The sequence below is a fragment of the Syzygium oleosum genome, unplaced genomic scaffold (genome assembly GCF_021117445.2).
Source record: "Syzygium oleosum isolate NSW1041296 unplaced genomic scaffold, Sole_v2.1 Sole_v2.15, whole genome shotgun sequence".
NCBI classification, from domain to species: domain Eukaryota; kingdom Viridiplantae; phylum Streptophyta; class Magnoliopsida; order Myrtales; family Myrtaceae; genus Syzygium; species Syzygium oleosum.
This window is the reverse complement of record NW_026607499.1, coordinates 5,871,078-6,013,346: the sequence shown is the minus strand read 5'-3', so window position 1 is coordinate 6,013,346 and position 142,269 is coordinate 5,871,078. Positions and strand designations below refer to the sequence as shown.

At 40.4% G+C, this 142,269-nt stretch overlaps 11 protein-coding genes and 2 pseudogenes across 16 annotated transcripts; 1 reads left to right on the top strand and 12 right to left on the bottom strand.

Annotated features, from left to right (window-relative positions):
- Positions 1–7,550: 7,550 nt before the first annotated feature.
- On the bottom strand, positions 7,551–9,741 carry LOC130140037 (salutaridine reductase-like). Its single transcript, XM_056318317.1, has 5 exons — positions 9,615–9,741; positions 9,256–9,499; positions 9,114–9,176; positions 8,564–8,746; positions 7,551–8,180 (listed from the first exon to the last, which is right to left on the bottom strand). Exons 1-5 carry the CDS (start codon positions 9,620–9,622, stop codon positions 7,803–7,805), a joined length of 876 nt encoding a protein of 291 aa, XP_056174292.1. The 5' UTR covers positions 9,623–9,741; the 3' UTR covers positions 7,551–7,802.
- Positions 9,742–14,182: 4,441 nt separating this feature from the next.
- LOC115669434 (salutaridine reductase-like) lies at positions 14,183–15,979 on the bottom strand (annotated as a pseudogene).
- Positions 15,980–19,837: 3,858 nt separating this feature from the next.
- LOC115669524 (salutaridine reductase-like) lies at positions 19,838–22,002 on the bottom strand. The gene is made up of 5 exons (XM_056318314.1): positions 21,874–22,002; positions 21,515–21,758; positions 21,370–21,435; positions 20,815–20,997; positions 19,838–20,473 (listed from the first exon to the last, which is right to left on the bottom strand). The coding sequence occupies exons 1-5, from the start codon at positions 21,879–21,881 to the stop codon at positions 20,096–20,098; spliced, it is 879 nt and encodes a 292-aa protein (XP_056174289.1). The 5' UTR covers positions 21,882–22,002; the 3' UTR covers positions 19,838–20,095.
- A 20,772-nt stretch (positions 22,003–42,774) lies between these two features.
- On the bottom strand, positions 42,775–97,266 carry LOC115669378 (salutaridine reductase-like). The gene is made up of 9 exons (XM_056318450.1): positions 97,145–97,266; positions 96,786–97,029; positions 79,723–79,788; positions 50,017–50,199; positions 49,298–49,665; positions 44,480–44,723; positions 44,338–44,400; positions 43,788–43,970; positions 42,775–43,404 (listed from the first exon to the last, which is right to left on the bottom strand). Exons 1-9 carry the CDS (start codon positions 97,150–97,152, stop codon positions 43,027–43,029), a joined length of 1,737 nt encoding a protein of 578 aa, XP_056174425.1. The 5' UTR covers positions 97,153–97,266; the 3' UTR covers positions 42,775–43,026.
- Positions 54,938–61,702, bottom strand: LOC115692523 (salutaridine reductase-like). Its single transcript, XM_056318316.1, has 5 exons — positions 61,623–61,702; positions 61,278–61,521; positions 61,129–61,194; positions 60,579–60,761; positions 54,938–55,590 (listed from the first exon to the last, which is right to left on the bottom strand). The coding sequence occupies exons 1-5, from the start codon at positions 61,628–61,630 to the stop codon at positions 55,213–55,215; spliced, it is 879 nt and encodes a 292-aa protein (XP_056174291.1). The 5' UTR covers positions 61,631–61,702; the 3' UTR covers positions 54,938–55,212.
- On the bottom strand, positions 69,125–70,967 carry LOC130140036 (salutaridine reductase-like). The gene is made up of 5 exons (XM_056318315.1): positions 70,871–70,967; positions 70,512–70,755; positions 70,363–70,428; positions 69,982–70,164; positions 69,125–69,651 (listed from the first exon to the last, which is right to left on the bottom strand). The coding sequence occupies exons 1-5, from the start codon at positions 70,876–70,878 to the stop codon at positions 69,274–69,276; spliced, it is 879 nt and encodes a 292-aa protein (XP_056174290.1). The 5' UTR covers positions 70,879–70,967; the 3' UTR covers positions 69,125–69,273.
- A 1,734-nt stretch (positions 97,267–99,000) lies between the features above and the next one.
- LOC115692525 (uncharacterized) lies at positions 99,001–109,102 on the bottom strand. Of its 6 annotated transcripts, none has more exons than XR_008818104.1 (10): positions 108,761–109,102; positions 108,485–108,596; positions 107,168–107,295; positions 106,796–106,935; positions 106,607–106,675; positions 106,326–106,464; positions 106,063–106,128; positions 105,927–105,970; positions 105,390–105,615; positions 99,001–99,890 (listed from the first exon to the last, which is right to left on the bottom strand). XR_008818104.1 is itself a non-coding variant. In XM_030619402.2 (9 exons), the coding sequence occupies exons 1-9, from the start codon at positions 108,861–108,863 to the stop codon at positions 105,529–105,531; spliced, it is 888 nt and encodes a 295-aa protein (XP_030475262.1). In that variant the 5' UTR covers positions 108,864–109,102; the 3' UTR covers positions 103,816–105,528. The 6 variants fall into 6 exon arrangements, 1 of the variants encoding a protein (XP_030475262.1); XR_008818103.1 differs by lacking the exon at positions 99,001–99,890 and adding an exon at positions 103,765–103,841; XR_004007119.2 differs by lacking the exon at positions 99,001–99,890 and adding an exon at positions 103,816–104,242.
- Positions 109,103–112,674: 3,572 nt separating this feature from the next.
- Positions 112,675–114,264, top strand: LOC130140091 (uncharacterized). Its single transcript, XM_056318529.1, has 3 exons — positions 112,675–113,530; positions 113,625–113,766; positions 113,852–114,264. The coding sequence occupies exons 1-3, from the start codon at positions 113,348–113,350 to the stop codon at positions 114,097–114,099; spliced, it is 573 nt and encodes a 190-aa protein (XP_056174504.1). The 5' UTR covers positions 112,675–113,347; the 3' UTR covers positions 114,100–114,264.
- A 2,018-nt stretch (positions 114,265–116,282) lies between these two features.
- LOC115692516 (uncharacterized) lies at positions 116,283–119,529 on the bottom strand. The gene is made up of 5 exons (XM_030619393.2): positions 119,282–119,529; positions 118,540–118,870; positions 117,736–117,867; positions 117,528–117,644; positions 116,283–116,818 (listed from the first exon to the last, which is right to left on the bottom strand). The coding sequence occupies exons 2-5, from the start codon at positions 118,792–118,794 to the stop codon at positions 116,477–116,479; spliced, it is 846 nt and encodes a 281-aa protein (XP_030475253.1). The 5' UTR covers positions 118,795–118,870; positions 119,282–119,529; the 3' UTR covers positions 116,283–116,476.
- A 1,428-nt stretch (positions 119,530–120,957) lies between these two features.
- LOC115692519 (thaumatin-like protein 1) lies at positions 120,958–121,842 on the bottom strand. The gene has a single exon (XM_030619396.2). The coding sequence runs from the start codon at positions 121,772–121,774 to the stop codon at positions 121,091–121,093; it is 684 nt and encodes a 227-aa protein (XP_030475256.1). The 5' UTR covers positions 121,775–121,842; the 3' UTR covers positions 120,958–121,090.
- Positions 121,843–129,535: 7,693 nt separating this feature from the next.
- On the bottom strand, positions 129,536–130,567 carry LOC115692518 (protein P21-like). Its single transcript, XM_030619395.2, has one exon. The coding sequence runs from the start codon at positions 130,486–130,488 to the stop codon at positions 129,760–129,762; it is 729 nt and encodes a 242-aa protein (XP_030475255.1). The 5' UTR covers positions 130,489–130,567; the 3' UTR covers positions 129,536–129,759.
- A 2,000-nt stretch (positions 130,568–132,567) lies between these two features.
- Positions 132,568–133,327, bottom strand: LOC115692505 (thaumatin-like protein 1; annotated as a pseudogene).
- A 6,776-nt stretch (positions 133,328–140,103) lies between these two features.
- LOC115692506 (thaumatin-like protein) lies at positions 140,104–141,048 on the bottom strand. The gene has a single exon (XM_030619375.2). The coding sequence runs from the start codon at positions 140,966–140,968 to the stop codon at positions 140,291–140,293; it is 678 nt and encodes a 225-aa protein (XP_030475235.1). The 5' UTR covers positions 140,969–141,048; the 3' UTR covers positions 140,104–140,290.
- Between the last annotated feature and the right edge of the window lie 1,221 nt (positions 141,049–142,269).

Genomic DNA, 142,269 nt, shown 5'->3' with positions numbered 1-142,269 from the left:
CCTCAGCTGTCCAACTGCCTGGCTCATCCTCTGTCCATCCTGCGGTTTCTATCCACCACAGTGAGAAACCTGAAAAGTTCGACGGATCGAACTTTAAAAGGTGGCAACAGAAGATGTTGTTTTATTTAACAACTTTGAATCTTGCGAGATTCTTGACTGAGGAAGCTCCTAAGATATCCGATGGAGAAACGGATAAGCAAGCCTTCAACGCTGTTGAAGCCTGGAAGCACTCTGACTTCCTGTGCAGAAACTATGTCATGAATGATTTACATGACTCATTGTACAATGTCTATTGTGCAAAAAAGACGGCAAAGGAGTTATGGGAAGCTTTGGACCGGAAATATAAAACAGAGGATGCCGGAGCAAAGAAATTTGTTGTCGGTCGATTCCTTGATTATAAGATGGTGGACTTTAAGACTGTGATCAGTCAAGTGCAAGAAATTCAAGTGATCTTGCATGAAATTCAGGCTGAAGGAATGATCTTGAGTGAAACCTTCCAAGTGGCCGCTATTATTGAAAAGCTACCTCCTGGGTGGAAGGATTTCAAAAACTATCTCAAGCACAAGCGAAAGGAAATGAACCTGGAAGAGCTGATTGTTAGACTTCGAATCGAAGAAGACAATAGAGGATCTGAACGCAAAGGGTTCAATCCTAATACAGCTAAGGCAAATGTTGTGGAGCTTAGACAAGGCCACAAGAACAAGAAGATTGCCAAGCCAAAGCTGGGGCCAAAAGGAGGAGTTTCCAATAACAAGTTCCAAGGAAAATGCTTCAATTGTGGTAAAATGGGGCATAGATCTATGGAATACAGACTTCCGAAGAAGAAGAATTATGAGACAAATATGGTGAATGGCATCGCTCAAGACGTGTCAAACATAAACCTTTCTGCAATGGTTTCTGAAGTAAACTTAGTTGGGTCCAATCCGAAAGAATGGTGGATTGACACTGGTGCCACTAGGCACATATGCTCTAACAAGGACCTATTCACAAATCTTGAACCAATTAATGGGGAAAAGGTTTTTATGGGAAACTCTGCCTCTTCTGCTGTCGAAGGCCAAGGGAAAGTGTTGCTGAAGATGACCTCTGGAAAAGAGCTGACTCTAAACAATGTCCTGTATGTGCCAGAAATTCGAAAGAACCTGGTTTCTGGGTCTCTGTTGAACAAGCATGGATTTCGTATGGTGTTTGAGTCAGATAAAGTTATTTTGTCTAAATCCGGAATGTATGTGGGGAAGGGATATGTAACTGATGGGCTTTTTAAGCTCAATGTAATGACAATTATCAATAAAGATAATAAGTCTTCCGTTTATTTGCTTGAGTCTTCCAATTTATGGCATGGTAGACTAGGACACGTTAATTATGATACATTGCGTAGATTAATTAACTTGGAACATATACCTTCATTTCAAATTGATTCAAAACATAAATGTGAAATTTGTGTTGAGGCAAAATTAACGAGATCATCATTTCAAACAATTGAAAGAAACACTGAACCCCTTGAATTAATTCATAGTGATGTTTGCGATTTGAAATTCATTCAAACGAGAGGTGGTAATAAATATTTTATTACTTTTATTGATGATAACACCAAATATTGCTATGTGTATTTGCTTAAAAGCAAAGACGAAGCCTTAGAGAAATTTGTTCTCTATAAGAATGAAGTTGAAAATCAACTCAATAAGAAAATTAGAAGATTGAGAAGTGATAGAGGTGGCGAGTATGAACTACCAATTGGTGAATTTTGTGCACAACACGGAATTATACATGAAATAATTGCGCCTTACTCTCCTCAATCAAATGGTGTTGCTGAACGTAAAAATCGCACATTGAAAGAAATGATGAACGCGATATTACTAAATTCAGGCTTGCCTCAAAATATGTGGGGAGAAGCTATATTGTCAAGCAATTACCTTTTAAATAAGGTACCTCGAAAGAAAGAGGATAAAACCCCTTATGAGTTATGGAAAGGTAGGAGACCATCCTACAAACACTTGCGAGTGTGGGGGTGTCTTGCAAAAGTGGCGGTTCCAACACCAAAGAAGACAAAGATAGGTCCTAAAACAGTGGACTGTGTCTTTATAGGCTATGCACATAACAGTAATGCATATCGATTTCTTGTGCATGAATCTAAAATTCCAGATATACACAAGAATACGATCATGGAATCTAGGAATGCATCATTCTTTGAAAATATATTTCCTTGTAAATCCAATGATGGATCAAGTTCATTTAAACGAAAGAATGAAACTATGAATGAAGAAAGTCACGATTCGGCTCATGAAATTCATGACTCAGATCATGAACTAAAACCGAGACGTAGCAAAAGAGCAAGAGTGGAAAAATCTTTTGGAAATGATTTTCTAACTTATTTGTTAGAAAACGAACCATTAAATTATGCAGAAGCTGTAAATTCTTCTGAGGGACCTCTTTGGAAAGAAGCAATAAAAAGTGAAGTTGATTCTATTTTGCAGAATCATACTTGGGAGCTAGTGAATCTTCCTCATGGTTGTAAGCCTTTAAAGTCCAAATGGATTTTTAAAAGGAAAATGAAAGCAGATGGCTCCATTGATAAGTATAAAGCCAGACTTGTGATCAAAGGATACAAACAACGAGAAGGCTTAGATTACTTTGATACTTATTCTCCTGTGACGAGAATAACCTCCATTAGGATGATAATTGCAATTGCAGCATTGCGAAATCTGAAAGTACATCAAATGGATGTAAAAATAGCTTTCCTAAATGGTGATTTGGATGAAGAAATCTACATGGAACAACCTAAGGGTTTTATAGTTCCAGGACAAGAAAGAAAAGTCTGTAAATTAGTGAAATCATTGTATGGCCTAAAACAAGCACCAAAACAGTGGCATGAAAAGTTTGATAATGCAATGATTACCAATGGTTTTAAGATCAATGAATGTGATAAATGTGTCTACATTAAAGAGACAACAAATGGCTATGTCATTTTATGTCTTTACGTAGATGACATATTAATTGTTGGTAGTGATGATAAAATGATCAAATCTACCAAGTATATGTTGAATTCAAGATTTGACATGAAAGATATGGGACCTACTGATATGATTTGAGGAATTAAAATCACAAGAACATCAAAAGGTCTTATTTTAAACCAGTCACACTATGTGGACAAGATTCTTGAAAAATTCAACATGAATGATTCTGGTATTGCTAGAACACCATTAGACAATAGTCTTCAACTTTCCAAGAATAGAGGAGAGGGTATTTCTCAAGTAGAGTACTCTAGAGTTGTTGGAAGTCTAATGTACTTAATGAGTTGTACTAGACTAGACATTGCCTATACGGTTGGTAAATTAAGTAGATACACAAGCAATCCGAGTGCTGACCATTGGAAAGCAATAGTGAGAGTATTCAGGTACTTATGATATATTCGAATTATGGCTCGCATTATACCGATACCCAAATGCTTCGGAAGGATATAGTGATGCGAACGGATATCGATATAAAAGACTCAAAATCTACTAGTGGATATGTATTCACACTAGCAGGAGCAGCCGTATCTTGGAAATCCTGTAAACAAACTATTATAGCCAGATCCACAATGGAATCTGAATTTATAGCATTAGATAAAAGTGGTGAAGAGGCTGAATGGCTACGCCATTTCTTAGAGGATATTCCAAAATGGCAGAAACCTGTGCCACCAATAAGTATACATTGTGATAGTCAATCTGCGATTGGAAGAGCACAGAGTAATATGTATAATGGAAAGTCTAGACACATACGTCGTAGACATAATACCATTAGACAACTACTCTCAACAGGAATTATCTCAATTGACTACGTAAAGTCAAGGGATAATATTGCGGATCCACTAACCAAAGGGTTAAACAGAGAGTTAGTTGAGAAATCGACAAGAGGAATGGGACTGAAGCCCATGAAAGAATAAGTTGATATAAAGGAAACCCAACCTAGTTGACTGGAGATCCCAAGATCTAGGTTCAAAGGGACAACCTAATTATATAAACTTAGTGATGTCACTGTGGGGGTTATCCCTAAAACCATTCTTATATAAAATAACAGTGATATTGTAAAGGAAAGGATAGCATTTTTGCTTTAATGATTCTTAAGTGGAGTAAACAAATTACTCAAAATTAAGTAATCACCTATGTAAGAGAGAAGTGGGGCCGCTTCAAAGGAGAATTATTAGGGCTAAATTCTTTAGAAACTCTTGCAGAACCAGGTTGATGTTCATGGCCAAAACGAACATAACTATGAGAACTGAACAAACGTTTAGATGATTCCTATGTGAAGTGTATGGTTCATTTACATAAGAAAGCTGGACAGTTCAAGGACATCATGTCTACTGGACAACTAGTAAAGTAACTATACTTTCACAAGGGAAGGTTCAAAGGGTAATACCTACCTATCCTATGCAGGTTTCAATTGTTGAACACTATCACAGAGTCAAAACTAAAACAATTTTCATTCATGTGGGGGATTGTTGGAAATATGGGATAAATTGATGGGTGAATGAATGAGAAATTGATGCTCAAAGAACACCCTTAAGTTGGAAGTGGGATGTGGAAAAACACTAGTCCCACATCGGAAAAGAAAGAAGGCTATGGAGTGCTTTATATACGGTTACACTTATTTGAAGTGGTAACTATCGTAGCACAAACTCTCTGCCTCGCGCGCAGGCGCAGGGGGGGTGCAAATCCGACGCCCGACAAGCTGAAACTTGGGCACGAGTGCACATCCCGCGTACACGATTGCATGACCGAAAAGTGGGCCTCGCGACGAGCCCAATTTTGCCTTCTGATTTATTTTTCCTTTCAACTCAAACAGTTACGAATTTCATAACGTGCGACAGATTTAATCAGCCGTTATTCCCATACGTATTGATCTTATAACGGCAGAATTAATCGTTCGTTATTCGTATTGATCTTATAACGGCAGAATTAATCGGCCGTTATTCGTATTGATCTTATAACGGCAGATTTAATCGTCCGTTATTCGTATTGATTTTATAACGACAGATTTAATCGGCCGTTATTATTCCCGAATTGCTCTCCCCTCTGTTCCTTTTTATCGAAATCATTCTTCCTTTGGTTTTACACTCTCTCTGCATTTGCACTGTTTTTCGGTAGTGTTCAGTTCCGCAATTTGTTTAAGTTCGCCGGAAGCTTTGAAGTCCTGATTACTTCTTAGCAGTCAACCGTTGTATCCTGGGAGACAGACGTTCATGAAACCTCGGATGCGTCCTGAAGGGAACAAATCTGTTTTAAAGAAACTGTGTCAAACACAGGCCTCGGTATTCATTTGTATCGATTCCAACTTTGTTATTGCAATTTCGTTTATTTGCGATTCTGTATTGTTTGTGATTTTTATACTAATGTCAATTTGAATTTTCGCAACAGTTTTTTCTCTCCCTCTGTATTGCGTATGTGATCAGACCAAAAGAAAAGCCCTCCTTCTTCTGTGTAAAATACCTCCATTTATAATATCTGTGCACCTACTCCTTGCTGGATATTTTCCTTCAATCAAATATTCTCATCGATATTAACCGATTCTTCCTTAGTCCACTTTCCTCAAGATCCACCGCTTCTTTATTCTTTTCCTTTTGTTTCTTTCGATATTTCCTCTTTGTTGGCCGAAGTGTATACACCAATATATGCTCATGATCAAAATAATATTCCCATCTCTCGCACACGAGCTTGGTGATTGCTTAAGCTTCCAAAGTTGTGGTAACTTAGGGCGCGTTTGGTAACGCTTCTGTTTCTCTATTTTTCTGTTCTTCTATTCCCTGGAACAAAAAAAGAACAGAAATCCGTTTGGTAACGCATTTTATTTTTCTATTTCCTGGAATAGAAAAGTGGCCAAGAAATAGATTTGGAGCAGAAATAAGAAGTAGAAAAAATCTACTTCTTTGTTCCCAGAAATAGAAATAGAAATAGAAAGGTCCGGTCCTCAAGCTGTGACCTCAGCTCCTCCTCCATCCTCCGTCGTCTGCAAATTGTCTCAAAGCACCGGTCCGGTCCATTCTCGGCGGAAATAATAAAAAAATTAAAAAAATTAAAAAAATTCCAAAAATTCATAAAAATCAGATAAATTCTCAGAAAATCCATAAAAATCAGAAAAACTCAGAAAACCCATAAAAATTTGCAAAATTCCGAAATTGAAAAAATTTAAAAAAATTCATAAAAAGCTTTCTGGAAAATAAAAAGAGACAGATTTCGATAAAGTAAAAAGTTTTAATTAACTTTTGCCCAAACAAAATCAAAAATAAAAAATTCACATAATGGCTTAGAATAAATTAAAAAATTCCCAAAATTTATATTAATCCGAAAAATTCTCAGAAAATCCATAAAAATCAGAAAAACTCAGAAAACCCTTAAATATTTGCAAAATTCAGAAATTGAAAAAATCAAAAAAATTTCATAAAAAATTTTCGGAAAAATAAAAAGAAACAGATTTAGGGAAAGTAAAAAATTTTAATAAATTTTACCCCAAAAAAATATAAAAAAATTCACATAATGGCTTAGAATACCTGTGGCCACCCACTTTGAGTGAAATTTAAATTTTTGAGATGCCCAAGTGGTATTTTTGAATATTCCTTAGTTTAGGGATTAAAAGGGGTTTTAAACCCCTAAAAAGGATTAGACAAACCAATAAACCATGCTTATTGGTTTTTTTTTTCACTTATAACTTGTACTTATAGTTAAATAAAAGATATAGATTTGAATGCAAAAAATTGGGAATAGAAATTTTGTGCAGTTACCAAACGCATTATTTTGCTCAGAAACTCTTCTAGAAAATAAAAATAGAAAAAATTATTTTGGAAAAGAAATTGTTCTTAGAAATAGAAACGTTACCAAACGCCCCCTTAGTAGCTTAGTTGATTTTTCTAAATTGAGCACTCCACGTGTATTTTATACGTGTAATTTGGCCAACATGTGCGAAGCGCGAGGCAATTTTCAGCCATGGGCTTGGTTCAATCAATTCAATTAAGCTCAGAATCATTCGTTCGAGTCCATCTACCGTCGGTCCGATAGATATGCGAACTATATGGGCCTAAACTATATGCTATGCGATTTTGATATTTTTGTTTAGGGGTTAAAATTTAATCCCTAATTTTCTATGCAATTAATCACTAAATGATGTGCCAAAATTTATGTGTCAACATCCCCAAGCTGGAGTTGCCCCCGGAGACTGTAAGGACAATAGTCTGCCACCTCGTCGCGAGCCATTCCAGATGCACATGGGGCAGTCCTATTCCTTGAGAAACACGTCACACATGCCGTGGCTGTTGCAGTCGGCGTCGGCGAGTTTGAGAATGCCATAGCTATGTTGATTCTCAGTCGCAGCTGATGGCATGACCTAGGAAATGGTACTTACATGGAAAGCTCGGGTTGTTGTGAATCATCGTATTCGGACGGCTAGCTTCTATCTTTTTCTGTTTTCATCCTGATTCCGGATTAAGACCCCAGATCAGGAATTAAATTGGTTTGCAGACGTACAATTCCATTTCTAAACCAAATTGTCATTCCATACGTAGTCAAAATGACTCTAAATGATTAGACCCAAATTGAATCATTTCATCTTGTATAGTGCTAAATCATTCCAAAACTCGTACCAGCATAGCTCACATTTGCTCTCCTTCTCGTTCTCCCCCACTCTTTGACATCTTCACTCTCTCCAATCTCAGTGCAATAACTATAATGCGGTTTTAGAAGCTCCTACCAATAAACAGAACGAAAAATACAATAGAACATAGCTTTTGGGTTTAAACGGACATAGCCTCTCTGCACTACTCATCCAAATCTTGATCAAAAGGTCGACACTACCGTCCGATCAAAGAACAAGCCGGAAGGTCCTTCTTTTGGCATTAAAGCCAACATAACGGGGCCTCTCGCTCCTTCCTCAACAGGCAAAAACCCCGTGTTATGGTTTAGGTCAGTCTTGACGAAACCGGGGTTCACAGCATTGATGGCAATGCTGGGATATTTCTTCGCCAAAACTCTTGTGTAGGCATTGAGAGTTGCCTTGGAGACCATGTAAGCAGAGAAAATGATCGGCCAGCCTTCAGTTTCCAACCTATCCTCCTTCATATCCTTCAGAAATCTCACCACCAAACCATCCACTTTCTCTTCCGTGAGGCTATCGATGTCATTGAACTGCTCTTTGATATTCTCTCCAGGGATGTACTAATTCAAGAAGGATAAGATGAACAAATCTTTAATGAGAGAATGTGCAAAGTTACTAATACTTTTAGAGGAATTAATGAGCATGCATGGATTATTCAATTTGATAGGGAAATAATTGGAAAGTTGTTAAATATTATCGCACTTTATAAACTGTTGGTTATTTTACATTCCTCGTGTTCGATACTTCATATCTGCCTCACTTAATTTTTTTCTTTCATGTCATGAGTTTCCATCGATCTCCTTTGTCATCGCTTTAAACAACCAGATGATACAATAAGTTGATTATGTGTGGTTTTTCTCGATCGACAACAAGAAAAAATTCGTTTGTGTATTACACTAATTAAGTACATACCTAAATTCGACCAAAAGGAAAAAGTACATACCTGAAGCTGGCCAAGGCCAGAGGAGACATTGACTACTTTTGCCGAATTTGACTGTTGAAGAAGAGGCAGAAGAGCAGCAGTTACTTGTTTGATTCCATAGTAGTTAGTCCTCAGACAATTTTCTGCTAATTCATAGGTCTCCTCAATGAACTCTTTCGTTGATTTGGCCTGCGGACCTGTAATCTGCAATAAGGTTACATGACAAAGACAATAGTGTTAGCCAGTTTAAGCCTCTTACTTTCCATGAATAAAAGGAAAAAGGGCAAAATACTGGATGCCCCAAACATCATGCTAGAAGAAATATTTTCATGTCAAGAAACGAATTGATTAACGTTCAAACTAACGTTTTGGAGTTTGTACGTTAATGATTTCCGATCAAAAGCTAAGCTATTATCTAATGGTGGGCAAATGTGTATTAAGGCTAGTATCTAGGAAAGTAAAAAGGTGGCGTGAGATACGCATGAACTTTGTACATGTTCTATAAATCACCTCACAAGAATAACATGAAAAATGTATTTCATAGTAGTATTGCCGACCTGAGAAAACTCACTTTATCTATTGTCAAAACCAAGCCTTTATTCATGACTGCTCCGGTTACGCCTGCATTATTCACCTGCAAGGCCACTTTGTGACTCTTTTATCAATCTATTTGCAACATAATACATAACAAGTGACAAATGAATAGATCATACCAAAATATCGAGTTTTCCGAACCGAGCCTTGACGAAATCCGCCAGAGAATGGATGCTGGTCCCGTCTACCACGTCAAGCGGATGAAAGACCACGTTGGAGATCCCACTACTCGCGAGCTTCTCGATAGCCTCATTCCCTCTATTCACATCTCTTGCGGTCAATACAACAAAGACTCCATTCGAAGCTAGTTGCTTGCATATCTCGAATCCGATCCCTTTATTCGCACCCGTAACGACCGCAACCCTACGGAAATGAACATAAAGATGAGAACAAGACACAAGGGTTAGCATTTTCCCTGAAATAGATTGTATCGAACTGGTTTCGATAATTTTTCAGGGGTAGTGGAAGCGAGTGGTACCTGTCCATCTGATGAAGAGATTGAAATGTTAAAATCCGCCCTTTTTTTTCCTTCTACAAAGATTTTGCAAGGTGGTGGCTCTTCTGCTGTGGCTTGTTGAGTGCATATTTATAGGCGAAAACATCATTTTTCTCTATCCAGAAGAACAAAAGGAAAGAGAGAACGTCAGCCAGTGCGTCGTTGGTTTATATTTGGTCGTTGGTCGTGCAAGAACGTATGCAGTGACGTATCCTCGCCTTTCTTATCTAAGCGTTGATGACTTTCTTTCAAGGAGCAAATGGCAAAATCGGCCTTTGAAGTGTAATAGTATTATAGGACAAGGTAATGCTCTCTCATTAGTGCTCTTGAATATCATGAGTTATCCCTCATACATAGCTTTCCATGTCAAGTAGTTGACTAGTGGCTATTTATTCGGGAAAAGTGCCAAAAAAGTCCTAAAGCTTTTGCATTAGTGCCAATTTAGTCCTAAACCTTTTTTTGGTGCCAATTCAGTCCTAAACCTTTTGCATTGATGCCAATTTAGTCCTAAACCTTTTTTTGGTGCCAATTAAGTCCTAAACCTTTTAAATTGGTGCAAATTAAGTCCTAAACCTTTTAAATTTGTGCCAATTCAGTCCTAAACCTTTTGTTTTTGTGCCAATTTAGTCCTTCCGGCCAATTTTGATCAGAATTTGCCGACATGGATGCCGGCCGGCCAGTGGCGCCGACGTGGACAACTTTAATAATATTTTAATATTTTTTGAAATTTTTTTTTCCTTTTTTTTTCTTTTTTTTCCACTTTTTTTTTTGGTCTCTCCCCCTTCCTCTGGCCGGTCACCGGTCCGGCGATCGGCCAGAGGCCAGAGGCCGGCGAGCTCGACCTCGCCGCGGCCTCCGGCGAGGGCTCGAGCCTCGCCATGGTTGGGCGAGGCCAGACCTCGCCGGATCTGGCGAGGTCGAGCCTCGCCCGACCAAGGCGAGGCCGCCCTCGCCAGTGGCCGGCGAGGTCGAGCTCGTCGACCTCTGGCCAGTTGCCGTGGCCGGCGAGGTCGAGCTCGCCGGTCTCTGGCCTCTGTCCGGTCGCCGGACCAGCGACCGGCCAGAGGAAGGAGGGAAAGAAAAAAAAAATATTCAAAAAAATATTAAAATATTATTAATGTTGTCCACGTCGACGCCATGTCGGTGCCAGTGACCAGCCGCCGGCCGGCCGGCGTCCATGTCGGCAAATTCCGGTCAACATTGGCCGGAAGGACCAAATTGGCACAAAAACAAAAGGTTTAGGACTAAATTGGCACCAATGCAAAAGGTTTAGGACTGAATTAGCACCAAAAAAAGGTTTAGGACTTAATTGGCACCTATTTATTTCCTCTCGCCTCAAGGTGAATCACTAAGGGAAAGTTAATGGATTACTAAGCAGGCACAACTGGTTACTCATCAAAGAGATGGTGCCATCGCCTAATGTGCACTCTCCCAAGTCCATTCCAATCGCAACTTGAGGTTTAAATTGAATTGTTTTAAACATTCAATTTTATTTATTTAGAGTTGCCACTAATCTGTTATGGGTCGAGTCAACACCCAAGTTGTTGAGAAAAATCCTGAGGATTTTAATAATAACAAAACTATCTCTTGCGATTTGAGGTTTGATAGACGCGAGTGTTGTTTCTGTCTAGGTGATTATTGATGACTCAACACCATTAAAATGGCAAAAGGATACCAGAAGTGCCATAAGTTGTGTACGGAGGACACTTTGGTGCCATAACTTTTTTTTTGGATAACTTTGGTGCCAAATCGGAGGAAAATAAATCACTTTAGTGACTCCAGCCAAAAAGCTGATGTGGCATTTATCTTTAAAAAAAATGGTCTGACTTGTACACGTGGAAATTATGTGGCTTTTTTTTTAATTTTTTAATCTTTTTAATCTTTTTTTTTCCTAACTTTTTCCTGGTCGCCGTTCCGGCGACAAGCCAAATGGGAGAGATGGCGAGGCCGACCTCGCGGGCCTCTAGCGAAGCTCGCCCCGCCGGCCACCAGCGAGGGCAAGCCTCGCCCAGCAAAGGCGAGGCCGACCTCGCCGTCGCCTGGGTCGAGGCGACGGCGAGGTCGGCCTCGCCAGATCTGGAGAAGCTCGCCAGATCTGGCGAGGCCGACCTCTCCTGCGTCGGGCGAGGGCTACCCTCGCCGGCATCGGGCGAGGGTCGCCTTTGCCTGGGCGGGCGAGGACAGCCCTCGTCCGACGCCGGCGAGGGCCGCCCTCACCGGATCTGGCGAGGCCAGCCCTCGCCGACGTCGGGCGAGTGCTGTCCTCGCTCGCCCAAGCGAGGGCGACCCTCGCCTGAGTCGAGCGAGTGCTGTCCTCGCTCGCCCAGGCGAGGGCGACCCTCGCCTGAGTCGGGCGAGGGCTGTCCTTGCTCGACTCAAGCGAGGGCAGCCCTCGCTCGACGTCGGCGAGGGCAGCCCTCGCCTGAGTCGGGGGAGGGCTGTCCTCGCTTGTGTCGGGCGAGGGTGGCCCTCGCTGGCTTCCGCCTTTGGCCGGTCGCCGGTCCGGCGACCGACCAAAGGTTGAAGATGAAGAAAAAAAAAGAAAAGAAAAAATTAAAAAAATTTATTTTTCTAAAAAAGTACACGTCAGCGGACTAAACGGCATCGTTTTTTTGTTTTTAATGCTGACTGGACCTCTCCGGCGAGCCATTGACCTCTCCGGCGAGCCATGTCAGCGCCACGTAGGATTTCCGGCAAGCCATGTCAGCATTGGCACTAAAGTGATCGTTTTTCAAAAAAGTTTGCACCAAAGTGATCCGAAAAAAAGTTATGGCATCAAAGTGATCTCCGTACACAAGTTATGGCACTAATAGTGTCCTTTTACCCCATTAAAACTATCCTTGACGCCAAGTGAAAGAACTTGAAAGACCTGGAAGGACCTCAAGGGTGAACAAGTCAAAGAGAACAAGTAGTTCGTGAGGACTTGGAGAAACCAATAGGTGAACAGTTCAAATGAAGTTTAATTCACACGCATGCCCGGGAAAACTCGATGGAATTTGATAAACACAACTGTCAACTGGACCACTAGGCCAAAAACTAAGAAAAGTTGATAGAAGCTACGGCTTATATCAAACTGAGATGAGCACTTCTGGACTAGTGACATTATTAAGACCCAGACTTTCTTTAATCATTATGATGCATTCAAAGAAATCTGATAGCCAATCACAAGTCTAGAATTATGGATTTATTTACTTAAAAGAGAATCCAATCATTCCATGTCAGTCACAGAGAGATGAGTAAAGATACGATGTGACGCAACTACAAACACGCGCGCAACCATATGAATGAATTGGCCACGCAACAAATCACGCATCGCATCGCGTGACCCGGCAGGCGCGAGAATGTGAAGGGCCCCTACTCTCGGCTGTACCACTCCCCCACCACCTCCTCCTTCCTTCGTCTCTCTGTCTCTGTCTCTCTCTCTGGGGCTCCACCTCGCAACGGTAACTGCTTTCTGTTGATTGCCTCATACTGTTTTCTGTCGCAGGCCAAACTTCGCATTGGGGATGTTGTCAAATGTTGTATTAAGAAGATCACATAGTTTGGTATTTTCGTTGAGGTAGGTTAATATGATTATTCTAGCTCGATAGTGATCTCACTCAACATTCTATGTCGGTGATATCTGTACTTAAACCAAGCGACTTTATGGAACAAAATCAGATCTCTCTGCCATTGGGATTATTGGGTGCTCTTATCATATTATATGAGGCTCCTCTAGCAAATTGAGAGTTGTAACAAAGAGGTGGATGTGCTAATTATAGTGAAATCTTCTGCTTGATGTAGCCCTAATTTAAGGGTGAATTAGAATAAACCTTATGCCTCGATTTCTCTTTCTCATTTTTACACTCTATTTCGTTGTGTTTATCCGCCTAATACTAGCACTTTTGGCTTTCTGACTTCTTAAGAAGATCAATTTGAAATCAGGTTGTGGAGGCCAAAGTTCATCAACTGGATTTCGCACTTGAACGCTTTTTCTTGTCACTGAAGGAAATCGTGGTACTTTAGTTCAAGATTTAGGTGTAAAATGCGAAAACTCTTGTATTGGTTCATCATGACAATCTTTGCTTTCTATGGCAGCCCGATCCGCTGATTGAGGCCTTGGAGTCAGTTGGTGATGGCAATTCCTTCACCTGGAAGCTACGCAAGCAGAATCCGAGGTTCCTGCAATCATCCTACAATTGGAACCTATTATCGCTCATTGAACGAAGTGGCTCATGAGCAATGGTTGGTGCGGCTTATAGATGTTTATAGAGTAGCGATTCTAAACAACTCAGAAACAGGATAATGACAGCAAGTAGTTTTTCTGTCTGTGAAGTTAATTGCATAAAAATTACGTGGTTTACTTGATTCCATCTTTAAAATGTTGAAAAAAGCATAGACTCACATGATGCTTAGCATAGTTGATTGCCTTTCCCATTTTTCATTCCTCAGCATAGATGGTGTTTGTTTTATTCTTGCGAACATGCAATTAGACAAATTGAAAATTGTGTCTACATAGCTTGAGGGCTTGAATGGACATAGCCTCTCTGCACTACTCATCCAAATCTTGATCAAAAGGTAGACACTACCGTCCGATCAAAGAACAAGCCGGAAGGTCCTTCTTTCGGCATTAAAGCCACCATAACGGGGCCTCTCGCACCTTCCTCAACTGGCAAAATCCCCGAGTTGTGGTTTAGGTTGGTCTTGACAAAACCGGGGGTCACGGCATTGATGGTGATATCGGGGTATTTCTTTGCCAAAACTCTAGTGTAAGCATTGAGAGTTGCCTTGGAGACGATGTAAGCGGAATAAATGATCGGTCAGCCTCCAGTTTCCAACCTATCCTCCTTCATATCCTCCAGAAATCTCACTACCAAACCGTCCACTTTCTCTTCCGTGAGGCTATCGACGTCATTGAGCTCCTCTTTGATATTCTCGCCAGGGATGAACTAATATAAGAAGGAGAAGATGAACAAATCTTTCATGAGATACTATGCAAGTAACTAATAATTTTAGAGGAATTAAAGAGCATGCGTGGATTATTCAATTTGTTAGGCATATAATTGGAAAGTTGTTAAATATTAGCGCACTTTATAAATTGTTGGTTATTTTACATTCTTCGTGTTCGATACTTTGAATCTGTCTCACTTAATTTCTGTCATTCACATCATAAGTTTCAATCGATCTCCTTTTTCATTGCCTTAAACAACCAGATGATATAATAAGTAAATTATGTGTGGTTTTTCTCGATCGACAACATGAAAAAATTCGTTTGCGTATTACACTAATTAAGTACGTACCTGAAGCTGGCCAAGGGAAGAGGAGACATTGACTACTTTTGCCGAATTTGATTGTTGAAGAAGAGGTAGAAGAGCAGAAGTTACTTGTTTGACTCCATAGTAGTTAGTCCTCAGACATTTTTCTGCTAATTCATAAGTCTCCTCAATGAACTCTTTTGTCGATTTGGCCTCAGGACCGTAATCTGCAATAAGGTTACATGACAAAAACGACGTTGTTAACCAGTTTAAACCTCTTACTTTCCATGAATAAAAGAAATAAAAGGAAAAATAATGGATGCCCAAAACATCATGCAAGGAGCATTTTCATGTCAAGAAACAAATTGGTTAACGTTCAAACTAACATTTTCGAGTTTGCACGTTAATAATTCCGATCAAAAGCTAAGCTATTATCTAATGGTGGGCGAATGTGTATTTAGGCAAGTATCTAGGAAAGTAAAAAGTGGCGTGAGATACGCATGAACGTTGCATATGTTCTATAAATCACCTCACAAAAATAACATGAAAATTGTATTTCAAGTAGTGTTGCCAACTTGAGAAAACTCACTTTATCTCTTGTCAAAACCAAGTCTTTTTTCACGATTGTAGCTCCGGTTATGCCTGCATTATTCACCTGCAAGGCCATTGTTCTTTTATGGCTCTATTCTCAATCTAGTTGAAGCATAATATAACAAGCGACCTATGCATAGATTTACCAAAATATCGAGTTTTCCGAACTAAGCCTTGACGAAATCCGCTAGCAAATTGACACTTGTCCCGTCAACCATGTCGAGCGGATTAAAGACCACGTTGGAGATCCCAATGCTTGTGAGCTTCTCGATAGCCTCATTCCCTCTATTCACATCTCTTGCAGTCAATACAACAAAGACTCCATTTGAAGCTAGTTGCTTGCATATCTAGAATCCGATCCCTTTATTCGCACCCGTAACGACTGCAACTGATGCACCTAGGGGACCGGCGGACCCGTTATGCGACTGGATGAATCGGAGGGCTTGAAATCAAAGATGTTGGATTGAGCTCAAATTTGGTCGGTTGAAGCGAAACGGCGTGCTGATCAATACTCACTGCCATTGGCTATGACTAACGATGGATTTTCGCGATTCGAGGTCGTTGAGATGGGTTTTTCTTTTTTTTAGTATTTTTTATGGGTTAATTTAGTAAAGGGTAGCTTCGTAATTTTACGTTTTGATGTTTACTAATCCTAGTAGGGTTAGGCTTGGGGATATATAAGCTTGTTTTAGGGTTTCCTTTAAGCAGACTTTGGATATTTTGATTTGATAATCATACTTGGAGGACGAATTGTTCTTCTGTCGAATTTTCTTGTTCAGTCAATTTTTCTATCGCGTTTTCGGCATCAATTGGTATCAGAGCACAGGTTGCTTGAATCAATGGCTGAACAGAATCGGGGTCGTGGACGGCGGGCTCGTGGTGGCCAGGGGCATGGAGGCGTTCCTGAAGCAGTCGACCAACCGCGTCTAAGAGATCTGCGAGACGTAGAAATTGAAGAACAGAGAAAACGAATCCAAGATTTGGAGCGACAACTTGCGGAGGTGAGATTGGGCGTTCAATCCGAAGAAGAAGCAGAATATGAGGATTCATCCGATGATGAAGAGGAGGACGTAAACCCTTTCGGGGTTCTGAACCAGGGGCGGAATCGAGGAGTATGACCTAGAAATCAGCGCTCTTCGCAAATTTTCGGGATGAAGATCGAGATTCCCAAGTTTAATGGTAAGGCTCATCCTGATGAGTTTATTGATTGGTTGCATACGGTAGAATAGATTTTTTATCTTAAAGACCTAACTGAGGGGCAAAAAGTGAAGTTAGTGGCTATTAGGCTACGAAAACATGCTTCGATTTGGTGGGAACACGTGAAAAAGCAACGCGCTAGAGAGGGGAAGCCGAAGGTGGATCGCTGGGAGAAGATGAAAAAGTTATTGCAGAAATTTTTTTTGCCTACCCATTATAGGCAAGAGGCGTTTATCGAGTATCATAACGTCAAGCAAGATGATAAAACAATTGAGGAATTTACAGAAGAATTTGATCGCTTGCGGATGCGTTGTGATGTGGCGGAGGAAGACGAGCAGACGATTGCACGATATCTGGCAGGGCTGCGATATGAGATCTCTGATGTTGTCCAATTACAGCAGTATTGGACATATGAGGATGTGTGCAGACTAGCCCTAAAGGTGGAGGGGCAGTTTAAAAGAAAGAGCAGTAATTCTAATTGGTCAGGCAGCAGTTCCAAGTGGTCAGATAAAGAATCCCAAGGAAAAGCGGGAACATCTGCAGTAAATTCGATACCGGTCACAGTTAAGGATGTGAGTTCTAAACCTGCATCCAACGAGGGGCAGAGTAGTGTTGGAACTAGCAGAGGAGGAGCTGCAGGCAAGCGATGTTTTAAGTGTCAAGGACTCGGGCATTTTGCTGTTGATTGTCCGAACCGACAGTTTGTGACACTTGTAGATAATCCAACTTTTGATGAAGACCCAACTTATGATGAATCTGATGGAGAGCAAGCAGATGCGGATCCAGATTCGGAGGACATTGTCTATGCCGATTCTGGTGAGTCTTTAGTTGTGCGTTGGGTTTTAAATATTGCTGAGGTAAATGATGAATCGTGGCTCAGGCATAATATCTTTCATACTAAGTGCACTAGTGGGGGAAAGGTGTGTAGTATGATAATTGACGGGGGAAGTTGCGAGAATGTAATATCTACCACTATGGTAGAAAAGTTGGGGTTGAAAACTGTCGAACATCCTCAACCATATAAGCTGTCATGGCTTAGGAAGGGGAATGAGGTAAAAGTGAGTAGGAGGTGTTTAGTGCAGTTCTCGATTGGGAAGAAATATACTGATGAAGTGTGGGGTGACGTAGTTCCAATGGATGCTTGTCATATTTTATTGGAGAGGCCATGGCAGCTTGACAGAAAGACACAGCATGATGATTTCAGAAATACTTATACCTTCAAGAAGGATGGCCGAACCATTACCTTAGGTCCTTCAGATTTGAGAAAGGAAGTGAAGAATAATCTGCTGTTCAGGTCAGAATTTCTAGAAGAGGCAGTGAACGCGCCTGAGCTTTTTGCCATTGTGGTAATGGAGCAGAATTCTGACAGTCCCGAAATTCCTACCCAAGTTCTGCCCTTGCTTGAGGAGTCTGCTGATATCGTACCGGAAGAGTTACCACCTGGGTTGCCGGGTGAGCACAATGTTTCTGGAACTTTTAATGTAGCAGATTTGTCAACTTACTACACTGAAGAGGAAGAAGACCCTAAGGAGATTGATGACAACAATGAAGACGAAGCAGATTCGAGGACGAATCTTTCTCTAGCAGGGGAGGATGATGCACCTAGGGGACCGGCGGACCCGTTATGCGACTGGATGAACCGGCGGGCTTGAAGTCAAAGATGTTGGATTGAGCTCAAATTTGGTCAGTTGAAGCGAAACGGTGTGCTGATCAATACTCACTGCCGTTGGCTGTGACTAACGATGGATTTTCGCGATTCGAGGTCGTTTAGATGGGTTTTTCTTTTTTTTAGTATTTTTTATGGGTTAATTTAGTAAAGGGTAGTTTCGTAATTTTACGTTTTGATGTTTACTAATCCTAGTAAGGTTAGGCTTGGGGATATATAAGCTTGTTTTAGGGTTTCCTTTAAGCAGACTTTGGATATTTTGATTTGATTATCATACTTGGAGGACAAATTGTTCTTCTGTCGAATTTTCTTGTTCAGTCAATTTTTCTATCGCGTTTTCGGCATCAGCAACCCTACGGAAATGAACACAAAGATGAGAACAAGACACAAGGGTTAGCATTTTCCCTGAAATAGATCGTATCGAACAGGTTTCGATAATTTTTCAGGGGTAGTGGAAGGGAGTAGTACCTGTCCATTTGACGAAGAACTTGAAATGTTAAAATCCGCCCTTTTTTTTCCTTCTACAAGATTTTGCAAGGTGGTGGCTCTTCTGCTGTGGCTTGTTGAGTGCATATTTATAGGCGGATTACATCATTTTTCTCTATCTGGAAGAACAAAAGGACAGAGAGAAAACATCAGCCAGTGCGTCGTAGGTTTATATTTGGTCGTTGGTCGTGCAAGAACGTATGCAGTGACATATCCTCCTCGCCTTTCTTATCTAAACGTTGATGACTTTCTTTCAAGGAGCAAATTAATGGCAAAATCAGCCTTTGAAGTGTATTAGTATTATAGAACAAGGTAATCTTCTCTCATTAGTGCTCTTGAATATCATAAGTTATCCCTCATACATAGCTTCCATGTCTAGTAGTTGACTAGTGGCTATTTATTTCCTGTCGTTCTTAAGCCAGTGCCTACTTTGTCTCTTCAACAATATCACGACCTTCCTCGAGGTGAATCACTAAGGGAAAGTTAATGGATTACTAAATGCGCACAAATGATTATTCATTAAAGAGATGGTGCCATCACATAAGGTGGATTTTCCCAAATCCATACCAATCGCAACTTAATGTTTCAATTGAATTTTGTTTCAAACATTAAATTTTATTTATTTAGAGCTGTCACTAATCGATTGTGGGTCGAGTAAACAACCAAGTTGTTGAGAAAAACCCTGAGGATTTTAATAATGACGAAACTATCTCTTGCGATCTGTGGTTTGATAGATGTGAGTGTTGTTTCTGTCTTAGTGACTATTGATGACTCAACACCATTGAAACTATCATTGACGCTAAGTGAAAGAACTTGAAAGACTAGAAGAACCTTAAGGCTGCATTTGGTAATCTGGATAGGATAATTTATTATCCTATTATCCTATCTGGTGTTTGGGGAAATCCTTTGGATTAGACAAACCCGGATACTTCTGGATAAAACGCCGGATAAAAGATATGGGGGAGGATGTACAATTCCATTCCGAGAACAAATCGTCATTCCATACGTAGTCAAAATGACTGTGTTAAACATTTTACCCAAATTGAATCATTTCATCTTGTACAGTGCTAAATCATTCCAAAACTCGTACCAGCATAACTTACATTTATTCTCCTTCTCGATCTCCCCAACTCTTTGACATTATCACTCTATCCAATCTCAATCTCAGTGAAACAACTATAATGCAGTTTAGAAGCTTCTACCAATAAACAGAACGAAAAATACAATAGAACATAGCTTTTATGGTTTAAACGGACATAGCCTCTCTGCACTACTCATCCAAATTTTGATCAAAAGGTCGATACTACCGTCTGATCAAAGAACAAGCCAGAAGGTCCTTCTTTCGGCATTAAAGCCACCATAACGGGACCTCTCGCTCCTTCCTCAACAGGCAAAAACCCCGTGCTGTGGTTTAGGTCAGTCTTGACGAAGCCGGGGTTCACAGCATTGATGGCAATGCTGGGATATTTCTTCGCCAAAACTCTTGTGTAGGCATTGAGAGTTGCCTTGGAGACGATGTAAGCAGAGAAAATGATCGGCCAGCCTCCAGTTTCCGACCTATCCTCCTTCATATCCTTCAGAAATCTCACTACCAAACCGTCCACTTTCTCTTCCGTGAGGCTATCGATGTCAGTGAGCTCCTCTTTGATATTCTCGCCGGGGATGTTCTAATTTCAAGAAGAATCAGATGAACAAATCTTTCATGAGAGAATACGAAAAGTTACTGAATTAATGAGCATGCAGGGATAATTCAATTTGAGGGGCAAATAATTGGAAAGTGGTTAAATATTAGCGCACTTTATAAACTGTTGGTTATTTTACATTCCTCATGTTCGATACTTCAAAGCTGCCTCACTTAATTTTTTTTCTTTCACGTCATGAGTTTCAATCGATCTCCTTCGTCATTGCATTAACCAACCAGATGATATAATGAGTTGATTATGTGTGGTTTTACTCGATCGACAACGCGAAAAAATTCATTTGCGTATTACACTAATTAAGTACATACCTGAAGCTGGCCAAGGGAAGAGGAGACATTGACTACTTTTGCCGAATTTGATCGTTGAAGAAGAGGTAGAAGAGCAGCAGTCACTTGTTTGACTCCATAGTAGTTAGTCCTCAGACATTTTTCTGCTAATTCATAGGTCTGCTCCATGAATTCTTTCATCGATTTGGCCTGCGGACCTGTAATCTGCAATAAGTTTAGATGACAAAGACGACAACAACGTTAATTAGTTTAAGCCTCTTACTTTTCATGAATAAAAGGAAAAAAAAAGGAAATATAATGGATGCCCCAAACATCATGCTAGAAGGAATATTTTCATGTTAAGAAACGAATTAATTAATGTTTAAACTAACATTTTCGAGTTTGCTCGTTAATGATTTCCGATCAAAAGCTAAGCTATTATCTAATGGTGGGCAAATGGGTATTAAGGCTAGTATCTAGGAAAGTAAAAAGTGGCGTCAGATACGCATGAACGTTGTATATGTTCTATAAATCACCTCACAAAAATAACATGAAAAATGTATTTCATAGTAGCCTTGCCGACTTGAGAAAACTCACTTTATCTCTTGTGAAAACCAAGTCTTTATTCATGACTGTAGCTCCGGTTACGCCTGCATTATTCACCTGCAAGGCCACTTTGTGGCTCTTTTATCAATCTATTTGCAACATAATATATAATAAGTGACATATGAATAGATCATACCAAAATATCGAGTTTTCCAAACCGAGCCTTGACGAAATCCGCAAGCAAATTGACACTAGTCCCGTCGGCCACGTCGAGCGGATGAAAGACCACGTTGGAGATCCCACTACTCGCGAGCTTCTCAATAGTCTCATTCCCTCTATTCACATCTCTTGCAGTCAACACAACAAAGACTCCATTCGAAGCTAGTTGCTTGCATATCTCGAATCCGATCCCTTTATTCGCACCGGTAACGACCGCAACCCTATGGAAATGAACACAAAGATGAGAACAAGACACAAGGGTTAGCATTTTAACTGAAATAGATTGTATCGAACCGGTCTCGATAATTTTTTAGGGGTAGTGGAAGCGAGTAGTACCTGTCCATTTGATGAAGAGCTTGAAATGTTAAAATTCGCCCTTTTTTTTCCTTCTGCAAAGATTTTGCAAGGTGGTGGCTCTTCTGCTGTGGCTTGTTGAGTGCATATGTATAGGCGAAAACATCATTTTTCTCTATCCAGAAGAACAGAAGGAAAGAGAGAAAACGTCAGCCAGTGCGTCGTAGGTTTATATTTGGTCGTTGGTCGTGCAAGAACGTATGCAGTGACTTATCCTCGCCGTTTTTTATCTAAGCGTTGACGACTTTCTTTTAAGGAGCAAATGGCAAAGAAATATCACCCTTTGAAGTGTAATAGAATTCTAGAACACGTCAATCTTCTCTCATTAGTGCTCTTGAATATCATAAGTTATCTAGTAATAAGATGTGTGGACGAGGTACTATTTATCCGTCATACATAGCTTTCCATGTCAAGTAGTTGACTAGTGGCTTGTCGTTCTTAAGCCAGTGCCCTACTTTGTCTCTTTAACAATATGGTGACCTTCCTCGAGGTGAATCACTAAGGAAAAGTTAATAAATTACTAAGCGGGCACAAATGGTCATTTATTAAAGAGATGGTGCCATCACCTAACGCAGACTCTCCTAAGTCCATTCCAATCACAACTTGAGATTTCAATTGAATTGTATTAAACATTCAATTTTATTTATTTAGAGCTATCACTAATCGATTATGAGTTGAATAGACACTCAAGTTGTTGAGAAAAACCTTGAGGATTTTAATAATGACGAAACTATCTCTTGCGATTTGTAGTTTGAAAGATGCGAGTGTTGTTTTTGTCCAGGTGACTATTGATGACACAACACTATTGAAACTATTCTTGGCGTTAAGTGAAAGAACTTGAAACACTGGAAGAACCTTAAGGGTGAACAAGTCAAAGAGAAATAGTAGTTTGTGAGGACTTGGAGAATTCAATAGGTGAACAGATAAGAGGAAGTTGAATTCACATGCGTGCTTAGGAAAACTCGATGGAGTTTGATAAACACAACAACTGTTAACTGGACCATTGGGCCAAACTAAAAAAGTTGATAGTGTTGGAAATTAAACCAAATTTGTTAGTACTTGTTTCCTTTTTGAGTCTGTTCGTATTTCCATATTTTGATAGATATTGTGAGATATTGTTTCTAGTTATATTTTAGGAAAGTTTCCTAAGTCAATTAGATTTCCTAATTAGAATAGGTTTCCTATTTCGAATCAAACTATGGTCTATATATAGTCTATTTCTCTTGTAATTGAGACATGCAATAGAAAGACGCGAATTGCGATTGTTTCACCTTCAAAAATTCCTTTCATCAAATCAATATTGTTGCCGCGCCTCTGACGCTCAACAAATTGGTATCAGAGCTTACGGTTCGTGATCATGGCCTCAACGAACAATCAGCTTCCTCTTCAATACCCTCGTCTTACCAAAGAAAATTATGGTAACTGGGCTGTTAGAATGAAAGCTCTACTCGGCGCCTACGGTGTGTGGGAATTTGTTAACACTAGCTATGATGAGCCAGAGGATGAAGCCACGTTGAACCAGAATCAGAGGAATGCCTTGGAGAAAGCTCGAACGAAAGATCAATATGCCCTGTCGATCATCTATCAAGTGTTAGATGATTCCATGTTCGAAAAAGTTTCGAACACCACTACCGCTAAAGAGGCATGGGAGATTCTTCAAAACACACATCAAGGAGTTCAGAAAGTTCAGAAGATTCGCCTTCAAACCTTGAGAGGCGAATTCGAGGTAATTCATATGAAAGAATCTGAATCGATTGCTGATTATTTCACGAGAATTTTGGCAATTGTTAATCAGATGAAAAGAAACGGAGAAGACGTTTCCGATGTTCGTGTTGTTGAGAAAATACTTCGGTCCTTAGACAAGAAGTATGATCATATTGCGGTTGCAATCGAAGAATCCAAAGACTTGGATGCCATGACGGTCGATGAACTTATGGGTTTATTACAAGCCCATGAAGAAAGGTTTAGAAAGAAAAAGATTGAACCGGTGGAGGAAGTTCTCCAAACGCAATTGACCATTCGAGATGAGAAGGAGCAAAGAAGAGATCCCGTACAAAATCGCGGGACAAATCAAGATCGTGATCGAGGTCGTGGCCGAGGTCACTTTCGAGGAAGAGGTCGTGGACGAAGCAGAGGAGATCCTGCTCGAAGTGATGGAGGATACCAGTACCAAAGAGGTGTTCGTGGAAGAGGAAAGAACTCGACAAGCCAATGGTATGATAAATCTAAAATCCGATGTTATCATTGCAATAAACTTGGCCATTATGCTTCTAACTGCTGGAACAAAGAAAGTAGCAGAGCAGACGAAAAGGCGAACTTGGTGAATTTAAAAGATTGGCTACATGGTCTCATTTGGATGCATAAGTCATTTATTTTACCAGTGGCAAGATGTTTATGCATTACGCCGGTATTCAAAAGTACTGGGGTTCATTTGTCACTCCCGTACATCTACACAGAATTAGGGGCTTACTGCTTCACATTCAAGTTTCAGCCTCCTCATCCTCCTACATAATCAGCAATCCCCTGTCGCGACCTAAATTTCTTAGGCTAATGGATTATTAAGTCTAAGCTTAATTCGGGCCCTCCAAGCCCTACCAATTCGCAACTTAGGGTTTAAGTTTTTAACATGCAAAAGTTTTCATGCTTGGAGTCGCCACTAATCTATTTGTGGTAGGTCGATTAGAAGCCTAAATAAAACATAGGGCGATATGTTTTATTCCTACGAACCAGAGATTCTAAGCTCGGGGACTTGGTTACGCTAGATCTAGTATAACGCCCTTTCGGTACCTTTTCTTTTTAAAAAATGTTTATGCAGGCAGTCTGGATCCATTTTATTACCTAATTATTAACATATGAGGTGTTCATGCGGGTATGCAAACCACCAATTTAACACCCAAGAAAGCAATAAATAGATTGCAAGATTAGGAAAATGACGTACCTTAATGCAACGCAAGCATCTGCATTGTTAGTAGAAAATCACACAGATAATCGTAATATGATTTCTAATTAACAAAACAAGGCACTCGAGGTGTTCTTTAGGGTTTGCGCTTTATTAAAATGTAAACTAACCTATATGCAATGACGTGCAAAAAATGACATGCGATTAATGCAACCTAGCATGCGAACTATATGTCACGACGTGACCTAATTCTAATGATGGACAAATGATTTATTTTTGGTATTTTTCCAATGAAATTCGGAATAAAAAAATGACCTAAATAATCTATTAGGATTAGAATAACACCTAATTTAAACTAGGAAATAAATTATCTCAAGTCCTAATTTAAATTAAATAATTATCCTATCTTCTAGATACATTTAGGGTTCCCTAAATATGCAAAACTTCTAATTTAAATCCTATCTAACATATTTTTGGATTTTCTTTATTTAAAAAAAAAACAATCAAACAAAGATAACAACCGCATTCAAACAATCCACGCAATCCGCAAGATTCTTCTTATTAAATTTGAATTAGGAAAAGAAATCAAATTAACAGTCATATCTATAGGGTTATATATATCGACGGAATACTGATTATTCGAATTTGGAAAGCGAATAAAATCTATTATCGTATCCAAGTGATTATGGATAAGATAACGATTTTCCGTATCGCCGCGTATCGTACCTTATGGATAAGGTCGGATAGTCGTCCAAATACGTTGCCAAATTAGGAATAATTCCTAATTCGAAGTATCTTAGGATAGTGCGAATATTACAAACATTATCCTAAGATGTCTAGCAAACCACCAAAGAATATCCACGAAATATCTAAATTATTCGAAAACTAAGAAATTAAATATTTAGAAAAAATATTCGGATAATAATCTTACCTAATTCGCGGATAACTTCCAAATTTGAATCACCGGCAGATCGGAATCACGAAATGGCCAATGGCGGGTGACCGACGGCGGCTCAGGGGCAGCTCGGATTGCGGTGGCTGATGGTGGTGGTGCCGCCAGTGCTGGATGGCTTGGAAAGAAACTGATTTGGTTCAGCGAGCACAACAAGAAAGTCCAGAGCTCGCTGGATCGCTACTGGAAATTCGCTGCTGTGTGGACGTTGCTGTGGTTCTTTCGGTGGTTTCACTGGGCACCTTCATTGATTAGTTCCACAAATTGGCTGGGTCTTCATGGATGGTGGGGCGCAAGATACTCCGGGGCAACCTACAAAAGAGAGCAGCTTCGTTCGACCGGATGAAAGGTAGCAGATCGTCGTCGTCTTCTGGGGTGATCTCAAGCCCGGGAACAGCGATGAAGTCGGAACACGAGCAGTCGTCGAAGTGGGGGCAAACAGCAAAGGTGCTGCGTTGGTCGCAGGTGGCACAAGGGACTAAGGCTCGTCGGGGCAAAGACCTCCACGGGATCTGCAGCGAATAGGGCAGCGAACTCAATATTGGAGTAGATCATCACAGGGGCTTTTGGCTCGCGGTGAAAATAGCAGGTGTCGCCGAAGAAAATCACTAGCGTCAGTGGGATCGGCTCGTCTCGATGAACAGAATGCTTCGTCGTTGAGGCTCAGACCAGATTGGATTTCGTCGAAGGGGCTCCAAGAGGAGTGTGCCGCTTGTCACCACGTGGGAAGCGGTAGCAGCAACCCAGGTACATTGGCAATCGTGGAACTTGGTGACCACATGCAGTGAACTACAAAAGGAGAGCAAAATCTCTCTGTTGTTTTTTCTCTCCCTCTGTATTGCGTATGTGATCAGACCAAAAGAAAAGCCCTCCTTCTTCTGTGTAAAATTGTTGGAGATGCGATTTGATACTATTGAAGATTTGGATGATCCTAATTGAGGACTCGATTGATTTAGTCAATCCGTGATTAGTTTAGTAAAATGGGAAATTGTAATCTTGTATATTATTTCCTGTTTTTTTCTTCTTTCTAGCATTATAAATAGACCAATGTACATGTATTCTTTTCAGATCAATACAATACAAAATTTCCTCCATTTTCTTTGTTTTCTGTCATGGTATCAAAGTGGTCTTTCTTGACCTAGCTTCCGCAGAAAAGTCCTTCAAATTGCCTCCGTTTTTTTTTTCTGATTTGCTTTTGCAAGTTTAGTCCTGCAAAACAGATCAGCAACCGGAAAGGAATTCATCAACAATACCATGCCCAAGAACCCTTCGATGGAAGACAGTTCAAAATCACCTCAAAATCAAGCCTCAGATCAAATTGATTTAACTGAAGAGGAATGATCTTCTGCCGTTCCTACTTCTGCTACAGCTGCTGACTCGGATCCTACTATCACTTCTACTGCTCAGATTCCCGGCCCCGTCCAATGGCCACCAGTCCAATGGTTTCTGGTACAAGGCCCATGGGCCATCGGGTCAAATCAATCATGGGCCAGATACACGTCACCCGGAGCTCCAAATCCCGAAGTTCAGCCCAATGAAAGTGGGCCGACGCCGGGTTCGGGTCCAGGTCCAGGGGGAAATCCCTACCCGGTATTGGGACCCGGTTTCATGCCCTATGTTGTTCCGACTAGCGGCGGCCGCCCGGAGCCCGGCGACCCGCTCTATACATTGCCGGTTGATGGACCCGAATTGCGACTCATCAATATGCAACTCACCGGACCAGAAAATTATAGCTCCTGGGCTCGAGATTTCCGGCGAGCCTTGGTCACGAAGGATAAAGATGGGTTCCTTGACGGAACCGTACCCTTCCCATCCGACGATCGATTACAACGTCACTGGCGCAAATGCAACCAGCTCGTCCGCACATGGATCGGAAATTGTTTGACCCCCGACGTTGCAGCCGGACTACCACCGACTGAAGACTCGAAGACGATTTGGGATAATATCCGAGAAATGTATGGAAAACTTGACAGAGCCAAGATTTTCTCACTCACACAGGCTCTGTCGGAATTGAAACAAGGGAACTCGTCGGTTACCGCTTGCTTCAATCGACTCTCGGCTCTGTGGAATGAGCTCGAGGCGGCCGAAGAGCAACTTGAAGGACCAGAAGAAACGCTCCGACAGTACCGGGCCATAAAGGACAGAGAGAAGTCGACTCGATTTTTGCTGATACTCAACGAAAGTTACTCACCTTTCCGCTTGCAAATCCTCGCCATGGACCCTGTACCGTCGCTTGGCCGGATCTTCCAATTGGTTGTCCAAGAGGAAAGCCAATGGTTGGCCGCGGCTGAACATGCACGGGTAGGTGAAGGCGTAGCCCTTGCTGCTTTCCCATCCGGCGCTGCTCCGACGGAACCAACGAATAGAAGCCGTAGAGGTCTCGGTTTTTCTGGGTCTCAACGAGCAGATGAAAGCCGTGGAAGTCTCTGGTCTTATGGACTTCAACGAAAGTCCTCTGCAGCTACGGAAAATGATGGAAACCCTAAAAACATTGGGATGGACGGCTGGGATCAGCGGATGAAATCAGACGGCTGGGATTCGCGGACAAGATCAGACGGCCATTTTTTTCCCATCAGCTCAATCGAATCCAACGGTTCTCATCAGGCCACGCTGATGCCTGCTTATAAGACAACCAGCGGTCCACGAATTCGGCAAAATTCCAAATCAAAAGGTAAATATTGTGAATATTGTAAACGCCCACATCATACTATTGATACATGCTGGAAACTACATGGAAAATCAAATGATAGAGACAAAAAGGAAAAAGAATTTTCCGCTTACCAGGTTTCAGCACAAAAAATCGATGGGGCGCATCAGACAATTAATCAAGACCAGTACCAAAATATTATGAGAGCTCTCAGTCAGTTGAAGGCCAACGACAAGGATGCAAATTTCTCAGGTACTCTTATTTGCGAGACGAATTCTATTTCAATTGATGCGTGGATAATTGATTCGGGTGCTAGTGACCACATAATTTGCAATGAGCAATTATTTTCCCATGTTCACAAAGGACCAGAATCTTCCGTATCAGTACGTCTTCCAAATGGGAACATCACCTATGTTACCAAAATTGGCGCGGTTCTTATCAGTCCAAATTTTGTCCTTAAAAATGTCCTATATATTCCTGATTTTGAATTCAACCTCCTATCTGTTTCAAAGGCCTGCGAATATAATTCTTGTTGTGCCATATTCAGTTCCGAAAATTGCTTCTTTCAGGACCATTCAACTGGCAAACTGATGGGCTTGGGTAATGTTGCACAAGGACTATATTTCTGGATTGATAGCTCAAGAGGTTTAGATTTATTGAACAAAAGCATTTCTTGTAATGCAGCCACTGGTAATAAAAATCTCCTTCTTCATAAACGTTTGGGCCATAGTGCACGTTTTCCCCATCCAAAGTGTCCAATATGTCCTTTGGTCAAACAATCTCGAGCATCTTTCCCAATCAGTACGTCACGAGCTAAAAGTGCATTTTCTTTACTCCATATGGATATCTGAGGTCCTTATCATACCCCACATCGTGATGGATCTCGTTTTTTTTCTCACAATCGTTGATGATTATACTCGTGCCACTTGGGTTTTCCTTATGCAATCCAAGAATCAAACCTTTTTCCAATTTGTCGAAATTCATTTCTCTAGTTAAAAATCAATTCGACAAATCTGTATAGCGAATTCGTATAGATAATGAGCAGGAATTCTTTACTACTGATTGCATATCTTTTCTATCCTCTCATGGGATACTGCATGAAAGTTCTTGCACTTACACTCCCCAACAAAATGGAATTGTTGAACGCAAACATAGACATCTTTTGGAGGTAGCTCGAGCACTCAAATACCAAGCTTCAATTCCCGAAAATTATTGGGGAGATTGTGTGGTCACTGCAGCCTATTTAATTAACCGCATGCCTACTTGAATTCTTGATGGACGGACTCCTTTTGAAATGCTTTATGGAAAACAGCCAGGAATTGATCACCTTAGAATATTTGGCTGTTTATGTTATGCAACAATTGTGGGCCCTCGGGATAAAATGGATCCCCGTGCCACACAATGTATTTTCATGGGATATCCCCCTCTTCAAAAAGGGTACCGAGTTATGGAGATTTCTACAGGGAAGTTCTTTATAAGCAGAGATGTTATATTCCATGAGGATAGTTTCCCTTTTCAAGAGATGACGTCTTCATCATCTCTCTCATCCTCGGACAACCGTCGTTTCTTATCTGATGAAGATTTATCTATGGCTTCCCAACATATTCTCATAGCACCGAACCCTTCTGTACCAGTTATAAGGGATAACTTGAATCAAGTGGCTGATTCACCCGTGTTATCATCTGAAGACGATCATTTGGCCGATTCATCAGTGGAATCTCCATCAAAATTTACTCAAGTGCAGTCTTCACCAGGTTCTTGAACAAAAATTAACTGAGCAACCTCGACGTTCTCAACGGCATGTTCGTCCTCCGACTTGGACAAAGGACTACATATGTTCTACCTTGAGTTCCCCAGGTACACAATATCCTGTTTCCTCATATGTCTCATTTAGTCGACTATCAACAGAACATATGTGTTGTATTAGTCGTATTTCAGAGGAACAAGAACCATCTTCATACAATGAAGCAGCAAGTGATCCTCGATGGCAAAAAGCGATGGAGGCAGAACTTACTGCCCTCACAGAGAATCACACTTGGGATATTGTCTCATTACCACCTAATCGGAAACCCATTGGGTGTAAATGGGTATACAAGATTAAATTCAAGGCAGATGGCTCCGTCGAACGATACAAAGCTCGTTTAGTTGCTAAAGGATTCACGCAACGAGAAGGTTTTGATTATCATGAAACCTTCTCTCCAGTCGCCAAAGAGGTAACTATCCGTACCTTTCTATCAATTGCTGCTATTCGTAATTGGCAACTGCATCAGATGGATGTCCACAACGCTTTTCTTCATGGCGATCTGGAAGAAGAAATTTATATGGAACTTCCACAGGGTTTACGGAGCCAGGGGGAGTCTCGTGTATGTCGCCTCCGTAAATACCTATATGGGCTTAAACAAGCCTCCAGGCAATGGTATGCCAAATTCACTGCTGCACTAACAAATGCAGGTTTTCAGCATTCCAAACATGATTACGCCCTATTCACATGGACTGCAAGCACTTCATCAATTTATTTGTTGATATATATTGACGACATACTTATTATGGGTAATAATGGCTCCCATATTAAGAAGTTCAAAGAATATCTGCACTCCACTTTCCACATTAAAGATTTGGGACCTCCCAAATATTTTCTTGGCATTGAAATCGCTCAATCGGACAAAGGAATCAGCCTTAGTCAGCGGAAAATCATCTTGGAAATTATTTCAGAAGCAGGAATGTCAGGGTGTAAACCAGCTGTTATACCAATTGAGCAGAATACAAAATTGACGACACATGACTATGATGTGGGATCATCTTCATCCATCGAAGATCCACTGCTTAAGGATCCATCGGCATATCAGCGGCTCGTTGGGAAATTAATATATCTCACCATGACAAGACCTGATATATGCTATTCAGTGCAGATACTCAGCCAATTCATGCACAGTCCAAAGCAGTCTCATATGAATGCAGCACTGAAGGTTGTGAAGTATTTAAAAGGATGCCCAGGACTTGGTATATTCTTGTCTCGTGATTGCAACATGAAGATGACGGCCTACTGCGACACAGACTATGCTACTTGCCCAATTGTCGCGACCGAACTCCCGAGCCCCTTTTTTATCGAACATGCAAAAAGAAGGGGGGCTCGCCTGGTACGTGCTAAGTGTAGGTTCGGGACTTAACTCGGGCTCTCCTAAGCCCATACCATATCGCGACTTAGGGTTTAAGTTTTTAACATGCAAGTGGTTTATATCGAGGAGTCGCCACTAATCGATTTGGGGTGGGTCGATTAGAAACCCAAATAGGGTGATGGGAGAATCACCCTATTTCTACGAACCAGAGATTAAATGAGTTCGGGGACTTGGTTACACTAGTTGGATAACTAATGCCCTTTCGGTACCATTTTACCCTGTTCATTTCTGAAAATATTTGTCAGGCAATTTGGATTGATTTTAGGACCTTTCTCCTAACATGTGAGGTGATCAAGCGAGTGCATAATCAGAAACGATTAGCAGTCAGGAATACAACAATTCATGCAGTCTAAGGTTCTAACCTTAACTAAGTCATATGACATTCAAAACACAACAGCTCATGCAATTGTATTGAAAAACATGCATAATAATACAGCGATAATAAAAACTAACATGCAAAATACTATCGCGCAACCTCAGGCTTGTCTAATTTAAACAAGACAAAAAACATGCATAATAATACAATAAATTAAAACACTTAGATATAACATAAAAAAAAATTTAATTAAATTTTTTTTTAAATTAAGAAAATATGCTCTAATAGGCCCTATTAATGCACATATGCCTAATGTCTATATGCAATGCATTTAAATAGAAATATTTTTTTTGTTTTAGGAATTAAAGAAAATTAATTCCTAAATTTTGTATAATTAATTTTTGGCAAATTAAAAATAGATGTCAACAGCTGCCCCTCTTTGAAGGTGAGCTCGCAGAGATTGAGCTCGCAGAGGTTACGTTCAAAGATAAAATGGCACCTAAATTTGGCCCATGCATGTTCAATGAATGTTATTTTTGGCGAGACCGGAGTCCCATTTTTATGATGCGATATAAGATGATGCATGCTAAAGCAAATAAAAACATACCTGGGGCTACTTACCTTGCCGAAGGGTAGAGTAATTCCAGATAGTTGATATTGTGTGTCGAGGACCCGAACCTGTCTTCGGTCGCCTTGACGGAAAAAATGGTTTGTCTAGGACCCGAACCTATCTTCGATCGCCTTGACTGGGGGAAATCGCTTGCCTAGGACCCGGATCTATCTTCGGTCGCCTTGACTGGATTTCATTTGTCTCGGACCCGAACCATTCTTCGGTCGCCTTGACTGGGGGAATCGTTTGCCTAGGACCCGAACCTATCTTCGGTCGCCTTGACTGGATTTCATTTGTCTCGGACCCGAATCTACCTTCGGTTGCCTCGACTGGGGAAATCGCTTGCCTAGGACCCGAACCTTTCTTCGGTCGCCTTGACTGGATTTCATTTGGTCTGTCTAGGACCCGAACCTTTCTTCGGTCGCCTTGACTGACTGGATTTTGTTTGGTCTGTCTAGGACCCGAACCTTTCTTCGGTCGCCTTGACTGACTGGATTTTGTTTGGTCTGTCTAGGACCCGAACCTTTCTTCGGTCGCCTTGACTGACTGGATTTTGTTTGTCAAAGTACCTGGGGGTCGTCGCCCGAGGGTTTGACGGTTTGCCTGGTGGGTCCTCGCCAGCAGGTCTTGAAAAGGCTCAAACGATGAGCACCTGGGGGTCCTCGCCCGAGGATTTGATTGTTTGCCTGGTGGGTCCTCGCCAGCAGGTCTTGAAAAGGCTCAAACGATGAGCACCTAGGGGTCCTCGCCCGAGGATTTGTTAGTTTGCCTGGTGGGTCCTCGCCAGCAGGTCTTGAAAAGGCTCAAACGATGAGCACCTGGGGGTCCTCGCCCGAGGATTTGATGTTTTGCCTGGTGGGTCCTCGCCAGCAGGTCTTGAAAAGGCTCAAACGATGAGCACCTGGGGGTCCTCGCCCGAGAATTTGATGTGAACATGGGGGTCAGTCCCATGCTCAGGAGGGTGAATAACGGGGTCAATCCGATGTTCAGAGGGTGAACAACGGGGTCAATCCGATGTTCAGAGGGGGTACCATAACAATTATAGGTACCTGGATTTTTGGAACCGGCATGGGTAAAATTTACTTACCTGGGCACGTTCCTGCCTCTTAAGGGCGTGTCTCCTGTCAGACAAGTTTTTTTGTGCAAAGACATACGCATTCATTGGAGAGATAGACAACTGAGGCTATTCTTGAATATCGTATGAAATATCTTGACCAGCTAGTCAAGATGCTTTTCTTTTTCAAAGGAACACCCAATTTACCTTCTGGGTAGTTTGAAAAGAAATCTGATGAAATACCTGGGATTTCTTACCCGGAGGTTTGATGTATCATCTGCTGAATACCCGACCTTTTTCAGGGCATTTCTTTTGTGATGATAATGAGGGCTTCTCCAACGTCCGAATTTTTGTGTTCTATCACTGGGGATTAGAACTCTGAGCAGCAAAAGCATGCTGTGTCAATTCCACTTGGGGAGCGGAAGAAATTTTCTGTGACATCTTTGGAGACGCTCCAAAGGTCATATGTTCTTTGAGTCTTTGAGGATATTTTACCTGTCAAAGAGGGTTAGCGCAAACATGCATGCATTCATCGAGGATAGACAAGCTAGGCTATCCCAGAATGTGTATTTGAAAGTTCATGCATGATGATTTTGCCATGTTTGCATCACCAAACATCCACTGAGGGTCAATCAAGACAATATTCACTCGGGAGGTGGACTTCTCAAGATGTTGAACGAGGGATTCTCAGTCAGAAAGGACTTTCCACTCGCTCTCGTTGAAAAGGGCTATTTGTCCCGTCCATTAATGCGGGAACATCGAAAACACTCAATCTGACCGTTATCACATCCGCAAGGGTCTGAGTTTTCTCGCAAGCGATACGACGCTGCCAATCTGAGAGGTCTTCTTCAGGGTCGTAATGTAGGCTTGGTCAATGGCTTAATGAAGGTGACTGTTCAAGTCAAGGCCATGAAAGAAAATATTCTGCAATCATCTCCGGGTTTACAAGTCAAGAACCCTGCAAAACGAGATAGAAATAATCTTGCTCGCACTTTCTCGAGCGTTGTTTATAAACATTTGAAATTCCACGTTAATTCAAGTGTCCTAGTCAGAAGAGACTTCATGAGGGACGTAACGTGGGCTCGGTTCACAGGTTGAGAAACGAAAGGATCGTTAGGCTAAAAAATGTGTGTAAGGGTGAGAGTTGGTGATCATCTTGGCATTGTCACCTGTCTTTTTCTTCATCATCAGGATCCTCTTGGACAACTCCCTGGATAATCCCGTGTTTTAGCATCTTTGACAATATTTTCTTGAGGAGCTTATGCGTCAAGCATTTTCCTGGATACCATTCTATCTCTGTTCCAATTGCTTTCTCAAGAGTAGTTTCGTCTTCATCTATCATGTGATAGATCTTTGTCAAGACAGAGTTCCTAAAGTAGGAATTTGTATCGAAGAAGAACTCAAGTTTAACCCTTTGGGGTCGTCTTTTTCATCGTTTTTCTTCTTCTCCTTTTTCTTTTTCTTTGTTTTTTTTATTCATGGGCATTGGCCTTGCTTTTACCAGGCACACTGCTTTTTCATGCCCCAAGTTTTCAGCATTTTATTGCTGCTCTTTTGGTATTGTCAGGACTAGCCTAAACAAATTTGAGCAAAACAGTGTTATTAGGCTCTTGGAGCCTTCATCTTGATTCGGTACTTTGGGCCCTGATGCTCACGTTGTGGTGACTTTTGTCTTGCCCCGGTGTAGGGGATGATCACCAACTGGGTTGGTACGAAATGAAATCGCCGGCTCAATTGGGCTAGCAAGGGATATGAGTATATGGGATAGAAGAAGAACCACTCTTCGTCATCCTAGGGCACTTAAATTATTGTGAGAGTTCATCTGCAATAAAAACACTCAAAGATTAATGTAAATGAGAGCAAGAAAATTTCTATTCATCTTTTCACCTTGTGTGAGCTGTTGCAGCTGATGATCATAGAAAATTTTAGATATTACAAACTCCTCATCCTTCCTGTCTTGCTCAGTGACAACATCACTGTTATCAATAAGATATTGGCATTTTGGACAGGTTTTAGTTTGCTGCTTCTCTCTTGACAAAGCCCTCTTAGCCTCGACTGTTCAGCCGTCGATGGTGTGCTTGTCTTGGAGGACTCTGTCGAGGACTGCCGGATCCGTAAGGACGACGAGGCCGAAACCACGGGAGTAGTGATCGAAAGGGAGGGACGCTCCTCTTGCTCCCTCTGAATTTGAATTCTCCCTGTGATGCTGATTTACCTCAAGCTGCCCCAATGTGGGGTGGTTCTTGACAGGGGTGATTTAAAAAGAACCTCCAAGTGTATGGGCTCAAATGGTCAAGCAAATGATTAATGGTAGTGTATGGGGCAGAGAAATGAACTGCCTCTCGTCATTTTGGCTACCGTACCTTATGCGAGAAACCTCTTTACCCTGTAGAAGTGGAACCTTTTCGCTCATCTTACATGGGTTTGGTACTTGAGAATGTGTTTAGGCTAAGAATTGCCTCTCATCATCCTGACACACCTCGTTCAATACATCGGAGCAGTTCGACACCATTCGTCGACTTGTCAAGATTTTCACAGGGAATTGGTGAATTAAACAGGTAAAATTACCATGCAAAATTCCTTCCAAAAGACATGCAATGCACTTGGGGGAAGGTTAAGCATTTATTTGCTTTAACATGTTTCCTCTTTCTTTTGATTCATTCAACTCTTAAAAAGAGTTTTAAGGGAAAAAGATACTTACCTACGCTGCAGTAAGCGACGAGACAAACCCTTCGCGATTCCCTTCATTTGGAATTAAATTGACAACTCCTTGAGTTTTCTCGGATGTTGATAATTTCTCCTAACAAAATCAGGAGCTTATGTTAGAAATGAGAGGATTGAGGGTAAATTGAGAACGATACAAATTACCCTTCTTCCATTTTGCCTTCAAAGCTAGCAGAGTCTTTTTTCCTCTTTACTTTGTTTAGCCTTCTCTGTCTCAATCTGCTCCTCCATATTCTAGGTCTCGAAGCTCGAATGAAATCCTCTATAATTAGGGGTGCTCCCGAATAGAGGGTTCTATTGTCAGCGCATGCTGTGTCAATGCGGTTCCAGCATGTTGAGGAGTTTCTTGTGGATGCTCCGATTCTCGACTGCACAGGCATGTGCAATTGCTTGCGTGGAGAACTTCGCAGCAAAGCTAATCTCTGCTTTAAAGGTCTTTGACGAACATGGGCATGACTACTATTGAGACTTCCGTGGTTGCCAGGATCGGCCTTAAAGTCACTTTGTCATGTGCAAAGTCCTTTCTAGCTGCTTGTACCATGAGTGTTCTTTACTCAATTTTGTCCTATGTAAAAGGAAAAGATATGTCATTTCTATGCTAAAGTGGATGAACTTTAGGAACGAAATACATCCTTTTTGATAGACTGGGAGATTGCATGCCCCCTAGTCTACTCTCCCAATTAAGCATTTCTTTGCATGTTTCATTCGAGAGATTCCAACATTGGTGCTCTGTTCGGCTCGCTAGCACGTCAGAGTCTAGCATGTTCCCCGGTTCATTATCTGCAAAAGAAAAGGGATGGAATGTCATTTCCACAATTTGTTAAGGAATAAGACATACCTTTTTTCTTTCAAAAGGGATAATCTTTTCTTGATCTGCCCCCGACTCTTGTACGAAATGATGTTTCGCTCATCATGGAGTCAAGGAATGCTTAGTATTCTCTTTGACTCTCTGAGGCTGATATCACCCACTGGTAGTAATGAGATTTGCCCCATGCTTCATTTGAAGGTTGGATGATCTTTGCTCGGACTATCCCTATTGGATTAGTCGGTCTGCGATCATTACCAGGGGCTGATGTGCTCTTCAGTTTGTGTCATTTCCAAATGTCCCTTTCGTAATAATAAATCAAAAAGGATTATGCTCTGAGACACGAAGTGAGCGAGTTAGAAAAATAAACAGGGCTAAGAGCATGCATGCTTTTCCACCACCGTTCATTTTTTGCCCTTTTGAAAAATGATAAAACGTTTGTTTTATTTTCAAAAGCTTAGAAACGAGAAAGCATGAGGAAGCCCGGGCCTCAGAACACTTTCCTTTACATGGCTGGATATCATCAACGGGCCGATTTGGAATACTTCCTCAGGCCCTCAAAACAAAACATTTGTAATTCTTTTGAATAGTTCAGGCGAATTACATTTGTTGGAATGGAAATTGCAATACTAAAATTCCAAGCATAATTACAAATTCAGAAAACTAGGAATCTTAGAAAACAACTGGGACTTTTAGAAAGCAAGAAAAGCTCCTACATAGGAGGATTCAAACTATTAAATATGCCTCTATTCTAAAGGAGGAAAATTGAGTCTACAGTTTACTCAATGACGATATCCGTGCCTCCTGCTTGATTGGGTGGTGCGTTGCGGAATGAAAACATCTTTGCATCCAGCAATTTCTGGACCTTACTTTTCAAAACAACGCAGTCATTGACGGAATGTCCCATTTCGCCTAAATGATAGTCACATGCCTCGGAGGGATCGTAGTTGGGGAAACGCTCAGGATTTTCACGCTTTGGCTCTTTAGCAAGCAATCTCTTTTCCAGGAGAATAGGCAGGATCTGAGACATAGGCAAAGGGAGTGGCGTGAACTATTTTTTGTTATTTCGCATTTGGGGCGGCTTGCGGCCTGAGGCCGGTTGCTGTCCACTGCTCATCTGAATCATTGGGGAAGGACAAACGGTTTGGGTGTATGCAATATCCGCATCTGTCAGGGGTTCTTTCTCCTTCTTCATGCCGAGTTTCTTGCTTGTGGAAGTGGGGTCTGTAAACCACCCCTCACGCAATCCCATTTCGATTCGTTCACCCACAGGAACAAGACGATTAAGGGATTTAGCAGTGGCACCAACCAGGCGGTGTCTGTATTCATATGGAAGAGACTTTATGAACAACTTCACTTGTTCATGATCAGTGAGTTGTGGGGTAACCTGGGCGGCCAAGTTTCTCCATCTGGTGGCATACTCTTTGAAGGACTCACTCTTCTTCTTCTCAGCGCGTTCCAGATCGTCACGAGTAAAGGTGACGTCAAGGTTGAATTGATAATGCTTGAGGAATGCATCAGCGGCATCATCCCAAGACTTAAAAGTATCCACATCTTTCGACATATACCATGTCAGGGCTGGCCCCGTCAAACTCGCTTGGAAGGTTTGAATCATGAGGGGTTCATTGTCAACGTACTGGGTCATCCGCACATGATACATGTGCAAATGATGTCTGGGGCATGAGGTACCGTCATACTTCTCGAATTCCGGCATCTTGAACTTTTCTGGTACTTTGACCCATTTGTATATAGACAGGTCAAGTGGGACAAGCGTTCTGCGGGCCTTGTAGTGCTTTCAAGATCTCCTCGACCTTTGCAAGGCGTTTGTCCTGTTACATCATCCGTACGGCTTCAAGTTCGAGGCTTCGACGGCAAGGGAAGCGGATCGTCCTCTAGCGGGGCATGTTGCTATCGATGGCGGAGGTTTTGTCTTTTCCAGTAGACGGTGGTGGTAACACCACTTCAACTGCTGCAGGCGTAGGTGTGAGCTTGCCATGAATGGATTCCACCTGCTTTGTGAGATTTTGGATCGCATTGATGACCATTTTCATCTCATCTTCCATGTTATTGAGGCGGACATTTTCTTCGGCCATTTTTTGTAACTACCTGCGAAAACGCGTATATGAATGAGTATAATGCCCAATAAAGAATCATTCTATGACTTAGTCATATTATTATTGCATATTTTCTTTATTTGCAAAGAAAAAATAAGCAAAAAGGGTTTTTATTAATATTAACATTACAGGCGGCGTCCCCGGGGTTCGAACCCCGGTCGCCTCGGACCGTTACTGCTCATCCCCGGATACCACTGGGCCGAAGGCCGCGGTGGTGTCATTAAGGGGCAAAAAATTTCATTTAAAGCATAAAAAAAATGGCCCGAGTTATATTAACATTTGTACAACCTAAAAACATTTTTACAGGAGATAACCAAAATCCCCGAACATAATTACGGGGAAATATAAAAGACAGGGTTTTTAACAAAAGGGCGCCATTCCCGGATACTTATTTTATAAATGATGGGGAAATCACGATCTCTCGGAGGCGCTTATTTTTACGGACAAGCTCCGCAATAAGCGTATCCCTGGTATATAGACTGCAATCAACAGGTGGCCTAACAGTAACAAATCAATTGAATAAGTAGGCCGTATATATAAAAAAATGAGAAGGGATAGAATATATACCTTTCCTTGAACCATGGCAATCACAACAACATGCACATGAGGAGTGAGGTTCGATTTCTATCTAGACTGGCTCAGCAACATGAAGTTAAAAGGGTGCCTGACCGTCGCAGTCTCGCGTTGGTGTCAAGTCCTTTTAACCTCGGCCAAATCGAAAGGAATATCTTATAGTCACGCGAAGAGCGGCTAAAGATACTTCTTTACGATTTTTTAGAAATAAATTTCGGGGAAAAGAAAGGCAACCTCTACATCGCGGGCTCGCGTTCGAGGTCGTATCTTTCTTAACACCATCCTAAGATGCCCTATCGCGGCCCAGGTCCGGCAGCGTGGTTGTGTGTGCAGCGGTGTAGTGCTAAATCATTAAAGCATGCACAACAAATTATAAACAATCAATTCGAACCTGCAAGAACAAATAACACCTTAATGTCAGTATCGTACCTGGAGTCCTTGCTGCCAAACAAAAATCATTTTTGAACAGGATAAAATTTTTGGCCTAAGTCCACTTTAAAAAATGCAAGTCCCCAGCGGAGTCGCCAGTCTATCGCGACCGAACTCCCGAGCCCCTTTTTTATCGAACATGCAAAAAGAAGGGGGGCTCGCCTGGTACGTGCTAAGTGTAGGTTCGGGACTTAACTCGGGCTCTCCCAAGCCCATACCATATCGCGACTTAGGGTTTAAGTTTTTAACATGCAAGTGGTTTATATCGAGGAGTCGCCACTAATCGATTTGGGGTGGGTCGATTAGAAACCCAAATAGGGTGATGGGAGAATCACCCTATTTCTACGAACCAGAGATTAAATGAGTTCGGAGACTTGGTTACACTAGTTGGATAACTAATGCCCTTTCGGTACCATTTTACCCTGTTCATTTCTGAAAATATTTGTCAGGCAATTTGAATTGATTTTAGGACCTTTCTCCTAACATGTGAGGTGATCAAGCGAGTGCATAATCAGAAACGATTAGCAGTCAGGAACACAACAATTCATGCAGTCTAAGGTTCTAACCTTAACTAAGTCAGATGACATTCAAAACACAACAGCTCATGCAATTGTATTGAAAAACATGCATAATAATACAGCGATAATAAAAACTAACATGCAAAATACTACCGCGCAACCTCAGGCTTGTCTAATTTAAACAAGACAAAAAACATGCATAATAATACAATAAATTAAAACACTTAGATATAACATAAAAAAAAATTTTAATTAATTTTTTTTTAAATTAAGAAAATATGCTCTAATAGGCCCTATTAATGCACATATGCCTAATGTCTATATGCAATGCATTTAAATAGAAATATTTTTTTGTTTTAGGAATTAAAGAAAATTAATTCCTAAATTTTGTGTAATTAATTTTTGGCAAATTAAAAATAGGTGTCAACACCAATGACCAGAAGATCCATTACTGGATTTTGCATCAAGCTTGGAAAATCACTGATTTCATGGAAGACAAAGAAACAGACAACCGTTTCATTGTCATCAGCTGAATCTGAGTATCGAGCTATGGCAAAGATAGTCTATGAAATAATTTGGATACGAGGTCTACTCTCAGATCTTGGGGCCCAAATTGATGGGCCAAGCGAACTATTTTGTGATAATGATGCCGCTCTCAAATTAGCGGCAAATCCGGTCTTTCATGAGAGAACGAAACATATAGAAGTAGATTGTCATTTCACTTGAGATAAGATTCGAGAATGGATTATTCTAACAAGAGGAATTGGAACTGTAGAACAACTTGCAGACATCTTCACCAAACCATTGTGTCAAAGACAACACACATACCTATTGAGTAAAGCTAGGCGTCCTTGATATATACAAGCCACCAGCTTGAGGGGGAGTGTTGGAGATGCGATTTGATACTATTGAAGATTTGGATGATCCTAATTGAGGACTCGATTGATTTAGTCAATCCGTGATTAGTTTAGTAAAATGGGAAATTGTAATCTTGTATATTATTTCCTGTTTTTTTCTTCTTTCTAGCATTATAAATAGACCAATGTCCATGTATTCTTTTCAGATCAATACAATACAAAATTTCCTCCATTTTCTTTGTTTTCTGTCAAAAATACCTCCATTTATAATCTCTGCGCACCGACTCCTTGCTGGATATTTTCCTTCAATCAAATATTCTCATTGATATTAACCGATTCTTCCTTAGTCCACTTTCCTCAAGATCCACCGCTTCTTTATTCTTTTCCTTTTGTTTCTTTCGATATTTCCTCTTTGTTGGCCGAAGTGTATACACCAATATATGCTCATGATCAAAATAATATTCCCATCTCTCGCACACGAGCTTGGTGATTGCTTAAGCTTCCAAAGTTTTGGTAACTTAGTAGCTTAGTTGATTTTTCTAAATTGAGCACTCCACGTGTATTTTATACGTGTAATTTGGCCAACATGTGCGAAGTGCGAGGCAATTTTCAGCCATGGGCTTGGTTCAATCAATTCAATTAAGCTCAGAATCATTTGCTCGAGTCCATCTACCGTCGGTCCGATAGATATGCAAACTATATGGGCCTAAATTATATGCTATGCGATTTTGATATTTTTGTTTAGGGGTTAAAATTTAATCCCTAATTTTCTATGCAATTAATCACTAAATGATGTGCCAAAATTTAGATGTCAACATCCCCAAGCTGGAGTTGCCCCCAGAGACTGTAAGGACCATAGTCTGCCACCTCGTCGCGAGCCATTCCAGATGCACATGGGGCAGTCCTATTCCTTGAGAAACACGTCACACATGCCGTGGTTGTTGCAGTCGGCGTCGGCGAGTTTGAGAATGCCATAGCTATGTTGATTCTCAGTCGCAGCTGATGGCATGACCTAGGAAATGGTACTTACATGGAAAGCTCGGGTTGTTGTGAATCATCGTATTCGGACGGCTAGCTTCTATCTTTTTCTGTTTTCATCCTGATTCCGGATTAAGACCCCAGATCAGGAATTAAATTGGTTTGCAGACGTACAATTCCATTTCTAAACCAAATTGTCATTCCATACGTAGTCAAAATGACTCTAAATGATTAGACCCAAATTGAATCATTTCATCTTGTATAGTGCTAAATCATTCCAAAACTCGTACCAGCATAGCTCACATTTGCTCTCCTTCTCGTTCTCCCCCACTCTTTGACATCTTCACTCTCTCCAATCTCAGTGCAATAACTATAATGCGGTTTTAGAAGCTCCTACCAATAAACAGAACGAAAAATACAATAGAACATAGCTTTTGGGTTTAAACGGACATAGCCTCTCTGCACTACTCATCCAAATCTTGATCAAAAGGTCGACACTACCGTCCGATCAAAGAACAAGCCGGAAGGTCCTTCTTTCGGCATTAAAGCCAACATAACGGGGCCTCTCGCGCCTTCCTCAACTGGCAAAAACCCCGTGTTGTGGTTTAGGTCGGTCTTGACGAAACCGGGGTGAACGGCATTTATGGCTATACCGGGGTATTTCTGTGCCAAAACTCTTGTGTAAGCATTGAGAGTTGCCTTGGAGACGATGTAAGAGGATACAATGATCGGCCAGCCTCCAGTTTCCAACCTATCCTCCTTCATATCCTCTAGAAATCTCACTACCAAGCCGTCCACTTTCTCTTCCGTGAGGCTATCGATGTCATTGAACTGCTCTTTGATATTCTCTCCAGGGATGTACTAATTCAAGAAGGATAAGATGAACAAAACTTTAATGAGAGAATGTCCAAAGTTACTAATACTTTTAGAGGAATTAATGAGCATGCATGGATTATTCAATTTGTTAGGGAAATAATTGGAAAGTTGTTAAATATTAGCGCACTTTATAAACTGTTGGTTATTTTACATTCCTTGTGTTCGATACTTCATATCTGCCTCACTTAATTTTTTTCTTTCACGTCATGAGTTTCCATCGATCTCCTTTGTCATCGCTTTAAACAACCAGATGATACAATAAGTTGATTATGTGTGGTTTTTCTCGATCGACAACAAGAAAAAATTCGTTTGTGTATTACACTAATTAAGTACATACCTAAATTCGACCAAAAGGAAAAAGTACATACCTGAAGCTGGCCAAGGCCAGAGGAGACATTGACTACTTTTGCCGAATTTGACTGTTGAAGAAGAGGTAGAAGAGCAGCAGTTACTTGTTTGATTCCATAGTAGTTAGTCCTCAGACATTTTTCTGCTAATTCATAGGTCTCCTCAATGAACTCTTTCGATGATTTGGCTTGCGGACCTGTAATCTGCAATAAGGTTACATGAAAAAGACAATAGTGTTAACCAGTTTAAGTCTCTTACTTTCCATGAATAAAAGGAAAAAGGGAAAAATACTGGATGCCCCAAACATCATGCTAGAAGAAATATTTTCATGTCAAGAAACGAATTGATTAACGTTCAAACTAACGTTTTGGAGTTTGTACGTTAATGATTTCCGATCAAAAGCTAAGCTATTATCTAATGGTGGGCAAATGTGTATTAAGGTTAGTATCTAGGAAAGTAAAAAGGTGGCGTGAGATACGCATGAACTTTGTACATGTTCTATAAATCACCTCACAAAAATAACATGAAAAATGTATTTCATAGTAGTATTGCCGACTTGAGAAAACTCACTTTATCTCTTGTCAAAACCAAGTCTTTATTCATGACTGCTCCGGCTACGCCTGCATTATTCACCTGCAAGGCCACTTTGTGGCTCTTTTATCAATCTATTTGCAACATAATACATAACAAGTGACAAATGAATAGATCATACCAAAATATCGAGTTTTCCGAACCGAGCCTTGACGAAATCCGCCAGAGAATGAATGCTGGTCCCGTCTACCACGTCAAGCGGATGAAAGACCACGTTGGAGATCCCACTACTCGCGAGCTTCTCGATAGCCTCATTCCCTCTATTCACATCTCTTGCGGTCAATACAACAAAGACTCCATTCGAAGCTAGTTGCTTGCATATCTCGAATCCGATCCCTTTATTCGCACCCGTAACGACCGCAACCCTACAGAAATGAGCATAAAGATGAGAACAAGACACAAGGGTTAGCATTTTCCCTGAAATAGATTGTATCGAACTGGTTTCGATAATTTTTCAGGGGTAGTGGAAGCGAGTGGTACCTGTCCATCTGATGAAGAGCTTGAAATGTTAAAATCCGCCCTTTTTTTTCCTTCTACAAGATTTTGCAAGGTGGTGGCTCTTCTGCTGTGGCTTGTTGAGTGCATATTTATAGGCGAAAACATCATTTTTCTCTATCCAGAAGAACAAAAGGAAAGAGAGAAAACGTCAGCCAGTGCGTCGTTGGTTTATATTTGGTCGTTGGTCGTGCAAGAACGTATGCAGTGACGTATCCTCGCCTTTCTTATCTAAGCGTTGATGACTTTCTTTCAAGGAGCAAATGGCAAAATCGGCCTTTGAAGTGTAATAGTATTATAGGACAAGGTAATGCTCTCTCATTAGTGCTCTTGAATATCATAAGTTATCCCTCATACATAGCTTTCCATGTCAAGTAGTTGACTAGTGGCTATTTATTTGGGAAAAGTGCCAAAAAAGTCCTAAACCTTTTGCATTAGTGTCAATTTAGTCCTAAACATTTTTTTGGTGCCAATTCAGTCCTAAACCTTTGCATTGGTGCCAATTTAGTCCTAAACCTTTTTTTGGTGCCAATTAAGTCCTAAACCTTTTAAATTTGTGTCAATTCAGTCCTAAACCTTTTGTTTTGGTGCCAATTTAGTCCTTCCGGCCAATTTTGACCGGAATTTGCCGACGTGGATGCCAGCCGGCCGGCGGCCGTTCACCGGCGTCGACGTGGACAACTTTAATAATATTTTAATATTTTTTTGAATTTTTATTTTTTTTCCTTTTTTTCCTTTTTTTTCCACTTTTTTTTTTGTCTCTCCCCCTTCCTCTGGCCGGTCGCCGTGGCCGGCGAGGTCGAGCTTGCCGGTCTCTGGCCTCTGCCCGGTCACCGGACCAGCGACCGGCCAGAGGAAGGAGGGAAAGACCAAAAAAAAAAGAAAAAAAAGGAAAAAAAAATACTCAAAAAATATTTTAATATTATTAATGTTGTCCACGTCGACGCCACGTCGGTGCCGGTGACCGGCCGGCCGGCGTCCATGACGGCAAATTCCGATCAACATTGGCCGGAAGGACCAAATTGGCACAAAAACAAAAGGTTTAGGACTGAATTGGCACCAATTTAAAAGGTTTATGACTTAATTGGCACAAAAAAAAGGTTTAGGACTAAATTGGCACCAATGCAAAAGGTTTAGGACTGAATTAGCACAAAAAAAAGGTTTAGAGCTAAATTGGCACCTATTTATTTCCTCTCGCCTCAAGGTGAATCACTAAGGGAAAGTTAATGGATTACTAAGCAGGCACAACTGGTTACTCATCAAAGAGATGGTGCCATCACCTAATGTGCACTCTCCTAAGTCCATTCCAATCGCAACTTGAGGTTTAAATTGAATTGTTTTAAACATTCAATTTTATTTATTTAGAGTTGTCACTAATCTGTTATGGGTCGAGTCAACACCCAAGTTGTTGAGAAAAATCCTGAGGATTTTAATAATAACAAAACTATCTCTTGCGATTTGAGGTTTGATAGACGCGAGTGTTGTTTCTGTCTAGGTGATTATTGATGACTCAACACCATTAAAACGGCAAAAGGACACCAGAAGTGCCATAAGTTGTGTACGGAGGACACTTTAGTGCCATAACTTTTTTTTCGGATCACTTTGGTGCCAAATCGGAGGAAAATAGATCACTTTAGTGACTCCGGCCAAAATTCCGACCAAAAAACTGATGTGGCATTTATATTTTAAAAAAATGATCTGACTTGTACACGTGGAAATTATGTGGCTTTTTTTCGAATTTTTTAATCTTTTTAATCTTTTTTTTTCCTAACTTTTTCCCGATCGCCGGTCCGGCGACCGGCCAAATGGGAGGGCCGGCGAGGCCGACCTCGCGGGCCTCTGGCGAAGCTCGCCCAGCAAAGGCGAGGCCGACCTCGCCGTCGCACGGGTCGAGGCGACGGCGAGGTCGGCCTCGCCTTTGCCGAGCGACGGCAAGGTCGGCCTCGCCGGATCCGGCGAAGCTTGCCTGCGGCCACCGGCGAGCCCGCCAGTCTGGCGAGGCCGACCTCGCTGCGTTGGGCGAGGCTGCCTCGCGCATGATCGGGCGAGGGTCGCCTTTGCACGGGTAGGGCTGGCGAGGGCAGCCCTCGCCCGACGCCGGCGAGGGCCGCCCTCGCCGGATCTGGCGAGGCCGGCCCTCGCCGGCGTCAGACGAGTGCTGTCCTCGCTCGCCCAGGCGAGGGCGACCCTCGCCTGAGTCGGGCGACCCTCGCCTGAGTCGGGCGAGTGCTGTCCTCGCTCGCCCAAGCGAGGGCGACCCTCGCCTGAGTCGAGCGAGGGCTGTCCTCGCTCGACTCAAGCGAGGGTTGCCCTCGCCCGACGCCGGCGAGGGCAGCCCTCGCCTGAGTCGAGGGAGGGCTGTCCTTGCCTGCGTCGGGAGAGGGTGGCCTCGCTGGCTTCCTCCTCTGGCCGGTCATCGGTCCGGCAACCGGCCAGAGGTTGAAGAAGAAGAAAAAATTAAAAAATCTTATTTTTCTAAAAAAGTACACGCCAGCGGACTAAACGGCGTCGTTTTTGGTTTTTAATGCTGACTGGACCTCTCCGGCGAGCCATGTCAGCGCCACATAGGATTTCTGGCAAGCCATGTCAGTATTGGCACTAAAATGATCGTTTTTCAAAAAAGTTTGAACCAAAGTGATCCGAAAAAAAGTTATGGCACGAAAGTGACATCCGTACACAAGTTATGACACTAATAGTGTCCTTTTGCCCCATTAAAACTATCCTTGACGCCAAGTGAAAGAACTTGAAAGACCTGGAAGGACCTCAAGGGTGAACAAGTCAAAGAGAACAAGTAGTTCGTGAGGACTTGGAGAAACCAATAGGTGAACAGTTCAAATGAAGTTTAATTCACACGCATGCTCGGGAAAACTCGATGGAATTTGATAAACACAACTGTCAACTGGACCGCTAGGCCAAAAACTAAGAATCGTTGATAGAAGCTACGGCTTATATCAAACTGAGATGAGCACTTCTGGACTAGTGACATTATGAAGACCCAGACTTTCTTTAATCATTATGATGCATTCAAAGAAATCTGATAGCCAATCACAAGTCTAGAATTATGGATTTATTTGCTTAAAAGAGAATCCAATCGCTCCATGTCAGTCACAGAGAGATGAGTAAAGATACGATGTGACGCAACTACAAACACGCGCGCAACCATATGAATGAATTGGCCACGCAACAAATCACGCATCGCATCGCGTGACCCGGCAGGCGCGAGAATGTGAAGGGCCCCCTACTCTCGGCTGTACCACTCCCCCACCACCTCCTCCTTCCTTCGTCTCTCTGTCTCTGTCTGTCTCTCTGGGGCTCCACCTCGCAACGGTAACTGCTTTCTGTTGATTGCCTCATACTGTTTTCTGTTGCAGGCCAAACTTCGCATTGGGGATGTTGTCAAATGTTGTATTAAGAAGATCACATAGTTTGGTATTTTCGTGGAGGTAGGTTAATATGATTATTCTAGCTCGATAGTGATCTCACTCAACATTCTATGTCGGTGATATCCGTACTTAAACCAAGCGACTTTATGGAACAAAATCAGATCTCTCTGCCATTGGGATTATTGGGTGCTCTTATCATATTATATGAGGCTCCTCTAGCAAATTGAGAGTTGTAACAAAGAGGTGGATGTGCTAATTATAGTGGAATCTTCTGCTTGATGTAGCCCTAATTTAAGGGTGAATTAGAATAAACCTTATGCCTCGATTTCTCTTTCTCATTTTTACACTCTATTTCGTTGTGTTTATCCACCTAATACTAGCACTTTTGGCTTTCTGACTTCTTAAGAAGATCAATTTGAAATCAGGTTGTGGAGGCCAAAGTTCATCAACTGGATTTCGCACTTGAACGCATTTTCTTGTCACCGAAGGAAATCGTAGTACTTTAGTTCAAGATTTAGGTGTAAAATGCGAAAACTCTTGTATTGGTTCATCATGACAATCTTTGCTTTCTATGGCAGCCCGATCCGCTGATTGAGGCCTTGGAGTCAGTTAGTGATGGCAATTCGTTCACCTGGAAGCTACGCAAGCAGAATCCGAGGTTCCTGCAATCATCTTACAATTGGAACCTATTATCGCTCATTGAACGAAGTGGCTCATGAGCAATGGTTGGTGCGGCTTATAGATGTTTATAGAGTAGCGATTCTAAACAACTCAGAAACAGGATAATGACAGCAAGTAGTTTTTCTGTCTGTGAAGTTAATTGCATAAAAATTACGTGGTTTACTTGATTCCATCTTTAAAATGTTGAAAAAAGCGTAGACTCACATGATGCTTAGCATAGTTGATTGCCTTTCCCATTTTTCATCCCTCAGCATAGATGGTGTTTGTTTTATTCTTGCGAACATGCAATTAGACAAATTGAAAATTGTGTCTACATAGCTTGAGGGTTTGAATGGACATAGCCTCTCTGCACTACTCATCCAAATCTTGATCAAAAGGTCGACACTACCGTCCGATCAAAGAACAAGCCGGAAGGTCCTTCTTTCGGCATTAAAGCCACCATAACGGGGCCTCTCGCACCTTCCTCAACTGGCAAAATCCCCGAGTTGTGGTTTAGGTTGGTCTTGACAAAACCGGGGGTCACGGCATTGATGGTGATATCGGGGTATTTCTTTGCCAAAACTCTAGTGTAAGCATTGAGAGTTGCCTTGGAGACGATGTAAGCGGAATAAATGATCGGCCAGCCTCCAGTTTCCAACCTATCCTCCTTCATATCCTCCAGAAATCTCACTACCAAACCGTCCACTTTCTCTTCCGTGAGGCTATCGACGTCATTGAGCTCCTCTTTGATATTCTCGCCAGGGATGAACTAATATAAGAAGGAGAAGATGAACAAATCTTTCATGAGATACTATGCAAGTAACTAATAATTTTAGAGGAATTAAAGAGCATGCGTGGATTATTCAATTTGTTAGGCATATAATTGGAAAGTTGTTAAATATTAGCGCACTTTATAAATTGTTGGTTATTTTACATTCTTCGTGTTCGATACTTTGAATCTGTCTCACTTAATTTCTGTCATTCACATCATAAGTTTCAATCGATCTCCTTTTTCATTGCCTTAAACAACCAGATGATATAATAAGTAAATTATGTGTGGTTTTTCTCGATCGACAACATGAAAAAATTCGTTTGCGTATTACACTAATTAAGTACGTACCTGAAGCTGGCCAAGGGAAGAGGAGACATTGACTACTTTTGCCGAATTTGATTGTTGAAGAAGAGGTAGAAGAGCAGAAGTTACTTGTTTGACTCCATAGTAGTTAGTCCTCAGACATTTTTCTGCTAATTCATAGGTCTCCTCAATGAACTCTTTTGTCGATTTGGCCTGCGGACCTGTAATCTGCAATAAGGTTACATGACAAAAACGACGTTGTTAACCAGTTTAAACCTCTTACTTTCCATGAATAAAAGAAATAAAAGGAAAAATAATGGATGCCCAAAACATCATGCAAGGAGCATTTTCATGTCAAGAAACAAATTGGTTAACGTTCAAACTAACATTTTCGAGTTTGCACGTTAATAATTCCGATCAAAAGCTAAGCTATTATCTAATGGTGGGCGAATGTGTATTTAGGCAAGTATCTAGGAAAGTAAAAAGTGGCGTGAGATACGCATGAACGTTGCATATGTTCTATAAATCACCTCACAAAAATAACATGAAAATTGTATTTCAAGTAGTGTTGCCAACTTGAGAAAACTCACTTTATCTCTTGTCAAAACCAAGTCTTTTTTCACGATTGTAGCTCCGGTTATGCCTGCATTATTCACCTGCAAGGCCATTGTTCTTTTATGGCTCTATTCTCAATCTAGTTGAAGCATAATATAACAAGCGACCTATGCATAGATTTACCAAAATATCGAGTTTTCCGAACTAAGCCTTGACGAAATCCGCTAGCAAATTGACACTTGTCCCGTCAACCATGTCGAGCGAATTAAAGACCACTTTGGAGATCCCAATGCTTGCGAGCTTCTCGATAGCCTCATTCCCTCTATTCACATCTCTTGCAGTCAATACAACAAAGACTCCATTTGAAGCTAGTTGCTTGCATATCTAGAATCCGATCCCTTTATTCGCACCCGTAACGACTGCAACTGATGCACCTAGGGGACCGGCGGACCCGTTATGCGACTGGATGAACCGGCGGGCTTGAAGTCAAAGATGTTGGATTGAGCTCAAATTTGGTCGGCTGAAGCGAAACGGCGTGCTAATCAATACTCACTGCCATTGGCTGTGACTAATGATGGATTTTCGCGATTCGAGGTCGTTTAGATGGGTTTTTCTTTTTTTTAGTATTTTTTATGGGTTAATTTAGTAAAGGGTAGCTTCGTAATTTTACGTTTTGATGTTTACTAATCCTAGTAGGGTTAGGCTTGGGGATATATAAGCTTATTTTAGGGTTTCCTTTAAGCAGACTTTGGATATTTTGATTTGATAATCATACTTGGAGGACGAATTGTTCTTTTGTCGAATTTTCTTGTTCAGTCAATTTTTCTATCGCGTTTTCGGCATCAATTGGTATCAGAGCACAGGTTGCTTGAATCAATGGCTGAACAGAATCGCGGTCATGGACGGCGGGCTCGTGGTGGCCGGGGGCATGGAGGCGTTCCTGAAGCAGTCGACCAACCGCGTCTAAGAGATCTGTGAGACGTAGAAATTGAAGAACAGAGAAAACGAATCCAAGATTTGGAGCGACAACTTGCGGAGGCGAGATTGGGCATTCAATCCGAAGAAGAAGCAGAATCTGAGGATTCATCCAATGATGAAGAGGAGGACGTAAACCCTTTCGGGGTTCTGAACCAGGGGCGGAATCGAGGAGTATGACCTGGAAATCAGCGCTCTTCGCAAATTTTCGGGATGAAGATCGAGATTCTCGAGTTTAATGGTAAGGCTCATCCTGATGAGTTTATTGATTGGTTGCATACGGTAGAACAGATTTTTGATCTTAAAGACCTAACTGAGGGGCAAAAAGTGAAGTTAGTGGCTATTAGGCTGCGAAAACATGCTTCGCTTTGGTGGGAACACGTGAAAAAGCAACGAGCTAGAGAAGGGAAGCCGAAGGTGGATCGCTGGGAGAAGATGAAAAAGTTATTGCAAAAATTTTTTTTGCCTACCCATTATAGGCAAGAGGCGTTTATCGAGTATCATAACGTCAAGCAAGGTGATAAAACAATTGAGGAATTTACAGAAGAATTTGATCGCTTGCGGATGCGTTGTGATGTGGCGGAGGAAGACGAGCAGACGATTGCACGATATATGGCAGGGCTGCGATATGAGATCTATGATGCTGTCCAATTACAGCAGTATTGGACATATGAGGATGTGTGCAGACTAGCCCTAAAGGTGGAGGGGCAGTTTAAAAGAAAGAGCAGTAATTCTAATTGGTCAGGCAACAGTTCCAAGTGGTCAGATAAAGAATCCCAAGGAAAAGCGGGAACATCTGCAGTAAATTCGATACCGGTCACAGTTAAGGATGTGAGTTCTAAACCTGCATCCAACGAGGGGCAGAGTAGTGCTGGAACTAGCATGGGAGGAGCTGCAGGCAAGCGATGTTTTAAGTGTCAAGGACTTGGGCATTTTGCTGCTGATTGTCCGAACCGACAGTTTGTGACACTTGTAGATAATCCAACTTTTGATGAAGACCCAACTTATGATGAATCTAATGGAGAGCAAGCAGATGCGGATCCAGATTCGGAGGACATTGTCTATGCCGATTCTGGTGAGTCTTTAGTTGTGCGTCGGGTTTTAAATATTGCTGAGGTAAATGATGAATCGTGGCTCAGGCATAATATCTTTCATACTAAGTGCACTAGTGGGGGAAAGGTGTGTAGTATGATAATTGACGGGGGAAGTTGCGAGAATGTAATATCTACCACTATGGTAGAAAAGTTGGAGTTGAAAACTGTCGAACATCCTCAACCATATAAGCTGTCATGGGTTAGGAAGGGGAATGAGGTAAAAGTGAGCAGGAGATGTTTAGTGCAGTTCTCGATTGGGAAGAAATATACTGATGAAGTGTGGGGTGACGTAGTTCCAATGGATGCTTGTCATATTTTATTGGAGAGGCCGTGGCAGTTTGACAGAAAGACACAGCATGATGGTTTCAGAAATACTTATACCTTCAAGAAGGATGGCCGAACCATTACCTTAGGTCCTTCAGATTTGAGAAAGGAAGTGAAGAATAATCTGTTGTTCAGGTCAGAATTTCTAGAAGAGGCAGTGAACGCGCCTGAGGTTTTTGCCATTGTGGTGATGGAGCAGAATTCTGACAGTCCCGAAATTCCTACCCAAGTTCTGCCCTTGCTTGAGGAGTCTGCTGATATCGTACCGGAAGAGTTACCACCTGGGTTGCCGGGTGAGCACAATGTTTCTGGAACTTTTAATGTAGCAGATTTGTCAACTTACTACACTGAAGAGGAAGAAGACCCTAAGGAGATTGATGACAACAATGAAGACGAAGCAGATTCGAGGACGAATCTTTCTCTAGCAGGGGAGGATGATGCACCTAGGGGACCGGCGGACCCGTTATGCGACTGGATGAACCGGCGGGCTTGAAGTCAAAGATGTTGGATTGAGCTCAAATTTGGTCGGCTGAAGCGAAACGGCGTGCTAATCAATACTCACTGCCATTGGCTGTGATTAATGATGGATTTTCGCGATTCGAGGTCATTTAGATGGGTTTTTCTTTTTTTTAGTATTTTTTATGGGTTAATTTAGTAAAGGGTAGTTTCGTAATTTTACGTTTTGATGTTTACTAATCCTAGTAGGGTTAGGCTTGGGGATATATAAGCTTATTTTAGGGTTTCCTTTAAGCAGACTTTGGATATTTTGATTTGATAATCATACTTGGAGGACGAATTGTTCTTCTGTCGAATTTTCTTGTTTAGTCAATTTTTCTATCGCGTTTTCGGCATCAGCAACCCTACGGAAATGAACACAAAGATGAGAACAAGACACAAGGGTTAGCATTTTCCCTGAAATAGATCGTATCGAACAGGTTTCGATAATTTTTCAGGGGTAGTGGAAGGGAGTAGTACCTGTCCATTTGACGAAGAGCTTGAAATGTTAAAATCCGCCCTTTTTTTTTCCTTCTACAAGATTTTGCAAGGTGGTGGCTCTTCCGCTGTGGCTTGTTGAGTGCATATTTATAGGCGGATTACATCATTTTTCTCTATCTGGAAGAACAAAAGGACAGAGAGAAAACATCAGCCAGTGCGTCGTAGGTTTATATTTGGTCGTTGGTCGTGCAAGAACGTATGCAGTGACGTATGCAGTGACGTATGCTTCTCGCCTTTCTTATCTAAACGTTGATGACTTTCTTTCAAGGAGCAAATTAATGGCAAAATCAGCCTTTGAAGTGTATTAGTATTATAGAACAAGGTAATCTTCTCTCATTAGTGCTCTTGAATATCATAAGTTATCCCTCATATATAGCTTCCATGTCTAGTAGTTGACTAGTGGCTATTTATTTCCTGTCGTTCTTAAGCCAGTGCCTACTTTGTCTCTTCAACAATATCACGACCTTCCTCGAGGTGAATCACTAAGGGAAAGTTAATGGATTACTAAGCGCGCACAAATGATTATTCATTAAAGAGATGGTGCCATCACATAAGGTGGATTTTCCCAAATCCATACCAATCGCAACTTGATGTTTCAATTGAATTTTGTTTCAAAAATTCAATTTTATTTATTTAGAGCTGTCACTAATCGATTGTGGGTCGAGTAAACACCCAAGTTGTTGAGAAAAACCCTGAGGATTTTAATAATGACAAAACTATCTCTTGTGATCTGTGGTTTGATAGATGTGAGTGTTGTTTCTGTCTTAGTGACTATTGATGACTCAACACCATTGAAACTATCATTGACGCTAAGTGAAAGAACTTGAAAGACTAGAAGAACCTTAAGGCTGCATTTGGTAATATGGATAGGATAATTTGTTATCCTATTAGCCTATCTGATGTTTGGGGAAATCCTTTGGATTAGACAAACCCGGATACTTCCGGATAAAACGCCGGATAAAAGATATGGGGGAGGATGTACAATTCCATTTCGAGAACAAATCGTCATTCCATACGTAGTCAAAATGACTGTTAAACATTTTACCCAAATTGAATCATTTCATCTTGTACAGTGCTAAATCATTCCAAAACTCGTACCAGCATAACTTACATTTATTCTCCTTCTCGATCTCCCCAACTCTTTGACATTATCACTCTATCCAATCTCAATCTCAGTGAAACAACTATAATGCAGTTTAGAAGCTTCTACCAATAAGCAGAACGAAAAATACAATAGAACATAGCTTTTATGGTTTAAACGGACATAGCCTCTCTGCACTACTCATCCAAATTTTGATCAAAAGGTCGATACTACCGTCTGATCAAAGAACAAGCCAGAAGGTCCTTCTTTCGGCATTAAAGCCACCATAACGGGACTTCTCGCTCCTTCCTCAACAGGCAAAAACCCCGTGTTGTGGTTTAGGTCAGTCTTGACGAAGCCGGGGTTCACAGCATTGATGGCAATGCTGGGATATTTCTTCGCCAAAACTCTTGTGTAGGCATTGAGAGTTGCCTTGGAGACGATGTAAGCAGAGAAAATGATCGGCCAGCCTCCAGTTTCCAACCTATCCTCCTTCATATCCTTTAGAAATCTCACCACCAAACCATCCACTTTCTCTTCCGTGAGGCTATCGACGTCATTGAGCTCTTCTTTGATATTCTCGCCAGGGATGAACTAATATAAGAAGGATAAGATGAACAAATCTTTCATGAGAGAATATGCAAGTAACTAATAATTTTAGAGGACTTATTGAGCATGCGTGGATTATTCAATTTGTTAGGCAAATAATTGGAAAGTTGTTAAATATTAGCGCACTTTAGAAACTGTTGGTTATTTTACATTCCTCGTGTTCGATACTTTGAATCTGTCTTCACTTAATTTTTTCTTTCACGTCATAAGTTTCAATTGATCTCCTTCGTCATCGTGTTAAACAGCCAGATAATAAAAGTTGCTTATGTTAAGAAGTGATTCAAAGCTGAGTTCCTTGCTTTTAGGAGGCAGTTAGCTAGTTACGTAGTCAACAATAAATTAGATTGTTAGCAGATTCTTAGGAGCCATATCTGGCTTAGTTGCTGATTTTACGTTTTGTGAATTCTATTTATTGCTATTTTGTATTCTCAAAAAGTGCGCTGAATAAAAGTCCTCCACTTTCATAATCTCCTCTGTTTTACGTATAGTTTCTGTCTTGTGAGCTTGATTTGTATTAAGTGACCTTCTTATTGATCCAACATTGTGGTATCAGAGCCAGGTTGAAGGTCTCTACTGCAAATCAACATGGCAGCAAATGGATCTAACTCGCAGCAATCGATGATACCCATTTTCAAGGGTGAAAACTATGAGTTTTGGAGTATTAAGATGAAGACTCTCTTTAGGTCTCAAGACCTATGGGAGATTGTGGAAGATGTGTGCCAAAGAATGAAGAAGAGGGCAGAATGCGGGAGCTGAAAAAAAGAGATGCCAAAGCTCTTTTTTTTATCCAACAGGGGCTGCATGAAACTGTCTTCTCTAGAGTTTCAGCCGCGGAAACAGCAAAAGAAGCATGGGAAGCTTTGAGAAATTAGTTTCAGGGGACAACCAAGGTCAAGGCAGTGAAGCTGCAAACCTTGAGGAGAAATTTTGAGACATTGCAGATGAATGGTGGAGAGTCCACTCAAGATTTCTTTTCAAGAGGCATGATAGTGGTAAATCAAATGAGATCGTATGGAGAAGAGATCTCAGATGAAACCATTGTTTGCAAAATACTCAGAAGCTTGACAACAAGATTTGATCATGTAGTGGCAGCAATTGAGGAATCAAAAGACTTAACAACCATGTCTGTCGATGCCTTGATGGGTTCTCTTCTTGCTCATGAAGATAGAATCAACAGAGCTGGAGAGAGAATTGATGAAAGGGCGTTCCAAGCTAACTGCAATTCAAGAGGAAATTGGAGAGGATCAGGAAGCTCAGGGAGAGGAAACGGAAGAAGTGGGATGCGAGGCAAAGGCAGAGGCAGAAACGCACAACAAGAAACGAGAAGATGCTTCAATTGTAACAGAGTGGGACATCTTGCAAAAGATTGCAAGGTTAAGGTTAACCAGGTAGAATTTGCTGATGCTGAGGAACAAGAAGAGGAGGAAGAAGAGTGTTACCTATTTATGGCACATGAGGAGACAACACAGAACAAGAGGTCCATTTGGTTTGTGGACAGTGGTTGCTCCAATCACATGACCGGAGTGAAAGAACTGTTCAAGGACTTGGATGAGTCTCAGAAACGAATGATCAGTCTTGGGAACAACTACAAAATTCAGGTGTAGGGAAAAGGCACAATACTTATCAAGACACATCAAGGAAGAAGCAAGCTGATTAGGGATGTCTTGTATGCACCTCAATTGGCTCACAACCTGTTGAGTGTAGGCCAATTGCTGAAGTCAGGATTTATAGTTCTCTTTGACAACAACACTTGCACCATTAGAGACAAAGAAGGAGGACAACTGGTGGCTCGAGTAGCAATGACAGAAAATCTTATGTTTCCTTTTGAGGTTACAGCAGTAGAAGAGCTCAGTATGGTAGCAATCAATTCCTCAGAACTATGGCACATGAGATACGGCCACCTGAATTATAGGAGTATGAAGGAGCTGTCAATAGATGAAATGGTCAGTGGGATGCCAACGATAGGTGACAAATACAAGCAGTGCGAGGAATGTATTTTTGCAAAACACAGCAAGAAATCCTTTCCAAAAGAAGAAGCCTGGAGAGCCACCGACGTATTGGAGCTGGTGCACATGGATCTTTGTGGACCAATGAGTACAACCTCATTGGGTGGAAGTAAGTATTTCATGATGTTGATTGATGATTTTAGTAGAATGAGTTGGGTTTTCTGCCTCAAAGTTAAGTCTGAAGCGCTTGAAACATTTAAGAAGTTTAAAGCTTTTGTTGAGAAGCAAAGTGGGAAAAATATCAAAGGGATAAGATCAGATAGGGGAGGTGAATTTCTTTCCACAGAATTCAATCATTTTTGTGAAGAAGCAGGCATAAAGAGGCAACTTACAGCACCTTATACACCAGAACAAAATGGTGTGGTGGAGAGGAAAAATAGAACAAGTGGTGGAGATGGCCGGGCCTTGCTTGAAATCGAGAGACATGCCTAATCTCTTTTGGGCGAGAGCGGTTCACGTTGCTGTCTACATTCTCAACGTATCCCCAACCAAGGCAGTGACAAAGAAGACCCCATTTGAAATGTGGTATGGCTTTAAACCTACTGTTAGTCATTTGAGAATTTTTGGATGTGTGGCATATGCTATGAAAAATCAGCAGGATAGAAAGAAGTTGGATGAAAAATCAGAAAAGTGTGTGTTCATTGGGTATTGTACAAAAAGTAAAGCATACCGATTGTACAATCCTGTAACTAAAAAAGTGTTCATTAGTAGAAATGTGAAGTTCAATGAGGAGGAAGGATGGAATTGGAAGGGAAAGGAGAAGAGGGAAGTGATACACCTTATGGATGAAGAAGGTACCGAAGATGAGGAGCATGAAACTCAGTCAGAAAGTGCACATGCACACAGCAGCGTAGGTGCAGGTGGATCTTCAATAAGCTTGGATACAACGAGTTCAGATGAAACACCACCAAGGAGGATGACCACAAGAAGCTCAAGAAGAATCGAAGAAGCAGCAACTTCCAGTTCAGAAGAGACACCTCCACAAAAGGTGCGCTCCTTGAGGGAAATCTTTGAGTCTTGCACATTTGCTCTCTTTATAGCTGATCCGGGCTCTTATGAAGATGCAGTTGGTATAAAAGAATGGGAAGATGCAATGAAGGAAGAGTTAGAAGCTATTGAGAGGAATCACACATGGGAACTTACGGATTTGCCACAAGGAAAACAAGTAATTGGGTTAAAGTGGATTTTCAAGACAAAGTTTCATGCGGATGGGAGAATTCATAAGCACAAGGCAAGGTTGGTGGCCAAAGGGTACTCACAGATCCCAGGTGTAGATGTAGAGGAGACGTTTTCACCTGTAGCCAGATTTGAAACAGTAAGATTAGTCCTGGCGTTAGCAGCTCATATGAGATGGAAGGTGTATCAGTTTGATGTCAAATCTGCCTTTCTTAATGGTGAGTTAATGGAAGAGGTATTTGTCACACAACCTGAAGGATTTGTTGTGAAGGAAAAGAAGGACAAAGTGTACAAGCTTCACAAGGCTCTATATGGTTTAAAACAGGCACCAAGAGCATGGTACCTGAAAATCCATGAATATTTCATGGAGTGTGGCTTTGTGAGAAGTTGCAGCGAACCAACGTTGTATGTGAAGAGAAATGGAGTCAAAGATCTGTTGGTGGTGTGTATTTATGTGGATGATATGGTATATTGTGGGTCAAATGCTACTGCAATTTCAGACTTTAAGCAAGCAATGAAGAGTAGATTTGAGATGACGGATCTAGGCCTTCTTCATTATTTTTTGGGAATTGAAGTTCAGCAAATGGAAGGTGGCATATTCATAACCCAGAGAAAGTATGCGAAAGATATGCTCAACAAATTCAACATGAGCAACTGCAAATGGTCTACAACCCCTATGAATATGAACGAGAAGTTGCAGATGGAGGATGGTTCACCAGCAGTTGATGGAAGCATGTTTAGGAGTCTTGTAGGAGGGCTTACTTATCTGACTCGTACTAGGCTAGATATAGCCTTTTCTGTAGGTGTTGTATCGAGGTTCATGCATAATCCTTCACAACATCACTTAGGAGCAGTAAAGAGGATTCTTAAGTATGTTGCTGGCACCACTGATCTTGGAATTTTATACAAGCAAGGGTCTGAATTGAAGTTGCTGGGGTATACAGACAGTGATTGGGCTGGATGCGTTGAAGATAGAAGAAGCACATCCGGTTACTGCTTCACCTTGGGCTCAGGAGCAGTAGCATGGAGTTCTAAGAAGCAAACAACAGTTGCCTTGTCCACTTGTGAAGCTGAATATATAGCTGGAGCAGGAGCAGCTTTTGAGGCAATTTGGTTGAGGAAGGTCTTGAGTGAGCTAGGTCAGGAACAAGTAGAGGCCACTGTTATAAAGTGTGATAGTGCTTCAGCCATAGCTTTGAGTCGAAATCCAGTCTTCCATGGTCGATCCAAGCACATAGAGATTAAGCATCATTTTTTGAGGGAGCTGGTAGCTAGAGATGAAGTTAAGCTGGATTTTTGTGGGACAGAAGAGCAGGTAGCTGATGTGTTAACTAAAGCTTTATCATGTGGGAGGTTTGAAGAACTTAGAAGTCAACTTGGTTAACCAACTTTGAATCAAGGGGGGATGTTAAGAAGTGATTCAAAGCTGAGTTCCTTGCTTTTAGGAGGCAGTTAGCTAGTTACGTAGTCAACAATAAATTAGATTGTTAGCAGATTCTTAGGAGCCATATCTGGCTTAGTTGCTGATTTTACGTTTTGTGAATTCTATTTATTGCTATTTTGTATTCTCAAAAAGTGCGCTGAATAAAAGTCCTCCACTTTCATAATCTCCTCTGTTTTACGTATAGTTTCTGTCTTGCGAGCTTGATTTGTATTAAGTGACCTTCTTATTGATCCAACAGCTTATGTTCGGTTTTCTTGATCGACAACATGAGAAAATTCCCTTGCGTATTATTACCCTTATTAAGTACGTACCTGTCTGACCAAAAAAATAAAATAATAAGTACGTACCTGAAGCTGGCCAAGGGAAGAGGAGACATTGATTACTTTTGCCGAATTTGATTGTTGAAGAAGAGGTAGAAGAGCAGCAGTTACTTGTTTGATTCCATAGTAGTTAGTCCTCAGACATTTTTCTGCTGATTCACAGGTCTCCTCCATGAACTTTTTCATCGATTTGGCCAGCGGACCTTTAATCTGCAATAAGGTTACATGATAAAGGCGATAGTGTTAACCATTTTAAGCTTCCTAATTCTGATATATAAAAGGAAAAAAGGGAAAATAATGGATGCCCCAAATATCATGCTAGAAGGAATATTTTCATGTCAAGAAACGAATTGGTTAACGTTCAAACTAACATTTTCGAGTTTGAACGTTAATGAATTCCGATCAAAAGCTAAGCTATTATCAAATGGTGGGCGAATGTGTATTAAGGCTAGTATCTACGAAAGTAAAAAAGTGGCATGAGATACGCATAAAAGTTGTATATGTTCTGTAAATCACGTCACAAAAATAAGATGAGAAATGTATGTCATAGTACTATTGCCGATTTGAGAAAACTCACTTCATCTTCCGTCAAAACCAAGTCTTTTTTCATATATGTAGCTCCGGTTACAGCTGCATTATTCACCTGCAAGGCCATTGTTCTTTTATGGCTCTTTTTTCATTCTACTTGTAACGTAATATAGCAAGTGACATATGAATAGATCATACCAAAATATCGAGTTTTCCGAACCGAGCCTCGATGAAATCCGCCATAGAATGGACACTGGTCCTGTCTACAACGTCGAGTGGATGAAAGACTACGTTGGAGATCCCAATACTCGCGAGCTTCTCGATAGCCTCATTCCCTCTATTCAGATCTCTTGCAGTCAATACAACGAAGACTCCATTTGAAGCTAATTGCTTGCATATCTCAAATCCGATCCCTTTATTCGCACCCGTAACGACGGCAACCCTACGAAAATGAACACAGAAAAGAGAACAAGACACAAGGGTTTGCTTTTTTCCCTGAAATTTATCATATAATTTCTCAAGGGTAGTGGAAGCGAGTAGTACCTGTCCATTTGATGAAGAGCTCGAAATGTTAAAATCTGTCGTTTCTTTTCCTTTTACAAAGATTTTCAAGGTGGTGACTCTTGTGCTGTGGCTTTTTGAGTGCGCATTTAATTATTTATAGGGGGAATAACATCATTTTTCTCTACCTAGCCAGAAAAAAGGAAAGAGAGAAAACATCAGCCAGTGCGTCGTAGGTTTGTATTTGGACGTTGGTCGTGCAAGAACGTATGCCGTGACGTATCCTCCTCGTCTTTCTTATCTAAGCGTTGATGACTTTCTTTGAAGGAGCAAATGGCAAACAAATATCAGCCTTTGAAGTGTAATAGTATTTTAGACAAGTCAATCTTCTCTCATTGGCAATCTTGGATATCATGAATTACCTAGTGATAAGATGTGGGGACGAGGTACGACTTATCCGTCATACATAGCTTTCGTGTCAAGCAGTTGAATAGTGTCTATTTATTTCCTGTCGTTCTTGAGCTAGTGCCCTACTTTGTCCCTTCAACAAGGTGAATCACTAAGGAAAAGTTAATGGATTACTAAGAGAGCACAAGCCGTTATTCAACCCGCAGTTTATACCAATCGAAACTTGAGGTTTTAATTGAAACATTTTAAACATGCAATTTTATTTATTTGGAGCTTCCACTAATCGGTTATGAGTCGAGTAGACACCCAAGTTATTGAGAAAATCATGAGGATTTTAATAATGACATAACTATCTCTTGTGATTTGTAGTTTGGTTTGGTAGATGCGAGTGTTGATTATGTCCAGATGACTATTGGTGATGCAACACCATACATCATATGAAAATAGAGGATCTCGCATCCGCTCATGATATCGCACTTTGTATATGCACGTATTTATGGTCTCTTTCTTTCTAATTCTGCACCTTCGCTGTACAAATACTAATTTAAGCATTTGAGGGTGTCCAAAATAGGGAAAGTCTGACGCCGGAGAAAGTGTAGAGAAGTAGGAGGCAACACAAGTGAGAACTGGAATAGATAGGTCGCTCGTCACTCGTAGGTAATTAACCTAGGAGATAAGAGCAAATACTCTCCACCCGTAGGAATCCATCTAAGGGATAAGAGTAAAACAAGAAATCTTTCTTGTTCTCAAGCCAAAAGCTCAATTAATTTTACTCAAAATAAGTCTTCTTTTTGTTATTCATCATAGCACGTCTATATAGAGCATGGAACAACCCTCCAAGCTTGAGTAATTACTAAGACTCTTTGGAAAGACAAAAGACTCATAGGAAAGACAAATAACATTTACAACCATAAATAAATAAGGACTCCATAAACTTGAACGACATTAACTAGACCTTGAAAATATACGAGAATTAAATGTAACCGATTGAAGGTCTCCATGACTTTACCATTTCCAAAGTGGATAATTAATGGCCTTTGAAGGAACCCAACAGCCTTCGGTTCGTTGTGATCGAAGAGTCGACTTGGAATCAACAATACAAACAAGAGCCGACTTGGTACCGATAATATTGACAAGAGCCGATTTGGTACCGATAATATCGACAAGAACTCAACGTCTCAAAAATGCTCTGCATCATACGCTTCTGTTGCGCATAAACTCGTCTCTGAGTTTTCTTAGTCTTCATCATCATGGTAGAGGGAAAGATTCGCAACATTGAACGTTGCAGAAACAACATACTCACTAGGAAGTTCAATTTTGTAGGTATTGTCGCCAATCCTTTGCAGCACCTTGAAAGGACCATCAGCCCTAGGCTTCAGCTTTCCGTGACGACCCCGAGGAAATCTTTCTTTTCTAAGATGTAGCAAGACCAAATCTCCTTCCTTAAAAACCGCAGGCTTTCAATGCTTATTTGCTCTCACTTGATACTTCGCATTGTGCTTTATTATCCTTTCCTGAATTTGCTCATGAAGATTCTTTAGATAGTTGGCATGTTCCTCAGCATCTCCGCTAAAATGATGAGAGATGGGAAGTGGAGCTAAGTCCATAGGACTAATAGGATTTTTGCTGAACACAATCTCGAAAAGACTCTTCCCGGTTGTTTAGCTTGAAGACCAGTTGTAAGTAAATTCAGCTTGAGCTAAAGTAAGGTCCCATTGACGTAGGTTACTCCCAATTAAGCTCATTAAAAGATTTCCCAAACTCCGATTAACAACTTCAATTTGCCCATCGGTTTGGGGATGATGAGAAGAGCCAAATTGAAGTGTGGTGCCTAGCTTCTTCCAAAGTGTTTACCAAAAATGACTAACAAATTTTGAGTCCCGATTAGAAGTCATCGTCTTCGGAATACCATGTAGCTTCACGATCTCTTGAAAGTAAAGATTTGCCACATGAGTAGCATCCAAAGTCTTGTTACATGGTACAAAATGCACCATTTTTGAGAACCGATCAACGACCACCATGATTGAGTCTTTACCCCTTTGTGTCCGAGGTAAACCAACCACAAAATCTAGGCTCACATCTTCCCAAGGTGCTGTTGGTACCAGTAATGGAGTATACAAGCCAGTGTTTTGAGAATGGCTTTTGGCAATGTGACAAGTTCAGCACCATTCCATGTGTCTCATAACATCTTTCTCCATTCGAGGCCAATCAAATTTTACTTTGACAAGAGAGAGTGTTTTGTCTCTTCCGAAATGATCGACTAAGCCTCCCCCATGGGCTTCATTGATAATGGCTTCTCTTAGAGAACTTCTCGGTATGCACAAGCAATTATTTCTAAAGAGAAATCCATCTTGCAATAAAAATTGCTGAATTGGACCTTTCGAACAATCTTTCCAAATCTTCCTAAAGTCAGTGTCTTCTTCATAAAGCTCCTTGATCATGTCAAGTCCTAAGACCTTCACTTGCATTGTGGATAGCAAGGAATGCCTACGGCTTAATGCATCCTCCACTCAATTGAGAGTTCCAGCTTTATGTTTAATAAGAAAAGTGAAAGCTTGTAGAAACTCTACCCACTTGGCATGCCGATTGTTGAGCTTATGTTGAGTATTTACATACTTCAAGGCTTCATGATCCGAATAGAGAACCAACTCTTTAAACAATAGATAATGTTGCCAATGATCCAAAGCCCGAACAATAGCATAAAATTCCTTATCATAAGTCAAGTAATTCTTGTGGGAATTATTCAACTTTTCACTAAAGAATGCAATAGGCTTTCTTTCTTGGCTAAGAGACGCACCAATCCCCAAATTGGAAGCATCACAATCAACTTCAAAGACTTTATTAAAATCTAGAAGTGCAAGAATAAGAGCCTCGGTTACCTTCTTTTTAAGGAGTTCGAAGCTTTGTTGCGCCTCTTTGGTCCACTTGAAACTCCCCCCTTTCAAGCATTCGGTGATAGGAGAAATAATAGTACTGAAATGCTTGATAAAGCGACGATAAAATAAGGCCAAATCATGTAAACTCCGAATGTCATGTATAGATGTCGGAACGGGCCAGCTTATAATTGCTTCTCCCTTGCTTGGATCCATCTTGATACCATCTTGAGAGACAATATAGCCTAAAAAGACAAGGCTATCGGTAAAGAAGTGACACTTCTTTAAGTTGGCATATAACTATTGCTCCCGAAGAACCTTGAAAACTTGGCGAAGATGCTCCAAGTGTTGTTCTTGAGTAGAACTATAAACAAGAATGTCATCAAAATAAACAACAACAAAGCTATCGATAAATGGTTTGAAGACATGATTCATGAGGCACATAAATGTGCTAGGAGCGTTAGAGAGACCGAAAGGCATAACCATCCATTCATAAAGGCCATCTCTTGTTTTGAAGGCAGTTTTCCACTCATCTCCGGTTCTCATTTGAATTTGATGATATCCACTTCGAAGATCAACCTTGGAAAAGATAGTAGCGCCATGGAGTTGATCGAGAAGATCGTTGAGTCGAGGAATGGAAAAGCGGTTTTTGATGGTAATCTTATTCACCGCTCTATTATCGATACACATACGCCAAGACCCATCCTTCTTCGACACGAGAAAAGCAGGGATAGCGCACGGACTCATGCTTTCTCTCACCATTCCTTTAGCCAATAGTTCATTTACTTGTCGTTGAAGCTCTTCATGCTCTTTAGGACTCACTCGGTAGGCGGCTTTGTTTGGAATGACAGCTCCCGAAACAAAATCAATGCAATGCTGAATGTCTCTTATAGGCGGAAGACCGGGTGGAATTTCTTCCGAAACAACATCCTTAAATTGTTGAAGAAGAGGTGCTACTTGAGAAGGAGCAACAAAATGTTCTTCATTCTCTTCTAACACCACAAGAGCATATGCCTCCAAGGAATCTTCCAAAGCCTTATCAACTTCAAATTTAGAGAGTAAATTATTTCCCTCCCCATTAGATGGTTTAGGAGCGATCTCTATTTTGGAAGGACTCAAAGTGATTTTGACTCCATCATTCTTGAAAGTGTAAGTATTCTTAAAACCATCATGCTTAGTTTTTCTATCGAATTGCCAAGGCCTCCCAAGAAGCAAATGGCAAGCATCCATGGGAACAACATCGCACCATACTTCATCATTATATGTTTTTCCAATGGAGAATTGAATAAGGCATTATTTATCAACCCTTACCTCATTCCCTTTGCGAAGCTAAGAGAGCTTGTAAGGTTGTGGGTGTTTCTCCGTCTTGAGGTGCAATTTATCCACCATTGTTGTAGCAACGACATTCTCGCAGCTTCCTCCATCGATAATAACATCACAAACCTTCCCATGAGAAGTACATCTAGTGTGAAAAATGTTGTTGCGAAGCCACATACCATCTTCACTAGGAATAGCATTCAAGACCCGACGAAGGATTAGAGACTCTCCTTGATCTCCATAGATAACTTCATTTCCCTCTTCCAATCCTTCATTGGAACTAGGGAAGTCTTCAAGATTGTCTTCTTCATGCTCTTCTTCTACTAGAGAGACAATCTTACGATTTGGACAATCAAAGGCAATATGTCCAATCCCTTGGCACTTGAAACATCGGACAAAGTTAGGGCGCTTTGAACTCGATGCTCCTTCAATCTTAGGAGTGGACTTTAAAGCAGCTGTTTTATTTTTAGTAGGAATATTCCCACTTTTGGAATAGCCCTCCTTGTCCCGATATCGAGAGCCACTACCACGAGCTTCTTTAAGTTGCCCTTCCACCTTTAAAGCAAGTTGGCAAACATCATTATAAGTCCAGTAAGGTTGAAGTTGGACAACATTACTGATTTCTGAGCGAAGTCCACCAAGGTAGCGGGCAACAGTTTGCTCCTCGGGCTTAGAAATATCACAAATCATCATGAGGTGACCAAACTCCGCTATATATTCTTCCACGAACAGTTCCTTTTGTTTGAGGTTGTGAAACTGGAGGAAGGTATCTTGCCGATAGTTTGTCGGTAAGAACTTCTTCTTCAATTCTTTCCTCATCTTTTCCCAAGTTACGATACGGCTTCTTCCTTCACGAGCTCTTTGCTTCTTCAAGTGCTCCCGCCAAATAGACGCATGTTTTTTGAGCTTGATGGCGACTAGCTTCACCTTCCGATCAGTTGGTATGTCTTTGCAGTCAGAGACTCTTTCTACCACGTGTAGCCAATCCACGAATTCTTCCGGTTGCATCTTCCCTTCGAATTCAGGAATTTCAACCTTCACATATGAATCTTGCTGACTTTCATAGAACCTTCGATACTGACGTCGAGGAAGCCCCTCCTCACTCGAAGCATGACTTCGAGCACCAGCGAAAGGGTTAACATCCTCTTCATCAGAGAGAGCATCTTCTGAATCATGACGCAAATCATCACATTCAAGAAGTTCAAAGTGTTGCAAACGCTCTTGCAGTTGCTGCACTTGTCTCCTTAAATCATCCACCTCCACATCTTGTAGGTCTCTTTCTCGATCTGTAGAAGACTCAACGTTTGGTCCACGTCGATGACGACCAGCCATTGAACCGTGCTCTAATACCAATTTGACGTCGGAGAAAATGTAGAGAAGTAGGAGGCAACACAAGTGAGAACTAGAATAGATAGGTCGCTCGCCACTCGTAGGTAATTAACCTCGGAGATAAGAGCAAATACTCGCCACCCGTAGGAATCCACCTAAGGGATAAAAGTAAAACAAGAAATCCTTCTTGTTCTCAAGCCAAAAGCTCAATTAATTTTACTCAAAATAAGTCTTCTTTTTGTTATTCATCATAGCACGTCTATATAGAGCATGGAACAACCCTCCAAGCTTGAGTAATTACTAAGACTCTTTGGAAAGACAAAAGATTCATAGGAAAGACAAACAACATTTACAACCATAAATAAATAAGGACTCCAGAAACTTGAATGACATTAACTAGACCTTGAAAATATACGAGAATTAAATGCAACCGATTGAAGGTCTCCATGACTTTACCATTTCCAAAGTGGATAATTAATGGCCTTTGAAAGAACTGAACAGCCTTCGGTTCGTTGTGATCGAAAAGTAGACTTTGAAATCGACAAGAGCCGACTTGGTACCAATAATATTGACAAGAACTTGACGTCTGAAAAATGCTCCGGCATCAAAGTCCGAGGACTCCCTTTCTGGTGGAATGTAGACATTTGTTGGGGATTTCCTAATCACAAGTCAAGGACCCGCCCCATTGGTGCATCAACACAACCAATTAGAAAATTTCAGACCACTTCCTTTAGTTTGTCCTAGCGAAAAAGCTTATCTTTGTCTCAATCGAGTAATACAGTAAAAAGATAATTTTATTCCTGAAAAATAGTCTATCTCGAAACCTCATAAACCATCTATGTATTGATAAAAGGGTTTACTGAGTCTTTCACATTACTTTATAAACCAATTGTAGAGTACACGGCACTATTCAAAGTAGAACTCACCACAATCAGTACAATTCTCTCTTCCATATGTCATAGATCGACATGACCCATCACCTTTCCTCTTAGAAACAATCATACATTTGGGAATTGGTGTGGTGATTTATAGATGTTGATGTGTTTAAGCGTAATCCTTACTTTTGTTGCCAGATGAAATACCAACTGAAAACACATGATCATGGAATAACTTAATTCCTTAAACGGGTCAATTATAAGGTCAATAGACTACAGTATAGCATCGGATATGATAGTGCGGGACCCCTGCGTCTTCCTATCGATGGGGAGTATGAACTACACTCTAACATAATCCACGTGACACAACGGATGTTGAGCCTTTAACACGACTCAAACACAGCAGGAGATATCGATGCATTCACAGCTGATGGCATGACCTAGGAAATAATATGTACATGGAAAGCTCGGATTTATATCAAAACATCATATTCGACATGGAAGTTGTCCTCAGATGCAACACTTGGAACAAACTAATTGCGTAATTCTGACGGATAACTTAAATCTTGTTCTATTTTCATCGGAATTCCCTTTTTAGACCACCAGATCAGTGATTAAATTGGTTTCCGGACGTAGAATTCCATTTCGAGAACAAATTATCATTCCACACTTAGTAAGAATGACTGTTCAAATAGACTAAATAGAATCATGTCGTATTGTATAGTGATAAATCATTCCACTCTTTGACAACTTCACTCTCTCCAATCTTATTAAGATAACTATAATGTGGTTCAGAAACTCCTATTAATAAACAGAAGGAAAAATATAAAGAACATAGGTTTAGGGTCTTATACGAACATGGCCTCTCCGCACTATGCAGCTAAATCTTGATCAAAAGGTCGATACTACCGTCCGGTCGAAGAACGCGCCGGAAGGTCCATCTTTTGGCAATAAAGCCACTGTAACAGGACCTCTGGCGCCTTCCTCGACCGACAAAATCCCAGTGTTGCGGTTCAGGTCGGTCTTGACAAAACCGGGGTTCACAGCATTGATGGCGATACCGGGATATTTCTTCGCCAAAACTCTTGTGTAGGCATTGAGAGCTGCCTTGGAGACGATGTAAGCGGATAAAATGATCGGCCAGCCTCCGGTTTCCACCGTGTCCTCCTTCTTATCCTTCAGAAATCTCACTACCAAACCGTCCACTTTCTCTTCCGTGAGGTTATCGATGTCATTGAGCTCCTCTTTGATATTCTCGCCGGGGATGTACTGAGTTCAAGAAGGATAAAATGAACAAATCTTGTCATGAGAGACTATGCAAGTGACTGATAATTTAGAGGAACTAACGAGCATGCGCCTATAATTGGAAAGTCAATAAACATTAGCACACCTTATAAATTGTTTGTTATTTTACATTCCTCGTGTTCGATACGTCACATCTGCCACACTTTTTTTTTTCCTTTCACGTCATGAGTTTCAATTGATCACCTTTGTCATTGCGTGAAACTACCAGCTGATACAATATGTTGATTATGTGTGGTTTTCTCAATCGACAACCTGAAAAAATTCGATTGCGTACTGCACTAATTAAGTATATACCTTAAGCTGGCCAAGGGAAGAGGAGACATTGACTACTTTTGCTGCATTTGATTGTTGAAGAAGAGGTAGAAGAGCAGCAGTCACTTGTTTGATTCCATAGTAGTTAGTCCTCAGACATTTTTCTGCTGATTCAAGCGTCTCTTTAATATGCTCTTTCATCGATTTGGCCTCGGGACCTATAATCTGTAATAAGGTTACAAGAAAATGACGATGGTGTTAACCAATTTAAGCTTCTTAATCTCGATAAATAAAAGGGAAGAAAGGAACAAGAAAAGCATCATGAGATATGTTTTAACGTCGTATGTGTTCTATAAATCGCATCATAAAGATTACATGGAAAAATGTATTTCATAGTAGCCTTGCGGGTTTGAGAAAACTCACTTTATCTTCTGTCAAGACCAAGTCCTTTTTCATGACTGTAGATGCGGTTATGCCTGCATTATTCACCTGCAACGCCATTGTTCTTTTATGGCTCTTTTCTCAATCTATTTGAAGCAAGATATAAAAAGCGACATACAAATAGATTTTACCAAAATATCGAATTTCCCGAACCGAGCCTTGACGTAATCCACCAGCGAATTGACACTATTCCCGTCGGCCACTTCGAGCAGATGAAAGGCCACGTTGGAGATCCCCATGCTCGCAAGCTTCTCGATAGCCTCATTTCCTCTATTTACATCTCTGGCGGTTAAAACAACAAAGACTCCATTTGAAGCTAGTTGCTTGCATATCTCGAATCCGATCCCTTTATTCGCACCAGTGACAACCGCGATTCTATGAAAATTAACACAAAAAGGAGAACAAAACAAAAGGGTCAACATGTATATCGAAATATATCATATCGAACCAGTGTCGATGATTCATCAAGAGTAGTGTAAGCGAGGAGTACCTGTCCATTTGACGAAGAGCTTGAAATGTTAAAATCTCCCTCTTTCTTTCTTTTCCAAAGGTTTCGGAGGGTGGTGGCTCTTCTGCCGTGGCTTGTTGGTTGCTTTTTTGTAGGTAGAAAAACCATCAGCCAGTACGTCATAGGTTATACTTGGTTGATCGTCGAGGAAGTTTATAACGTGTGCCGTGACGTATCCTCGTTATTGTTATCTAAGTAGTCATTGTCTCTCTGACTGCTATCATCTCTTCATAAATTATCCAATTGGATATCACCTACATAGCTTTCGGTGTTAACATAGTTGACTGAGTGGCTACTTGTTAATTGTCATTCTTGACCCCAGTGCCTGCCTTGTGCAATCATAAGCACCCACCCAAATTATGATAATCCAAAATCTGGAGCTAGCTTTTTTTTTTTTTTTTTTTTTGGTCAGCCTGGAGCTAGCTTGAGTGATTGATAATCTGCTAGCTATTTGCGCCTCGATTGATGGACAAGACTAAATTTGGTATTTTTAGTTTGTGGGTGAGTTTTTATCTTGGATGAGAAGAGGTCACAAAATAAAAGATTGACATAATCGTTTAGTGCATGGAAATGAAATGCATGAAGTAGGACACCTGCCATTCTTGTCTCACGGATCATGATTCTCTCGTACCCTTAAAAGTGGAGCTTGGCGTTATCGGGTGAAGAGTGAGGATGTAGAAGGGATGAATACAACTGGATCGTGAAAGTGGTATCGGGACGGTTGGTGCTAAGAATTTTAGGATGAAAAGAATAAATCCTTAAAAGCTTTGAAAACGAGGTTGGCCTCCTGTGCACAAATTGATCGAAAGCTGATGCCGCTCTCTTAGTGAGGCCATGGCAGGCCGAAACCAGTTGTGGTGCCTAAAGTATTATGCATGCATCACTCGATAGACTAGACACCCGAGTTATACTAGGCGTGGTACGATTCGATATGAAAAAGCTATTCGTCGTATTGTTCTGTGGAACAACTAAAGAACGAGGGTTAGCCTGGTGTGAACAACCCACCAGGCACCGCACGGGCTATTCCGCGGCCAAGAAATTGCCGGCCCATGACACTTGCATGTTAAAATATAGTTAATCTCATTAACTGACCATTCTTAAACTTTCGTTGACCACTTCTTTTAAGTTTGTATCTCATTTAGCATTAGTGAGACAAGAAGATGGACGATGAGAGAATGAATTTGAATGATCGAGTTTATAAATTTTAGGGTAAGTCGTTCACCACTCTTTGGTGTTTTAATGTACCGTATTTGTGTTAATCTGTAGATTAGATCAGTAATTGTATTCATCATTTAATATCAAATTTGTTGGGTGGTCTTGGGCCTGTCTCACCCCAAAAGCTAGCTCAAAGGGTGATATTTTCTCTCACACTTATAAACTGACCACCAGCCCCTTTCACAACTGATGTGGGACAACCTCAACAATATCTAACCACGATCGAAACTAAGTGCCACGTGGATAAAGTGCTACGCTGTGAGAAACACTTCTGAAATCTTGTAATGACAAAATGCTACATGATGGGGAGCCACCTCTTGAAATCATCTTTGGAATCCTACTAGGACGACCATCTGGGTAATTTCAGTGGGGTCAACTATATGGTGTGCATCATCGAATAGCATCTGTTTGATCTATTATCATTTAGCATTTCTGAATTTTAGAATAAGTAGTAAGTCACTTACTGAGTCGGTGATTTGCTTACACAGCATTGAAGCTGATTCGCCAACAGTGTTGGCGAGCTGGCCTAGATTGGGAGATAGGAAATCGAGTTTTTGAAATAGGAGCGTCCAATGTTGCAAAAGCAAGCAATAAATTGGACATCGAATTTATGTGGTTCGGTTGTAATGACTTAAATCCACAGGAAGAGCAGCAACGAATTCCATCATAGAGCAAGCGATACATCAGAGATTACAACTACACTCGAGTTACCCAATCACTCTCGGTATTTCCCAGCCCCTAATTACACTCAATAACTCACACAATGTTTAGCTCACAATTCCTCAAGAAATAATCTCTTAATCTCACGAAGGAATTATACACAAATTCTTACCATAAGAATTTAATCGACTTCAACACTTGAATTCTTGATGTAACTGCACGAACAATACCCACAAGAATAACCCATGTCAAGCACTCCCTTAGAAATGGCGCTTCAAGACTTCGTCCTCTTAGGGCCAAGTTCAAAGACATAGTATATATTTCCAAAGGGGACGTCCATTGGCCGAATTCAATTAGGAAAAGCAAATCCGTGAGACACGGTCAACCCAAAGTCCAAGTTGGACTTTCCTCAATTTCCTATTCTCCTCGGCCAAAATTCAATAAAGCAGAGAATAATTCCGTATTCCGTATATTTTATTTCTTCTTTCTGTGATTCATTGTTGACCGAGTCAATGTCTATCTCAAAGTCCACGTTGACCTTTCTAATGGACTTTCCTATTTCAAGCCGTAGACTCGAACTTCATTCCGGAACAATCTTGATTACTTCACGACTCGAACACGGCAAATAATATCCATAATCTGCAATGTTATATTTTGAACTTTCTTGCACCAAACTTATACAAAATTCAGTTTGGGTCGGGTTCGTTCAACAGATCTAAACTCGAGATATATTTTAGCACCCAACGTAAAATTGAGTGAATTTTGGGACGTTACACAAAGTATAAAGTCAAATCACAAGAAAGTGCTCGAGAGATGATTTTGTTGTTGGAAATTTGTTAGATAACATGGAAAAATAAGAAGAATTGGAGATCTATTGAAAAACATAATAAAATAATATCAAAATATCCGAGGCGTGACCTTAAGAATAATTTCGCCTCTCGAAATACAAAACTCGGTGCGTAAAGCTCTAGCGGCTATCCTCCCAAGATACAACAGATCTTCTTCTATACTCCACACTGAATATTAGAAGGAAACACGAACAACATTATGTATATAACCTAGCAAAGAAAAAAAAGATATAAAAGAAAGATTAAGAATATTTTCGTTTTGATATGTATATATATATATATATATCACTTTTCAATAATGCTCAAAATAACAATTTATAGGTACAAAGAAAGAGAGCCATTATAAACCGTTGTAAAATAATGGAGGGTTTAAGAACAATTAAATCAAAAACCGTTAGAAAGCCGTTATACGGCCGTCGCAAAACTGTTACAAAATAATAGCTTTATGGCCTTCATAAATTATAATAAATATTTCAAAACTGCTGAAATATCCAACAATCGCCCACATATTTCAAAAGGTTTTGAAATGAAAACATAAAATAATGCTGGGTTATTGGAGCATAATGCATCGGAACTGGTGCTCGTTAGGCTATGACAAACCCTAGAAAGAATGAAATATAATTCACGAAATCATTAGTGAAGTTTGAAACTTCTATGAACCAATAATTCCTTTTGTGAATCATAATTTTCACCAATCACATCACACTCTCACAAGGTTTGTTGTTCAACGCGGTTATTGCGCTAATAGGCCATGCGCGTGCTTGGTTTATTCGTAAGTACTTTAGAGATCATCGCCAATAATTCTCATAGGAGCGGCCCCACTCCACACTTATATAGGTGATTCCATCAAGTGTATTCTGCAATTTAATACACCACCAATAATGGCTATGGAATTTCATTAAGAGCTTAGCTCACCCTCTTTTCCTTGCAATCTTGCACTATTCTCACCTTAGGAGGGACAAAAAAGAAATTTAATAGTGCATCATAGATCAACAAGTGACTTGTTATTACCCATATGAACCTAATTCATGGGATTGCCAATCACATAGGTTGGGTTACCATCACTGTTGATTTTCTTCAATTGGCTTGTCCCATTCCCCTCGATGTATAGTCAGAAATGATTGGCCAAAATCATTTCCGACTTCATATAATCAATGGACATAATTCCATCTTTAAGCAAATGCTTTACCACATCACGTCTTAACCAAACATATCTATTTTTACCATTGAAAGCTTTTTCAATGCAATGGTTATTGCCACTTGACAATCACAATGCATTGGCAATCACAATGCATCACGTCTTAACCAGACATATCTATTTTTACCATTGAAAGCTTTTTCATTGCAATGGTTATTGCCACTTGACAATCACAATGCACAGACACCAAAGGTGTTGATTTCATTCATAAGGAATATTTGCTAAGAAGTTTCTTAGCTACTCAGCTTATTGCCAGAACTGAGTTTAACATCAATTCTTTCACTTAGCCACAATATTGGCTTGGGAATGACCGCATTAATTATGTCATCAAATCATCTGCATGCTTCAACCAAGTCAACCTTTGGTTTGGCAGGATTATCATTTCCCCCACAATTTTTGTTTAATTGATTTCCAAACTACAGTTGTCCACCAAAGTGAACACATCTATTATCGGATTTTGTTTTATCCAAATCTATGCTTTCCATGAACAAAATAAGTTCAAAGCAACCCATGGACACATACAAAAAATGTCATAACCAGCAGCATAGTCCTTCAATTTGTCCGCAATTTTGTTGCCAACTGTCACCATTGCCATGAATAATCGCTAAAATTGTCTTGCCCTTAACAGACAGATGCAACTTGTTATGAACACTACACTGGAATGTCCAGGATGCGGACATCACTTCACAAACAAATTGAGCAATGAATCCAAGTATTCTTAGAAGCAACAACATGTTGAGCACAATGAGCAGGCTGCTTGGAGATGGCCTATTCTTCTTTAGCCAGCTCAAATTACACGTTTCTCAGAACTTCCTGAAGTTCCTTAAAGTTTTTCGCCACCAAAATACAGGAGGTTAAAATAAAAAAGACTACTTCCGAGGCATTCACAGGACCCACTAAATAGGCAGTAGAAATTGGAGGAGATACGCAAAAGATTTTTCCAAACAAAGAATTCTAGCACACAATTCTTTTCATAATTGGACGCATTAAAGAGAATAAATAATAGCACCCAGTCTGTTGATATGCGTGCCACAGCAAGAACACCAAATAAGGCTTGTTTCACTATGAGAGTGATTCTCCTTTTCATTGTAATCAGCTAAGTTGTAAAAAGAGTTACTGAAGGCTTACTACCTTTTCTTCATGTTAAAGAAGGACCAATAAAAGACCACATACATCTGAAGTTGTTCATACTGATCCAAAAGAAAAATTAACTCTGCAGTTGTTCTCGTTTCACAGTACAAGCACCAGAACATAAGAAGAGCCAACAATTTGAAGAAGACACAACTAGGGACATACAGCTACAAGCAATCAGACACCACAGTTCTAATTTGTGTGACCTTGTCTTATGAAAGAAAAAGTCAAAGAAGCTTTCAATTGAAACTCCCTGAGCAGAAATTAAAACAACTGTCAAAAAGTGGAAAATAAACAGAACTCCAGCCAAGGCAAAACCCCCACAAGATGGAAATCCAGAACCAAGTAAATCAAAGAATCAAACCACACACACAAATAGAGAGACACAAAAACCAGACCCAATCGTTCGACGCAATCAACTATGCATGAGACATTAAACAATCCATTTTCAACGAGAAGAAAAGCATCCGTCATCAACTACGGAGCTCAGCCTCAATTTACTCGAAAAGACGGTCAAAGCACATAGATCCGCAACACAAGCAACCGCAAAAGCCAGTAACCAACGGGTAAAGCTCAAAACCGGACAAAAGCGCACAACTTTAAAGCACAAACGAGCGTGCACAAAATACACAACATGTCAGTAATGAGTGCATCAAAAAGTATATCGTGGCAGAAAACATCCCTCTTCCAATGTCACACTAGCGCTGACTTTTCAAGGAACAAATCAAGTGATTAATGTTAAGTAATGTGTGCATCAATGTTATAAATCTCAATGGGCAAGGTTAACGTCTTACTTTTGCACTCGCAAAGAAGATCCATGCAACCAGGACACATGCACCACTACAATAATCACATGGACCTCCTCACACCAGAGAAACTCATATCAATTTTCCCACATAGCTTTGCCATGAGAAAGAGAAGTGCATACCTGGTTTTGATCCACAACATCGACGAACACAACGAGCTTACCATAGTTGATGAGAGCAACCCTTTTGATTTTTACTTGTCCAGGCATCCTCAAAGATTTGCTAAAACAGAATTGGAAGGCTCGATCGGTTCGGCAGAATCACGAGAATCGTCCTCCTTGCGGCGTGAAAGACACAAACAATACCATTGTTGCAGCAATCCAATTTATAGCCCAACAGAATGCTCTAGATCACTTATAGAACAATAGCTATATCCACAACTTTCGGATGAAGACCACAGCTAGATTGACAAGTCGTCCAGCTCCAAGGTGTCCAAGTAATTTCATGTCCCAGTGATGTCACTTGTGCTCTATAAGAAATTGGATTAAAAGGAACAAAAGGCCGCCTTGGTCCCGATGGTGATGAGTGATTTAATGCCAGGCTCAGTAAGCTTCCTCCAGGTGGGCGAACGACCTCTTCCCAGGGCCTTGAAACAGAGCAACAACAGAGACGTTAATGGTGGACAAAAAAACAAGAAGTGCAAGTAATGAAGACAACGAACGCAAAGAGAGAGAAAGAGAGTCCATAGTCATGATTGTGGCCTTGTCGAGCACAGTCAGCGATCTTCTCCAAGTTTCCACTTTTGAGAGACGAGCTCTTGCTTGATCACCGGTCCAAAGATTGAGGTCACCAATATTGTTCGCCGGCCACCCACCATACACAGCGATTATTTCAAAGTTATACAGAACATGGACGACAAATCGCCCATGAATATGCGATACTTGTCCTTCACCATCTCCGATTCCCTGCTCAATTCCAAAAGCGGTGGTAGCAGCGGACGGTCCAGATTGAGAATCCGTAAGGCATTATCCTTAAGATTGTTGGAAATTTGTTAGATAACATGGAAATATAAGAAGAATTGGAGATCTATTGAAAAACATGATAAAATAATATCAAAATATCTGAGTCATGCAAGCACTGTCTATAAGGATAATTCCGCCTCTCGAAGTACAAAACTCGGTGCGTAAAGCTCTAGCGGCTATCCTCTCAAGATACAACAGACCTTCTTCTATACTCCGCACTGAATATTAGAAGGAAACACGAACAATGTTATGTGTATAACCCAACAAAGAAAGGAAAAATATAAAAGAAAGAGCAAAGAATATTTTTGTTTTGATATGTATATATATCTATCTATCACTTTCCAATTATGCTTAAAGTAACAATTTATAGGTATAAGAAAGAGTAATGGAGGGTTTAAGAACAATTAAATCAAACGTTACAAAACCGTTAGAAAGCCGTTATACGACCGTTACAAAAGTGTTACAAAATAATGGCTTTATGGTCGTCATAAATTATAATAAATATTTCAAAACTTCTGAAATATCCAACATTTGTGGACTAGGAAACATAGAGTTAAAAACTGAAAATGGTTCAAGAAGTCTACCGGTTCCCTCAAAAAAGATTTGTGGCTAGACTTTCACCGTCACACTGTCATTCTATAGAGGTCGGTCGTGCTAGCCGCTCCTATAAAAATAATGTGATCTTGTATATTGCTAATTTATTCCAAACCTCGTATCGGCATAATCCACATTTATTCTCCTTCTCCCTCTTCACCGCTCCTTGACAACTTCACTCTCTAAAATGACAGTAAAATAACTATAATGGGGTAGAAACTCCTACCTTTAAAGACAAGGAAAAGTAAAAACGAACATAGGTTTTGAATTTAAACAGACATCCTCTCTGGACGACTGATCCAAATCTTGATCGGAAGGTCGACATAACCGTGCGATCGAAGAACACTCCGGAGAGTCCATCTTTTGGCATTAGAGCCACCGTAACAGGACTTCTCGCGCCTTCCTCGACCGGCAAAATTCCCGTGTTGCGGTTCAGGTCGGACTTGACGTAACCGGGGTTCACGGCATTGATGGCGATTCCAGGGTATTTCTTTGCCAAAACTCGTGTGTAAGCATTAAGAGCTGCCTTCGAGACAAGGTAAGCGGATAAAATGATCGGCCAACCTCCGGTTTCCACCGTATCCTCCTTCCTATCCTCAGAAATCTCGCTACCAAAGCGTCCACTTTCTTTTCCGTGAGGCTATCGATGTCATTGAGCTCATCTTTGATATGCTCGCCGGGGATGTTCTAATTTCAAGAAGGATAAGATGAACAAATCTGGTCATGAGAATATATGCAAGTAACTTATAGTTTTATGGGAATGAGCATGCTGGATTGTTCAATTTGTTACGCTAAAAATGGGAAAGTCGTTAAACATTAGCCCATCTTATAAACTGTTGGTTATTTTACATTCTTCGTGTTCTATACCTCACATCTGCCTCACTTATTCAATTTTTTTCCTTCATGTCATGAGTTTTCAATCAATCTATCTGTGTTCAGGCTTTCGTCATTGTTTTAAACGACAAAAGAATATAATAAGTTGACTATGTGTGGCTCTCTCGATCGACAACATGAAAATTCATTTGCGTACTCCACTAAAGCAAGTACAAACCTTAAGCTGGCCAAGGGAAGAGGAGACATTGACTACTTTTGCCGCATTTGATTGTTGAAGAAGAGGTAGAAGAGCAGCAGTTACTTGTTTGATTCCATAGTAGTTAGTCCTCAGACATTTTTCTGCTGATTCAAGCGTCTCTTTAATATGCTCTTTCATTGATTTGGCCTCGGGACCTAGAATCTCGTGAAGAAGACGATAGTGTTAACCAATTTAAGCCTCTTAATCTCGATAAATAAAAGGGAGGAAAGGAACAAGAAAAGCAGCATGAGATACGCTTCAACGTAGTATGTGTTCTATAAATCGCATCATAAAGATTATTTGGAAAAATGTATTTCATAGTAGCCTTGCGGGTTTGAGAAATCTCACATTATCTTCTGTCAAGACCAAGTCTTTTTTCATGACTGTAGCTCCGGTTACGCCTGCATTATTCACCTGCAACGCCATTGCTCTTTTATGGCTCTTTTCTCTATCTATTTGAAGCAAGACATACCAAGCGACATACGAATAGATTTTACCAAAATATCAAGTTTCCTGAATCGAGCCTTGACGAAATCCGCCAGCGAATTGACACTGTTCTCGTCAGCCACATCCAGTGGATGAAAGGCCACGTCGGAGATTTCAATGCTCGCGAGCTTCTCGATAGCCTCATTTCCTCTATTCACATCTCTGGCAGTTAATACAACAAAGACTCCACTTGAAGCTAGTTGCTTGCATATCTCGAACCCGATCCCTTTATTCGCACCAGTAACAACCGCAATTCTATGAAAGTTAACACAAAAAGGAGAACAAAACAAAAGGGTCAGCATGTGTATCAAAATATATCACCGGTGATTCATCGAGAGTAGTGGAAGTGATTAGAACCTGTCCATTTGATGAAGAGCTTGAAATGTTAAAATCTCCCTCCTTTTTTCTTTTCCAAAGGTTTTGGAGGGTAGTGGCTGTTCTGCTGTGGCTTGTTGATTGCGCATTTATAGGTGGACAAAACATCATTGATGTCTGAGATGAGAAGAGGTCATCAAAAGTAGGAAAAGACTTTTTGTTTTGTTTTTTCCAAAGCAGGAAAGATTGACATAACGACTCAGTGCATGGAAATGCATGAAGTTGGATGCCTACCATTCTTGCCCGCTAAGATATTGGCTAGTGGACACATGTTATATAAGACCAAGTATTTCTTCATTGACTAAGCATTCTTTCTCGTTCGTTGACATCTGACGAAGTACATATCTCAAAACAGCACCAAGGGAAACGAGCAAATGGAGGATGAGAGAATGAATCTGAGAGAGGACCGAGAGAGATTTTCTCTGAAGGAGTAAATGGCAAAAAATATCAGCCTTTGAAGTGTTAAGAGTATTATAGAACAAGTCAATGAATCCTATCTTATGAAAATCTCTTCAATATTATGTATCATTTAGTAATAAGATATGTAGACAAGGTTTGATTTATCTTGTCATACATACTGTATTGGTACCGATGTAATAAGTTTAGAATTTTTTTGGTACTTTTCCCTAATTTCTTGTCATTTGCACTACTTTGTCCAATCATAAATACACACCCAAAGTGTGACCATCCTAATCTGGAGTTAAGCGATGTTACTGCGTCTTTATTAACGGACAAGACTAAATTTGGTTTTGTAAGCTAGCTTTTATCTGTGATGAGAAGAGGTCATCAAAAGTAGGAAAAAGATTTTTTCTTTCTGACATAACGACTTAGTGCATGGAAATGCATGAAGTTGGACACCTGCCATGCTTGCACGCTAAGATATTGGATAGTGGACACATGTTATGCAAGACTTAGTATTTCTTCATTGACTTAGCGTTCTTCAACGTTTGTTGGCAGCTGACGAAGTATTTCTTCATTGGCTAGCAACCAAATTTCAATTGAAATGAAATCTTTAGAAGAAATCAATGCAATTTAGGAGAAATCAATGAAAGGAAAGGACATCAGATTGACATAACGACTTAGGGCATGGAAATGCATGAATTTGGACACCTGCCATGCTTGCACGCTAAGATATTGGCTGGTGGACACATGTTATACAAGACTAAGTATTTCTTCACTGACTTAGCATTCTTCAACGTTTGTTGACAGCTGACGAAGTACATATCTCAAAACAGCACCGAGGGAAACGAACAGACGGAGGATGAGAGAATGAATTTGAGAGAGGACCGAGAGAGATTCTGAGATCGATGGAGGTCACAAGTAGGAATTGTTGTAATATTACCTGATGCGGAAGCTAATCCGGATCCTGCAAATTAAGTCCAATGCGAAATTACCAGAGAAATAACGAGGAACATAAAGGACATCCAAGATTTACGTGGTTCGGTCCAACGTATCAATACCTACATCTACGGGGAGAGCCAGCAGCAAATTATCCATTAATAATCGGAGAATTCAAGTTACAATCGCTCATTCACACGCTCGAGTGTTTCTCGCACCTATATTAAACCCAAATCTCAAGTGTTTACAAATAAACAATTTGAATGGATATAAAAAACTCACGGCATAAATTCACGTGTCCGAAAGCACATCCGCAAGAGCCCCTCCTCGTGGCTTCATTCTTCGTGCGCCGGCCACTCAAGGAGAGCTACTATGCTCTCACTTTGAAACCCACATTCTGCTCCAAGGGAAGAGCTACTGTGCGGCCACTATTCCCTCAACCCCACTTGCGGTTGGACTTGATAAGCAGAGGAAAGAAGACCCACGACTTTCCCTTCTCTGTCTTGTGCGGCTACATTTTCAAGGGAAAGAACAACCTAGGCTTTCCTCCTCCTTTTTTGGTGCAGCTGCACCTCAAGAAATGAGGCCCTAGGGCTCCCAAAGAAAGGCCTAATTCCCTAAAAAATCCTGAACTTAAGTCTAAACCCAAATTTGCCCCAAACTTGTTTTTGTCACATAAAAAACCACAAACTTTCAATGGATTCCCAAATCTGTCCTCCGTTACGTTTCCATCCTATCTACACCGTCAAAGTCCATTGTTGTGCCACATGTCAAACTTTCTTTTTTTTTATTTAACTTTTTCTCTCTCCTCACTATCTCCCAAGTCCGCCTTTGTCAGAACTCTCGCTCTTTTTCTTTGTCACTCTCTTTCTCTCTGTCCCCCATTAATCCTTTCTGTGTGTTATGAGCTCTCTCTCTCTCTCTCCCTCTCCCTTGTTGAGGAAAACTCCTAATGAATTTTGAAGCTGACAAAAATTTCTATGTTTATCTTGTAAATCTGACATGCATTCCATTCCAAGTTAATATGTTATGGAAGTTCAGAAGGAAATATCAGACTTTACAAGTTTTCAGAACTAAAAGTTCAAACTCAAAAATAAGATGTTCAGACTTTACCATAAAAGTCATTCTGACTCTAATTTTGAAAAACTCAGATTTTACTGAAGACCTACGCTGACTCGGGTTCTGAATATAAAGAATCAGAAATTCTTCGGACACAGAAATTATGTAGATGCAGACGTTGAAGTTTTTCAAACGCAGAAGCAAAACTCATTCAAAACGAATCACAACAGCTAGTGATATGGCATGGATTTCATAATAGGAAAGTTTTGATTGACTCAATCTTAATCAAATTGATTGACAATCAAATATTATGACAAGTATGCATTACAACGGATAAAGCTCTACTTATGGAAACCAAGATTCTGATTGTATGGGTGACCAGAATCAGCGAGATTCAGATTTTGTCAACCAACAACTACTCAATCCATTTTATACAAATCTATCCAAGATGAAGATGGGAAGATGATCCTCTGAAAACTGTCCAACGACTAGTTTGGGAGTGGAGGAGTATAAAAGGAGACATACGAGAAGCTGAAGAAAAGTACGAAATCGAGAATCAACAAATCCAAAGTCTGAGCATACTCCAATCCTTTCTCTTGTCTTTCTTGAGCTAAATACTAAGATCTTGAGGGATACTTTGTAAGAGTGATTGTGTGAGATAGAGAGTCCTATCATACACAAGAGTGTTATCACTCAGAATCTGTAATTCCTCTTGATTACATAGTGAAATCCAGCCAGTAGGCTGTCAGCGTGGGAGAGTGGAAGTAGGCTTACTATAAGCCGAACCACTATAAACTTGTGTGCAATTTTTCTATTCCTTATCTCTTACTTTAAATACTGCACATCAAGAGCACTATAAATTGTTTTGAATCTGAATTTTATTCAGACTCAACTGTGTTCAATCATTTCCGCTTAAATTGATCAAAATTGATTAAGATCACCTATTCACCCCCCTCTAGGTGATCCTTGCTAGCTACATCAATTGGTATCAGAGCAGGTTGCTCGTTTATTGAAGTGTATTACTTTTGAGCTAACGATCTATATGGCTAGCTTGAGTGCTCCAGGTCTCATTGAAAGACAAAGCAACAACAGATCACCATATTTCGATGGCAAAGAATATAGTGTCTGGAAGAAAAAGATGAAGGCATTCATCAAATCAATTGATCACATGCAGTGGGATGTTATCATCAGAGGAGTCAAACCAAAACCTTCTGATTCAAAAGAAAAGATAGAAGGGAGCACACCAGCAAATCCTCCATTATCTCAAACTAAGATATCAAAAAGAGAAGCTTTAGATTCAAAAGCAATTTATTCTTTATATTGTGCTTTAGCACCTATTGAATATAAGAAAATTGCTTTTTGTGAATCAGCTAAGGATATCTGGGATACTCTCTACACTACATATGAAGGAACAGATCGAGCCAAGGAAACTCAAATCAATCTATTGCTTGGTCAATATGAATCCTTCAAAATGAAGTCTGGAGAATCAGTTGCTGATATGTATGACAGATTTGCTGACATAGTAAACGGTCTTGCATATCAAGGACAACCAGTCTCAGATGCGATGAAAGTCAACAAACTGTTGAGAGGACTATCAAAGCAATGGGATAATATCAAAACATCTCTTCGAGAGACTTAAAGGATCATGCCTCTATTAGTGAATGAGTTAATTGGAACTCTTCAATCATATGAGACTGAGCAACTGAATGAAGAGAATGAATCCAAAGGTAAAAAGGTCAATTGCATTAAAAATTAACATTGATTCTGATGCAGATTCTGAAGATGAAGATGTTGATAATGAAGAACTGGCTCTCTTCATAAAGAAGTACAAGAAGATGAAAATCAAAGGAAGAAACCTCAAAGGAAAGAAGCCTTTTGAGAAGAAGAAGACTCTCGATGAAACAGAAAAATCAAAGGAAGTAATTTGCTTTAATTGTAGGAAACGTGGACATATTAAGCCAAATTGTCCACTTTTGAAAAAGAAGACCAAATTTGAGAAAGCCAAGAAAGCCTTAAAAGCAGAAACCTGGAGTGATACAGAATGTAAAGACAGTGATGAAGATATCTCAAACTTCTGTCTGATAGCCAAGTCAGATTCTGATTCTGATGCTAAAGTTGAGATTGAGGTAAAGTATCCTGAAATGCCAATTGAAGTGTCAAATTACATTGATGAATTATACTTTGAATTTAAGGCTGCTCTTAAAAGAATCTCTTCTTTAAAAAAGGAAAATTCATCACTGAGTCAACAGGATGTTTCACAAAAAAAAATCAATTTTTTTCAAAAAGAATTTCATCAAGTCAAGGAAAATCGAGATTTACTTTCCAAAGAAATTGCTGTTTTGAAAAAGGAATTTTCAGAAATTACTTCCAAGTTTTCAAAAGGTTCAGAAACTTTGAAGCATATTCTTTCTATACAAATTCCTTACTACAACAAATCTGGTCTCGGATTTGTGAAGGAAAGTGACAATTTAATTGATTTTCCAAAAGTCAAGGAGAGATTAAGGCAAAGACCTCCTCGACAAGCTTATAAAATCATTTCAAAAGGAACTTTGTCAAACCTGTTGGCCGAAGTGCACTCAAGTGCTCAAAATGTGGAGATCCACAGCACTTTGAGAATGAATGTCATAAGGTCTGGAGACCTATTCGAAGAGATTTTGTTAAAACAGCCTATACTAATTCTCAAGGACCCAAACAAATTTGGGTACCAAAGAAAACTTGAGTGGTTGTGTTTTTTGTAGGTTACCACAAAGAGAAAAAGGAAGTGGTACCTAGACAGTGGATGTTCTAGACACATGATAGGAGATCCAAGCATATTCGTTGAACTACAAAGTCTGAATGGTGGAAAAGTTTCCTTTGGAGGAAATAACAAAGAAAAGATAGTTGGCAAAGGAACAGTTGAAATTGAAGGACTCACAATCAATGATGTGTCATTGGTAAAAGGACTCAACTACAACTTGATAAGCATTAGCCAACTATGCGACACAGGCTTTAGAATCAACTTTCAAGAAAACACATGCTCAGGAACAAGCAAAGATTCTTCTCAAACATTTACAGGAAGAAGACATGGCAATATTTATCTTCTAGATGTCAATCCAAACTCCACTCATTGCTTGATCTCAATCAAAGAGGATGAAGATCTATGGCATAGAAGATTGGGGCATATTAGTATGAAACAAATCTCAAAAATCTCAACCAAGAAATTGGTTCGAGGTCTGCCACATTTGAAGTACAAAAAAACAGAGTTATGCAATGCCTACACTCTAGGTAAACAAGTAAGAAGCTCTTTTGAGTCTATACATCATGTTTCCACTAATCTGCTTTGCAGCTTCTACATATGGATCTATTTGGACCAACCAGAATACAAAGTATTGGTGGTAAGAAATATTGTTTAGTTATTGTTGATGATTTCACAAGATTTACATAGGTGTTCTTCCTTGCTCATAAAAATGAAGCATTTCCATATTTTTCAAAATTTGCAAAAAGAGTTCAGAATAAAAAGGGTTATACTATTTCTAGCATTAAAACTGATCATGGGGGAGAATTTGAAAATCAAAGTTTTTCAGATTTCTGTGAGGAAAATGGCTTTCAACACAATTTTTCTACTCTTTATACACCAGAACAAAATGGTGTTGTGGAAAGGAAAAATCGTTCTTTGCAAGAAATGGCAAGAACTCTTTTGATTGAAAGCAAGATTCCTTTTCATTTTTGGGCAGAAGCAGTTTTTACAGCATGTTATATCATTAACAGAGTTTTTCTTAGGCCCATTATTGACAAAACCCCCTATGAGCTTTACAAAGGTAGAAAACCCCGCATTTCATACTTTCGTGTATTTGGTTGTAAATGCTTTATACTCAAAAATCCAAATGACCGCCATGGTAAGTTTGATGAGAAAGTAGATGAAGGATTTTTCCTTGGATACTCTACTACAAGTAAAGCATACAGAGTCTTCAACAAGAATTCTCAGACTGTGAAAGAAACAATGAATGTGAGGTTTGATGAAAATATTCAGACTCACAAAGATGAATCTGAACTATCTCCCAATATTCAAGAGTTATCTGAAACTCAACAAGAATCTTCAAAGATCGTTGAATCTGTAGAAGAAGGAAAAGAAGGTTCAATCCAGACTCAATTAGAACCTTCAGAATCCGATGATATTCAGAAGGAAAGATTCGACAGAAACTGGAAGCATAAATCCAGTCATCCAAAGAACCTCATCATTGGAGAAATAGAAGATGGCATCAAGACTAGATCTAAACACAAGGAAAACAGCAGCAATTTGGCATTGATATGAGAAATAGAACCAAACGAAATTGGTGAAGCATTAGTAGATGAAAGCTGGATCGAAACTATGCAGGAGGAACTTCAGCAGTTCAGAATCAATAAAGTATGGGAACTTGTGCCAAGACCCAAAAATCATCCAGTAATTGGAACAAAATGGGTATTCAGAAACAAACTGGATGACAAAGGAAAAGTCACTAGAAACAAAGCAAGGCTTGTAGCAAAAGGCTACTCACAAGAAGAAGGCATAGATTATGATGAAACCTATGCACCGGTTGCCAGGTTAGAAGCCATTATGCTACTTTTAGCTTATGCTTGTTTCCATAACTATAAATTGTTTCAGATGGACGTGAAAAGTGCTTTCCTGAATGGCTATATCAAAGAAGAAGTATATGTGGAACAACCACCTAGTTTTGAAGAACCAAGGAAGACTGATTATGTCTATAAAGTCAAAAAGGCCCTTTATGGTCTAAAACAAGCACCTCGTGCTTGGTATGAGAGGTTAAGTAACTTCCTTCTGCAAAATGACTTCACCAAAGGTAAGGTTGATACAACTTTATTCATTAAGAGAAAAGGTAAGGATTTTTTACTTGTTCATATTTATGTTGATGATATCATTTTTGGATCATCTAACGAACTGCTTTGCAAAGAATTTTCTAAGAATATGCAGAATGAGTTCGAGATGAGTATGATGGGTGAATTAACATTCTTTCTTGGCCTACAAGTGAAACAAACCAAAGATGGTACATTCATTTGCCAAGAGAAGTATGCAAAGGAGATTGTCAAGAAGTTTGGATTGTAGAACTGCAAGAAAACAGACATTCCTATGTCTCATTCATTCAAACTGGACAAAGATGAAAATGGTAAAAAGGTTGATCTAAAGGTATATAGAAGCATGATAGGATCATTGTTATATCTTACTGCATCTCGACCTGACATATTGTTTAGTGTCCGTATGTGTGCAAGATTTCAATCTGACCCAAAGGAATCACATCTCTCTGCAGTTAAAAGAATAATCAAATACATTGGAACTTATCCAATGTTAGGTCTTTGGTATTCCAAAAAATCAGATTTTATTCTTACTGGTTATTCTGATGCTGATTTAGCTGGCTGTAAAGTGGACAAGAAAAGTACTATAGGAACATGTCAATTACTTGGAAATATGTTGGTGTCCTGGTACTCAAAGAAACAAAACACAGTTGCACTTTCTACAACAGAAGCAGAATATGTGGCCTTGGGAAGTTGTTGTGCACAGATTATGTGGATGAAACAACAGTTGCGAGACTTTGCTATTGAAGATTCAAGTGTTGCAATCAAATGTGACAGCACAAGTGCTATCAATTTGATCAAGAACCCAATTCTTCATTCACGAGCTAAGCACATTGAAATCAAGCATAACTTTATTAGAGACCATGTTTATAATGGTGATGTGAATATTCAATTTATTGATTCTAAGAATCAATTAGCTGATATATTCACAAAACCTCTTGATAAGTTTTCATTTGAGTATATTAGAAATAAACTATGCATTACTTACCTATTTTCTTGAAATATTTGTTAGACAAGAATTTTTCAGACTCAAATGTTCTCCATCTGAATGTCCATTTCAAACTCAAAAGAAAGGTACGTCCTTAATTCAAATTTTGGCGGGTAGATTTTTGGCATTTCTGGCAGGATATTTTCGTACATGTTACTTTTGGAAGCAAATCAGGTATGTATTCTAATTTATCTGATTGATTATTTGTGCTTAATATATTTTTTTTACCATTCCTATATAATAGGATCACTTCTTATAACTTCTAAAAGCGGTTTTTCTTTCCAAAAACCGTCCTCTTCTTTTTTATAAAACCCTAACAGTACGAACCCTTTTCACTCCCGATCATCACCACACTCAGAGTTTACTTCTCCTCCTTCTCCAAGATCAAATCTTTTTATTCGTAGTGTGGATTTCGACTATCTTGAAAAGGCTGGCATTTCTGTGAAACATCTTTTTGAAAGATTGGGCATTTATGAATTCTGTCTGCAATCTGTACATGTATATGCAGAACTGACTGCTTATTTATACTCAAATCTTTCTATTCTGTCACCAAATTGGCTTCAATTCACTGTTGGTGATAAAAAGTATGATTTGAAAGTGGAAGATCTGGCTCTGATTATTGGAGCGAAAAATTACAAGTTTACTCCATTAGAAGTGAGCTTAGAAGATGCTTCCAAAGCAGCTTTCAGAGAATCAGAATTTTGCTAAAGGCTCTAAACGCCATATTTCATATTCTGATCTGACCAGAAGAACTGTGATCTTGCATAAGATCATTATCAATTGCTTGAGGCCTAAAGCTGCTTCCAAAACTGACTTGTCCAAGTCTGAAATCAAGCTTATTTGGGCTATCCTGAATGGAAAGTCTTCTCTCTTCCACACATCATCATTTTCCACATGTACAAAACTCTCCAAAAGGACAAGGGACAACTTCCTTATGGTGCACTCATCTCTCGAATCTTTATCTTTTTAAACATAACTATTCCTGATGACTTGTGCAAAACCTTTGTACCTTTGATGTTTGTTAGAGAAAAAATGCTTACCAAAATGAATCTTAAGCATTTTGATGATAAAAAGAAAATAGCAAGTACAGTCAGAGGAAAGGATGCTCAGTAGTCAGAAGCAAAATTTGTTGGGAGGAAAAATGACAAAGACAAAGAAGAAAGAAAAAGAACAGGAAAATAAAGAAAGCAGACTGTCTCATCAAGCCCATTCAAGGTGTACAGTAAGAAGAGAAAAATTCTTCTCCGATATGAAGATGATGAATCAGAACACCTTGAAACAGGACAGAATGTTGGTCCAGAACATATTTCAGAACCTACTAAAAAGGTTTCAGAACCAGTATCTGGGGACTCACATCTGCATCAACAGAATAATATTCCACAGGGGACAGATATAAGTCAATCTCCAATTAATCCTGAAGAGACTTTGAATGAAACTACTGCCGTAGAACATGCAGATTTTCAGGGGGAGATTCCAACATAGACAGGGGATAAGTTTGAACAGCATGCACCGAACAATGTTCAGGGACAGACTTCAGAAAATATGACCATTTTGACCCTTCTGCTAGAAATTAAAGAAAAACAAGCTGCACTTGAAGAAGACGTGAAGAACCTTCAGAAAATTGTTGAGGAAAACAATCAGACTCAACATCTTCAGGCAGAAAAGACAAAGCAGAGATTGGGGAAGCTATTGCTCTATGTTCAACAAATATGGAGAAAGCTATGGGTCAATGTTCTACCAAGATTGAGGAAGCTGTTTCTATCCTAGAGAACTTTCAACTTGTTCAAACGCCATCAAAGAAATAACCTGCTTTTCATACCCTCTTTTTAAACCATTCTTATTTCCAAACTGATTCTGTATTCTTAACATTTGCCTTCGTTAGACTGTTTGGATGGTTTATATCAGTGCATTATTGTTAATTTATTATTCTTTTTGCTTATGACAAAAAGGGAGAGAGATTATGCAGATATTGCTGTACTAACATTGCAATATGCAAGTTATACTCAAAGGAAGAGAAATACACAGATCTTAAGAGTTTGCACGTTTATTTATCTGTGTTTCATGCGCTTAATATGACTATTTTCTTCAAATTTATTTGACATTGATTGAATCTGCATGGAAGTTTTGTCACCATAAAAAAGGGGGAGATTGTTAAGGAAAACTCCTAATGAATTTTGAAGCTGACAAAACTTTTTATGTTTATCTTGTAAATCTGACATGCATTCCATTCTAGTTTAATATGTTCTGGAAGTTTCAGAAGGAAATATCAGACTTTACAAGTTTTCAGAACTAAACAATCTCAGAACTAAAAGTTCAGACTCAGAAATAAGATGTTCAGACTTTACCATAAAAGTCATTCTGACTCTAATTTTGAAAGACTCAGATTTTACTGAAGACCTACGCTGACTCAGGTTCTGAATGTAAAGAATCAGAAATTCTTCAGACACAGAAATTATGCAGATGCAGACGTTGAAGTTTTTCAGACGCAGAAGCAAAACTCATTCAAAACGAATCACAACAGCTAGTCATATGGCATGAATTTCACAATAGGAAAGTTTTGATTGACTCAATCTTAATCAAACTGATTGACAATCAAATATTATGACAAATATGCATTACAACGGATAAAGCTCTACTTATGGAAACCAAGATTCTGATTGTATGGGCGACCAGAATCAGTGGGATTCAGATTTTGTCAACCAACGGGTACTCAATCCATTTTATACAAATCTGTCCAAGATGAAGATTGGAAGATAATCCTCTGAAAACTGTCCAACGGCTAGTTTGAGAGTGGAGGAGTATAAAAGGAAACCTACGAGGAGCAGAAGAAAAGTACGAAATCGAGAATCAACAAATCCAAAGTCTGAGCATACTCCGATCCTTTCTCTTGTCTTTCTTGAGCTAAATACTAAGGTCTTGAGGGATACTTTGTAATAGTGATTGTGTGAGATAGAGAGTCCTATCATACACAAGAGTGTTGTCACTCAGAATCTGTAATTCCTCTTGATTACATAGTGAAATCCAGCCAGTAGGCTGTCAGCGTAAGAGAGTGGACGTAGGCTTGCTATAAGCCGAACCACTATAAACTTGTGTGCAGTTTTTCTATTCCTTATCTCTTACTTTAAATACTGCACATCAAGAGCACTATAAACTGTTTTAAATCTGAATTTTATTCAGACTCAACTGTGTTTAATCATTTCCGCTTAAATTGATCAAAATTGATTAAGATCACTTATTCACCCCCCTCTAGGTGATCCTTGCTAGCTACATCATCCCTCTCCCCTACAACAACCAGATCCGCCCCTACTCGACAAGCTTCCACACCTTTTCGTCATGGAGGAGGGAATCCAGCCCCCCAGCATCGTCATCGTCGGCAACCGGTCTTCCGACAAGTCGAGCGTCCTCGAGTCCTTCATCGGCATCAACCTGCCATGAGGCGGGGCATTCACACGCAAATCCCTCCCATCATGCGACTCCAAGACAACCCATACGCCGATCGCCTGGACCTCTACCTCGAGATCAACGACAAAGTTGTCCCCATCGACGAGGACCCATCTTCAAGGCCATTACTGCCGCCAGGTCTGGCGAGAACCAAACCGGGCATGGACTTTCCAATCCTGCTAAATACGCTACTCTCTCACAACGAATGGCAATAATGCGGCGAGCCATTGCGGACCCGATGGTGGGGAGTTGCCAAATCGCGTGATGGTGAGTGAGGTGTTGAGGTACTCTCTCACCTGGGTGACTATCCCATTGGCAGAGACCGTCCAGGCGTTGAGCGAGTCTAAGTCGAAGCCCTCGGTGATCACGGTGGAGCCAAAGGAGGCGACAAAGTCGGAGACGAAGAGGAAGGTGTCATCCGACATGGTGGAGGAGGCGCATCAAGAACTTGGGAAATGGAACCATCACTCGAGGTTGGGGTGAGGATGCGGTGGATAGCATCGCAGTCGCGGAATTGGAGGGCCTCGTACAGGGTGCGGACCACCGTCCGACTTGTGGGCTCATGGTCCTCTGGATGCTAAAGAAGAAAATGAAAATTTTCTGTTAACCTTTGCTTTGGGTTCGATGGAGAGAGAGGGAAGATGGAGAGTTCTAACAGTCAATGATGTAGGACTTGGGCGAGGGTGAGAGGAGAGAATGAAAAGGAAAAAAAGAATAAGAAAGTTAGACAGGTGGAATTACACATGGACTTTAACGTGTAAATTGGACGGAAACCTAACTGTGGGGTAGATTTGGAAACTCATTAGAAGTTGGGACAAAAAAATGTTTGGGGTAGATTTGGATCTAAACCTAAAGTTGGGGGGTTTTTTAGGAAATTAGGCCCCCAAAGAAACCTATATTTTTCTTTTGTTTTTCTTTTCTCTGAACCAAGAATACTAACCTTACACATAAAATATATTATAGAATAGTGAGCCCTTCTATGTCTTATAGTGAGATGAGAGTTGTGCCTTTTCACGTTAGACAGAGAAGACTACTCCTTTGGCTAAAGAAGACAAATGAGCAACAAATATAATAAACTAAGTGTGTCCATCTCTTTTGTCTTTTAGTGCATAAGTTCGAATTTGTAAACAGCTCAAACTCGAGACATAATTTCAACATAAATAAAGAAAATGGTACATTGAAAATTGAAATTTACATGAATGATGAATGTGGCTGGACCGCTAATAGATAAAAGTAATAAGTGTATTGGAAATCCTAAAATTTATCGTAAAAATGTAATTGAGTCCTAAAACTTTTAAAAAATGCAATGAAGTTATAAGACTTGTTAAGTTAATGCAATCAAATTCTAAAACTTGTCGTAAAAGAAGCTTGGGTCTTAACCAAAACCTCGATAGTGCAGCACGATTTAAGAACATGCCGGATGGACCGTCTTTCGGCAGTAGAGCCACTGTAACGGGGCCTGGAGCACTTTCTTCAATGGCTGAAACCCTGCATTGCCATTAAAAATCAGTCTTGGCATAGCCGGGATTAACCGCGATAAGGGCGATTTCGGGGCATTTCTTAGGCAGGACTCTTATGTAAGCATTGAGACCTAACTTTGAGACAATGTAAGCCGATAGAACCATTGGCACGCCTTTGGTTTCCCCCTCATCCTACTTCACTTCCTTTAGAAATCCCTCTACCATATTTTCCAATTTCTCTTCCGTTCGGTCATCACTGAGAATTTATTGATTATAGAAAAAAAAATAAAAGAACTGATGTATATAACTTGTCATAGGAAAATATGCTTCATTGTTTTTCTCGAAATTCTATTGCGTATACGGACGGTGTAGAAAAAAAAAGGTAATTCCACGAGCGGAATGAATGCGGTGACACATATTACAGTATCTCTTTTAGTTATTAAATTATTTCAATGTAGAAATTGTTGACTATTTTATTTACACGTAGAGATAAATCTAAACGTTATCTTAATCAATTCTATACTTTCTTTACTTGTGATTAAAAGATGGTGGACTTCTTTTTAATGCTTACAATAATTACACATATCATGCTCCTACACATCATTTGTTCAAAATCGATCACCATCAAGTGAAAATATGTTCTCCATTCATGTGCTCGGAGTTTACCTATTTAAGATGCACTTTCTCGTTGTAATTTTTTATGAGATCAATGACAAATGTTCTAAAAGTTTAAATTGTTATATAAATGGGTAGTTTAATATTTAAATACTCTAACACTTCTCCTCACACGTAGATAAGACTTTATCCTAACACTAAACATGGAAATATATAATAAGGTAGACAAATAATGAGCCTGCAAAGATTTGAACTCTAGATCTCCCGTTATGATACAATGTAAAATTTTGTGAAATCACTGATAACTGTTGTAAATGTTTAAGCTATTTAATAAATGTGTAGCTTGATATTTAAGTACTCTACAGTAGCCATGGTCGCCTCTTGCCATGTAGCCTGTCCAATAGCCACACTAGCCTGTTGCCACATAACCTGCACAATAGCCATGGCAACACATAATAGCCACGTCAGGTTGTTGCAGCGTAGCTTGCACAAGTTAGCCGATTCTCTCTTCAGCGCATCGAACTACTTTGTCATCCACCGGGATGTTTTTCGAGTCTTTTCTCCAAACTCCAGTTGACTTCATCTAAGTCATCTTGAGTTTGAAGGGATATTAAAAATAATTAGAATATTTACTTGATTCCACATGTCTCTTAGGATTATGCATATTTCTCATTGATTATAATTGATACCATAATAGTTTTTTATCTTAGATAGTCATCTTATAAAGCCTATAAGAGACTCATGTACTCATCATAATTCTCTCTAAGAATATGCTGAAGAAAGAATCGTGTAATTTCAATATATTTCTATATTATAATGAAGAGTACATGTTTTATAATTTTATGAAATGATTATCTAAGGTAACAAGATATTATAATATCAATTATAATCAATTAAGGATATGTACAATTAATAGAGATACATGCACAATCCTTAGAGATACACAGAATCAAGGGAAATTTTTTTATTATCTTTAACATCCCCTCAAATTTAGGGTAACTTAGAAGATGTCAATTGGAATTTAGTAAAAATATTTAAAGACGCCTCGTGGATCATCGAAGCGATTTGGTGTGCTGGAGAGAGAACCGGCTAACGTGGCTGCTTACATGGCTGTTTTGTGTTGCCATGGCTGCCATGAATGCTACGTGTATTATTAGGCTACACGGCAACAACACGGGCTTACGTGGATGTGGACGTGATGAACAATGTTGAGCATGCTCAGGTGTGCGCCAGATGCACTCAAAATTTCCTCAAAACCATCTAGTTTCGATATCAAGATAAGAATCATGCAGAAGATAGAATTGTGTAATTTTTGTATGCTTCTTTATTATGATGAACAGTACATAAGCATATTTATAAACTTTTTTGATATGACTATCAAAGGTAACAAGATATTATGATATAAATCGTAATTACTTAAGGATATCCACAATCAAGAGAAATATATGCACAATCTAGAGAGATATGCAGAACCTTTCCTACGACACAATATCCACATTAGTGCTTAAGCAAGCAAATCAGTTGAGAGCTCCGTGACGGATTCAAGGGAACCATAAACTTTGCATTTATGGATGTATATCCCTTCATTAGGGTTTAAACCTACACAGCCTCTCTGCACTACCCATCCAAATCTTGATCAAAAGGTCCATACTACCATACGATTGAAGAACGCGCCCGAAGGTCCGTCTTTCGGCATTAGAGCCACCGTAACGGGACCTCTTGCGCCTTCCTCGACCGGCAACCCAATGTTCTGGCTTAGGTCGGTCTTGATGTATCCGGGGTGCACGGCATTGATGGCGATTCGGGGGTATTTCTTCGCCAAAACTCTTGTGTAAGCATTGAGAGTTGCCTTCGAGACGATGTAAGCGGATAAAATGATCGGCCAGCCTCTGGTTTCCACCGCATCCTCCTTCATATCCTTCAGAAATTGTGCGACCAAACCGTCCACTTTCTCTTCCGTGAGTCTATCGATGTCACTGAGCTCCTCTTTGATATTCTCGCCGGGGATGTACTGATTTCAAGCAGGATAAGATGAACAAATTTTTCTCTCACGTCATGAGCTTCAATCAGCTTCAATCAATCTCCTTATGTTCAGGCTTTCGTCATTGCATTAAACGGCAATATGACATAATCAAGTACATACCTTAAGCTGGCCAACGGAAGAGGAGACATTGACTACTTTCGGCAAATTTGATTGTTGCAGAAGAGGTAGAAGAGCAGCAGTTACTTGCTTGAGTCCATAGTAGTTAGTCCACAGACATTTTTCTGCTGATTCATACGTCTCCTTAAAGAACTCTTTCATCGATTTGGCCTTTGGACCTCTAATCTGCAATAAGGTCGCATGAAAAAGACGACGGTGTTAACCAATTTAGGCTTCTTAATTTCGATAAATAAAAGGGAAGAAAGTTAAAATGATGATGCCCCAAATATTATGCTAGTTCATGTCAAGAAAAGAATAGGTTAACGTTCAAAAACATTTTCGAATTTGCATGTAGATGATTTTAAATCAAAAGCTGAGCTATTATTTAACGGTGGGCAAATGTGTTTTAGGCTACTAGCTAGAGAAAAAAAAAAGGCGGCATGATTTACTTGAATACGTTCAATGAATCATAGCATAGAAATTATATGAAAATTGTATTTAGTAGTAGTAATGCCGATTTGAGAAAACTCACCATATCTTCTGTCAAAACTAAGTCCTTTTTCATGAATGTAGCTCCGGTTATGCCTGCATTATTCACCTGCAAGGCAAATTGCTCTTTTACGGCTCTTTTCTCAATCTAGTTGAGACATAATATAACAAGTGACCTACGCATACATTTTACCAGAATATCGAGTTTTCCGAACCGAGCCTTGACAAAATCCGCCAGCGAATTGACGCTGGTCCTGTCTACCACGTCGAGCGGATGAAAGACCACGTTGGAGATCCCAATACTCGCGAGCGTCTTGATAGCCTCATTCCCTCTGTTAACATCTCTAGCGGTCAATACAACAAAGACTCCATTGGAAGCTAGTTGCTTGCATATCTCTAATCCGATCCCTTTATTGGCACCCGTTACGACCGCAACCCTACAAACATTAACAGAAGAACGAGAACAGAACAAAAGGGTTAGCATTTCTTTTGAAATATATCATATCGAACCGGTTTCGGTAATTTATCAAGAGTGGTGGAAGCGAGGAGCACCTGTCCATTTGATGAAGAGCTTGAAATGTTAAAATCTGCTCAATCTTTTCCTTTTCCAAAGGGTTTTGGAGGGTGGTGGCTCTTCAGCAGTGGCTTGTCGAGTGCATATTTACAGGGAAAGGAAAAAAAAAATCATTCTTGTCTGTCTAGCCAAAAACAAAGAAAAAGGAAGCAGAGAAAACATCAGCCAGTGCGTCTTAGGTTATATATTTGGTCATTGATAGCGCAATTTTAACGTATGCCGTGACGTATCCTTACCATTCTTATCTAAGTGGTGATCACTTTCTTTAAAGGAGTAAATGAATAAAAAAATAATCATTCAAACCAAATTATACAGTCAAACCACGAGAAAGGTTCGAGAGATATAAGGACAGATTTTGTAGAATAGGGTATTTTTTTTTTTTTTTTGGTAAAGTTGTAGAATAGGGTATTGATCATTCAATGTTCTAAGTAAGCCCAAATGATTGCGAAGCAGGCTAGTGAAGTTGGGCCATGTATTTATGTGGCAATGTTGTCATGGGCAGCGACCATGACTAAAATTTGAAAGACAAACACACCATCAAAGATTCGATTTTACCTATGAACGGTATTTCAGCATGCACTACCAACAAGGGAAAATCTTTTTAGGAGGAATATTGTACCTAAACCGAAGTGTGATTTATGTCAGCAACATCCGGAGACTGTTGAGCATGTTTTTCTACTCTGCCCGTGGACGAAACAAGTTTGGTCCAATCCTTCGCTACAAATCAAAATTCCCGATCGAGGGTCTTCCGAGAATCGAAGATTGGCTCTTGGACTCTAGAGCTACATCTGTACCCTTCGAGCTACTCACAACCGTTCTTTGGCTTATCTGGAAATCAAGGAACAACTCCACATTCCGAAGACAAAAACCAAATCCACAGCAGTTGGTGAACTCATCTAAGGTGATGCATCGGTGCTCTTGTGGAAACCCTTGTTTTCTTCTCTGAACGTATGTCGGAGTGTCTTCTGTTGGAGTCAAGACTACTCAGAGGTGTGTCAGCTCTCACAAGCGCAGATCACTGTAAATGGGATGTACGTTTACTTATCTTGAAAGCCCAAGACCTGTTGAAAAACTTCTCGGATATAAGTTTGGTCCATTATAATAGATAGTCCGACAAAGTGGCAGACTGGATAGCTAAGGTCCATAGAAAAAATTCTTCTCTTGATCGGCCCCCTCCAGACCTGTGGAGTTTATTTTGTGCTGATGCTTTTGCTTTGTACTCGCAAGTAAAGACTTAAGCAAAGAACTAATATCGTTTTGCACTGAACTTTCTACCCTCTTTCCCTAATGACATGCATGCTATTGTAAGCATTCAATCTAAACTAGACATTCGTTCATCATGAAGTTCTGCATAACTCACTTTATTAGGCAAATAAAAGTGTGCACTCACGCATAAAAGCACTTGCATTTCTCTTTGTAATTTCCGGTGTACTCTATCTACAGGACTTTAAGGTGACTTAATAATCATGGGTGGGTCCGCAGTGAATGCATAATCTTCGTACCAAATTCTACAACCCTTAATTTGGACTTGAGCTGCGATGCGTGTACAACATACTTGATAAGTTGTCTAGCGAGCCTGGGACGTGCACGCGGTGTAGTCAGGTTGCGAAAGGTCGCCGGAACAGGCTCCATGTCCATAAACATTGACCACGTTGCCCGGCTTTATGTTGTGATAGTTACAACCCGAGGTAGCTGTTTTCTGAACTAGATCTTCCAAGACGGTATCAATCTAATGTGCATACTCATTACACAGCGTTTGAGACTCAATCCGGCGTCTCAATAATGCAATTGATTTATCCATGAGAATAAGGATGATGTGCAATTAACGACTCAATGAATCAATGAAATATGATTTTTTTTTCCAAAGAAAACTGTATTTATTTCTCAAAAGGATACATGATAAGTACATACACTTCATGACAAAACAAATCGCAAAACCCAGAATACTGCAAAACAAAGCCAAATCCAAAAAATATGGGGATCAACGAAGCACCAGTAAGGTTTAGCACACACTCATTCCACAAATACGAATCTGTCAAGCAAAATAATCGGCGACCAATCACTAAATCTCGTATCTTTGTTAGTGATGAGCACATGCTGAAAATCCCTTCTTCTATAACTATGGCGCTGCCAGTTGGTGGTGCGCGCCTAAATTTGACTTCCTCTACACCATCGTCATATGGAGACAACCAAAATAGATTGAACAAACACATATCTAACATGTGGAAGAGCAAATTTTCATGATTCAGCAAGACGTCAAAACTCATGCGATCACCATTGAAGCTAGAGGCAAAGAACCTAAACACGGACAGAGCAAAGGGGTAGCAAATACCCAAAAGCATACATATTAAACTCCCAGATTTAGATCAGGAGAGAATAGCTCCTAAATCTAGAACTAGATCGAGAGAGTTCAAACTCTTAGTCTAAAACTCCCAGATCTAAGTAGGAAGAGAAGAAAAAACAAGAAAAGACCAATAAAACGTATATAAAATCAACAAGAGAGGGATGGGAGGATGAGATTATAGCTCAAACCCTCCCCCACAGCTGAACATTGAAGAAGAAAATGGAGAGAGAAAAGAGAGCGGAAGAGAAATAGACTTTTCGGCTCCTTGCAATGTTAGAGTTGAAAGAGATAGATCAATGAAGTCTGATTTGATGAGCCACCAATAAAGGCAGAGCAGAAAAAGAGGGTCTTAGTCTTCAAATTTGATAGTTCAATCTTCCCTGTCATCAATGTAAGAGTCCTCATTATTCACTTTTGTGGCCTTTAATAATTCTTTCATCAACATGAAATGAGTGAGCACGCTTAAAGTTTTCAGCTTTGATATATCGGGCATTCCAACGATCCACACAACCTTAAAACATTTAGGACAATAAGACCAACGATACTAATAACATTCTTATACTAATTTGTTGCCATCGAGTGATATCATGGACCACTATTCATGTATCAGACCACTAACTCCTCCTCATGGCCCAATCGAAAACATCAATCTTTCGATAGTTCAATCGCGACTCGAACCGTTGATGAACAAACATATATTTTATAAGAAACACGCACGAGTGACATCATTGGTCGAACTTTCATGCACCCAGCTAATTCAAAACTCCTTTGGTCCGGTTGATGAAATGATATGAAATGAAAGACTCTGTTGCAGCCGAGCCGACCTCTCCAATAATGTCACAAAATCAGAGTTTAGTCAAAAGGTCTTATCGTCCACAATGGACTTCAAAGTACCAGCTGAGACATAAGCCAAAAGGGCGGTTGTTGGCAACCTTCTTCACGAAATCTTCCAAAGGTCGTAACATTTGCCTTGGACTGGACCTATAATTGCAGTCAATTAATGCCAAGACCCATTGCCTCTCACGCAGGCAATCTCAGTATTCCGATAGAACGAAAATATAATCCTAAACTAATGATTTATCCCGTTGATTAATCACCCCTATGCCTATTTTTCCACCCTTAATAGGTTATTTATCTATATTTCTACACCTAAATCTCCGCAAGAGAATGTTCATATGGAGTTTAATATGCGCCCCTTGCAATCAACTGTCATTCTAAGCCATCAGAGGGAGTTAAAATGTAGCTATCGTTTAATATTTTACTGTCGTAAATTGCTATGTGATTGGTCCTAGTGGAGATAAAAAAGAGTACCCTTCGGGTCACATGCATACATAACGACCTTGATAGATGCATTTCTCTGTAGATTTAGCTACAGGATTACCCAACTGAAGCTTGATCAAACGCAGAGACTAGTGACGGACAAGAGTACTTTTAAACTACTCATGTTTCGGCGTCGGACATGCTGTAAGTCTCTTATGCATCGGCATCTCCAATACATCGGCATCACAAAACTGTTGAGATGCAAGTGTAAGTTGTGTTAGAAAAGTCCCACATCGGAGAATTGATGTGATGTAGACATTTAATATATCCTAATTAGCTCATAACTCATTGATTTAAACTTTTGAGTGAATGTGGGTCTAACCGGTTATACTGATGGACTTGGACTTGGGCTCCCTCTTGGCGATCTCCTAAGGTGACGGTATCGGGCTTTTGCCCTGTTCTTGGTGATTGGTGAAAAATCTCAAGAAGGGAATCTATTACCGGTGACTGGTGAAATTTCTCAAGAAGGGAATCTAGTGACTAATGCGGAGTCAATGGTAGACGGACGCCAATCTGGTGACCAACGCAATTTCCGGGTAGTAGGCATTGTGGCGTAGTAACGAGGGCCTGAAGAGGGATGAAGTGATTTTGAATTAATGTGGGTCTAATTGAATAACAAAAACTAGCTAGTGAATTAGCCTGTATAAGCGAGTGATTACTCATCTTTAAACTACCTTATACCTCCAAGGTAAACTAGACTGATCGGTAGTCCATTCTATTGGTTTCGGTTCACATTTCCAGACGAAGTCATTAACCAATCGAGAGAGAGAGAGAGAGAGAGAGAGAGAGAGAGAGAGAGAGTGAGTGGAGTTTTAATTTCGATTACATGGAGATGACTAAGAATGAAGACTAATGAAAGCTCCACGTTGAAATAACATGGCGTGCTCAGGCATCCTAGACTTGATGTCCATGACATCGACGCATGGCAATTTAGTCCACACGTTCGTTCATAGAATACCACGCAATTAATATATATATATATATAGGCGAATTGCCGTATAAATGTGTACGTATAAAAGACCCAAAATAGAGAAATCCGACATGACACGCCGATACGTCATTTTTCAAAAATAGAGAAATCCGACACGTTAGGACATATTGTATATTTATTGTATATATTTATATATACATAATAAATTATCATTTTTATGATTATTTCAATCAAATTAATTTGATTCAAAATCCACAAATAAATAAATAATAAAAAGAGTGTCGGTGTCCGACACAACACGGAGGCCCTTGGAGAGTGTCCGTGCTTCCTAGCTTGAGACTAGGTAATTCTACATGTGTGAGATGTACAAATGACTTGTCTGGCTTCTCAAGTAAGCTATTCACAAGCACACATAAACCTACTATTACGGAATAATAGCAGAAGCCCAATACCTTTCGCCCGGGGAGATCACTGGGAGGGAGCCTAAGTCCAAGCATGTTAATATATCCAGTTGGACTCACATTCACTCAAAAGTTTAAGCTAATGAATTATGGGCCAACTAAGATATATTAACTACTCTACACCACACCAATTATCTAATGTAGGATTTCTCTAACACAACTCAGACATGCATTCTAACAATATTTCCCTCACGTGTGAGCTCCCCCTTAATTCAGGTATATTTATCTGCATCAAGATATGAAGTCATGCCACCGGGCTTGCATTGTTACACCACAATGCCTACTGCTCGTAAATTATGCCTAACTTCATTCACCAAACGCGGCTCTGATATCAATTTGTTAGGACCGCAACAGCGGAAGCCCGATACCTTTCGCCCGGAGAGATCACCAAGAGGGAGCCTAAGTCCGAGCCTGTTAACATATCCAGTTGGACCCACCTTTACTCAAAAGCTTAAGTCAATAAATTATGGGCCAACTAAGATATATCAACTGCTCTACACTACATTAATTCTCCGATGTGAGATTTCTATAACATAGCTCACACATGTATCCTGACACCTACCTTACCGTCTGAGGACCATCACATATGACTTACTTTTTATTTCCCGTTTGATCTAATTCTTACTGTCTAAAGGATTGTTTCTGCAAAAGAACTGAAAGACCGTCTAATTCCACTCTTGACTAGGGTTTATTGCAAATAAAGAATTTCTTTTCCTTTTAAATTTCATAAAGCCGATTCTCCGTCAAATTGGTATTGGATACAAAAGAGACTCTCCTGATTCGATATCTTCAACCCTTTCCTCAACCACTAATTCGATTTTCCGTCGGGCTATCCGATGTATTTCCTTATACAACACCACCCGATACTAGAATATGGCACCCCGTGTCCGCAAGGAACTTGATTAGACCTCCAATCAAGATAATAACAACATATCAATTTTCGCTATCAAATCCGAAATGTACTTCATCATTTGGATCCAATGGTAAAAGTCAACGACCCAGCAGCCCAAATTGGAACTCAAGTGAGTACACAAGGACCAAATTAGCCTCAAGATTAACGCTCATCTTTAACAAAGTAATCATCTGGTTCATCTCTACTCTACTGCATGTTATCCTAGGCACTCCAATACCTTTGAAATAATTCATTGCATCCCCATAAGCAAGAGAAGGAGCAGCAAAACTTGGAGCTCAGGATAATTTCGAATGTTAAGATTGGTCGATCAAGGACTTGTCCACAAAACTCAGATTAAAACCAAAGAATGAGGTTGTTTATGTCATTTTGGAAAGGGATAATATCAAATTATTAGTTTTGGCTTCTTCTGCACCACAGGTCGCTGCACCTTATTATATTTAAGATCTCAGAAACTGCACGCATTAGTGAAACAGACTCAGATAAACCACCTTCTCAGCAAAAAATCATTCCATTCTCTCCTCTCACCAATAACCATTGTACTCATGAAAACGCCGAGCTATAGGCTGTCGTTTCTGTTCCTAACAACCATGTTGATTATCGCTCAGCTCTCCAGTTGCCGCACTATCCACAGAAGAGGTAATGAATTGCATAGATCCCTGACAGCTAAGTTCTTTCCGAAGTTTGCAAAGCAAGTCTCAACAAAAGCCTTCGAAGACAACAACACCAAAGATCAGATCGACCCAGTTTATGGCGTTTCCATGAGAGAAGTTCCCGGTGGACCAAATCCGCTTCACAACTGATCTCTCTCAAAGACATGTTGTTGGTCATACAAAGTTTTGCAGATAATAGCTATCTTTTCTCTGCATTTGTATACTTCTTCAGGGCGTGATGTATATTGTTTGATAGATACACTTTCGAAAAGGAATGCAAGTTTGTGTATTTTACTAGAAACTTGCAACTGCACCAAACGGAGATGGCAAAGCACTATATGCAGTTAAAACCGATTATAACTAGCCGCCTGAGTCCTTACTACGGAAGGGCTGCATATGATCCAACACAAACAGTGGTTGACATTCTTGTCGCGCTAATACCTACAAAAATAATAGTCTTCCGAAAACATAATGGCAGCAAAAAGATCGAAAAATGATGAAGATCAAGGCATAGGAGTTTGCAACAGGAAAAAAAAAAGAAACAAAGAAAGAGAAGAGGTGGACTAAACTTAGAACACATGGCTAACCAACTTTAGCCATAGACATACATGTGTTAGCCATTAAAGTACTCAATCAGCTAACAAAGTCAAATCTAAGCACTTAAAAACAAAGCAAATGAGTTTGCTGCACTATCTCATATCGCTAGTAACCAGAAGGTCTTCTTATCTAGTTCCAAATTTCATCTAAGAACAGAAGACACAATGCTTTTGCAAAGTTATCGTACGTCAAAGCTCATTGTGCTCATTTTAATGGTGAAAGAAAAAATTTGGATGTATCTAATGGTGTTAAATTTCATGGTCAAAGAATAATTGGAACGGAAAGGTTGAACAGATGCAACTTCCAATCAGATGCAACTTCCCCAAATGACAAATTTTCCTTGTTAGTATGTGGAGAAGAATTAATAGAATAAGTTGAGAGGCATCACATCAAACAGCCATGGACTGTGAATATCTATTAGTCTCTCGTGATGCATATTCGAGCAAATGGATGAAAGACATTCATTGGGTCTTAAATCAAATTTGGGTCCAATGAGTAATGAGGATTTAGAGACAGCTGCATAAAAGACAAAAAGGAAAAAAATATATTCGTGTACGCAACACCATTTTCTCCATCAAGATCTTGTAGAATGAGATAGGTTTGACTTTTCAATTACCAAGAACTCATATGACAAATTAGATATCAGAAGGTGACCCCAAGTTGGCAGGTCTTGACCCTCATTCAATAAAATCATGGAAATGGAGACAGAAAACCCCACGGTGAGAGCAGTTCTTCATAAAGAAGAACATCAAATCCACTCATTGCTCGAGGTTGAGGCAGCAGAAAAGGATGTACATATAAGGATTATAATGGTGAGAAGCATTGAGAAAAGCATGGGTTTCAAGTATCAAAGTTGTTCCAGATTGTCATGCAGAGGTACATGCACATGGAGACACATAGATATGCCTAACTAGTAGCAAGTGAATTCGCACAAATACGACACAAAGAAGCCAGTTGAAGGAGAGAATAGGGGGCTAAAAGAAAAAAGGTAGAGGCAGTGTACTCACCTGGATGCTTTCTTTTAGGGAAGTGGAATTGCTCCAACCCAATTGTAATTTGGAAACTGGCACAGGAGCATTTGCCTTCAAAGTTCACCGTTTAAACGATAAGGAATGAATCTGCGAATTTTCTTTTGATGACTCCAAGCTACATAAGTTCCGTCCCCACAGGATCAATTGAAAAATGAATAGAAAGCGTTTTCAGAGTGATTGGCTGGAATTTGGAGCTCCAGATCTGTATGAAAACGTAAAGTCAAAAGTCTTGCAATTCTTGCCACTTGAACAAAGCAAAATCCCACAATCAAAGATTTTCCTGTTCAGCAAACAGGAATTAGGAAAACAGGTAAAGGAAGGCAAGAATGAGAAGGATGGCTGCTGGTCAAGATGGAAATAATTGAGCATCATTGGCTTCTCATGAGGGAAAAGGGTCCGGCAGTATTTGTGCATAACTCTACACTCATGGTGAAAAATGATGAAAGTTTTGTCTCAAGATACGACTTAGAGATACATTGTCAGAAAACCATTATTCTAAGTCAAGTTCCTTACATGTTTGTACTCTGTGCTACCAACAAATTTTTTGAAGGCTTCAACTGCAAAAGAATAGAGTGAAAACACAATTAGCACAATTCGGAAAGGCAGTTTCATGCCATCTGACAAGATAGAATACCGAATGAGAGCTCACTTGAACGGAATCTTATCACAACACCATGTGTGTACTCCATATTACTGGTGGAATTGAAATTCAACCCTGAAAGTTAAAATCAATGAAAACAATGGTTACCGAGACAAGAGTGCAATAATTTTCTGCTAAAAAGGAAAAGAGTACTGAGAGCACCAACAACGTATTTCAGTTGACAGCTATTTAGGCTCCATTTTGGAGACTAAAAAGAACAATAAAACCACATGAAGCTATATTATGCACAAGGTTCAGCTCAAAGACTGCACCTTGAGAAACTTGGACTATCAAAGATGGTGACTCCATGGCTATTCTATGCAGAGAACACAGTGCATCTTCTGCAAGTTCACCAAGCACGTCATCCTTTAACTCAACCAACAAAACAAATTCCTCGCCATAATTGAACTCCTGTTCCAAAAAGTTATTTGGACCGCTTTAAAAATTAACGAATTCGATAGTAAAGACAACCACATGTGTCTACCCAAAAGAGAAATCAAAGAGGATTGCCGAAACGTTAAATGATCAAATTCTGGGGTAGGAATCTTTCTACCTCTCCTTTCCTAAATATGGAAAGGATATCGTCGTCCACTTCAGACTCATAATCAACATTAAGTAGTTCCTGTAGATTAAAAAAAAATAAAGATAAGATGAAAAGTGCAAAATTTACCATCACAAGAAATAACGACTGGAAGCAGTATAGGCACCAAGTATTGGTGGTCAGTCACATGCAGGGTCATACATGGCAGTAAGGCATCACATGCTTCTGAAGAACTCCCAAATAGAAAGGGTTCTCATAGAACTTTAATAGGTCCCCCTTCCTCTGGAAACGCATAAAAACAGCATGTGTGTATCTTTCAGGATTATCATCATCAATAGTTCCTACAGGAGTTACCGGGACACGTATGTTAGCATAGAAAGTATGTGGGATATCAATAGGCAACCACAAAAGAGACAGTTTATGCAACTTAGAGAAAATACTTTTTAAGAGACTACCAGTAGAGTCACTAAATGAATTTAGTAGCTAACCAGAAACTTCAAGCAAACATTAAGCGAATGCAGCATAATGCCCGGGGCAATTCCACATTAGTAAGAATGTGGAAGAGGAACCAACCTAATGATATTGTAACAATGCCACCCATTTGATATTGGGATGTATACAAGTAATCCAGCATATCCTTCTCTTCCTCCTCAGTTAGGTTATCCTTAGCTTTTAGCAAACATATGTGCTCCACAACATCTCTGGGAAGAAAGAAACGTGACCAGTAAATAAAACACCACAACAATTCATACATTAATAATGATATTACTCAAAGTGTAGATAAGAGTTTCAACTAAATCATTGAAGCAACACACAAGTAATTATGCCTTTTGTGTCAAAAAGTGGGGTGTCTAACCACAATGATGGGCATTTAATTGTCAATAGATCTTTCATATGGTATACAGATTGAAATGTATCACTCACCAGTAAACAATATATAAGTTTTAAACACCTTTCTCATATTTAAGTGCCCAGATGCAAAACATTTGATGATGTTAATATGGCAAGTAAAACACAAGAAGCAGAGATTACAACCATATATCATCCAACGTTTTTCAGTTGAACACATCACTTGAATCAACAGTTTAACATTTAAATCATGAAGAAGCTGGGACATAAACCAGTTAAAATGTGACAATACATTTGCGAAAACTTTTCAACAAAGTGACTACTCCATGTGAGAAGGGGAAAAAACCAGTATGGACCTGTGATCTTGTTGAAATTTTAAATGGTGGGGACGGAGCACCAACCCCAAATAGGTGACTATTGGCCAAACTATATCACACAGAAGAAGAGGGATATATGGTGCTGCTAACTTTTTTTATAGCTTAAAAACAAGACCTGATGGAAGAGAAACCCCATGTACCCCCACTTACTATCATGGAACTTTCTTTCTTCTCTTAAGTGACCATGTTCCGGCATATATCCAAAAGAAGTTTCTATCGAATATTGTTTACCGTTTTGAGTTCTGTTGCTGAGATACTGTCAAAGGTACCACAGAAGGAAAAGGTACAGCCATTTCCACATCAAACACGCCTAATTCACTTTACCAAACTCCTAGCTCCCAAACAGAGCAGCATGATAATGTTTGGAAGAAGCGGCGGGCCAGGGGGCTGCCAGTCACCCTTCCGCCGCTGACACCTCTGTGCAAATTTCAGTAATTATGCACTATAGTTCATGAAATGCAAATGTACTATATCCATATCCCCCAACCCCATTCACTGTGCATGCCATTGTTTTGCGATCAACTTTTGTTCGCTCCGTCCGCTCAATCTTCACATTGTAACTAGATAACATAAAAAAGTAACTAGGACCTAAATACGAACATGAGTTGCAAACGAGTATGAAGAATAATTGCGCATCGCCGGGAGACAATTAACGGTAATGTACCTCTTCCTCTGCCCATCCGCATTCGACCGACCCTCCTCGCACGCCAAAATCGTCCTTCGGGCATTCTTGCTCCGCGCAAAATTGGCACCCGTCACTCCACTCACTCCCCTATCTAGAATTTCGCAACACAATACACGAAGTCAGAGTAATCAAAAAACTTGGACGGAGTCCAAAACCACGCAAAAGCACCAACCCAGTCCCTAAATTCGTTTTTCGAATAAAAACCCCAAAACAATCCGTCGAGCAGCTACACTCCATGTCAGGGGCTAAGCTCACCGTCGAGCAATCCAAATCGCGATAATGCGCGGTTCCGGCTGCGGTTGCGGAGGGACGAGAGGCGAACCGGAGAGGAGCTCCAGCCGAGAGCTTGGATGAGCATGCTTGCTATTGACTCGATGGTGTGTATGCGCGCGCGCGCGCGTGCGGGTGTGTGATCTCGGTGCGGAAATGGTGAGCGCTCTCGAGGTGTTCGATAAAATGGAGACAGGGACAAAACAGAGACAGAGAGAAGCGAAACGAGTGGACGAGGAAAATAAACGGCCGATTTTAAAGGGCGGTTGAAGGATTGGCGCGGCGTTGTTTATTCATTATGTTGACGTTGCGTGAACGAAGCCGTGAAGGATTGATTAGCCAGGGTCACACTCCATTGTCTCGTGATTTCGCTTCCACCAATTTTCTTTCTTCCTTTTCTCCCCCCCCCCCCCCATCCTCTTTTTGTTTCCTTCCCGTCCACGAGCGTCTCGGCCTTCATTAACATCCGAGTTTACCCCCCGGTGATATGCTACGGTATTATCATTTCTCGTGCATCGTGTAATTACTTAAGAACCCGGTTAACGTTGTTGAGGACCGTACCGGGGTGACATGAACAGGTTGATCGCACGTTGTTTTCTTGTTGAGAATCGACAATTCTCGAATTCAGATGTGATGGGTGGCAAGCATTTAGAAAACCATCTGAAAGCCGAAGAATTCCAATTGTTTTGAGTTCTTCAAATGGCTGTGCTTTCGAGGAGTCTTGGAGCAATAACGAGAGATGGGATTGTCCCTCACGTGTCGCGCAATTTGTATGAAGAAGTCGCAGTGGCTTTGTGAACCGAACCTTAGTCAAACGTGGATGTTGGGAAACTTAGATTGTCCATGCTAATGATGCAGAGTGATGGGACTATCGCTACAAGCTACAGGTGCTTTGTGTGTACATCATATACCACTCGCTCAGTCATTAGGAATTGGAAGAAGCAATTCATTGCCCTTTGGTTTGTTTCTCCATCATTCTTCGGACCAAATGGCATTACCAACCTTTCAAATGTACCAATAGCTCCAGGACATATGATTTGTCAGCTATTAGATCCCCGATTAAGGGTTGTTCTTATAAGAATTGGTAATTCTCTTATTATATTTCACGGCCGTTACCTTTCACCGGAGGTGGCACAATTTACCTAGCAATGAACCGTACGAAATCAAAGATGAGCTGGCTGAGGCTCAGGTAAGCAAGCTATCTCCATTTGGGAAAATGACCAAAATCGACGTGTGAAAACTTGACCATCAATCCTTTGTTGGTCAGATTAAATCAAATTCACATATCGATAATGTGCACCATTAAATTTGGAAAGACGTGATAAAGATTAGATCAACCCATCGAAGCATTTGAAATTCCTGTAACGCACATTGCTATATTTTGGATGAGACATGGAGATTAATACCCATCTAGTCCTAATGTCCAGAGTTCAAAATAAATATGCAGATAATAGATTTGAGGAATTTTTGTATAATTCGATGTCTATATTAATAAAGAATACATGGGCCTATTTATAGGCTTATAACTATTCTAATATAATATCTCGGTCAAAATATCCACAATCAAAAGGAGATATATGTGTAATATACGTGTAATTATACGTGCCATTTACGTGCAATCCACGTGCAATCTTGAGAGATACGAATAATCAACAGAATTATCAAAATATCTTTAACAATGAAATTATCCTAGGAAAATCCCTTTAGGGTTAATATCACGAAAAACCCCAAACTGGTACACCTGTGATAAATTTACCCCAAACTAATTTTTTTATCACAAAAAACCTCAAACTGGTATACCTATGACAAATTTTCCTTCCATTAGTTTTCGTTAAATTTTACTGTCAAATTATTTTGTTAAATGATACGCGACAGTTGACGAATATACCAGTATTGGGTTTAACCCTCTGTTTGTCACAGGCATACCAATTTGTGATTTTTTATAGTATTAATCCAATTTAACGGAAACTAACGGAAGGTAAATTTATCACAGATATATCAGTTTGGGGTTTTTCGTTGTCAAAAAATTAGTTTGGGGTAAATTTGTCATATGTGTACCAATTTGGGGTTTTTCGTGGTCAAAAAATTAGTTTTGGGTAAATTTGTCACAAATATATCAGTTTTGGATTTTTTGTACTATTAACCCTTAAGACTTTACACTAAGAGGAGAAGTTACAAAGCTATCCAACTAGATCCTGAATTCGGACGGAATCTCACTATTAAACATCAACAATGTGCAATATATTATAAAAAAAATGTGAGAAAATTGTTAAGAGGTTGCTCAATATGGTTAGTTAAGCATTCCGCGTCGAAAACTAATTAATTATAGTATTATGCTTCGACATTCGGATGACCATCGACAAAAGAGTTGCATGATTCAACTTTCACTAAAACTTTACGGGCGAAAGTGAAGTTACAAATGCTATCCAACAAGAATCCAGAATTCGGACAGAATCTCACTATTAAACATCCCATCCCCCAACACAGAACCGGCACCTTCACATACACGCCAAAACTTACGGCTTCCGTTTGCAACGTTCTCCTCGACGTCCACGTCCTCTTCGTCCTCCTCTCAAATCTCAAAGTTTATCGTTGCCAATCACCTGTCAGCTGACAACCAGAGAGATACTCGCCAAGCTCAGAGAATGCATCCCGAATTCTCTACGCATACCGGCGGGTCATGACAGGTTTCGCAGCAAGACGCACACCAGGTGAACTCGCTGAGATGAAAGAGAAGAGGGGATTTATTGCAACTCACTTGGAGAAGACATGTCATTAGACCTGTTAAATGGGTGGGTCGGAGGATCGGATCATAAATGATCCGACCTAAATTGACCTATTTAACCCATTTATCGCAAGGCAAATTTCTCAACCCATACCCGACCCGACCCATACTCAATTCATACCCGACCCAATCCATTCAACTAAATCTAGGAAAACTTATTTTTGCTAATTATTTTAAAAAATTGTATTGCTAAAACATTTCTATACAAATCTAGTAGACAAATTTTATATATTTTAAAAAAAAATTTGAGGCTCGGTTTATTTCACGGAAAATATGACATTTCTGGAAAATGTTTTCAGGAATTTGACAATGTTTTTTTTTTAATATTTTTTATTTTTATTTTTAAAAAATTATATTTTAATTATTTTTCTTTTCCTTTTTCCTTTTCTTTTTTTTCTTTTTTCTTCTTCCCCGCCGGTGGCTGGCCACGGCGAGCTTGAGTCTCGCCAAATCGGCAAGGCTCGAAGCTTGCCAGTGGCTCGGCCTCGCCAAATTGGTGAGCTCGTTCCTCGCCTATGGCTAGCCCCGGCGGAGGAAGAAGAAAAAGAAAAGAAAAGAAAAATAATATAAAAAAATAAAATTCAGAAAATTAAAAAATTTTGAAAATGACATGTTTATTATTCACTAAAGCTTATTAGGTAATCCACTTATGACCCATTTAATATCCATTAAGTTAATAGGCAACCCATTAATGACCCATTTAAGTCTACTTTTAAAATTAAAATCAATCCATTTATATTATAACCCACAATCATTAATTATATGGGTTGTTAATCCATTTACCACCTCTACATATAACATATCATCCCCAAACGACCCACAGTCCCCAATCCTTGGGCTTACCGCAGCAACCGGGATCCTGGAGGGGTTCAAATCTGGGGAAGGGGATTATTATTGGGATCCTCAACTCTGGAGTATCGCCCAACCATCCTTCGTTCAGGGGACCAGCCAAGTGGAAAGGAAGGTGCGATTTTAAACCTTCTGAATGCAATAATAAATTGATTGGAGCAAGACCTTTTCAGATCTCAATTCATGGCAAAGAAAACGTACCTCCGATGGATCATAAGGGGCACGGCACTCGCACTGCCCGTTAAAGCAGAAGTCAACAGAAAATGCGCCTTTTGACTGTTGTTCTGAGATTACCAAGTTCATCCGTGCTCGGTATTCTGTTGATGGGTTTAGACCCAAACCCGGGTGCCTCCCCGAGTGGATTACCTGGTGGTGCTTTTACTTTGTTGATCGGCTTGATGAATCCGTTAAGTTTGCCTTGAATAGGGTGAAGGCATATAACCTCCTCCTAAGAAGGAAGTCTACTGATCGAAAGAAGGCTCTCGATCAAGAAAAAGTTGTTGTTGACAAACGGAAAGCTATCGATCAAAGGAAGACTGTCGATCAAGAGGAGTCCACCGAACAGGATTCTGAGTCGTCGACAGAAGAGGAGGTCAGAGAATCCGCAGAAGATTTATTTGTCAATGCCTATTGTCCAGCCCCAGTCTTCTCAGCCACGTTTTCAAAAGAAAGCCAGAGGTAAAACTATGACGAGTATGATAGCCTTACTCTATGTTTAGTCTGTCCACTTGCTTTCTCTTACATGCCTATTTTCTTGGCAGTTACTTCTCTGTCGACTAGGGTCTCGCAATCGACCGCAGTTCAGAGTTTAGGGGGAAAAGAGATGGATGACCTACCTTTGACCGGAAAGAGAAGAATGCCTTATATTCCGTCAGACAGTCGGGCTGAAGACATTGTTATCAATGCTGATGTAAATTCTCCTCTTCCTGTGTTTACTGATGATATCACCATGGCTGTTGTCACTTCTTCAGGTGTTGAAGGCCAGATTGTTCTCACCAATGAGCCTCCCTTTCATGATGCCGACATGGCTGCTCATATTTCTGGGTCGAGTTACAGCCTCCCCCTTCCTTTTCTTGAGAGCGTATCACTCCGTTCTGCTCCAACTCTCTCGGCTGAGTATGGTAAATGTCTTCTTCGTGTTTTAATTCCAGTTTCAAGTCTAGTTTTAATCGGCATCTCTCTTCAATAACAACTGTTGGTTTTGCTGTGACATAGATGCGGCTAGATTTGCATCGACCGAATTGCCCATTGTCCTTGGTGGGGATCATCAAAAACCAATCGGATAGAGCTGTTGATGTTGTCCGTCAAGCTTCGCCGATCCGGACTCCTGTTTTACTTATTCCAGCGCCAGGGCAAGGTACGGACTCAACTTTACTTTGTTTTTGTTCTTTTTATGTGTCCTGTGTACCTTTATTAATTTGGGCTAACATTTGCTGCGTCAGGTACTAGGGAAGCTTCTCCATCAGACCGAGTTTTCGATTTAGAATCTCCTCCTACTGGATTAAGTGACGGCGCCGGCTCTGCTACTGTTGAGGCTCAAGGTCCTCCATCGGTGTCTGTCCCCACTAATAACTCAGTGTTTTCGTCCACTGAAGTCCGCCGACGCCCTTTGCCCCGATTCGACAACCAGGACCAAAAGTTAGCATTGAAGATTCTGATGGTTCTTATGGTAGGACTCAATTGGTATTGAAGTAAGCCACTAAGCTTTTTTATCCCAAGGTTGTCGACCCTAGCTGTACAATTCCCGAATCACCATCCGCACCCAAAATCACCACCCGAGTAATTAAGGCGAAAGGACTTGAGTTCCTTGAGCTTTCCAAGGGTGGTTTTCCAACCATTTTGGATAATCCAGCAATTGCCACAAACTTGAGGATATGTTCACTAAGCTGTATAAGGATGGCGCCCAATTTATGAAATCTCCTAGGTTTAGGAGACGATGTGGAGATTTCTTGGATGGCTTTCTAGTTGGGGGCAGAGAAGAATTCTCCACATACCTCCAATTCTATCGAAGAGACTAGCCGGAATCTGAAAGCTGTACAAGCTACCCTGCAGACTTTGATGGATGAACTTGCTATCCTTGATGCAGGGGAAGCAGACCTCAAAAGACGATTGGCTGAAGTGCAACATCGTCAGGAGTTTAAGAATGCCCAATGAATTCAAGTTGGAGAGGCCTTGTGCCAAGGCATAACCTCTCTCAAAGCGTTGAATGAAGAGAAGAATTGACTTGATGAAGAACTGGCCGAGCATTAACGTATTAAGGGGAAAATGACATCACAAGTGCTTTAACTTTCGTACGATACTCACTTAAGTGCCGTAATTTATGTACGAGGCTCACTTGAGTGTTATAACTTTTTTTTCTAATCACTATAGTACCATATAACTTTTCAATCGCTTACTTAAGTGCCATGACTTTTTAAAAACGTTCACCCCAAGTGCTATGCCTCGTCTGATTTCCTGCACTTGAGTAAATGTTTTTAAAAAAACAAATTAGCACTTAAGTGATCGATTGAAAATTATGGCACTCAAGTAAATATTTTTTAAAAGATATGGCACTTAAATGGTTGAAAAAAAAGTTATCGCCCTCAAGTGAGTGCTCTACGAAAATTATAGTACTTATGGTGTTATTATCCCACTCTTTTGCTACAGTATAGCAGCGAATGATATTTTCATTAAGGCATGGATACTCCCCAGTCAATTGTTTAATGATTCATTGAGAGTCTCCTTTTATTTTAATAAATTGTACGATTATATCAGCCAATATATTTAGGCCAACTATCAACGACCTCATACTTCGCTTGATTGTTAGAACAATCAAAATCAAGTTTGAACAAAAATTTGATTCCATGCCCTTACAAAGATACTACTATCCATATTCCTATCCCTGAGGAATTATTCGCACAATAACCATCGAAATATAGAGTTCATGGCACAACTTATATCATATTTTTGTCCTTATCTTCTCCATTGTATACACATGGGTATTTCGTGATGGAATCGGCAACTGCTTGTCCATTTACTTCTTTAGGTGGAACGTATATCAAGTTAATCTTAGATCAGGCGAAAACCCACTCAGCAATATGGCCTCTAACGATTGGCCGAGTCAACATATACTTGATCCGTTTTGCATATCACATGAATCGTAGTCCGCACAAGCAAAGCACAAGAATAAACATAATTTCTCAATGGGGTTGTAACTCCTTTCTAGGTCATTTAACATTCTACTAAAGTAGTACACCGCCTACTCTTTGCCTTCATCGTTTTCCTGTACCATCATGCTTCCAATAGTCATATTGGTTGCCGACAAATATAGTTTCAACGGCATACCTACGTTGATTGGCATCAAAACTAAAGGTTGTGACAAGTATTCCTTAATATGATCGAAGGAATTCTAATGTTTATTCATCCCAAACAAAATCCTCTTGAATCATCAACTTTAGTAATTGAGAAAAAGCTCCAATTTTGCCAAACAAACTAGCAATAAATCGACATAAGAAATTCACTATACCTATAATCATCCGCAATTGCTTCTTACTCATCGGAGCGGTAAATCTAAGATTGTCTTAGCTTTATTCTTATCTATTTCAATTCTTATATAGGGGAGTCCTATAAAATTATCAGCCTTGACTCCAACTCCAAAGGCACATTTCAAAAGATTCCCTTTCAATTTATACTTCAGCATCCTAACAAAAGCCTGTTCAAAAGATAATTCAAATGATTTATCTAATCTAATTTGACGATAATATCATCGATGCAAACTTTCATAAAATCCCTAATCATGTCTTGGAAGATTGTTTGGGAGACATGCCTCTGATGTCTTTGTCATTGGTCTTTTGTTGATCTAATCCGGTTAAAGAGTATGCAAATACTAGTTCGTTGCCTCCTTTGAACTTGGATGAATCCGACTTTAAGAACCCTGTGACAGTATCCTTCGGATTATGGTCGAGGCCAATGATCCAAAACAAGCACGCGGTAAGTACAACAATCAAGGATACAGGGGGAAATAGATCGTCGTCCATGCAGTCCTCTGGTATTTTGTTTGTTGAGGACAGCTTCTGCGTCTCCGTCCTTCAGGAACCTCTGAGATTCTCAAAGAGTTCTGGAAGATGAACGTTGGTGAGCTTCGTCCTCTTGCTGATCTCGTGCTTCTTCTTCTTGATCTTGGGCTTCTGCGAAATCCCGTGGATTTGGGCCGCAAGCCTTCTCTGAGTCGTGTTTGTTGATGGTTTCATCCCATTCTTCTGGAGATCCTTCTCGATGTCAATCATGTCCCGGGGTAATTCGATACTCCGAAAGAGTTGCTTCAGATCGTCATCTACTTTTATGGGCACTTTGGGATCATTCGGGTAGGCAATATCCTCCTGAGAGTCGAAGTTTGATAGGAGCCACACTTGACCAGCAGCTTTCAAGGCCTGTATTTTTTTTGCATATATGCCTTAGAAACCAAGACGCATAACAAAGAACTCAATTTGTCATTCCCGGGCCAACACAAAAACGAAAATCATATACTTCTTAAGCCTCACTGTATACTAAACGCTTAACCAGCGGACGTCCCAACTACGATTCATGTACAAACTAACATTAAAAGACAATAGAGACCGAACACATTGATTCAGCTTATGATAAGAACCTCTTCATGATACCAGTATTGCTGACAACCAAAGACATTAACTATTCCAATGACAATAGGAAATTTAGGTAAAACATGAAACATTTATTTCACCGTTTTGCTGGTTGTGTTCTGATGAAGTGCATGTGTGTTGCTGGGTCCAATAGTCAACTAGAACAACTATCCAATCAATTTCAGACGGCAAAAAATGACATGGCAGGAACTGCAACATTCATTCAGCAGTCATTTCAATCTATTACCCTGTAAAAATAGAACATTACAGGAAATGCAAAAAATGAATCATAAACCCCAGCAACAATCCAATGGCAAGCTATAAAGACTACACAGTACTCTCAAGAACACACTTTAAGCCCCTTTCAAAATAAGCCATTGCGTGCTAGACTAGCAAACTAACTTCAGCTGCCTTTTATCTTAGTCGTTTAATTAACAAAAGGAGAACCAGACTCGAGTCACAACGAGGCAAGGAGAACGTGATCAGCAAGTAGATATACCTGTAAGTCATCAATCACAGTTGGGTATGCATCCTTAAGGTCAATGACAGCAATGCCCTCCGTGTAGCTTCTTATCAACTTCAGTAACTGATTCTTGTCCTTCACATCATGCTTTGACTGAAGTGATTCAAAAACCAAAACCAAATCGTCACCTCAAGAAAGCACGGTATAAATTTATACAACAGAGGAGCATCCCAGGAAAGTGTACCTTGTAAGAAAACCGCTGGCCATCGTAGTGTACTTTCGGGTTATTTGCCAAACTGTCAAAGACAGCTTTATTGGAAAGCATATCGACATAACATGCTTCGTTTATCTGCTCTGGTGTAAACGCCAGCCTTGACTGGAAACATTCATTTCAATTAATAAAGACCGTTCAGATAATATGTACGCATAGAGAATTAGAAAAGAGATTGACGCCACCGATGGGTGCCAGGGATATCTGGTGCAATAAATGCAATCTAATTTGGAAGGTCAAGACTCAAACATCTGGAAGTATGCACAGCAGGTGGCAAAGCTGCTTGTCAATTATTCCATTATTAAACCAAGACAACTTTAAAAGACCGACTCCATCCAATGAGATAGCACTCAAGAAAGGTGTTCAGTTTGCCCATGGCTGTTGTTTGACTCCGGAATTACCAAGACTTTGCCTAAGTCCTCTATCATACTGTTAAAATTCACTGCTCCAGAAAAATCATGAATCTTATTGTAAAGCTAGTACGTACCATCATACTACATTTGAGGGAGATTTAACCAATTCTCCAATTCAATGATTAATGGACCTCTAACTCTGACTAATGACAAATCCCCATCATGCATCCTACCCTATGTCGAGTAAAGTCAATTACAGAGCCAAGCCAACTGTTCCAAAACTTATTCGGCTTGTTATGAGTGTGAACAATCATTAGTAGCCATTGAAGAGTGATAAAAGACAACCCTACCATTAGACTACGACCAAACTTGAGTACGCATACAGATGCGTGCGCCTACACACACAGAGAGAAGTTTAGATTACCTCATACAACAGGTCAATGACGCGCTTCATCTGAGCTCCTACAGGTGCTTTGCGTATACCATTAATATATTTAAGTCTTTCTGTATCATCTGAGAACTTGACAGCAGGCACCGGAGCTCGTGCACCGGCAGGAGGTGCAGGCATGGGCTTTGCCGGAGTCCTCGCGCTTCCTGCTCTGGCCGAAATACCGGAAAGAGTGGATTGACACTTCTCCTGCTGTTTCTTGAACTTATTCAACTGTTCTTGTAACGCCATGGTTATCCAATAGGTAGTCGATCCCGTTCAATGCGCGCGAACCTCTCCCGAATCCCAATGTTCCGCACAAATGAATCTGTGCCCAAATGGAGTAAGTCAGTGGGAACAACTCGAGCTAAGCACGGCAAGCAAGATCGCGCAAGCTCAGCCCAAACACTTTCAATTGATGAGATTAACCAATTCAAGCCCTAAAAGAAGCACCAACGACGACGAAATCGGCAAAGTTCACATCTTCCGGAAAAGCAACAGCATAAATCCGCCCTTCAACCTTAGCATCGTGATCGAGCTAAGCCCTCGCAGCAACTTACACAACATCATCCACGGGCGGCGATTACCAAAAAATCGCTCGATGATGACCGACCATATCGCGGGGAATCAATCGAAAACCCGCACAATCAGATCGAACAACAGCGAACGCGAACGTACATCCGGGACGCGCGACCAACGATCAGAGCCGTAATCGAGGCAGAGAACCGGGTACACACACCTGCGATTCCTCGATCAAGAAGAGGGGAAGTTTTTCTCCGAATCGGTTCACGATTGGGGTGGCTCCGCGGGGACTTGTGGAGGCAGGAACCGGCGAGGTCCGAGGGTCGATCCGAGGGGAAGCTTGTCCGAGCTCGAAGGAAACCTGCGACGAGGACGCGACGGGGAGTCGGTCCTTCGACGCGGTCGATCGTCCCTCGCCTGCGATGGTTTGCCCCCGCACGTTGTCTGGAGACTACAGAGAGGCAGAGCACATATATATATATATGCCTGGAGGAAAGTTATGGGTGAGGAGGAAGAAGAAGCAGGCCGTGGGCCGCCCGGCAGCACCCATTTGTGGACCGCAACTCAATTCTGGGCCTCCGGCCCAGATGAAGAACGCGTCCACAACCCGCTGTCCTCGCGAGTCCCAATCGAGTGGCAGATTGGGGTAGCCAAAGCCCGTAAGAAAATAGACGCCAGCTGGCTTGAGAAGCCCCCCCTCGGGTCCCTTGGGATTTGCTTTGTTTCGAGTCTAGTTATTGCCGTTCTTGTAGTACTTCGGTCGTTTGGATGACATTAACCGTTTTTGACCCAAAAAAAAAGGGGCGGTTTTGATGTGTTTCGATTCAGCTCGGTTTTATGACCCGAACCGAACTGAACCGTTTATGATGCCCCGTTCTTTTAACGTGCTAAGCGAACCTGAATGATACCCGAAAAAGAAAAAGGCTTGAAATGTTCGGTTCGGTTCGGTTCGGATATTTTTGACACCCCTACGTAACATGATCCGATAATCGGTCAACCCGTCGGGACAAGTAAATGTGCTGGTGGGGTCATCTTGAGGGTAACTATAAGACCCGCGACTGTAGGGCCGTCCTCCGGTGCAGAGGATGGGGCATGCCCTGGGGAATGTTGAGGGTCCATGTCTGGCCGCGGTCAAGGCGACGGAGGCGGCCGCCCAGACGGTGCAGGGGCAGTCGTTGCGAACGGCGAAGGTGGTGGAATGGGGAAGGAGCGAAAAAGAGGCCCAGGAGGAGTGAGAGGAAGGTGAGAGACGTTTCTCAGTGAATAATTTGATTTCCAGGACTAATGTTTCCAATACAACACATAATAATAGGGACTTCGTTTTAATGATAAGTGAAGAGTAAATTATATATCTTTAGTATTTATTTTTTCGTAAGTTGAGCTATGTGGATCTTCAAGTTACGATAATCCATCTGTCGCCCACCTGACATCGGATAATAATCGAGACAAAAGGCTCGCAGAGAAGGTTGAAGGAAAATTATTTTCACTTCAATTTGAATCCATCGCGATCATTTTATGAAACATGTTGACACCTATTTTCTAGGCGGGTCGCGACAAAACGTTAATTGATATTGAGTCTTAATCAACTTGTCAGATACCCCAAATATTTTTTTTTGTCGTACATCCCCAAAGTTTTCTTTTTGGTTTGTCATACTCTAATTCTCAACTCACTCTCGGACTTTTGTCCTACTTCTTTACAAAGCATGGGAATCGAAACCCACATCTGAAACTAGACGTCCCTATCTCTAGCCCCCTGAGAAGGTGGGGGGAATCGAACTCCCCAAGTTGAAAAGGCAATTTTGTTCAATTTGGAGGATATGATGACAGTATTAGATAGAATTGACAATAATATATGGAGCAGAAACGAGAGGAAGACTTGCATTACTATTGCTGTTGTTGCATATAAATCGCCAACAATGGTATTATTTTATTTCAGTAGTGAAGAGTACAACCGTATAAATTGTGCTCACTAGCTACTTTTTGAAACCCACCTCATTATTCTTATTTTGCGTAAAAGTTTTACCGTCTATGGGCAAAATGTGACCTTATAGTTGGTACCACTTGGGCAAGTGAATGTGCTGGTTGGATCATCTTGTGGGAAGCTGTAAGCATCCGGGCACCTATCCTTGAAGAATTGGGAGAAAGTAGTCGGGCCACAGCTTCCTGGCCCATTGGTGCAACAATACTCGTTGGTCTTGAACACCGTGCACGGGTTGTTGCAGCCACCGGGGGCTTTTAGCTCCGCCGGGCACTGGCCATTGATGTCGGCTGCGCACCTGATCCCGCGGCACGCGCCACTGGTGGGGCTGAAGTCCATTGGGATGTTGAATCCGTCGACGAGCGATATGTCCAGGAAGTCCAGGTTGTTGGGCTGGTTCAGGGCGAACTCAGCCAGGGTGTTGGGCGGGCTCCCCCAGCCCTGGCATTCCAGGAGCCGGTTGCAGTCGCCGGTCTCGCACTGGCCCTGGCCGTTGGCATCGAAGTTGCAATTGGTCCGGCCCCATATGCGCGCCATGGTCGTGCCCGGGGCCACCGTCAAGGGCCACGTCTGGCCAGGGTCGAGCCGGCGCCCGCCGCCAGGCGACGCGGCAGCCCAAACGGTGTATGTGCATTGGTTGACAATGTCAAATGTAGCCGCATGGGTGGAAGTGAGGAAGAGGGCCAGCAAGAGGGACAAGGTTAGGGACATGGGCGTGAGGGTGGAACTCATCTTGGTTCTTGAAGAAGGGACCTTTGTTGATTGAGCTCTACTTGGTGATTTTCTTGATACGCGAAGAGGGGTTTATATAGATTGAGGAGGCATGGATTTGGCGAAAGGGATGGGGAAATTGGCGATTGCTTTCTAGTAGAATGTTCTCCTATTCAAAGAAGATGATCGATTCAAATGTAGGACAAAACATGAGTCAATAAACGGATGTACGTGTCTTTTGCGGGGATTGCGCAAGGACTGAGGACTAAAGAGATCAAGTGGAATTTCTCCTAGATCGATTCATTAGTGATGGATTGCCGAACACATCTTATTCATAAAAACTACAAACCTGTAACCACACGGCATCAATCTTTCGGGCTAGTCTACCCACCTACGATTACGTGCATGGAAAACTTATCGACGCCCATGTCGGTCGTTAGATCTAAACTTGTCGACGTCGGCCAATGGATCTTGTGTAGGTGTCCGATCTAAAGCTTATCAACGCCATCGATCGGATTTGAGCACGCTCACGGCACTGTAGACTTGACCCTTCCTTTTTCTGATGAAGTGACCATTGAGAATAGATAATATTGATTGCGTTCATTTGAAGGATAAAGTACCAAGTATACTTCACATCGCTGTTAATTATGTCTTTTTAGGTACAATCTGTTAATATATTAGATAAATTCTGTTAAAAATACCCAAATAAAGAATGTTATTTTCAATGAATTATTCCTCTCGTGTTATCGTGTTATGTATAATCATCGCATTGGAAAAACCAGATATTTTGTTATTAAATGTGATGAACGAGTGCCCTGCCGGGGCACTCGTTGACAAGATCAATATTGGATCACCTCTAGAAACCTCTGTAGCCACATAAATCATAAATGAATCCGCCCTTCTCATTGACAAGATCAATATTGGAACACCTCTAGAAACCTTTGTAGCCACATATATCATAAATGAATCCGCCCTTAAATTGGTTTAATTATCTAGAATTTTGCCGAAAAGTGTCTAAGGAATAATTATTAAGTAATCAAATGAGGAAATATTGCAAGTTCGAATGTACAAACTGATCTCATAATATGCACATTCACCAAATGCTCTTTTTGTTGAACATCCTTGACAAATGTTTTAGGACACTCGTTAATAATTACCAAATTATCTAATGTACTTGATTGATCGAGCCTGAATACCTCCAAGAGTATTCGGCAATTTTGTTTTTCTCTGGCCATACCACCTTTATTTGACATTTTAACCCTACAGCATTTTTTTTTTTTTACATTTAAGTCCTAAAAATTTGTTGTCCTTTATGTTGGTCCTTCCGTTACCTCCGTTCGATTTTAATGGACGAAAAAATCCGAACTAGCTTTTCTTATTGTTATTTTCCTCCACATGGCTGGTATTTACAACAAAGATTATTAATGTCCAAAACGATATTGTTTAACGTAAATCTGACGTGATTTGATGTGATTTGGTGTTAAACAAAAAATTAGAAAATAGAAAGAAAGTTGAAAAAAATAAAGCAAAAATTGAGAAATAAGGGAGGGGGATCGCACAGTGGGAAGGCACAGGAAAGAGGGAGGTGCCGCTGTCCCTACAAGCACTTGCCCTCAATTGGCATTGGTTACGGCCGCCCTCGCCACCACTTGCGAGGGTCAAACCACTCGTGAGGGCCAAGCAAGCCTCACCGATAGTGGCTAGGGTCGCCATGGCCACCAAACGAGGGCAAGCGGACCCTTGCTCACTTGTTGCGAGCGCTTGCAGCCCTCGTCGGCGAAAAATAGTAACAAGTTCGAGGAATGCATGACATAATAAGTTTTAGGACTAAAGTCGTGACATACCAAGTTCCACATTAAATGTGAACCAACACCAAATGATCACCATCATATGTGATTACTCAGAGTACTCATTTTAGGGGTTTGGCCCACGTGGATGGGTCAAATCATAACAAATAGTATCGGAGCACCCCCTCTGGTAGATGTGTGGTTCATGAATGAACTAGGCCAATACTTGATCTGACGAGGGTGGGAAGTGATCATCAAGGTGAGAGAACTCGGATAAAGTGCAACTCCTTTTAGGCTCGTAGCAAAAGGGGCAGGAATGAACCGAATATCGGGCTTGTAATGGAGGGAGCATGAATGGACTAAACCATACATCAAATAAGGTGAATTGCGACATCCCAAATTTCACAACGAAGGGAAGATGCCTTATTAAGTGATATGAACTACAACTGCTCCAAAATGGTTATCATCTTACGTGGTTATTTAGAATACTCATTTAGGACTTGACCCACATGAAACGAATCATTACAAAAGTGTCAGATTGATATAAGTTTTAGGACTTCCAGTCTCATTGTCTTGTTTTTTCACAGTAGCTCCTCTGTTTTTTTCGCACCTTCTGGAGAACACACACATAAGGAACGCCCCAAAACGACTGAATATTTAAGAGCAGGCATCGCCTTAAGACCTCTGTTTAGTCCAGTCAAGACTAAGTCAAACTCACCGGCGTCATAGAACTCCTTGGAAAAGTATTTTGATCAAATTTAAGTCGAGCACGTAAAATTTGATAGCTCCCGTCGATCGTGGCGTTTGGATCGGATTTCAACACGTTCGTATTCTTAACCCTTATCCCCAGCAATTTTTTAGGTCGAGATTGAATTTAATTTCATCAAATAGATTTAATTTCTTTTGGCTTTTCAGAAGCCCTTACTAAGAATTTTTTTTTTAAAAAGATCAATAGTTACAGAAATAATCTTTGGGGCCAAATCACAATAAAGTAATTCACTGTATATTTCCTTCATCCTAATCTAGAACTTTATACAAACTTTTTTCAAAACGTTATCAAACTGAAAATGAGGAAAATTGATTTTGAAGTAAGATCAACAACATTAATAATAATTTTTGTATGCTTTTCTTGATAAAAAAAATCCTCTTTCACTTTTTGATCAATTTTATTTTTACAATTGTCATTTTCATTCAACCCAATACTGAGGAAAAACTCTTTTTCTTTTGAAGAATTTAGTCTTGACTTTTTTGTTTATTAGCAAATCTTACAGTGCACACATTTTAACTTTTTTTTTATCTTAAGCACCTGAAACTTTCATAACATATTTATAAATGTTGACACACGAGTTCAATACAATTTTTCACAATTTTTTAAAGTTAAAATTATTTTCACCTACAAAAATAATATTTGACACTGCAAATTGAGATCAGTTTTTTTTTTCAAATTAGCTGCGGATAGAATAAAATCCAGTTAAATAGTGTAGTTATGATCAATATTTGGACGTTTAAACAAGCTAACCACCTTCTACATGGGTCTCATCCGTTGAATATCCGTTTTTTGTTTTTTGGTCGGAATTTGAATATCTGTTTAAAGTGTCCAATTTTCGTATAATCTTATAGCACTAACATTACTCAAAATTTTTCATGAAGCGAAGTAATAAAGTCAGTCCATCATGAAGCAACTTGGGCGATCCTTCCCTAGACCGAATACATGATAAAGAACGGATTGTAGTGACAATAATATTCTAATTTACAAAGTATTTTTTTTTTTGGTCTATAATTTACAAGGTATTAATCGTTCTCCTTTTTGCACTCTACACTCATTTTGCTTCCCATTATGGTTGATACTTGCCTCATTCAATACAACTGAGTTTTGTTAACAAACAAATAACATTAATGAGTTTTAATGCTACAAATTAGCAATTATTGAAATTTCTAAACATTTTCTGGAGCTCTTCCTATAAAGATTTTCTTCTAATTCTTTTATTCTTCTATCTCTATATCTTCTTAAAGATTGCCTCTGAGAGTGAGATTAGGACTCTAATTTGTAAGGAATTACCATTCTCTTTTCAATGAATACTTTTCTTAAACTCTCCCTTCACTTAATTTCCAACTAGGACTTGTGCTTGCCTTATTAGGTACCATGAGTTCTGTTCAACAAAAAATATATTTATTTTAACAAATTTAATTTTAATGAGTTTTCACTTTTCATGTTGTAAATTAGTAATTATTGAAAACTCTAATATTTTCCGTAACTCCTTCTGTAGAGAACTTTGTTAGAAAATTTCTACTATTTTCTAAGAGTGACACGCATAACTCTAATTTGCAAGGAATTAATCATTCTCCTCGCAAAGAGCATTTTTCTTGCAGTTTGATTCCAACTAGGATTTGTGCTTATCCCATTCAATATCATGAGTTTTGTTCGACACAAAAAAAAAATTAGTTTTAAGTTTTCCGTTGCAAATTAAGAACTATTGAAATTTTAGCATTTTCTGTAGCACTTCCTGTAGAGTATTTTATTAGAAGATTTGTATTTTTCTCTCTATATCAGGATAATATCTTTGATCACATAAATATATGTAATTGCATATATGCCGTAACCTCCCTAAACCGGTCTAGCCACCTAGAAGATTTGGCTAATGAATTACTAAGTTAAACTTAGTTCGGGCCCTCCCAAATCCATACCAATTCGCGATTTGGGTTTAAGTTGTTAACGTGCAAATTAAATTCAACTAGGAATCGTCACTGGTCCATTTTTTTTAGTCCTAAGCTAACAAGCCCTAAGCCAATTAACCCTAATAGACTTAAGGCTTACCCAAACTCGTAAACCCTTCCCGGTTTCAACCCGTTCACCCGACCCGGATGGGATTTCTGGTCCGGCCACCGACGTGCTCTGGCCCCGGCGGCTAGGGCTTCCGGCTCCGCGGCTGAGCCCTTGCTCGGCCGCCGCTCGGCGCTCGTCCGCCCGACGGCCCTGACACCTCACCTGGCGCCAGCCGCCTGCTGTCCGCCATCCACTCCGATGCCGAGCCGCCTGCCGCGGCACTCCCTTCGCCCGAGCTGAGCACCGCTCCGCCGCCGCCGCGCCTGATGTGGCCGGCCCGCTTCCGCCCGTGTCGCGGACGGCCTTAAACCAGCGGCCGCACCCACGCCAGCCGAGCTTCGATTCTTCCTCGCACCCGAAGCCTCCCCTGTCGCGGCAACTCCCTTCACCCGAGCCGAGCAGAGCTCCGTCGCTGCCCGACGCCACAACCAACGAACATCCAAGAACGGCCCGAGCTTGTAACTTTGGTTTAAGGAAGGGGAAACGTCGGACGACGGTCTCGTCGACGAAGGCTCTGGCGCGGTGTTCGCTGGTGGAACACTCTCGGTCTCGGCTCCCTCGCGCTCTCTCTCTGCTCTCGGTCTCACTCTCTCGCACCGGGAACCCTCTCCCCTTCCGGGAGCCCCCCATCTCTCTCCCATCTCTGCGCTCTTAAGGGCCACAGCAGGCGCGCATGGCTTCCTGCCACCGCCAGCCTGCCGCGGCCGGCCAGATCCCAACCGCTCTACACCCCCCGTCGCTTCTGCTTCTTTGCTTCCTCTGCCGCTGTCACTGTTCTGCCCTCACCCTGTGTCCCTTCTGCTTCTGCCGTACCAACGTCGCTGGGGAAAGGGCAGGTGAATAGTCGCGGGCCGGGCTAATGGGAAACGAAAAGTGGGCCGGCCCGCGCGGGAAAAGAGAAAGGGCCAGCTGACCCGGTCAACTCGAATCGGGTCGAACCGGCCCGACTTTTTTTTTTTTTTAAATTCTTTAAGAAATAAGCAAGAACGAATATGTTCTAATAGACTCAATTAATGCAAATTCACCTAATACCTATATGCCACGTAATTTAATTAATATATTTTTGTTTAGGGGTTAAAAATTAATCCATAAATTTCTATGCAATTAAATCCTAAATGACTAAGCAAAATTTAGGTGTCAACAATATAACAACAATAATTAGGAATTTTTCAACTAACATGGAGTTCCTATATCTTATAATATATATTGTAAACTAAAATCCCACATATATTTTGTTTAAAAAGAGGAAGAATCATATGAAATAGGATACAGTTGAACGAATAATTTAAGGGAAAAGTGCCAAAAAAGTCTTAAACTTTTTGCATTAGTGCCAATTTAGTCCTAAACCTTTTTTTGGTACTAATTAAGTCCTAAACCTTTTGTATTTGTGCCAATTTAGTCCTAAACCTTTTTTTTGGTGCCAATTAAGTCCTAAACCTTTTAAATTGGTGCCAATTCAGTCCTAAACCTTTTGTTTTTGTGCCAATTTAGTCCTTCCGGTCAATTTTGACCGGAATTTGCCGACGTGGACGCCTGTCGGCCGGCGGCCGGTCACCGGCACCGACGTGGCGCTGACGTGGACAACTTTAATAATATTTTAATATTTTTTTGAATTTTTTATTATTTTTCTTTTTTTCCATTTTTTTCCACTTTTTTTTTTGGTCCCCCCCCTCCTTCCTCTGGCCGGTCGCTGGTCCGGCGACCGGCCAGAGGCCAGAGGCCGGCGAGCTCGACCTCGCAGGCCACTGGCGACGGCGGCGGCCTCGCCCGGCGAGGGCGAGCCTCACCATGGTCGGGCGAGGCTCGAGCGCTCGCCGGAGGCTCACGCGAGGGCGAGCCTCGCCATGATCGGGCGAGGCCCGACCTCGCCTGGATCTGGCGAGGCCGCGGCCTCGCCCGACCAAGGGCGAGGCTCGACCTCGCCGGAGGCCGCGCGAGGTTGGTCGCGACCATGGCGAGGCTCGCCTCGCCGCCCGGCGAGGGCTCGAGCCTCGCCTGGTCCATGGTGAGGCTCGACCTCGCCAACGGCCTCGGGCCTCGCCCGACCACGAGGCTCGAGCCTCGCCTTGGTCGGGCAAGGCTGACCTCGCCATGGTCGGCGAGGCCCGACCTCGCCGGATCTAGTGAGGTCGAGCCTCACCCGACCATGGCGAGGCTCGCCCTCGCCGGGCGAGGCCGCCGCCCTCGCCAATGGCCGGCGAGGTCGAGCTCGCCGGCCTCTGGCTTGCCAGAGAAAGGAGGGGGGGCCAAAAAAAAAGTGGAAAAAAAAAGGAAAAAAAATAAAAATTCAAAAAAATATTAAAATATTATTAAAGTTGTCCACGTCGGCGCCGGTGACCGACAGGCGTCCACATCGGCAAATTCCGGTCAAAATTGACCGGAAGGACTAAATTGGCACAAAAACAAAAGGTTTAAGACTGAATTGGCACCAATTTAAAAGGTTTAGGACTTAATTGGCACCAAAAAAAGGTTTAGGACTAAATTGACACCAATGCAAAAGGTTTAGGACTGAATTGGCACAAAAAAAAGGTTTAGGACTAAATTGGCACTAATGCAAAAGGTTTAGGACTTTTTTGGCACTTTTCCCAATAATTTAAAGTCAAATACATTTCCAATTTTACACAGCTAAAAAATTTCAGGCTCGTGCTATGCACGAGGATGCTATTGGTAAATCTTATACATACACTTAGCTCAATCTAAGCATCAATAATTTGTGCAATTTACGCGAAAATTTTCATAGATAGAGTACCATCTAAGTATATGTAGAAACATTATACACATAGTAACATTTATATATGTGTGAAACACAATCTTACACATTCAATCTACCACATTAATTATGTGTGCAATTTACGGGAGAATCTTCCCTCGATAGACTACCATCTTAGTATACGTGACATTCTATATATACATTCATAAGCCAAAATATCTTGGGCTCTTTCTTTAGTCCTACAAATACCAAAATGAGATGATTGGAAAAATCATCCTAAACTTTGCTCTCCATATAAAATATAATCCTCCCATTCAAAACCTATATTTTAGATTAGCTGTTTTATGCTTGATAATAAGGTACAAATATACCTCAAATTAACACAAATAACACCACGAAGCAAGATGCTAACTCGAATTTTCTTCAAAAAGTGCATAAAACTCTCTGATCGATCTTATCCATGCTCAAAAGACAACTTGGTAATCTTATTGAAAACTGAGGTCACATTTCTTATAGATACATACATATCCAACAACACAACATGAGAGCTAGTTCTCGAGGAAGTCACCCCCAGCAACACTGAACATTGCTCTTCTCTAGTCTCTCTCCACTCCCTCTTTATTCAACATCATCATTTATTAGAGTCATATATTTTCCTTTTCGCTGCACGCTTTAGCCAAACCCTTCATTCCGAGCTCTCGCTTCCAAACATCTCCAAGGGAAAGTAAGACGACCCCATCGGGCAAAACACGACCCTATAATCGGTCGACCCACCCGGACAAGTGAATGTGCTGGTGGGGTCATCTTGAGGGTAACTATAAGCATCGGGGCACTTGTTCTTGAAATATCTGGAATAATTGGTCGGGCCACACTTGCCCTTGGTGCAACAATACTCGTCGGTCTTGAACACCGTGCACGGGTTGTTGCACCCGCCGGGGGCTTTCAATTGATTAGGGCACTGGCCGTTGACATCGCTAGTGCACTTGATCGGCCTACACTTGCCTTGCGACGATGGCTTGGTGGGGCTAAATTCGATGGGGATGTTGAACCCGTCGACTAGGGATATGTCGTAGAAGTCCATGTTGCCAAACTGGTTCAGCGCATACTCAGCCAGGGTGTTGGGCGGCACGCCCCACCCTGTGCACTGGAGGACGCCCCCGCAGTCGCCGGTCTGGCAATGGCCCCGTCCGCCAGCATCGAAGTTGCAGTTGGTGCGGCCCCAGATCCGGGCCATGGAGGTGCCCGGGGGAACGTTGAGGGTCCACGTCTGACCACGGTCGAGGCGATGGCCGCCGCCGGGGGAGGCGGCCGCCCAGACGGTGTAGGGGCAGTTGTTGCGGACGGTGAAGATGATGGAGTGGGAGGGTGTGAAGAAGAGGCCTAGGAGGACGGTGAGGAGGGCGAGGGACATCATTTTGTGGGGGACAAGTTGGTTCTAATTTGTGTCGTGATTGAAGATGGGCGGTGCTTTGTAAGAGAACGGATTACTCAGGTAGGGTTTATATATAGAAAATATGGCTAGCATGCTTTAATAATAGATCCTACAAAGGCTAAACTAAAGTGGGTTTTTTGGCTTCACGTAAATGAAGGCAGGTGTCTATTATTTCATAAAGTTAGAGGCGGCTACGTGATGGCTTTGGCATCTTGATCTTTGATATTAGACCAAGTCAGATAGATCCCTTTTTGACTAGGAACAGTTGATTTGGACGTCATCCTTAAGCTTGTTTATCGAAGGTTAGTGAACTTATATCATAGGATTAAGATCTTGTCTACAGTTTGTTTACGTTTATTCGTGAGTATTAGTTAGTAGTAAATTAATATAATAGGATTAAGATCATAGTTAATGTGTCACCCGGATAAGCCTTGTTTAGGTCTCCAAGAAAATTTTGCCATGTGTTTTATCCTTGAATATTTTGGTCTCCACGGACCACGACTAATGTATCCATTACAACAAATAATTGGGAGTTTATGATTTCTCTTACACATTATTGGATGCGTGTAATCGAGATAAACTAACGCATATGTGGATAAGGACAATCTACAAAAAAACAATTTTGACACGACTCTCAAGTCAAATGTCCATGGTAATGATGGGGATAAAACTTGGTGCACGGAATATTCTAGGCATCAAAACTTGCATATCTTCCGGAAGACATTTTTATTGAGAAATTCTAAGTATGTCAAGATTGATTTAAAAAAAAAACTGATATATAAAGTGATGCGGCACATCATTATTGTGTCTTGCATATGGTCCATTTGTTTAAATGTCCACTTAAAGTCTACCAAATATACTGATTATTATCATGAATAATAAGACTTGTCTAGAAAGTTGGTATACTAAGGAGCTAGATTTTTCGCACACCTTTAGCGTGTACCTAATAAGAGATGGATGGATATTGCATTTAGTAAGATAATAGAGATATGAATTTCGAAAGTGAGGTATACACAATGAAAGTAGGAGATTTTTTAGACAATTGCTTAGAGATATTGAATTTCCATTTATATAATATCTAATTTACTCTTTAAATTTTATATTTGGACGATGAGGATATTTTAAGCGGTTGATGGATGGATATCAAATTTGGAAGTTAGCTTTATATATAGTATAGATGCATAAGTATAGATGTGATGGATTGTGATTGAACATTTAAATAAGTGAGTCAATTCACGGTCCAATAACAAATTATAACATCACTTCATATAAACTTCATAATTTAGACTCAGTAAAAATAGTATTTCTCTTCGAATTTACCCAACAATACTTGGTGAATGCACGAAGATATATGCTAGCAATATTCACGATTATCATATAATAATTAATCGATACTTTCAAAATACCGAAATTCTTTCTTCAATTTGTTTAGATTGCCAAGAAACTTTCGTAATGTTAATTTGATTTCCAGGACTAATGTTTCCATTACAACAAATAATAATTGGGACTTGATTTCAAAATGGGGTATGATTTCTCTTGCACTTTATTGAGTGCGTGCAATCGAGATTAGCTTATTCATATGTGGATAAGGACAGTCCATGTCAAATGTCCATGGTAACGAGGGGATACAATTTGGTGCTGACAGGATATTCCAGGCATCAAACTTACATGTGTTCTGGAAGATATATTTATTGAGAAATTCCAAGTATGTCAAGTTTGATTTAAACAGAAAAACGAAACTTTATATGTTAAGTGGTGCGACACATTATTATTACACATTGCATATGGTCCATTGATTTAATTGTGTACTTATAATCTGCTGAGTATACCAATTAATGGTATGCATAATAAGACTTGTCTGCAAAGTTGGTATACTAAGGAAGTATAAGTTTTGCTCGCACTTCGTACGTGCCTGATAAGAGATAGATGAATATTGCTTTTAGTAGGAGAATAGAGTTATATGAATTTCAAAGGTGAGGCACGCACTACATGAAAGTGGCACCGAAGTGAAGTATACGACCCTATAAATTGAGCTCATGAGCTACTTCATTAATTCCCCGACATTATTCTTGTTCTACCTAAATTTTGGACCTCGTGGGCAAAATGTGACCTTAGAGTTGGTACCACTTGGGCAAGTGAAGGTTGCTGGATCATCTAGTGGGTAGGTATAAGCATCCGGGCACCTATCCGTGAAGAATTGGGAGCTCGTACAGCTTCCGGGCCCATTGGTGCAACAGTACTCGTTGGTCTTGAACACCGTGCACGGGTTGTTGCATGCACCCACCAGGGGCCTTCAGCTTCGCCGGGCACTGGCTGTTGATGTCATCTGAGCACCTGATGCCCCTGCACGCACCAGTGGTGGGCCTCAAGTGCATCAGAAGGTTGAACCCATCAACGAGCGATATGTCCTGGAAGTCCATGTTGAACTGGTTCGAGGAGAACTCGGCCAGGGTATTGGGCGGGCTCCCCCCGCCCTGGCAACCCAATAACCCGTTGCAATCGCCGGTCTCACACTGGCCCTGGCCATTGGCGTAGAAGCTGCAGTTGGTCCAGCCCCATATTTGCGCCGTTGTTGTGCCCGGGGCGAAGGCCAGGATCCACTCCTGGCCAGGATCGAGCCGGCGCCTGCCACCGGGCAATGTCGCGGCCCAAACGGTGCATGTGCATTGGTTGACATTGTCAAAAGTAGCGGCGTCTGTGGAAGTGAGAAGAGGGTCAGCAAAAGGGACAAGTTTAGGGAGAGGCGTGAGGGTTGAGCTCATCTTGGTTCTTGAACACTTGACCGGGACACAAGTGCTAGAATCGTTTGAAGAGACATTTTTTTTTTAGCTCCACCTGTTGATTATTTTGATTGGCAAAGAGGTGGCTATATAGATGGAGGAGGCAGAGTTTTGGCGTAACGAATGGAGAATCGACGATTAAATGCCAGCGAACTTTCACAGAAATTTCGAAGAAGATGATCGATTCAAATGGGGGACAAAACCCTAGTCAACGAATGGATATAGGTGTCTTTTGCGGTGACTGCGTAAGGATTGAGGACTAAAGAGATCGAGAGGAACTTGTCTCAATTTGATTTAGTCAAGCACATGTTATCAATAGAAACTAGAAAACCGTGACCACACGGCATCACTCTTTCCCACCCATGACTAAGTGCGCCAAAAATTTACCGACGCTCTTGTCCGTCGTCGGGTTTAAGCTTGTCCACGTCAACCGTTGGATCTTGCATCGGTGTCCGATCTAAAACTTGTCAACGTCGTCCGTCGAATTTGAACGCGGCAAATTTGCTTTGAATTGTGCATGGAAAATTTACTGGGATTCTTATGAGTCATCAGATTTGAGCTTGTCACAATCAACCATTGGATCTTGTGTAGGTGTCGGATCTAAAACTTATCAACGTCCTCTGTCGAACGTGAACACGACAAATTTGCTTTGGTTTTGCTCATGGCGCCGGAGACTTGGCCTTTCCTTTCCCTAATTTTACTCCCTTCTTTCCCTAATGATATGATCCTTGAGAATAGATAATAACCATCACATTCATTTAAAGGATAAAGTACCGAGTATATTTTCCATCAACAACACCATGTTAATTATCTATCTTTGTTAGGTATAATTTGTCAATATGTCAAATGGATTTTGTTAAAACCCAAAGAAACAATGTTTTGTTATTTTCAATGTACCATCATCCTAATTGCATGTGCAATCAATTTATTGAAAATTAAAAAAAAAACATTCTTCTTAATGGGATAAATGGGTGCCCTACTAGGCGCACTCCTTGACAAGATCCATAGTAAAATACCCAAAAAAACCTATGCAGCCACATAAATCATAGATGTACTTACCCAAAAGTTGGTTTAATTGCCTAGGGCTCCATGGAAAAAGTGTTTCGAGAGCAATTATTAAATAATCAAATGAGGAAATGTTACGATTTCGAATGTACTAACTAGTCTCACTGTATGCACAATCTCCGTTAATTGATTCTTTAAGAGAAAATTAGGCTTCTATGGTAGGTCCTCTTATTGCACCTTCTAGAGAACAGACACATAAGAAAAGACCGACCCAGAACGACTAAACATCAAAGAACGAGGAGCTTCTACTCCCGGGATCTAAACATTCGAAAGCAGACATCACGTCGAGATTTTTGTTTAGTCAAGTCAAGACCAACTCAAAGTCAAAGATGTAATGAAACTCCTTGGAAAAACATGTGATTTAACTTTCGGTCGAGCACGTAAAATTCGATCCTCCCGTTAATCGCGGCGTTTGGGTCGGGTTTCAACATGCTTTTGGTCTTCACCCTTATTCGCTGCAAATTTTCCGGTCGACATTGAATTGACTTTCATCAAAATAGATTTAATTTCTTTTCGCTTTTTTCAGAAACCCCTCCAAAGAAAAATCTTGAAAGATCAATAGTTCCAGAAATAATCTTTGGGGCCAAATCACAATGACAACGCAATTGCTGATCGGATTTGGAGGTGAACTCTGTCTTTGGTACCAGCTCAGCAATGAAAATTTTAGCAAAAAAAAAAAAATCTCAGCAATGAAAAACGCACAAAAGAAGAAAAAAAAGGAAAGACATGATAGAATAATAGAACTCTAATTTCAAACTTTTTTCAGAAAATAATGGAGAGCATCATCTATTTCCATACTTACATTTGAACGTCTTAATTTCATAGTTTTCACTTTACACCATTAGATTTTAACAATATATATAAAAAAAATAACTTAGAATAAATTGGAGCAGAGTAGTAAAACCTTAATTTTAACTCATCCACTATTCTAAAAGAATCCAGATTCCATATATATGAAGTTTAATTCCATGGTTTATATTTTTTTATCTGTCACCGGAGTACTGAGGCCGTGCTTGGAATATTTGAAAAGATTTTAAATTTGAAACTTCATATTCATTATCATCAATTAATCGTGTTCATAAGTGCTCTCGAGACACTTTTATGCATATTTAATTTAGATCAATTAAATTTTCGATTTCATAATGGCACATTAGACGAGAAGATTCCACAGATTATAATATACATAATTTTCTTAGTTAATTTTTTAACGGGTAATACCGAAGTACTTGTTAACAAAATCATGCTTATAATAGTTCAACATATTTTTGGTACGTCCTGAAAACAGTGTCAAACTGAAAATGCTTAAATTGATTTTGAAGTAAGATTGACAACATAAATAATTATTTATTCTTTGTTTTGCAAGTTATAACAAGGGATAAAGAATCCTGACGAAATTAAAATATATTCACAATTTCTATCTATAAAATTCTCATTTTCATTGAGGAAAAAACTACTTTTTAGTGAGGGAATTACTTTTGACTTTTTTGTTTTTTTCAAATCTTACAGTGCGTGAACTTTGACTTCTTTTAATCTTAAGCACCTTAAATTTTCATAACATACATATAAATGTTGACACGTAATTACTTTTTTGCTGGGTGAATTTTTCTTTTGACTTGTTATTTTGTGCAAATCTTACGGTACATGCACTTTGATTTTTTATAATCTTAACCATTTGAAATTTTCATAATATAAATATACATGTTGACACGTAAATTCACACATTTTTTTTAAGTATATGAAAGCTTTTGGCAAGAAAAACAAAAAAGTTACTTTTGACTTTTGATACATCCAATCAAACACCCTTAAACAAATTGCTTCACCAAATAGATTTCACCTACAAATATGGTGTTTGACACTACAAATTGAGATCAATTTTCTATGGATAAAACAACAATCTAATTAAATAGTGTAGTAATGATCAATATTAGGACGTCCAAACAAGAAGACAACCACCTTCAACATGGGTCTCGTTAATTGAATACCCATGTAAAAGTGTCCAATCTTAGTCTGGTCATATAGCACTAACATTGCTCAAAATTTCTCATGTAGCAGAAGCGATAAAGTCGGTCCATCATGAAGGAAGTTTGAGCGAATGTTCATCTTTCCCCTAGTTGGACGACGTAGACTAAGTCTAGTGGATTTTATGTGTTTGGCGAAATTCCTCTTTCCATCATGAAGCACTATTATCTGTGCTCTCGTTGTCTTTTACCTACCGAATTATCAAGAAGTGTCAACATAGACTCTTTTTTTTCTATAAAAATATGTGATAACAAATTCTTTCTTAAGAATTATCTCTAAAAGTGACACATAATACTCTAATTTGCAATAGATTCATTATTCTCTTTACAAAGAGTATTTCTTTTTGCGCTCTCTACTCATTTTGCTTCCCATTAGGGTTTGTACTTGTCTCATTTAATACTATTAGTTTTGTTCGACAAAAGAAAAATATTGGTTCTTACGACATTAGTTTTGATGAGTTTTAATTTTGCAAATTAGCAATTATTGAGAATTCTAACATTTCTGCAGCTCTTCCTATATAGTATTTTTTAAATACTTTTATTGTTTTCTCTTAATATCTTCCTTAAGGATTGCCTCTGAAAGAGAGGCGTGGGACTCTAATTTGCAAAGGATAATCATTCTCCTTGCAAGGAGTATTTTTCTTGTACTCTCCATTAATTTTTCTTCCGACTAGGATTTGTGTTCACCTCATTCAATACCATGAGTTTTGTTCAACAAAAAAAAATAGTTTTAACAAATTTTTAATATTGCCAATTAACACTTATTAAAATTATAATATTTTCAGTAAACTCTTTGTATAAAGTATTTTCTTAGAAGTTTTTTATTATTTTCTAAAAGTGATACACGGGACACTAATTTGCAAGGGATTAATCATTCTTCTTACAATGAGTATTTTTCTTGCACTCTCCACTCAATTTGCCTCCACCTAAAATTTATGCTTGTCTCATTAAATACCATGAATTTTTTTGGACAAAAATATGATTTTTAGTTTTTTATTGGTATTCAAAGAACATGACGGTGGACAAAATGATACTTGGTACTTGGACACTGGTGCAAGCAACCACATGTGCGGGTGAAAGAAGATGTTTGCCGAGTTAGATGAGACAATCAAGGGGAAAGTCTCGTTTGGTGATAATTCCAACATTTTTGTCGGAGGCAAAGGTACAATTCTAATTCGTTTGAAGAATAGTGCGCATCAGTTTATTATTAATGTTTATTATGTACCAAAAATGTTGAGCAATATCTTAAGTTTGGGACAGCTTTTGGAGAAAGGCTATACCGTCTACATGAAAAACATTAGCCTTGTGCTGAGAGACCAAAATAATAAACTGATTGCAAATGTAAAGAAGTCAAAGAACAAGATGTTTATTCTCAATATAAAAATTGAAATGACTCAATGCTTAAAGGCATGCATGAGTTATCCTTCATGGTTTTGGAATTTGAAGTTCGGCCATCTTAATTTGCTTTCCCGCAAGAAGATGATTCACGGCTTACCACATATTGATCATCCTGATTAATTATGTGAAGGATGTGTCATCGGCAAGCATTCTAAAACTAGCTTTCCAAAGAAGCAACTTATCGACTTAGTAGAAAAGGAGAGTGGCTTTTTTATCAAAGTTATGAGGATTGATCGTGGAGGAGAATTCACTTCAGCCACATTCAATAAATTCTGTGAGGATCATGGTATTCGGCATTTCTTGACGGCTCCATATTCTCCTCAACAAAATGGCGTGGCTGAATGAAAAAAACAAAACCATTCTTGACATAATTCGAAGCATGTTTAAAAGCAAAAAACTGCCCAAGGAGCTTTAGGGTGAAGCTATTATGTGTGCAGTTTATCTATAATATAGATTTTCCAAATATTGACTTGAAGGCATAACTCTACAAGAAGCAAGGAGCGGGAGAACACCTAATGTTTCGCATTTGAGAATTTTCGGAAGCATAGCCCATGTTCATGTTCCAAACCAAAAAAGATCGAAGTTGGAAGATAAAAGCAAAAAACTCATGTTTATCGGGTATGACTCTTCATCCAAAGCCTATAAATTATTTGATCCTAACACTTTGAAAGTGAATATAAGCAAAGATGTCAAGTTCAATGAAGAAGGCAAGTGGGAAGACAATCCAAAAGATGAATCGAATGTTCATGGTAATTCTAGCTAAAGGGAGTTGAAGGATTACTCATCACCGTCTTCTCCAATATCTACTTCAAGTCCATCAAGACCAACCTTTTCAAGTGGAGTTGATGAACCGTTAGTACCAAGATCGAGGAGATTGTTTGAGCTTCATGAAGCCACCAATGAGCTTCGCCTTGTTTGCTTTCTTACAGACTGTGAGCCGCTTGTCTACGATGATGTAGTCAAAGAAGAAAAATTGAGGAAAGCCATGAATGAAGAAATTGAAGCTATTGAGAAGAATCAAATATGGGAGTTTGCTAATCTTCCAAAGACAAGAAAGCAACAGAGATTTTTCTTGATAATATTTCTGCTATTGCTTTGGCAAAAAATTCATTTTTTCATGAACAAAGCAAACATATCGATATTCAATATAAGTTCGTTCGAGAACAAGTGAGATAGAAGGAAATTGAAGCTTCACATGTGAAGATAGGATGTCAAGTAGTAGATGATTTTATTAAATCTCTCGAGATTGATGCCTTTCGGAAGTTCAAAAGTCTACTTTGAATGATTGATGAAAGACAATTTGGTTTAAGAGGGAGTGTTAGTAATTAAACCAAATTCATGAATGTCCTATATGCATGATTATTCATATTTCTATGTCTAGTCAATGTTTTGTAAATGCACGATGACTTTCGTGTTTTGTAAATGCATCTTGACTGTACTCTGCACATGCAATGCCCCTGGAGGTGCCTTCTTTGACTTGTTCCTTATGTGCTCACTCAGAAGCTTCTTCACGTTCGGCTGATGAATAAATGTAAGTCAGGCGCGGCGACTTAACAAAATCTTTCTTCTCAGACGTCACTTGCAGTCCCATGTGAGAGTCAAGGAAATTAAGGCACGGGTGCTGTTTTCTTTGGCTTCTTCCTTCTACGCATGGAGATAAACAAAAATCGAAGGCCTCACAAAGGTATAATTTGGACTTTGTTCATTCGGCCAAACTTGCCGTGTCCATTACTGAAACTTTAGACATAATTTAACAAGCGACGTGCACGATGTAGAGGCAATACTGAGTGAATGGGTACGAGCTTGCTAGGTGGGTGTTGGAGAGAAGAGAGAGAGGGTGGGCGTGTAGGATTTTTTTGAACTGGAGGCAATTTGAGAAAGAGTCTGATGACTTAGTAAATGATGGGCGGTTGGGAGATGCAACTTGAAATTCGATGTAAAAAGCGCATGGTAATTATAAATTTTGAAATGTGAAAAGTGTATTTGAAATGAAAAATAAAGTTGAGAATAATATTCGTAATTTTTCCAAATAAATATTATCATGAAATGTGTGCTATCAAAATGATATCTCGCAAACCATAAAGTTGGTGATATGCGTGAATTATCTTGAAATGAAGTTGGTGGTTTAATCTTCCAAATGCATGCAGAGCAAGTGATAAAACCCAACTTTTCACGTGTACGGCCTAAAGCCTTTGTTATTTGTCTACAAACATTAGTCTCTTTTATCAAAGTGTCGCCCTCGCTCTGCACGCTCTCGATTCCAACATCCCAAGAAGAAAAAGGCGAGATAGCTATAGACAACCCAAAGAAAAGGAAATAATAAAAAGACATATAAATTGCTGATTAATAGCATAATTAGATGTTAATTTATTCAACTCCTTAACTTTTGCTCTTGCCTCAGCTGCATGCATAGAGGAGCTTGAGGCAATACACTCGTGCAAGTACAATCGCTCAAACTAACTTGAGCACCATTATTTTGACATAAGTCTCTTATGGAGTATTCTCTGCAATTCCACTCTTACTTCAAGGGCAGAACACAACCCTATAGTTGGTTCCACCAGGGCAGGTGAAAGTGCTAGTCTGATCATCCTTAGGGTAACTGTAAGCATCAGGGCACCTATCCTTGAAGAACCTCGAGAAATCCGTGGGTCCACAGCTTCCGGAGTTGCAACAATACTGGTTGGTCTTGAACACGGTGCAGGGGTTGTTGCAACCGCCGGGCGCCTTCAGCTGGGCAGGGCACTGGCCATTGATGTCGGCCGTGCACTTGATCCCACGGGTGCACCCGTTGGAAGTCGGACTGAAGTCCATGGGGACGTTGAAGCCATCAACAAGGGAGATGTCAAAGAAGTCCTTGCCGCCGAACTGGTTCAGTGCGAACTCAGCCAGTGTGTTCGGGGGCTGGCCGTAGGATTTGCACTCAAGGACGCCGCCACAGTCGCCGGTCTGGCACCTGCCCTTCCCAGCCCCATCAAACTGGCAGTTAGTCCGGGCCCAGATACGGGCTTGTGTCGTGCCAGGGTTCACGTTCAGGGTCCAGGACTGGCCTCGGTCGAGCCGTCGGCCACCTCCCGGGACCGCAGCTGCCCAGACCGTGTAGGGGCAATTGTTCCTAATGTCGAATGTGGCAGCATTGGTGCAAGTGAGGAAGAGGGAGAGCAAGAGGACGGAGGAAATGCAAATGGCATGGGAGTGAGCCATGCTTGCTAAGAATTTGGGTTTGTGTGATTTTTCTATGTGATAGTGCTTGTGTAGTGGTTTGGTGGGTAATGAAGAAATGCGTGAGGGTTTATATAGGGGCGAGAGTAGCTAGGGATTGGTAGAGAGAGCCCAACAGGTGTTTCTACGTGATTAGTCGATTGAATATCAGATGGGGTTTGATAATGCTGTCCTTGGCTTGGCTGGAAGAGAAGTCAAGGATGAAGATAAAGCCTCCACGATGCGTAGAGGCTTATCTGCAACCAGTCAACAATTTCTACCATTGCAATGTTACAAGTTTTTCCGGCATACCAGAGGAGTCTTGTTACTATGCGAGTGCCTGAGAGCTTTATCATCATCATCAGGGAGCGGCAAATGGGTTTGGTAATTATCCACCATTTAGGCACTTCTGCTTAGAAATTTCAACCAATTTGTGCTATAAAACATGACCTCAAAACATGAAAATGAGGAAAAGCGAAGAGGAACTGAACAGATAGAATTAGCAGAGGTGAACTTCTGCAAGACAAGTATGTGAGCTATACAGCCTACCTTTTGAATATAAGTATCTACATTTCAGTTGATAACTACATGCATTAATGTTAATACTTTAGAACGAAAATCTTAACATTGTCCCCTGATGCAATTTCCTCATGTCGATCACATGAGTGTTTCCAAGTTTTTGAATTGCTGGAGATTATATACTTATGGTGACACTATGTGCTGCTTTATCATATATGTGACTCCATGCCAAAGCCCTAGTGAGAAATCTCTCTCTAGTGTGGGATCGTTGGGAACAATGAGGTCATGTGTCAATGGCACCAGTCTTACAATGTCTGTGGCGGATTAGGAGTTATAGGTGAGCATTAAAAGTCACACGATAATTCAAAGTAACGTATACAGAAAAATAATTTTGTCGGCTTACATGGTAATGGAATTTACTGCTCCTTTTGCGGTCTCGACTTCAAGCCTTGTTGAGAGCTCTTAGAAGTTAAATCCTAAATGCGCCAGGCCAATATCGGGGGAATGCACCCTTAAGATCACCCGGGAAGTTGGACGTCTAGTCGAGGTGCATAAAAGCTAGCTCGAACAGTAATCGACCCCGCTATAACAAAAAATCACTCTATATAATCATGTCGAGTACATTCAGTCATTTTCAGTTCAGTATCATTTAATTTTATATATATATATATATATATATATATATATATCTCGAAAGTTATGATTATCTCGAAACTTTATCCATCGAGCGCTGATCACTCTCCAATACGACAAAAAGATCAAACTCTCCTAGATAAATTAAACAT

Coding starts and splice junctions, on each gene's coding strand:
- LOC115692523 (XM_056318316.1), bottom strand. Junction 61,195..61,277: donor TCGGAAAACTCGATATTTTG/GTATGATCTATT, acceptor ATGGCCTTGCAG/GTGAATAATGCAGCTGTAAC. Junction 55,591..60,578: donor CTTCCCTTGGCCAGCTTCAG/GTACGTACTTAT, acceptor TTCTTATATTAG/TTCATCCCTGGCGAGAATAT.
- LOC115669378 (XM_056318450.1), bottom strand. Junction 50,200..79,722: donor TGGTCTTGACAGAAGATAAT/GTGAGATTTCTC, acceptor ACCTTATTGCAG/ATTACAGGTCCGCAGGCCAA. Junction 49,666..50,016: donor CTTCCCTTGGCCAGCTTCAG/GTACGTACTTAA, acceptor TTCTTATATTAG/TTCATCCCTGGCGAGAATAT.
- LOC130140037 (XM_056318317.1), bottom strand. Junction 8,747..9,113: donor TGGTTTTGACAATAGATAAA/GTGAGTTTTCTC, acceptor ACCTTATTGCAG/ATTACAGGTCCGCAGGCCAA. Junction 8,181..8,563: donor CTGGCCTTGGCCAGCTTCAG/GTATGTACTTTT, acceptor TTCTTGAATTAG/TACATCCCTGGAGAGAATAT.
- LOC115692525 (XM_030619402.2), bottom strand. CDS start 108,863: ATGCTCATCCAAGCTCTCGGCTGGAGCTCCTCTCCGGTTCGCCTCTCG. Junction 106,936..107,167: donor CATTGTTACAATATCATTAG/GTTGGTTCCTCT, acceptor TAACTCCTGTAG/GAACTATTGATGATGATAAT. Junction 106,129..106,325: donor GATAGTCCAAGTTTCTCAAG/GTGCAGTCTTTG, acceptor TTTAACTTTCAG/GGTTGAATTTCAATTCCACC.
- LOC115692516 (XM_030619393.2), bottom strand. CDS start 118,794: ATGGCGTTACAAGAACAGTTGAATAAGTTCAAGAAACAGCAGGAGAAG. Junction 117,868..118,539: donor TCATTGACCTGTTGTATGAG/GTAATCTAAACT, acceptor GAATGTTTCCAG/TCAAGGCTGGCGTTTACACC. Junction 116,819..117,527: donor CTGTGATTGATGACTTACAG/GTATATCTACTT, acceptor AAAAAAATACAG/GCCTTGAAAGCTGCTGGTCA.
- LOC130140036 (XM_056318315.1), bottom strand. Junction 70,429..70,511: donor TCGGGAAATTCGATATTTTG/GTAAAATCTATT, acceptor ATGGCGTTGCAG/GTGAATAATGCAGGCATAAC. Junction 70,165..70,362: donor TGGTCTTGACAGAAGATAAA/GTGAGTTTTCTC, acceptor ACCTTATTACAG/ATTATAGGTCCCGAGGCCAA.
- LOC115692506 (XM_030619375.2), bottom strand. CDS start 140,968: ATGGCTCACTCCCATGCCATTTGCATTTCCTCCGTCCTCTTGCTCTCC.
- LOC115692519 (XM_030619396.2), bottom strand. CDS start 121,774: ATGAGTTCCACCCTCACGCCCATGTCCCTAACCTTGTCCCTCTTGCTG.
- LOC130140091 (XM_056318529.1), top strand. CDS start 113,348: ATGATATCACCATGGCTGTTGTCACTTCTTCAGGTGTTGAAGGCCAGA. Junction 113,531..113,624: donor AACTCTCTCGGCTGAGTATG/GTAAATGTCTTC, acceptor GCTGTGACATAG/ATGCGGCTAGATTTGCATCG. Junction 113,767..113,851: donor TATTCCAGCGCCAGGGCAAG/GTACGGACTCAA, acceptor TTGCTGCGTCAG/GTACTAGGGAAGCTTCTCCA.
- LOC115669524 (XM_056318314.1), bottom strand. Junction 21,436..21,514: donor TTGGAAAACTCGATATTTTG/GTATGATCTATT, acceptor GTGGCCTTGCAG/GTGAATAATGCAGGCGTAAC. Junction 20,998..21,369: donor TGGTTTTCACAAGAGATAAA/GTGAGTTTTCTC, acceptor AACTTATTGCAG/ATTACAGGTCCGCAGGCCAA.
- LOC115692518 (XM_030619395.2), bottom strand. CDS start 130,488: ATGATGTCCCTCGCCCTCCTCACCGTCCTCCTAGGCCTCTTCTTCACA.